At 41.4% G+C, this 123837-nt stretch overlaps 2 protein-coding genes and 1 non-coding gene across 7 annotated transcripts in view; all 3 read right to left on the bottom strand.

Moving 5' to 3' along the window:
- PDK2 (pyruvate dehydrogenase kinase 2) overlaps nucleotides 1-232 on the bottom strand; it is a 27748-nt gene extending 27516 nt beyond the window's left edge. For 2 of the 4 annotated variants that reach the window (XM_042472020.1, XM_042472023.1), the window contains exon 1: nucleotides 2-231. In XM_042472020.1, the coding sequence (XP_042327954.1) occupies nucleotides 2-121 (120 nt within the window). In that variant the 5' untranslated portion in view covers nucleotides 122-231. Of the gene's footprint in view, nucleotide 1 lies in introns of all 4 variants that reach the window. The other 2 variants (XM_042472022.1, XM_042472021.1) reach the window with 2 other exon arrangements.
- Nucleotides 233-2641: 2409 nt separating this feature from the next.
- ITGA3 (integrin subunit alpha 3) lies at nucleotides 2642-79579 on the bottom strand. 2 transcript variants are annotated; one of them, XM_042475310.1, is made up of 26 exons: nucleotides 79117-79579; nucleotides 42857-42984; nucleotides 40252-40334; nucleotides 37034-37283; nucleotides 36118-36201; nucleotides 34123-34330; nucleotides 32961-33154; nucleotides 32297-32385; nucleotides 29924-30057; nucleotides 28782-28868; nucleotides 27879-27946; nucleotides 27165-27301; nucleotides 26871-27017; nucleotides 24406-24503; nucleotides 21719-21884; nucleotides 20906-20974; nucleotides 20357-20436; nucleotides 20139-20213; nucleotides 19351-19453; nucleotides 17595-17783; nucleotides 16496-16612; nucleotides 16256-16369; nucleotides 13193-13291; nucleotides 11349-11474; nucleotides 8730-8887; nucleotides 6547-6684 (listed from the first exon to the last, which is right to left on the bottom strand). In XM_042475310.1, the coding sequence occupies exons 1-25, from the start codon at nucleotides 79332-79334 to the stop codon at nucleotides 8777-8779; spliced, it is 3174 nt and encodes a 1057-aa protein (XP_042331244.1). In that variant the 5' UTR covers nucleotides 79335-79579; the 3' UTR covers nucleotides 6547-6684; nucleotides 8730-8776. The 2 variants fall into 2 exon arrangements, with proteins under 2 accessions (XP_042331243.1, XP_042331244.1); XM_042475309.1 differs by lacking the exon at nucleotides 8730-8887 and having other exon boundaries at nucleotides 2642-6684.
- On the bottom strand, nucleotides 48200-48273 carry TRNAN-GUU. Its single transcript has one exon. It is a non-coding gene; the product is annotated as a tRNA-Asn (tRNA).
- Nucleotides 79580-123837: the final 44258 nt, after the last annotated feature.

Here is a 123837-nt window from a genome sequence, read left to right as displayed (position 1 = left end):
CGAAGTCCAGGAACTGCTTCATGGAGAGCGGCGAGGGCGAGAACTTGCTGAAGTGCTCGATGTACTTGGGGGCCCCGGCCAGCGCCGACTGGCCCTTCATCAGGCACCGCACGAGACGCATCGCGAGGCCTTCCCAGGTCCAGCAGTGCCTGGCCTCCCTCGCCGCCCTCACTGGCCCCTCATCGGGCCGAGGACGAGGCCCGTCCTTCGCCTCAGGAGCCTCCTGTGGCAGCCGCGGCGGAGCCCGCTGCCGGCCAATCCGCGGTCAAGGCCCGCCCACTTTGACAGCAGCCAGCCAATCGCGGAAGAAAAACAAGGCGCTCCAGCCAATGGGAAGCAACTATGGCGAAAGGGGGCGGGGAAAGAAGCTCTCTGGCTTTCTGGAGGCGCCGCTATTAACCCCTCCCTGGCCGCGGGGTTGGGGCGGCAATAACAAGATTATTACGTCAGAGCCAGCGTGGCGTAATGGTTTGAGCGTTGGACTGTGGCTCTGGAGATCAGGGTTCGATTCCCAGCTCGGCCCTGAAGCCCACGACTGAGGCAATGGCCAATCTCCTCTGAAAAAAACCTTTGAAGAAAACAGAAGGATAGGGCTGCCATTAAGCCGGAAATGAAGACCCCGCAACAAACTGAGTAGTGGCAAAGTACAATGACATCTAAAGCCCACAAAACACTGATACCTTTATGAGGCCAACCCAAGTGCACAAAATAAATACACATGACCTCCCCTGATTATAAAATATAATTCCTATAATCCTTGCTCAACAGGGAAACCCACTGAGCTGACTTTGGGCAAGTCACACTCTCTTAGCCTCAGAGGGTGGCAATGGCAAACCCCCTCTGAAGAACATTGTTGCTATCACAGCCAAACATTGTTGCTGTCATATCCCTGGGCCGCCTTGTTGTGGCAAACATACACACACACATTAAAACAAGCCTTTTCCCAAAGATATGGCCATGTTATTCTGTAGAATCAGTATGCAGAGAAATCTTGTAGCACCTTTCAGACCGACTGAAATAAAGAAGCTTTCGTAGACTAAAGTCTACTTCCTCAGATGCATCTGAGGAAAATAGACTGAAGTCTACGAAAGGTCATGCTGCCAGCTTCCTTTATTTCAGTCAGTCTCAAAGTTGCTACAAAATCTCTCTGAATACCACGTATTTTGTGCATTTTGGTGGGCCAATAAAGGTCTTTTGTGTGTGTGTGTGGATTTGGGGTGTTATCATACTTTCCTACACGGCCAACATGGCTACCTCTGAATACGATAACAACAAAGTGTGTGTGTGTGTTGTGCAAATATGGATGATAATTATAATCAAAGGTGTCATTAGGGGGTGCGGGAGGTTTGGCGGCAGACATCTTAAGGGGTGTGTGTGTGTGACACCACTGCTCCCCAAACATTTGTTGTTTAGGCAGAAATAGCTGTGGTGTTCACTTACGTCCCTTTAACATGCTGAAGAGATGGTGTGAGTGAGGTGGGGCCATAAATTGAAGCTGGTCATGAGAGTCTGTTAATAATAATAATAATAATAATAATAATAATAATAATAATAATAATTTATACCCCGCTCTTCAGCCAAAAGTGCATCAGAGCAGCTTACAAATTGTTAGACATTTAGACATTAGGTTATGTTCTTTTGCCCCAGAGAAATGTTCGGAGTTTATCACACAGGAGGAATTTCTAATTTCGAATGAAAAGAAAGTGGGGCCAGAACACATTTATGTGAATTCGCTAGTTCAGTGAATTTACGTGAATTCGAATTGCGTTCGAACTGACTTCCCATTGCCCGAAATAGCTTGCCATTGCCCAAAATTGCGTGTGATCACCTCTCACGCAATAAGGTGAAACCTCATGATTGTGTTCGGACTGACTTCCCATTGCCCAAAATAGCATGTGGTAGTCTATCATGCAACAATGTTAAACCCCACGATTGTGTTCAGACTGACTTCCCATTGCCCAAAATTGTGTGTGGTAGTCTATCATGCAACAATGTTAAACCCCATGATTGCATTCAGATTGCCATTGGATTATACTTCCAAGTTCCCCTGTCTGATAACATCCATGGTTGGATAGTGAGATCTTTACCTTCAAGGCAGCGAGGGAGTCCATTAAAAAAAAACAGCCATCCATATCCACAAATACTTGATCCACCGATTCAAGCATCCACATCTTGAAAATATTTGCAAAATATATAAATTCTACAAAGCAAACCTTGAATCTGCAATTTGATATAAGGGTCGCCATTTTACTATCCACTGTATTTAATGGAACTTGATCATCCACAAATTTTGTTATCTGCAAACCCCAGCGGATACCAAGGGCTCATTGTAAGTTCTTTTTTAAAATGAAAAACAGTTTGAATTTATGACCATTCCCTTAGATTTTTTAAAATAATTTAACATTACCTGCATTTCTATCCCTTTCGGATGTGGTCCTTTGGGATTTATTAGCGACGTGCGGGTAAATTTGGCATGTTTCTTGTTAATCAATTCAGTTTTGGGTACTCTCTGTGTGTCACCTCTTTATCGAACTTCATCCTCCCATGAAGATGAACAAACACTAAACGTCCTGAGAATTTATCTTTAGGACACCAACAAAATATATAATTTTAAAACAAAACAGAAGTCGCAAATTACAAATCAGTGTCAATTTTTTTTATTCATAAAATAACCCCTCAAGCTTATTTACAACCAAGGCACAATGATTTTAAGACCTCCAGTACCATAAAATGTGATATATTCCAATCAAGAACAAATATATATATATATATACAGTATATCTAATTTATTTATGTACACATGGGTAAAGATAGGTACATTCTTAATAATTTAATATACAGCTGGGAGATGGGGAACGAGCCACAGAAGGCAGACATGATGTGACCATCACAGTTCAGAGCTTGGTGCTAAGTTAACAAAGCACTAGCTTGACTGTGACATTTAAGCAGTTTGTTCCCCTTTCAATGAAATTTTAACACAGACCAGTTAGGCCCTGATTTTAACTCATGTTTTGTACAATTTACATCACCAGCAACCTCTTCTTTGTGACAGATTAATACATACATGACCAGAAATCCAGAAAACTGGCCAACCTTCTGAATGTAGATAAAGTATGTGAATCTTGAAAATGTCTATCTGCCTTTATACAGTCGGCCTCCCCTATCTACTTATTCACAGATTCAACCCTCTATGGCTTGAAAATATTAGCAAAAATATAAATTCCAAAAAAGCTAACCTTCATTTTGCCATTTTTATATAAGGGAGAACGTTTTACTATACCACTGTATTTACTGGAACCGAGCATCCATGGATTTTGGTATCCATGGGGCATCCTGGAACTAAACTCCAGCGGATACCAAAGGCCCACTGTACAATGCCATGTTAACTTCTTTTGAGTCAGACATGAGTAAGGGTCATTCGGTTGTAATAATGAACAGTGTTTTCCACATATCCTTCCCAACAGCCCAGAATATGAAAGGCATATGCTTCTTGGAAAGATTGGCACTGCTCAATTTGGCCATATACAGAAGCAGTTGCCCAGTCTAGACCATCCTCTTGCATTTGAGACCAACTTTTCAAGATTCAAAACGGCAGCCAAAAAGTGGGCAGGGGTTGAGGCGTGCCTTCCCTTTTTTGGCTGTCCATTTGGCTTCCACCGAAGTAGAGACAGTTGTCTCCTTTCCATTCCTTCCCTTTTTTCACAGGCACTTCTTAATTTCTAAAATGAGAGCTGTCAGGCCTTAAGCCTCCCTACACTCTCTGTAAGCAGAAAATGCACCTTCCCCGATCCATTCCTTCCCATGCATGTGGGAGCTGGCTGCTGTGGCTTAGTTGGGAGACACCTCACATATCCTCACAGCCACTAATCTTTAAAGTCACATGTTCCACAGTGGAGAATTGACCCCAGAAACATATTCTGGGGTTGGGTTCTCTCTCTCTCTCTCTCTCCCTCTGTGTGTGTGTAAGTGCCTTCAAGTCACCTGTCAACTTATGGCGACATCATAAATTTCATAGCGTTTTCATAGGCAATGAATACTCAGAGGTGGTTTTGTTAGTTCCTTCCTCTGAAATATAGCCTGCAGCACCTGGTATTCATTGGTGGACTCCCATCCTAAGTACTACCCAGGGCTGGCCCTGCTGAGCTTCCCAGATAGGATCTGGTGCTTTTAGGGCATTTATGCATTCTAGCATTCTACCCTAACTTTAAACTCTTGAGTATTTAACCAAAGAGCTAAGGGCAGCATTACTACCACTTGGCATCCTTCCGCCGATGCCAGAAGCTCAGTGCCCCAGTAGATTCTATGTTGTTGTCTATGCTGGCTGGTGTTTGGAGCATCTCTCAGCTCTAGCTGGCTATTTCAACATCCCCTGACCTAGTATTGACCTGCAGCATCATAAGAAATTAAGATAATGGCTAGATTCATTTGTCCATTATTTTTTAGAACACTGCTGCCACTGAGATCCCATCAGCAGAGGAGAGTACCCAGTCTAATCCACATTTCAGAGGGCACCTTTGAAGTTGGAGTCAACCATACAAAGTGTTCACTACCCCCACGAGTGGTGAATTTTGTGCAGCTATCTTCACACTACTACTCATACCCCACCACTAGCAAAGTTTAACTATCTAGGCACATCGATAGATAGATACATACATAGACAGACACACACACACCAATTCTAGTATTTCCCATTTCCCAGGAACAGGCTTTTTATAAAGCTACTGGGCCTCAGATACCCTTTCAAGACCAAACCACCACATACTTTGGCTTGCAACAGGAATAATTCACAGCAATGTATTGTTGCTGGGAAAATCTATCCCTCTCCTAACAAGCTACTATGATTATTACAGCTAAACTGGGGAAGGAGAAGAAAAGCAAATGTGTGGAGAATGGTTACCCAAAGGTCATTGCATTAAAATCCTGTGGGCCCTTACTCTATTTCACCATTGTCCCTAAAGTATAGCAAGAGACAGCTCCACATTATTTCATATATGATAGGAAGGGATTTCTGTTTGTTTGTTTGTTTATTTGTTTGTATTAATGCTGCACCCTCCCTACTTTTCAAGCTTAGAAGAGTTCTCAGTGCTCCTTCAGTAGCAGGATTACAGTAGTGGTAAAACTACCCACTCTCTCCAACAAAAGGTGGAGAAGGTTTCAGAAACAGTGATGAAAAAGAATCAGTAGTTCTGAGCAGAGCAGAAGCTCCGGTGGCAATAAATCCAGTGTTAATTATAGCAGTATGAGGTTGGGGAGAAGGACAATTACAGTCAATGGGTTTTTCCCATCCAGGTGATTGATGCTTAGTAGTTTGTAAAAAAGCAGGGGTGGTGATGAGGATGAGACCAGGGGTGAATCTTTACCAAGAGGCAAAGGGAAAAATGTAGACATTAATAGCTGAACTGAGAAAACATAAAACCAAAAGCAGGGGGACTGTGTATTAGACAGTAGACTGTTTGAGAAAAGTAAAACAGCTTTGCATGCACACATCTGCATTGGCAGTTGACTGCACAAACAGCACGCATAGATACCCTTGCACAGGTACAAGTGTTTACATACAAGTGGGGTCTTGCCCAAGCATCTGACAGGCAAAATTGGCTTAATTTTGCACAGCTTGGTACATGTGAGAGCCAGCAAAATCCCAAATGCTGCAAAAAAGCATGATCTGATACAAGTAGGCATATTATAGTGACTTGATAGGACTGTTATAATAAAGGAGTGGGGACTAGGAGGGAGGCATCGCTATATTGTAGAGAATATGCCTTCTGTGCAAATGGCCCCAGGTTCAATGTCCAGCATTTCTGGGTAGGTCTGAAAAAGGCAGCCCCTTGCCAGAAACCCTGCAATGGTCTGATTCAGTAGGTTACCTTCTCTGTTGCTACATGCTGGCATTAACAGACAGCTTTCATAAGTGTTCACATGAGCAGAAAAAATCTTGTGAAAGTCCAGAGAATGGTTTGAAGGCACATGACACAGTTCTACTGCTAAGCAGATTTGGTTTCATAAGCTGTCAGGGAGTTGCTCTGAGCTCTCTAGAAGAAAAAGGGGGCATCAATGCAATAAATAATAATTATAAAAATAATCTCATGAAATCACAATAGTATCCAAGAAGCTGCAGGCGAAAAAGAAGAATGTTTTTGTGTTGTGCTTAGGCACTGTTGTGTATTTGCATATATACTTCCAGTGCAAAGCTACGCTGATTTTCATACCTGCCCCTATTCACCGAGAAATGTAATTCCCAAAACCCTGGTGGCAGGCAATGGTTAAAAAGGAATCCATCAGTGCAAATAAAATGGCTTCCCCTTTGTGCCTCATGTTCCACAAATGTCTAGCAGGTCCATTTTGGAAAAGTTATTTTTTCTCCCTAAGATTATATGCAGAAATGTTTGGGTCATCATCACTGACTTAGGTCACATAACTTAGTTTACATAACAGTTCCTCTGTTGGTCCAGTGCTATTTACAAAAGAAAGCCAAGAAGCCCATGAGTGCGACGAAGAGGGCCAAGGAATTGTGGGGAGCAGGCATCAGTAGTATCGTCCCGTCTCTTGCCAGTTTGTCACCCATTGTTTCTTGTGCTTCCGAGGTAGGAACCCACCAGCCGGCTGGTAGCGCTCCTCCTGACGGATCCGGATGGCGTGGTATTTGGGCATGATTCGATAGTAGCGGGTTCGCTTAAAGAAATTGCACTATGTGGAGAGAAAGATGGAAAGGGAAAAGATGTGTTAGAGTGAGGAAATAAAGCACACAAAAACCAAGCTTGAGAATTCAAGCGGTGAGAATAGTCTGAGAGCAGAGGAAAGAAGAAAGAGTAGAAAAGGTTTTACTTGCCCAAAGAAGGAAGAAGATAGCAAATAGAGCCAATGTATTTGACCATTTTCCTGTGGCGGTTGAAAGGCTATTGGGATACGGATGGGGAAAGTGCAGCCGTGGGCTCCATATGTCTCCCAGCCTCTTTTTCTGAGACCCAAATCCCCTGAATCTTTGTTAAAACAAAGGTGGAAAAGTACCCCAAATCACAGTGTGGAGTGGCATTATTTTAATACCCACTACCACTCAAAAGTAGTTTAAAATTGAAAAAGAACTTTTGAAAATCAGCCAGAAAAAGAAGGAAGTAAAAAACAGGTTGAAAATTTTGGGCAAATTTTGGCTCTACAGCCCACTGAGGAGTTTTGGGGGTAAAAATGGGTCCTTCCATCAGTCTCCCTTAAGGCTCAATGCTGGGTTGAAAAGTGAGGCAGGGAAATAGGGAGTAAGTTATTTATAACTAATTCCTTTTTAAATATTGAAGGTATAACTTAGAGAGGCACTTCTTTTGTAGCCCGTGTGTTTTCATTACGTTTCAAAAGAAAAGCAATGTAGCTACTTTTAGAAGCTATTTTAAAAGCCATTTTTAGAGGCATTTGATAAGTTTTGTTTCTTTGTTTTCTTTATTTGCCAATTACTGTCCCACCTCTGCTGGCTCTGCCATCTCAACACCACATCAAAATGGTCATTAGGACCCAGAAAGTGGACAGAGGGGAAATGAGATTCAAAAGAGAAAGATCTTGGTCACAGCAGTAGGTGCCGTCTTTGAAGCCTCCCAAGAAACAGCTGGTTACTAAAGCCTAGGAAAAGAAAACTTTTTGAGTTAATAGCAATCCAGAACAGGTAACGCTGAGAGGCCCGACAGGCTGACACCTGGTGGAGAGCATTTAATGTGTTGTGTGAGAGACGTGTTTTGAGGGTGGGGTTACCCCTTTGGGGACAGAGGTGCTGTCTAGTTGGGTGCTACCTGGTGTCTAATAAGGTTGGCCTTCAGAATTTGGAGGCTTCTGTGAAATGTGGTCACTGGACCTGGAGTTAAGCCATAATTCAAAGCACCAGCTTTTCTAGGTTCTACATGTAGCAGCATTCTGTGCCAGAACTAGCAGCCAGATCCAGTAGCACAAACCACAACCACTGAAGATGCCTTTTTTCCCTAAGAAGGAAGTTATGTGGTACTTGGTGTTGCTGCTGTGTGCCTTCAAGTCATTTCTGACTTATGGCAACCCTAAGTCAGGATGTTCCTGGCAAGATTTGTTTAGATGAAGCTTGCCATTGCCTTCTCCTGAGGCTGAGAGCATGTGACTTGCCCACGGTCACCCAGTAGATTTCATGTCTAAGCGGAAAACTGAACCCTGATCTTCAGAGTCACAGTCCAACACTAAAACCACTACGTCACACTGGCTCTGTGTCACCTTAAGCTTTCTTGCAGATCTTTGCCTACCATAAAACCAAATATTCTTTTCCTCAGAATTGTGTTTTTGTTTAAAAGGCAAATGGAAATATTTTAAGCATAATGAGAATCAAGACTTTCCCTGAGTGCAGACATCCTACTTCCCCCCAATGGGAAGACTCGGGTATTTGCCAACAGATGATAGCTCAATGGTAGAGCACATGCTTTACAATCAGGAAACAGTGGAGCAGTTTGAGATCTGGGCATCTCCAGTTAAAAGGATCAGGTATGAGGTGATGGGTAAGACCTCTTCCTATGTGAAACCCTAGAGAGCCACTGTGAGCCAGAACAGACAAAACTGGACTAAGTCTAGCTAGGTGTAATATAGCCAAATAAAAGCTGTTGTTATGTCTAAATTCCATTTTCCTTGCCTCAACACTGGACTATAGCTCTCCAAGCCAGGGTCTTTGGGAAAAGGTCAAGAGAAGTGACAAGTTGACAGAGACAGCCCCAGCCACCCATCCCACAAAGATTTACCAAGATACAGGGCAAAGGGGTGGGCAGTGTCCTCCCCAAAACAGGAACTAGTAGCTGTCGGTCAGCCGCTTAGTTTCAGATGGCTGGATCTTCATCATGGCTTTATGGCTCTTGGCCTCGTACATGGCTCGTGTGCTTGCCCTCCGGAAGAAGCCACACTATGAGGAAGCAGTGGTCAAAGTCAGGTGCAACAAGGAAAAAACATGAGTTGAGGGGTGTGTGCGTGGAGGGGGGGGCAGATTTTGGCAAAACTCCTCTTTTTGATGACAGTCCCCCAAATCCACCAACCAGCAAAGGTACAGCATGCTAGCTGTGGGATAGTAGGTGATGAAGTCCAAAGAAAGGAACTTGCCAAGCTCTAGGGAAATAAACACCCAGCTCAAGTGCTCCCGCCTTTTTGGCCCAAAAGTCATCACACTAAAGGCTTGGTCCATTATAAGCCAAGAAAATATGGCACTGGTATGAGAAGTTAGGTAAAGCTAGACCCTTGCTTGTCACAATATCTTTCACTGGCAAAGATTCATGATTCTGGCCTTTGTAGAGACTTCCACAAGACTGTCATTCTATGGCAGCCTTTCTCAGCCCATTGTCCTCCTATAATCACTATGTGCCATTAACAGTGCTTGAGGATAGTGGAAGTCTCGTATATTCCTAAAAGTCTGGCAAGTGTCAGGTTGGAGAAGGTTGCTCTCTGTAAAAAACTCCAAGCATAATTCATAGGAAGTTGTTCAATGGCACTAAAGAATATGGCTAACAGAAAAGATGTCATAGTGGTAAAAAAACAAAAAACTCCAGAGAACTCAAGGCCTTTTTTTGTGACACTTAATGAGAGAACAAGTGTACTGAAGACTCCTTCTTCCTTGTACTTGGCTTCAGAAGAAGGAATCTTTCTTCAGCAGCCAGTGCAGAAATCCTTCTTTAGAGTGCACCTCTGACATTGATTTAATGTTTAACTTTGTTTTATACACTGTCACTTGCAACACACCAACTGGCACTGAGCAGGTTGATGGGGCTGCTAGTAATAGTGGTGTGGGTTTCATCCCCTCTGGCACTGGCTGTTTTCCTGTTTTCATAGTAAAAGAAGTAACCATCACAGCAAATGAGATACACTTGCCAACCCATCCCAGTTATATCTGGCTAGGTATTTCTGGAAGGTATTATACTGAAAAATCTCAAAGGAACCTATTCTCATCCCTAGCAATAGCAATATAACTAGAGCATGTTAAATAACTAACAATTTGCTGTCCTTTCAAAAACCTGCTTGTGCTTCACTCTCCTTAACAGAAAGACTGGGCCTGAATGGAACGCAGTATTAGTGAAGACATGGATTAAGGTAAGATAGTACAATAAGTTTTGCAAGTGATTTCCAGCTCACATATTGGAAAAGTTCCACTTTTGGACTACAGCTTCCAGAATCCCCGAGGCAGCATGTCCAATTTAGTCCAAACAAGTAACTTTCCCCAAGTTCTGTTCAAGGCATGGTTGCTTTACAAGCTTTGGAATACAGTACCTTATAAAGGTACTTGTTATAGCAGCTTCTAGGGACAGAAGGTATACTTCCTTTTTCTGGGGGCCAATAAGGGCTTGCAAAGGTTACTTTTTTGAATGACCAGCCCTAGCATCCTCCTGCTGGCATAGCTAGCATCCATACTGATGAGGGAATTCTGGGAGTTGTCATTTAAAAAATTCATTTCTCTGAGACCAACATGAGTGAGAGGGAGTGGGAAGGGCACAGCCATTTACACATTCCCTTGGTGACAAGAGTATTTCATGAGCTGCCTACAGAAAATAGCCAGCCTGGATTTTGGCCAAGCCTCAGGTAGGTACATTACCCAGCAGGTTCAAGGTCTCACGCTGGACTCTGTCCCTCAGCAGTAAACTACTGGACAAACCTAAATGAGTCACTGACCAGTTGCATCACCAATGCCTGATATTCAGGGCCCAGAAAAGTTATTTTATTGAACTATGCTCTCAGAATTCCAAACTGGCTGGGGGATTCTGGGAAATAGTGCAAAAAAGCAACTTTTCTAAGCTTTGCTGAAAAACTGCACAATTTTGTCCTAAGAATTCACTTGATGCCTGTATTAATTAGGGTCTAATTAGGGTCCAGCTTTTCCATGAAGCAAAATAAGGGTACTGAGGCTTCACTGGCTGTGCTCCAGAATTACATGCTCACACTCAATGTCAAAGACACATCCTAACTCAGAGCAGATATTACACTACTGGCTAAAGCTGAGTATCACAAAGTGTCTCTTCTGACTGGCCCACTGCAAACTGGCCTGGCTAGTTTTTTGCTCTAGCTTTAATGCATAAACATTTTGTTCTCAGCTGAGATCAACACACTTCCTGGCCGATCAAGATATTTATGTCAGTCCTGAAAATCTGCTCCAGCATTCAGACTTCCTACAGGCAACTGTTTTGTTTATTTTTCTTTCCTACAGGTCTGCTATGGGAGTAGCTGGCAGCTTTGAAGCGACCAGTTCCAGATTGTTTTTCTTGGAAACAATATTATTCCTCTGTGTAGCTTGTGGATTCTGGGAGTTTCTGTCCAAAAACAGGAACATTCCTAAGGACAGGTTTTTCCTGCCTCCTTAGTTTAAAAAAAATCTCTCTCCTCACCTTCCACAGTAGTAAGACTATGATTCCCAAAAGCAGAAGTCCAGCCGCAACTGCAGTCAACACCAGCCACAGCTCAAGTTCAGCTGGCTGCTCTTCGCTCAACTCAGAATCAATGTTCACAGTATACTAAAGGAAGGACACAAAAAACAAAAACAAAAGAAGGTATGCTATTAAGGAGAAAAGGCACGAGAAAGTGGAATCTGGATGGGGCACACAAATTGTTTAAATCTAGAAAACCTGAGAACAGCAGCCCAGAATTGTATGAACAATACCATACATTTATTCTTATTGTAATTTGCCATCAAATCAGTGTTGACTTGTGGTGATGCTCTGAATAAGAAAATCTCTAAGCTCTGCTGAGGTCTGGCAAACTCTGGTCCATGGCTTCCTTGGACGATCCATCTCTAATGTGGCTGTCCTCTTTTTCTACTGCCTTCTACTTAAACCATGTATATACAGCTTGAAATACTTAGAATCATAGAATCATAGATTTGGAAGAGACCGTAAGGGCCTTAGTCTTTCGGACTGCAATTCTCCGAAATGCAAAGGGGTGTTTAGGGAGTTCTGGTCTATATATACTTTTTCAAGCTCTACACTTAAGTTAGATATTATATAAAGCAGAAAGTTAATAATACTAATACTAATACTTGGCATTTATATATCATTTTTCCTAAATGTGCAGATCACTTCATTAATTAATATTTTTGATGAAATTTACAGGAGCATTGCAAAGTAGGCCAGTATTATTGTTTCCATATTGCAGATATTAGTAGATGAATGGCATTTCATCTTGCTATAAATACACATGTCTGGATCATAGCAATTTGGTTTAGTTTAAACTAGATAGAGCCTCAGTTGGATTCCAGCTGGACACCTCAGTAGCTGGCCACCTCCCGTACTGCAAGTGGCTACTGAGCTATTCTCATTCCAATATCCCTATGATTGGAGCTACTAAAGCCCTACAAGGTTTGGGTGCAGGTTACCTATGGGATTGCCTCCTCTCATATAATCTGCCCCAGACATTCAGGTCCTCTGCAGGACATTCACTTCAACCAGCCAGGCCTAGACTGGCAACTGTTATTCAGATGACATTTTCATCAGCCACCCTAGACTGTGGAACGACCTGCAGGGAGAGATTTGACAGCTAAATATGCTGTCTGAATTTTAAAAAGAGTATGAAAGACCTTCTTCTTCTGGCATGCATACACAGTGGATTTTAAACTATGAATTTTACATTAGGATATTTTAATGTATGCTGGATGATTTTAATGTGTCCTATATTTATGTGTTTTATCAGGTTTTTTAACAGTGGTTAACAGTGTTATTACACTCTTTAAATGGTTTTATGTGTTTTAATCTATATTATACCTTGACTCAAGTCAAGGTAGGTAAGACATATAATTTATTATTATTATTATTATTATTATTATTATTATTAGTTTTACCAAATCAGCAAAGTAGATGTTCAAAGGTGTGGTAAAATAACCAAAGTTAAGCAGGGTGGTCAAAGATAATTTGCTGCCTCAGGTGAAGCACAAAATGGCAACCCCCCGCCATTCCACATACAGTGGTCAAACAGACTGATAGTGCAGCACCAGCATCCTCCATTACACATGAGGCAGTTTAAGGGTTGCAGGATAATCTGTGGAGTTACATAGCTTTCTCTAACATGGCTTGTTCCTGCAGCATCCGACATGTAAGAAAGCTGCTTTGCTTTGTCTTATGGCAGTAGAAGCCCTACATGGAAGCGATAGGGAGATGGAGTCGTCTACAGGATGATGCTTCAATGCAGCTGGCAGGGGTTGGACTTTGTGACTGAGCCATATGAATCCAATTGTACTCACCCACACTGTGTCATTTTTCATGTTGATTGTGGATATATTTGTCCTGAGAAACAGCGTGGCTCGCCCAGTCACCTTCACACGGTCAAAGTCATGGTAATCCTACATTTCCAGGAGGATGGAAGAAAAGGATGAACATTCCCCTCTATTGTATTTTGAACATATGTACCTATATTTATTATCCATATAATACTTAGAAAGGTTTAGATGATTTATATTGATTATGAATATGATCATGGTTGATGATAACCATGGTCTATATATCCCAGGTCTGTCTCTACTGTGACTCAGAGCCTTAAAAAGTTACTTATATGCACTACTATTTCCAAAGTCCTCCAGCGAGCAGAGCCACTGACGATGTTGACAGAAGGGACTCTGGGAACTGTAATCCTCAAGAGTAAATTTTTAAAGCTCTTCTCTAACTGGTAATGGCATCCTGTTCTAACCCTGCCCTTGGACTGTCTTAATGGAAAAGTGAAGGCCAGAACTTGGGCCCCTCTGCAAACAAAGAATGTGGTCAGCCCAACTTTTTGTCACTGCAGTAGAAACTACAAGATCCGGGATAATAATCTTCTGAGATGAAAAGTTAACATAAATCCTAAAGGCAAGGAAAAGAAATCCTTCCCTGTAGGATGCTTCCATTAATTGCTTTCTTTTAAAACTAAGGCCCTATACAGATAGGCCAAAATAAAGCTGCTTCAGGTCACTTTGGAGGTATGGAGTTTCCACACTCCTTAGGACTGGAGTGTGGCTTTGGTGCAGCTTCTGGACTCTTAGGACGCATGTATCATTTAAACAGCATACCTCCAAAGTGACTCGAAGCAGGTTTATTTTGGCCTGTCTGTATCAGGCCTATTTTAGGAAATGAAATATCTACAGCAAGTAGACAAACTATGGTTCTTCAGATGTTGCAGGGGTACAATGTCCACCATCCTTAGAACATGGGCTATATTATAGTATATAGGGTGGGAGGGTATGCAAGATGAAGACTCAACAAATGGAAATGAGAAATCTCCCAGGTTCAGGGGTTTCCCAGCAGACAATGACGACTAATCAAGCAGACATTTATCCTCTTTTGCATATCCTCCTACCCTGAGGCTTGCCATTAGCAACAGAACAATACACATGCAAATCACTCCTGCCTTCCCAGGTCACACAGTATATATATACCCAACTCCTTTCCAGGCAAGCATTCTCTGAAGATGCCAGCCACAGATGCTGGCGAAATGTCTGGAAGAAACTCTTCTAGAACATGGCCACATAGCCCAAAAACTCCATAAAAAACTATGGATGCCGGTCATGAAAGCCTTCAACTCCACATGGGCTATATTGTTTTTCAGATGTGTTGGTATCAATGAGAAATAGTGTGACATTAATCTGAATGCAAAGTCGACAAAACACACTCCTTTTTACTTTCAGGAAGTTCCCAAAAGTAAAAAAGAATGTTTTTTGTTGACTTTGCATTTGGATTAATGTAGCATTATTTCTCACTAAAAATTACCCACTTTTGTGTGTTATTTCTAATTTGTGTTTGGGTTAACTCCAAACATCATGTGAAAAACAACCTGGTTTTACAGGCTTTTTTCACTTTAAATCAAATTTGTACATGGGATCCGTCCCATGTGATAAACTCCTTAGAGAAGAAATCTGTAGCTGTTACATCTGATCAGCATGCATGGGAAAAAATTGTTTCAGTTCACTTTGAATAATTTACCAAAATTCACAAAGTTCTATTTATTCAGGAGAGGAAGAGCAGGAGTTGTAAATATCTGAAAGCAGGAGAAAGTGAAAGTGACAGATACTCCCAACTCTATTTTTAAGACACACTTCACAAAATTACCTTCCAAGTTCCTTCCTGATGCAACGTATTTCCAAACATATTCAAAATCACATGTCAGAATGCTATATTTCTGTGGTTCTCAAACTTTGACCTTCCTGATGTTTTAGACTTCAGCTTTCCAAATCCCCTTCTTGTCGACCTTACTTGGTCTGGGGCTTCTGGAAATAAGAATCTGAAAGTTGGAGCTTGTGGGAACTGAAGCCCAAAACAAAAGAAAAATTGAGAATATTTTGGATCAAAGTTTTTTTCTTGGAGGATGCCTAATAAAGGTTGAATGAAATGAAATTCCTGGAGGAAACACAGAAGCAAACTTTAAGCAGAGGCTCAGGGACCTTGTAGCACCTTTGAGACTAACTGTGCTATTATAGCATAAGCTTTTGTAGACTATGGGGGGATACAGATGGGCGGCTCCATTGCGCCAATTTTTGCCCCTTGTCGGCGCTATGCCAACCCCACAACACAGCACCAACGTGCGCCCTAAAAAGAAGCCACCTAAAGCGGCTTCTTTTTAGGAGCGCCATAATGGAGCTTGCGTGTATTGACGTCACCACTTCTGGCGAGTGCCGTTTGGATGCATGAACGCCCATGCGTCATCAGCGTGCGCCCTGTGTGGGCGGGTCACCAGCAGGATAGTGCATGGGCTTCGCTAGAAGGGCGTATGGACGCCCAGCCCTCCGGAGCCTTAACTCAGCTCAATGATGACGCCTTTGGCCATCTTTATCGGGGATTGGTCTACTTTCTCAGATGGATAAGAAGTACCTATACTATGCATCTGAGAAAGTAGACCAAGTCTACCACAGCTTATTCTACAATGTCTTTTGCACAATTAGTCTCAAAGTGCTACAAGATCCTTTTGTATTCAGCTATATCTGAGGGCTTATCTTGGAAAATGGTGGGGTGGGGGGAGAGAAAACTGCTCATATTCCCATATCATTATTTAATATTTTCTTCTTCATTACTATCAATACCATTACCACCACCATCATTATGCTGGCATTTCTACTGCATTCTTTGTCCTAAGATCCAAGATAGCATATATGGACCCCTTGCCCGCGATGTGACACATCTGACAATAACCTTGTGATTGTGAATGTCCCCAGGCCATCCAGTGACTTTTGTGGGAATTTCAATCTGGGTGTCCCTTGTTCTGGTTTGATGTTCTAAGCACTGCACTGCCCTTACCTATCGGGACTGCAAGAGAAGGCAAAGGTGGGAGTAGTTCCTACCTCAATGAAGGTGCTGTTCCAGACCCGTGCTCGGACTGTCACGTCTGTCACAGCTCCGATGTCCTTCAGGGGGCACTCAAACCAGATGCAGTGAGATGTTCCTTCAGAACAGCTCTGGAGAGAAAGGAAGTTTTGAAGAAAGACAACAACATAAGGCAAGGAGCAGTGGAGAAGTGTGTTCAATTTTTTGGGGGGGAGGGCTTCGGAGCATAGAAAGATGGAAAAAGACAAAATGCTCACCAGTAATATTTCTGACTTGGCTTTCTTTGAAGCTGCCAAGGTGATGGGAAGTTCACTTTTGGAAGCAGCCTCCAGCTCACGCTTCTTCCTTGTCGGGGTGCTGCTATGATTAAGTTGCTGGAAAGGGAGAAGTAAAACAGCTTGTCGCCTTTCTCTTTCTGAAATTAAACCAGAGCTTGGAAAAGTTCTTTTTAAAACTGCAACTCTCAGAATCCCTCACACAGCATGCAGAGCATTGGCCATGCTCTGTGTGGGCTTATTGGAATTGTAGTCCATAAAAGGAACTTTTCCAAGCTCTGAATCATGCATACACAAGAAACCTGACAGAGATACCTCAAAGAACAGGCAGGAGCTCTCCACACAAGGCAGGAGACTGTCTCTCTGGATGCTGCTGTTGTTGTTATTGTGTGCTTTCAAGTCATTTATGACTTCAGACAACCCTAAGGTGACCCTATCATGGGATTTTCTCAGGGCTGAGAGTGTGTTACTTGCCCAATGTCACCCAACTGGTTTCCATAGCCAAGCAAGGAATCAAACCCTGATCTCAAGAGTCCTAGTCCTACATTCAAACCATTACACCATGCTGCCTCTACTCTTGACATTAGCTTGTCATGTTTTCTGTTGCATGTCTACGTACAGTTGCTGTATGCAGTTTACAGAGGACCTCTGACAAAACATTTCATTGTCTCTACATCCAGTGTGGCACAGAGTGACATGTGACCCACCATCTGCTACCTTGGTCAGGTCAGAAAGAAAGCTGCCTTGAATCCCATTTTGGGATAAAGGTGGTATATAAATCCCATAAATAAATGAATGAATGAATGAATGAATGAATGAATGAATGCTGCTGGCCCATACATAATCTCTGCCTTTGGTGCATCCCAGCCCGCTGTTGTCCAGAAGAAGACAACATGATGTCGGGTAGACTGGGAGTAAAACATGACTAATGCACTGATGGCCATTGTGGGACAGGGGCATAGTGGAAGACAAGGCTCATGTAAAAATATATGTAAGCAGATGAGAAAAAGAGTAAAGAGAGTAAAGAATAAAAGAAATAATGAGAAGACACAAAGGAAAAGGGGCTGGAGTCCAAACTCACGTGGATGTTGAGGCTGAGGTTGAGGTGGTTGATGACATGCCCAGGGGGTTCACAGAACCAGCTTCTGCGTCCTTTCACCAGAATATCAGTGGGGTACAAGAGCCATTTCCCATTGCTGGCTTCATAAGGCCATTCAAAGCCTAACATGATTGTTCCCTGGGAACCCAACGATTCACCCTTTGTAGTCACCTAAAAGACAAAAGCAAGATGATACTTAAAGGCCCATTTTGGTCACTGGCAGAGCAAGCCCAACCCATTTTGTTGCCTGGTGAGGAGCAGCAAATAGCATCCCATATTTCCAAAACAGGGTATATTATTATTATTATTATTATTATTATTATTATTATTATTATTATTAAGCTTTATTTATATTTATTTATATAGCACTGTAAATTTACACATATAGTTGTATAGGTATATAGTTTTCAATTTTGCAGCTCCCTTTTGTGCCCTGGAAAGGCCAGATCGGGGCCATGGCATGCGGTTGCTGCTGCCTCGATCTGGCTGAAACAGGGGCGACTCCATATCACCCCTTTGGGGCTGTCTGAACAGCCCCTAACTTAACAGTTTGTTGCTCTTTCATGATCCTCAAACCTGCTGCCTAAGGCAGCTGCTCTATTCTTTGATTCTGATTGCCAAAGACAGAAACAATACAAAGATAGTCACTATTGAGAGAACTGAGGCATCGATGACCATTTATTCTATAGTAAAAATGAGACAAATGTGTGGATAGTGACAGGATAAAAGTCTGTAAAACACAGCTGTTGTTGAGAGAGGAAAATCATTCACTCTCTCCAAATACGGAACAGCTTCATTGACTAAAACTGAAAAACAAGAACCAGAATCAAGTCATATTCTCTCTCTGCATAATGCAAACCCAACGTTTCCAATAAAAATTCATTGCTAGAAGTGACATATACTTTTATGGATTTTTCCCTTGACTTCATTTTCTTTATGCTATTCATAACTTTTTGCTTTCAAGGCCTTTGTGAGTTGAAATACAATAGGAGGGTTAGAATTAATCACTCCTCCTCATTGGTCTTCTGATCAAGATTAAAATCTTCCAAAACTGTTGTTGATTATTAATTTTCAATGTAAAGATAAATGCAACTGCATGTTAAATATAGTTTATGTTTAGAAGGAAGTTCACTTTTCCTAGTAGCTTTTTCATTATGTTTTGGACTATGGGGATACTTCTCAATCCAGCAGTCAGAGCAAGTAAATAAACAAGTTCAAGAGTCAAGAATATATTGAAAGATCGAGGATGTACAGACTTCTTGACATTCATTACATCCAAGTAGTATCAGCTCCAGTTATTATTGCTACTTAACTGAAGCAACTTTTAAGGATTTTGTGTAACCTTTTCCAGAGAACGTTTAGAGAATATCATTCTTTTGCAGTGTAACTGGCAGTTTTAAAGTTACTTATATCTTTACAGGGGTGTGGCCTCACTAAATGGTAAAGGAAGAGCATCTCATGGTTCAGCTACTACAGACTCAGTGATTTGTGCTGCAAAGTGTACAATCGTGGGTGTATAATGAAATTCCAATGGTGGGTTTTTATTTTCTACCACAAGCCAGCTGTTAGTAGCATTCAGATGTTTCTCTAAGAACCACAATATTAAAGTAACTATTTTCATTATTTGAGAAACTGGGAATGGGTACATAAAAGAAAAATGTGGTGGAATGAGGGAGACCTTATAACTACACAGTTAATTGTCAATATATAAAAGCAGCTTTTCAAGCTCCACTGTTACCTGGAAGTCAAATTTTATGGGAGTGCCGACGTCTTCCTCATGCTTCATAGCTGACTCTCCCATGACTGTCCCACTAAAATATGACTGAAGCCACGGGTTGACACTGTCACAGACAAAACAGAGTTGAGAAGGACGGAAAGGATAACAAGGTGTCAGGCTGTGTTAATTATGGGAAAGGGTTGGACTACGCTTTCTTGAGAGCACTGTAATTTTTGCCAAGGCTTGAGGAAAGTGTTTCAGCCATTACAATTTTATTAAGGAAGAGGGAGGTAGAATGTACACTAGAATCTACTGATAGATTTGCAGTAGAACATTAGGAATTTCCAGTTCCCAGTGGTTTTACAATAGCTATAACATTTATAAAAATGGGAAAAACAAGAGTAGATTTTGTGTGTGAGTTCCAGTACTCAAAACAAATTCTTGGGACAAAACTGTACAGAAAAGCATCTGCCAAATCCTTTTTTGGGAGAGGGAGGGTAAAGTGCTATATACATAGCTGGCCTTATTATTTAACTTCCATGAAAATTTAATCAATTTTGCAGGCAAAATAATCCAGTGATTTCCATTCTGTATCAGAACAATAGCATCTTAGCATTCTGTTTCCAATGGTGGCTGGACATACTTCACAAGTGCATTTTAATATAAAGAAAGGCAATCCTTTTAGGGAAAGAGGCACGCCAGCATTAAATGCATCATGTGTTGGCATTTCATCTTGCATGGCTATGAAAAGCCTACTCCCACCATTCATTTTTTTTTAATCCATATCCACCATTTCAGCAGTTACGTACATTCTCAATGATGCATCAATAGTGTAGTCCACCAACAGGGTTGCTGATACTGGGGTGACTTTCTGATGGCTTATCCTGTCAGAGACAATAATATTATTTCAACAGTCAGTTTTGACCTATCAAATAGAATTTTTAAGTTAGCAGCAGATGAACTACAAAGATGTTGGCCCTCCCCTCCTGACTAGGAAAAAGCAAGAGACTGTCGGAACAATACTCACGTGGAAGGCTCCACCTGTATGATGATATCCTGGGTGTACACTGAAATTCCAATCACTTCAAATGTAATTATTAACTCTGCCTGAAAGAGAGGCAACATAGCACAACGTGGTTATCCAGCATGCTTTGCTGACACTGAGAGGCACCTCTATCAAAACATCTTTGAAATGGTGAACTGCACCCTTGGACACTTGGGATCAATTTTTTCTAGCCATAGAGGGTGGAGTTGAGAGGCTTGGAAGGCAATGGAGGCATTCAAGGGGCTTTGGTGGGCCTTGTGCAATCCCCAAAGTTCTCGCTCCATTTTAAGGAACAGTGGCATGTAGCCCTGACTCAGAAACAGAGAGAATGCCTTTCTTAAATGGCACTCCAGAAATAGGGAACATCTGGTAAACGTTCCAGTGTACCACATGAAGAACATCTAGCAACATATATCTTTAAGAGACACAGAGAGAACACTAGGATTTGAACCCATGTTTTGGACAAAAGTTCTCAGGTGGTTTTCCCACAGAGGAGCCTTTCTAGTGCATCCAGACCCAGAAATAACTCACCTGTTGGTTCCTTTTGAAAGGGTTGCCTATTTGACACACCACCGTCTCTTCAAACGTGCAGGCTCCAGTCTGAAGACAGAAAAGATGTCATTCAATTTGATGGGCTGCTGTTTTACTTCACTGAATTATATCTAAATAACCATGTGTATGATGCAGCACATTGTGCTATGTTCAAAGTTATGTTTAGACTATAGTGGCCAAAATCCCCCCCCCTCCCAAGATAGCATGATCATGCTGCCTGGGGAATTCTGGAAGTTGTAGTCCAAAATGTAACTTTTCCAAATTCTTACCCTCTCCCTGCCCTGGCCTCAATTTTCATGTGGCCTTAGGCAAATCTCCATAATAGTTAAAAATAAAAAATTATGTTCAGTCCATGTAATTCACACAGGCTGGTCCTTAAAAATCCACTTTACCTAGAACTGCCTACTCTCTGGGGTTTAATGCACTCTTTTCTAGCATCTGCCATCTAATCTTTTCTATCAGAAGAAACCAAGGCTCAAGCCTGGGACCTTCCACAGGCAGAGCAGAGCTATGCTCCCTGTCCCAATAACTCACACTGAAATTTCAGACATTATTTAAGGGATATGTTCTCTTTGGTGGTCATCATCTATGAAACCCAACAGAAGCATGTTTAATATCAAGAAACAGAACGTAAGTAAGAGACATTTATAGGTAACAGCAGAAGTGGCATCACTGCTATGCAAGGGCTGTGAATTTCTCTGTGGCCTTTGACAAATCACTGACCACTGAACTTGTAAGAGTACTGGCATGACCTTATGGAGACATTCTTATACAAGAGGAGGGATCTCTCACCGGCCGAACAGAGGAAGGCCGCAGAGAGGGTGGGTAAGTGATGTTGAGTTGGGCTTCATGAGCATCCTCTCCATTGGTAGCCGATGTTGGCTGATTAGTGACAGTGACACTCAAGTTCAGTTTCTTGACATCACGGCTGTACTGTAATATCTGCTTGCCATTCCGCCTGTCATGGGGAAAATTGCACAGTTGAAGAAAAGCTGTCCCTCCTCCCTGGGCTGGCTCCAGAAATTTGGCTGCTTGATAAAGTCTCCCCTTCCTTCCCAGTTCTACATACAGAAGCTAAATGAAATGGCAACTGAACCTTCCTTCAGCAGTCACAGGTTAGTCTGTGCAACATGCAGTGGCGTCGCTAGGATTGGCGTCACCCAGTGCAGTAACTCAGGCTGTCACCCAACCCATTGACCTCCTCCCATACTATACCATACAGAATCCTTAACAATGTTTTTGTAACAGAGGGCTTTTACCAGCGTTCCCCGTCCTTCCCTGGAATAAGCGCCCACTTAAGAGCTTCGCTCTTGCCGCCTCATTAGATTCTTTTAAGAAGAATTTAAAAACATACTTATTTAGATTGGCCTTCCCTCTTTAGTTTAATTGATTTTCCTCTGCCCTTTGTTTTTCTCCTTTGACTCCGAAATATTTGTGATTGATTGTTTGTACCCTGATATGTGTATTTTTTGACTCCTGTTCCTATTTTTGTAGTAATGTTTTAATTTTTTATATTCTAATTTAATTTGTATTGTAAACGCTATTGTAACTGTTTTTAACATTTGTAAGCCGCCTTGATCTTTTTTGGAAAGGCGGGGTATAAATAAAATTTATTATTATTATTATTAATGTTTTTGTACTAACATTACTCATCAGTTGTACTCCCCATACATCACTCAATGTAATGGCAATAGTTATGACATAACAACTAAGAAAATTAAAATTATACCTTTAAATTACAATATCATATGTGCAGCCTAAATGTATTTACAAGTACATTGTTTCATGTGCTTAAAGTGAAAATTTGGTAAGATGTGAAGTTTTAAAGAAAATTTTTAAAGAATTTTTAAAATTTAATTTAAAAAAAAATTAATCCCCCCCCCAAAAAAAACCATTAAATGTTTATTTAAGAAAAACCTAGGGCCTCTCCTTTCCCTTCCCGCTGAGTAAGAATGCAGCCAAGTACCACAGCCTATTTTTGTCAAACGCAGATGTTCGGGGAGTAGTGGTGTTCCCCCCCCCCGGGATGTCATCTGGTGCAGACTGCACCCTCCTTCACCCCCCAGTAATGCCCCTGGTGACATGGACAGCTCTGACTACCATGCAAGTATAAAGGCTTGGGGGCTATGGAGCTCCCACATCTCCTATCTGATGCTATTTTCTCACTCTGTCTAAAGGCAGAATCGGTCTTGCACTCATCCACTCACCTCCTGGCTCCTGAAGCAAAAACTGGGAACAGACAAGTCTGTGTGCTACTGTTTCCCCAACTGGTGAATGGGAGGTATCTGTTCCCATGCTTTGGAGTTGGAGCTCTGCCCATTTACACCAACCACTGACTGTCTTTGGGGTGAAGCAGATGGGCAGGAAAGAGCGTCTCAAAGCTGACTGCGCCACCCACTCCCAAGGTGGCCCGACTTCGCATGGCCTGACTGCATGGCACAGTATCAAGCTGTGCTGTTAGATAATTTTTGGCATAATTTTTTCCCCACCATCCATGCACACTGTTGCATAAACACACTGCCGGTGACTGCCTGCTGCCCTTTGATTGGCCACACAGTTGCTCCTGTGATCTTCCACCAGTACAGGGCATCAGAGCAGAGGTGTGCCCATTAAGACAATGGAAATGCACAATCATGCCCCCCACTACATGCCCACTTCACCCTATGCCCTCTCTTGGATTGTCTGGTTTGTGTATGTTGTAATTACATCCATTGGAGGTATCACAATTTCATGTCTTTCCATTGCCAACCCGACTGCTTGGGTATGGCAGATCCATCCTTTTTAAATGCACACCTGCATTGGGAGTTTACATGCAAGGTTAGGGTTAGGATAGATCGCTCCTTTACAACCAGTCTCACGTTGGGGCATTTACATGCACAGTTGAAGGTGCACACTTTCCAGGCCAGAGTGGTTTATTTCCACTTCTTTTTAGTCCGGTTTCCTCCTCCTTAGAGCAGCCATAGTGCAGTTTCTGGCTGATTCGGGGGCATGCATCATCTAAATGTCATGTCCCTGAAACCGCTTCTTTTGGCCCGTCTGTTTCAGGCCTCTGACCCCAAGGATTAGAAAGAGTTCTAAGTGGAAGTTTGCATGAAAAGAAACATCATCCTTTTGGGTATGTACCTTGCTCTTACTCACTGGCTCTCTGAGGCCCATCAATTGCAGCCATTTCACTCTCATGGTTCTGGAACCACCCTTTAGCAAGCAGAAGTCAAACAGGATTTATAGTCACAACCAAGATCAGTTTGAATCCCTGCTCAGCCATGGAAATCACACTCTCTCAGCCTCAGAGGAAGGCAAAGGCAAACCCCCTCTGAACAAGTTTTAACAAGAAAACTTCATGATAGGTTCATCTTAGGACTGTCATAAGTCAGAAATGACTTAAGGCACACAACAACAAATGGCCCAAGACCAGGTCTGACTGATGGAAATGGTGTCTTCCTATTCTTCACTTTTCCCAATAGGTGGCACTGTCTTACCTGGGCAGCTTCTGGTTCTGATCATTCAGAAATACAGCCTGAACCTGTAGGTTGCTGTGGCATTCGTTATCGGTTCCACATTCTTTCTGGAACTGGATCTGAAAACAGAATTTCCAAGTTAGCAGGACAGGAACAGTGATGTGGTGGGACTTGGGAGATCCAGGTTTAAATCTATGCTCATCCATGAAGTTTACTGTATGACTTTGGGCTACTCACTTTCTCCCAGCTTAGACCAAGAAGAGAAGTAGGTATACTGTCTTGCTTTCCTTGATGAAAAGATGGGTTCCCTTATAAGTATGTGCAAATATATTGCTTGCTCCACTGTGTGGGTGATGTGGTGTTGGTATTGAAGGTTTGGGAGTTTCTGTCATCTCCCAGGGACAAACTCTGATTCTCTAAAAACAGTTTCATCTTTGAGTAAACTGAAGCAGTTCACAAAGCACAGAATGAAACTCACAACACAAAACTGTAATATTATGATGTAAATAAAGAAGAGGTATGACTACAATGTACTGGTCTGTCTATGCCTTGTGTGAATCTGTCAGTTCTGAGGTTATAAATGAAGCCTGCAAACAATCATATGTATGAGCCTGTGATCTCCATTATTGTCAGGAGGATAAAGATGCAACAAAGCATACAATTTATCTCAATCTATTATAACACAATTGTGAGTGTTCAAGAGAGAAGATATAAATTTGCTAAAAAGTTAGAGAAGTTTGATGCTACTTCAGCAGTCATGGTTTCATATTGAAGTATGTAGATTCTGCTAGAGAGCCCTAGAGCTGGACTACAGATTCTATAAGGCTCAGTTGAGGCCTTTTTAGTAACAAGAAGTGATTGGAGGTCACTTCCTCTTCACTTGTAAAAATGTTGTGTTTTTAGAGAAATTAAGGTAAAGTATATGTCGAGAACTAGCATGGCACAGTGCTTTGAGTGTTGGACTACGACACTGGAGACCATGGTTTGATTCCAGCTTGGCCATGAAACTCACTGTGAGACCTTGGGCAAGTCTTAGCCTCAGGGTAAGGCAATGGCAAACCTCCCCTGAACAAATCTTTCCAAGAAAACCCCATTCTAGGTTCGCCTTAGGATTGCCATAAGCTGGAAATGACTTGTTGGCATACAAAACATACACACATTCAAAAGTATGTATGATGATGGTAAACCATAGACAGTTTCTTGCAGATATACATATGTGTGTGTGTGTGTGCTCACGCACCAAAATATACACACACATATAAACAGATAATTTACCATGCAGAAGCGGTTGTTAGACCGCTTCTGAAAAAAACTTCCATGGACCCCCTGGACATGAAAAATTATAGGCCTGTTTACCATCTGGCATTTTTGAGTAAGGTGATCAAGAGGGCTGTCGCTCTTCAGCTCCAGGTGATACTGGATGAAACCAATTTTCTAGATCCATTTCAAACTGGTTTCAGGACAGGATATGGGGTGGAGACTGCCATGGTCGCCTTAACTGATGTCCTTCGTCTAAGCATCGACAGAGGAAGCGTGACTCTGCTGGTGTGGCATTTGACACAATAGACCACGACATTCTCTTGGAACACCTGAGAGTTAGGAATTGGAGACACTGCTTTGCATTGGTTCCGTTCCTTCCTCTCAGGTAGATTCCAGAGGGTGATGCTCGGGGACAGTTGCTCTTCAAAAACAGAGCTTAATTGTGGCATCCCTCAGGGCGCCATCCTGTCCCTGATGTTACTCAACATCTATATGAAGCCGCTAGGAGAAATCATCCATAGACATGGAGCAGGGTGTTAGATTTTATCGTTTGTAATTTTAATGGATAGAATTGTTTAATCCTTTTTTAAGGGGGGGGATTGTATATATTGTATTTTTAAAAGGTTGTACACTGCTTTGATTGTGGAAACAAAAAGTGAGATATAAATTAAAGTTTTATTTTATTTATTTATACATTTTTTGTGGCTTGTTTTCTAGGGAATGCTACCAACCACTGGTTCAGCTCCTATGCTGTCATTGAGTATTCACAGACATTCTAACTGATGAGGAGGAAGAAATCAATGAAAGAATATTGGTAAGCAGTGCAGCATTTGTGAGACTAATAAAAGAGCAGCATAGTGACAAGAAAGGGGGCTCTCACTGCACTTTAAGTGAAGAAGACCAAAGAAAAAAACAGAAAAGAAAAAAAAAGCAGACTGGAAATATCTAGGTATTCTTTCTCCCTAAGCAGCAAAATGGGGAAGAGATAATGGTCACACTAAACAGTTATCACTTTAAACTGTATGGCTGTGTCCTACAGAACTGTGGTGTTGATGATATGGTAAGGCATTAGAGCTCTATATACCTCCCATAGCTACAAATACAAGAATACCACTGGACGAAGCCATGGCAGTTAGTCAATCAAGATGCTGTAACTGTAGAGTGAAGAGCAACGAGATCCAATAGTAAATGAGAGATAGATGCATTTAATTTTGTATTGTACAAACCTCAGTATTTTCCTCACGAGGCTGATCCTCATTCAAGACGGGAAATGGGTCAAGTGAGTCTATGCTCAACTGGAATTTCCTTGATTTCTCAGCAAGGGAATAGCTCATAGAAAACGCAATTGGGTGTAGCTTGTCTCGCACATCATCCTGCAGAACAGGTGAGAGTTTACAACGGGAAGATGTAAGAATAAACTGGAACTAGAATATCAGAAAGTTATTTTTTCAGACAATAACTCAAAAATCCTTTGGGTTTCCTCCAGCTGATTTTTGTCACCTGCACAGCCCACTTCTTACCCGTAGGAGGACCTTCAGGGATGGACATTTCTTAATTGGCAGGGAAAACTGTCCCCTGAAGACTGGAGATTGTGTCTTAGCAAAATAAACCCGAGGTGGACGGCGGTTCTGGTCTGCTTTTATGACGTAATTCAGTTCTGGAGAGAGACAAAGAGAAAAGAGTGGAAGAAAACAGGTCAGTCTTGACCAAAGCTGAGCAAGTAAAATGAGGCAGTGGAAAACCAGCAACTTCAATTAGGCCTAAACCTCTGGTAAGGCTGAGTTCAAATTAAGTTCTAGGATGACACTGAAAAGCAGACAGGTCTCTGAAAGAACTAAAATTCTTAACAGTATAACTTGGGCAATGTGCAGCCCTCCAGATGTTGCTGGATTTCAGTTCCCAGCACCTTAGCCAATGGTGGAGGATTATGAGAATTACAATCCAACAATATCTGGAGGTCGATACATTCCACAGCTTTTTCGCAGAGGTTGGGTATGACGTAGTTTGGTACAAGCTCAGTCTGAATCCATGAAAATGGAAAGCAAAACACAGGGTGATGGTGCCTCTGAGCATATTCAGTGTGCCACAAGCATCCTACCACAGATGCACACACATACCTAGGATTAAGGAGAAGGACTTCAAGGTCAGCTGGCTACTGGTGGTCAGGCTCCTGAACATCTCTTTTAAAAAGCAAATAATTCCAAACCTGATCATCCCTTCACAGCTCTACTCACTGATGTTCTCATTGTACTTGGGGTTTCCAGCACTTTGGGAATAGGAGACGCAGAAATTCACCTCAATGCTGTTGTTGAGGAGATAGAGGGAGGAGGAGAGAGAAAGAAACAGAAATGTGATCAGTAAGGTTTACAACAGGATGGGAGGGAACTCAGAGAAAGAGCAAAGAGACTCCTCCAAGTACAAACAAAACATAACAGTACTGAACAAAAGAAGTGGGAGCTATGAATGTTACTAGTAATGTTATGAATAATAAACAGTAATGGTTGATGTTTTCTATTTCAAATGGAGTGAGAATCCATCCTGGGCTTTTGTCTGACATTTAAATGATCTATCCAAAGTGCTTAATTCTATTACCTTGGATAACCCCATCAAAGCATTAAAGCCCAAGTCCATTGAGATGGAAGCTACTACCTACAACTGAAAATAAACTATCATAAGTTTGCCCCTTTGCTCTCTGCAGGATATCCTGTACCAGAAGCATCTCTGAGAACCTCCTGTGCTTTACTTTAAAAATCCTCTAAGGAAGGAGCCTCCTCGCCTTCTCTCTGCATCTTGCTCCTATGCACTGCTCTCCTCTTTCCACTGTCAGGAATGTAAAAGTCATTTGCATTTAATCTGAAACTCTCCCTGCCTTGTGTTAACACAATTATTCCTCCTACACCCAATGAGGATGATAAACAATGGTTCTTCCCATTTCTTTCTGACTTCCTCTGAAATACATTGAAAGCTGGCAAAGCATTTCCTCTTCATTTTCCTTTCTGTAGGCTAAATATACCCAAGTACGTCCATCCCATCTGTGCTGTCACATGCCTCCCAGCATCTCTTGGCATCTATGTGGATGGGGAAGGAGAAGAGAAAAGATAATCCAGATACAATAGCATGTTAAGAGAGGCCATTACCAGGAGTCTTCAGTACAGCTGGCTGGGTCCAGGGGGTTTGGGGTAACTGTAAAAGTCTTGTTCACAATGTTGATCACTGGACGGGCTCTGAGGAAAGGTAAAAAGATAACTTAGCCACAGTATTTCAAGTGTTAGTAACTTCCTAACTGGACTACTGTATTGCACTCTACATGGTACTGCTCTTGAAGATGACTTGAAAGAAGATTTGAAAGGATGTCATATGGAAGAAGGAGCAAGCTTGTTTTTTGCTGCTCCGGAGATTAGGACACAGATCAATGGATCAAACTACAGAGATTCTACCTAAATATTAGGAAGAACTTCCTGATGGTGAGAGCAGTTCAACAGTGGAAAACGCTTCCTCAAAGCACGGTGGAATCTCTCCTTCTTTGAAGGTTTTTAAGCAGAGGCTGGATGACCATCTGTCAGGAGTGCTTTGATTGTGTATTCCTGCATGGCAGGGGGTTGGATTGGATGGCCTTTGTGATTTCTCCCAATTCTGTGATTCTAGGACTCAGAAACTACAGCTAGTGCAAAATACAGCAGCAAGATTGTTCACTGGCATATCATATAGACAACAGATAAGACCAGTCTCAAAGGGGTTGAATTGACTACAGGATGAACCAATGGATTAAAACTAAATGAAAAGAGATTCCTTTTAAAAATTAGGAGGAACTTCTCTACAATAAAAAATGTTCAACAGTGGAACAGACTGCCTTGGAAGGTAGTGAACTCTGCTTCTTTGAAGGTCTTTGAACAGACGTTGGATGGACATCTTTCAAGAGTGCTTTAGCTGTGTATAGCAAGGGGTGGATTAGATGGCCCTTGCAGATCCTTCCAGCTCTGAAGTCTATGGTTCTATGATTCTGTGATTTCAGGGAGCTATCCATGGTACTGAATCATCTCCCCAACACATGTTTAGCACCCTGGAAAGAGCCTTTAAAGTTCAAAGTAAACATGGGTGAATTCACTGCCCCACTGATATGGGTGCCACCAGTTGCCATTGCCTGGAACTATGGCTGTAACTAACTTCATAAAAGTAGCTTTCTGAGCTCTGGCCATAAAATAGTTAGGAGCTAAAAGGACAATGCTTACAGGTTGTACCATGACACCTTGTCCATGACACCTTCTAAATCCCATCTCACCTGAGCAGCACAATGTTTTCTGAGAGGGTTCCCACCAGGAGATCAGGGTAGAAGTTCCCATCAACATCCATTCCACCACTGAAGGAGTAGCCAAAAGTTGTGATGCCAGGGACAAAGTCTTTTCCACTAATGATCTGCAGAGAAGGACCAAATTAGGGCAGAGAAAGGGCAACTGCAAAAGGGAGAGAGATGTCTCTGACTTGCCAGTTGTGATGGCAATGTCCCAGGGAACAGCACTGTCAAGCATACAGGGTGGAAGGTGGGAATAGGAAGGAAGAATCCTACTGATGTCATGGGGCTGCACCATAGATCATCAACCCACAGCTAATCAGAAGTTTTGGACTAAAATTCCATCAGTCCTGTCAAGAATGCTCAATGGTGTGTACTCATCAAAAGCATTTCGAGTGTTCCAGGTTGCCTATGTCTGGGCTATGGAAGCAGAAACTGGGGGCATCCAATGAAATCTACAGAAGAAACTTGACACATCTCAAGATGCTCAAAGGATATTTGCTTTATCATTTAAAAGAGAAACATTTCACTCAGTATGTGCTTTTAAGGTCTTCCTCAGGGGCCAAATAAGATTATAAAGGGGGGAAAAGGCCAAGATAGTCATTCAGGCCTCTAGGGACCCAAGATTTTAAATGTAAAATCCACTCCATTTCCACTTTTGTAAAATCTTTGAGAGTCTTCCCTTCAGCCCAGAAACATTCATATGTCTTTGAATGTTCATTCTCTCTTTTCTAGCCATCTGACATCCATCCATCCATCCATCCATCCATATCTATCTACTGATCAATAGATTGACTTAGTAAGTAGATATATCTATCCATATCTATGTATAAGACTAAAAAATAATTTTAAAAACTATCCTTTATTCACTTGTTTTCGTTTGTCCTGTAAATGATTTGAGAGTCCCTTTTCCAGAGTTTTTTTTGAAGGTAGATTCTAAATAGATATGTACAGGCCACCAACATTATATAGGGATTTTATATAATGTTATACATTATGTATTTGTGTGTTTTTCTTTTATGATTTTATAGAGCGCCTGAAAAAGGCCTTAAAATCATAAGCAGGACAAAATGTGTTAGGTTTTTAAAATTAAATTATAATAACCCCTTTTCAAGCATCTTGAGATTTGTGTCCACTATTTTCTTCTGTCTATGTCTGAGTTATCAAATCCTGCATCTTGGGTGGGTACAGATCTCAGACAAGTTATCCCCATGATTCCTCCATTAAATTCTTTGACTTGTCAGTCAAAAAAGTAATTTTTCAAAGCTGTGGGTGAGCATACAGAGAATACAACAGGATGCTTTATACCATGTCAGACTAATAGGCCCAGCTAATTTTGCTCTCTGTCCACTGAAGGGCAGTGGATCTGCAGGATTTCAACATGACATTCTCAGCTCTACGTGGAAATACTAGTGACTGAACCTGGGACCTTGGTCTTGTTCTTTACTGTGTTCTGTAGCTGGACTATCACCTGATTCTATTTCTTATACAGATGCTCAACCTAGAAGGGTAGCAATTCTGGCCAACCCGTCTGGTGAGGCTCATTTGAAGCCCAGCCCATGAAGCCTAAGGCTATTTCAACCATTAGGAACAGTGGGATGTCTGCCATAGGCAGAAGCTGTTGGGAAACAACAGCAACAACCCTCAGTGATGATGGCACTGCCTCTTGGGGGAGAGGACAGCTATGTGTTCTACATATAGCCTATCTTGGGGCATCTAAATTGACTTGCTGCCTGGCCATTATCTAGTGCAAAGTGCTATTCCATCACCAGTACTGGAATGAAATTCAACTTCCAGTCCAGGTCCCCATTTTGTTCTTTGACTCTGTCAATAAAATAATAATAATAATAATAATAATAATAATAATAATAATAATAATAATTTATTTATATCCCACTTTCCCCTCAATATAGGGACTCAAGGGCCTGCTGCTTTGGGCTGGTCTTTCCAAATTCCTGGTGTTTGAAGGCATTGTGATTATTGTATAACAGAGACAAGGAACCTGTGGCCTATGGGCCAATGTAGATCTCAAAGTTTCTCAATCAGGATCTCTGGATTCTCTCTGAGCTGTGCCTCCTTGCTAGCTCCACTCTGAATTATAATATTATTTACTCCATCACAAAGTTTTGGAAATATTACTTTATTTCTGGCTCTGGCCATGGCCACTGTTGGAACATTGACGCTATCTAAAGTAATTGGCTTCAAAGTTTCAGTTGAAGTCCTGTGGATGTCAATGAGAGAGAAGCTCCCATCTTTTATGTAAAGTATGGGGAAAGCACAGTGTGTGACATCAGAAACATTTCCTCCAGAATGTATAGAGGGAAATGTTAGGAAGATAAAGAGGGAAAGGTAAGGTGCGTTTACCTGCCGGGGCTTATCAACAAGCCCTCCCACGCTGCTGTGGTAGATGTATACTTTCCCTGACCCTTCAAATGGAGCCCCAATGGCAATATCTGTGGGAGAAGTGTGGGGAGGAGGAAAGGATTAGACGGAAGCATCTGAAACAACCTATTGTTACTAAAGTGTGTTAACAAAACTATTACCTTTGAACAGGCTGTTGATGATTTAAGGTGATCTGGAAATCTCTCATTCATAGGGCTGTCTTAAGTCAAAGCTGATTTGAAGGCAACAAATAACAACAAATTCTGTTGTGTGAATAGGCCCTACATCACAGCCTTCCTTACCAGCATTAGATGTACTGGATTTTTATATGCATATTAATAATTGTTTTCTCAGTTTGCATCTCTGTAAATGCAATTTATCACATACCAATTTTTTTTTTGCAAATCTATTTTCATCCTCTTTGGGGTAAGATGCCCTTCCTTCTTTTGGAGCAATGGGTAAGTGGTCACTCTGACTGCATTGCTGGTCTCCAGTCTCAATCACTGATTCACTAACCTTAGTAGGCCACACCACTGCCTCAGGGTCCTCATCAGGTCATGACAACACTCCTCTGAGATATTCCAAATCCCATCAATAGCACCATAATTAACAGCAAAACACAAAGTTAAGAAGAAAGCAAGCTAACCTTGGAAATCATCTTTGTCGACATCTCCAATGTTGGCCACAGCAAGACCGAATGATGAATTGCGGGGACCAGTGAGGGTGAGGTTTGCACTGCTGTGGAACGTTCCACCCAGGTTCATGTACACATAGACAGCCCCACCCTTCTCCTCTTTCCGATCAAAGTAGTAAGGTGCACCAATAATCAAATCCTGCCACCTTCCAATAAGAAAAAAGAGAGGTGTGAGGCTCACCATTATATTGGGCATGGGGATGGCCCAAGACATTTTGCAAAGAAACCTTCCATTACATGTGCAAAAGCTAATTAGACTGGCAACTGAATCTTTCTTCAAGTACTGATGATGGGACAACATCAATGGACCAACTCAGGATCCAAGTCTTGGGAAATAACTTTCAAATCAATTAGTCAAATTTTTATTTCCAGGGTTAAAAACTAGGGCCATAACAATTCTAGTAAAAATTGTAAAAATAACTATATTTATGTTTCTCAAAAGTAACTAAAATGGTTCATTTTAGACTATATATATATATAAATTGAAGCCACTGTCTTCCCATACAATACATCCTTCTGCCTTCTCTCTTGCTGTTACCCACAAGAGAACATTTGGTTAAAAGTTAAAGTTACAAGAAGAGTGAAGTTATTCCCCATTATGTTTCAGTTGTAACATTATTGTTACAGAGAAAGAAATATATTACAATTAACTAATTTTTTATATAAGTAACTTTAATATTTAGTATGCAAAGGGGTCTTGTAGTCTCAAAGTGATTTACCAGACTAATATGGCAATGTATTTGAATTAATATTTATTTATTAATAATAATAATAATAAATAACTTATTTAAATAAAATGTAAATAAATATTAATTCTATATTCAATCAATAATTTATAACTAGTTTATTTATAACCAGCTACTCTATAAGTAGTTATTTATAACTAGTGACTTCTGAGATATGTTGTACAGAGTAGGCTGGAAAATACATACTCTCCTTTCATTCACACTGGTGTTATCTCAGCATTCACAAAACAACATAAGGTAGTAGTACAAGCTATCTTGCTGCCACTTCCCATATTGTGATCCCCTTCTTTATACCAAACAATAGGGCTGGGCCCAATTGTACAAACGGTTTTAGACTCTTCCATCATCTCCCTCTCAAAGGGACTCACCCATCATTGTTGAGGTCAGCCAGAGCAATGGAACTGCCAAAATAGGAGCCCACCTGCTCTCCAAAGAGCATCAGTTTCTCCTGCAAGGTACTGTCATTTTCAGCTGCCATCAGGAAGACAGCCCCAGTATGATTATAGCGGGGGGCTCCTGTGATGAAAGTGTTGTTTTCCCAGCGCAGTACAGCAGTGCTGGCCTCAATGGTATATCCTAGAAATAAGGGAAGCATAAGTGGGAAAGGAATCTGAGTCTTTCTGTTCTTTATCTTGCCTATTTTTCTCACCTGCACATCTTCCAATTCACTTTCTGTGTTCAGCCTATCATATCTGATATCATTAAGATAAAATATTAAGGGCCCGAACAGACAGGCCAAAATAAAGCTGCTTCAGGTCACTTTGGAAGTATGCTGTTTAAATGACACATGCATCTTAAGAGGCCAGAAACTGTGCCAAAGCTGCATGCTAGTCTTTAGTGTGCAGCATTGGCACGGCTTCAGGCCTCTTAGCATGCATGCAGCATTTAAACAGCATATCTCCAAAGTGATCCGAAGCAGCTTTATTTGGCCTGTCTGTTCAGGCCCTAAGTTACTAAGCTTAGTAAGATACTAAGCCACCACCTTTTACATGACCTGGTAAACCAACAAGACTGTCTTCCATTAACTATAGTTTCCTGATTCATCAGAATCAGGGGACTGTGATTAACAATTTTGGAAGCAACCAGGATATTTAATCAACATCAGAATATGGCTTAGCATCCTGGCTTGTTCTGAAAGACATAACCATGGTATGTATTATGGTTTGAATAAAAGTGCAATGTCCATAATCAAGACACTCATTTACATTTTCCTTCTTAAGCCAAGAGGGGGTTTTGTGTCATGGCCCTAATCTCTGAAGAGTTCTCTGAGCCAGATGGGGTCCTGTTTTCCCCCATTCCTCAAGTAACCTTTCACATCTTCTCATTTCCTCTCTGGGGGCCACAAACAGGGCACTTCCTCCATCTCCATGGCAGGTTTTTCCAGCTAAACAGAATTCCATCTGGTGCCTAGAACAGTTAGTTCTCCTGTTCCACTTTGGCCAACCCTAAGAGGCTCTATCAGACAAGCCTTTGCTGTGTCTACTGTGCCCAACTGCATTGAATTACCTATTACGTTGCTAAGGTGTGACCCAGTCCTGAGAGAAATGCAATGGATATTCAAAAGCTATCTCATGAGAAACTCTCTAGAACCAGGCATTTTGGATAAGGGAGTCTCAGCCTGTATTTTCTTCTCTGTGGACAACTGTGATGTTCAAGTGCTTCAGATAATCCGCTTTTAGATTTTAGGGTTTTTGATGTTTCAGAACCTTCCTCTTCCACAATATATTTGTACTGTACACCATTTTATTTTGTTGTTTGTGTGTGTGTGTGTGTGTGTGTGTAAATCTATTTATATCTTCCCGCCTCTCCCAACTGGATCGAGGCGGGATCACAGCAGAGTTTAAAAATACAATTACAACATTACAATCTTATTACCACACAAGTTAAAAAACAGAATTAAAAGCATAAAATCAACAATCATGGGGTCAATGGGTAAAGTACATTGACTGCGTTTCCCCCCCACAATGACACCATAATTACAGATATCATCATCCTCTGTATCATAAGTTCACTACACACAGTAAAAGGGGGAATGCATGGTCCTAACCACTACACCAGAGCAAAGTTGCTGCTGGCTTCCATGTCAATGACTCCATGAATCTACTCTGGGTTTTAGTTTGAACTTTAAAGGATCTATCTAAAGTGTTAAACCCTATCCCCAAAATTACAAACAGCACTTGTAATAGCTCCTTTAAAGTTTAAAGTTTACACTAAACCCCACTCTCTGCCTTACTAACATGGAAGCCACCAGTTATTGATGCATCACACTGGCTCTCATTTTATGTTCTTTTCTGCTGAGGAGCAAGAGGAGGACTGAAAGATCAGGTTGCCAGCCACAACCAGTGAGAATTGGTTGCACTTACCCATATAGCTGTTGCCTCTCTTATGGTCTGGATAGGAGTGATCCTTCTGATCCCAGCTTTCACGCTGGATCACATAATCAGTACCTGCATCAGACAGAGGCAACATGTTTAACCAAATGAAAGCAAAGACTCCTGAAGACACCTTTTTGCCCTTGTACTTCCTATACGTACCATCTTAAACACAAGCTTTTATCTGAAGGGCCGTTTCAGAACAGTATTCTGTCTGAAGACAGACAACCCTCTATACGATGCTTAAAAATCATACAATGCCATATTTGTAGACTGTTATATTTAAAAGTAGATTATGTCTAGATGGAGGACTGAAAACATGTTTCAGTAACAATTTGCTAAATCAATATCTCTTCGCCTGATGTTTAAATCTCCTAAATCCACATTTAAATAACTTTAAATAAACTGTGGAAGGCTGCTGCCACACTGCAGAAATGAAGTAGTTTGACACCATATTAACTTCCAAGGCAAAAATGCTATGGAATCCTGGGATTTGTAGTTTGGTAGAGCAGCAAAGTGCTCTGACAGGGAAGGCTAAATATCTAATAAAACTACAAATCCCAGAATTCTGTAACATTGAGTCATGGCAGTTAGTGTAAGATTGCTATATTTCTCCAGTGCGGCAGCAGCCTAAGTCTTGATGATGGACTGGAAATCATGTTTATAAAATAGTGTGGTGATTCGATACTTTACACCAGATTTTATGAAATCTCCTAAGTCCAACAATATCTATTGTTTTCTTTATATATCTATGCATATATCAGCTTGTGGGATTTGCTGCAATGAATTAATTTGCTTTGACAATCCCTTGCTCTTCATTTTAGTTCTAAGTTAACCAATAGGACCAATTGAGGCCCACAAACAATGAAAGACTAAAGCACAGTGGGGGACACTCAGTGCCACAAACCTTGCCAGTTGTAAGCACCAGGAGCTCCAAAATAAACACTGTAGGGGGTAAAGCCACCGCTGATTCCCATCTGGCACATGCCAGTCTTCTCTAAGTCTGTGTTTGCATTGCATATCTCATTATGGTACGTCTGCCACTCATCGTCTTCCTGAAGGCCCAGGTCATTGCCACGGATGTAGCACTTCCCCACCATGCGTCGCTGATCTTCATTGCCAGCCCATAAGATCCTGGTATACCGGTGAGCACAGGCCTGGCAAAAACAACCCATCAAAGCTTTAGTCTGTACTGAAACGGAAGGTAAATTTCTGATGTTTCTGGAAGAGATGGCTTATTTCTTTGAAGCTCTTGTCCATGGTTCTTGAGATAATGGGGATGTAATGAGAAAAAAAATTCTTCACAAACTCAGCCCTGGCTCTGAAAATGGTTCTGAGTCTAAGGCTGCAGCTACACTGCAGAATTAATAAAGTTTGACACTGCTTTAACTGCCATGGTTCCATCCTACAGACTCCTGGGATTTGTAGCTTTGTGAGATATTTAGCCTTTTCTATCGGAGAGCTCTGGTGCCACAAAGAAGTACAAATTCCAGGATGCCACAGGATGGAGCTATGACAGTTCAAGCAGTTTCAAACTGTATTAATTCTGCAGTGTAGCAATAGGCTAAAGCATGGAAAGAGAACATGTGGCCCATCAGATGCTGTTGGATCACAGCTTCGATTATCCCTCACAGTTGAGAAAGCTGAGGAACATGTGGTTTAAAAATATCTGGACAGTCCTCTTTCCCACAGCAAACTTAGAATGGCTTGATATAGCATGAAGAACAGGCATTTGTAGTGTGTTGACTACATGTGTTAGTGGTGGATACAAGATCATAAAGCTTGAAAAAGAAATGCATCACTACCGGCAAGTATGAGGGCATGGATTGCAGAGCCATGACATTACTTTGTCTACAGTATTAACATGATGGGTCATGTGATGAATACACTGCAGACAATGGCCACATTTTCACATCACACTAAGCCAAAGTTTATGTTAGCCATGCTTCATTTGCTTTAGCAGATTATAGGGAGTATAAAACCTGCCTGCTGAAACAGATGAACCGGCTGCCAATCCTTTTATAGGCAGAACTCAAAGTGCTGGTTATGGCCTTTAAATCCCTACATGGCTTGGGTCCAGACTATCTGAAAGACTGTATCTCCCTACATAAGTTAGCCCAAGCTTTAAGAGCTGCAGCAGGGGGCTTTCTCTAGGTCCTGACTCCATCATAGGCATGCTTGGTGAGGACATGGGAGAGAACCTTCTTGGTGGCTGCTTCCAAGTTGCAGAAATTCCTTCCATGGGAGTTCCAGTTGGCCTCCTCTCTGCTGTCTATCCACTGACAGGCAAAGACAATTTTTGTTTAGGCAAGCATTTTGTTTTTAACTTGTGGGAGCAAGTCATGTGCCAACAAGATATTTAAAGGGAGCACCTGATAAAGAAAAGGTTAAGGACCACTGCCTTACACCATTAAGGCTGCAGTCCTGTACACACCAGTCCAAGCATGGTGGGACTTATCTCCAACTAGACATATAAGATTGTGCTATAAGAAACCAACTCCCTCTCCGTAAGTGTTGCAAGAAAGCATAGTCACTCACGCCATCCAAATGGTCTTCCAAGGCTTGCTGCTAAGAGACTATTCAATTCCTAGTCCATCGCTGTCTTGCCCCCCATTCCCATAATCCTTCTAGGAGTTGTCAAGTATCATCCCAGGTGCTGAAACTTCAGGGTCAAAACCTGAGACCAAGTGATGGCCTCTGGGGACACCACAAGAGACAGCCCCATACTAATGTTGTAAGTCGTGACCCTTGGTGATGTCTCTAAGCATGATACAATAAACATCAACCACAACTGCAAGGAATATGGCATTCAAATTTAAAAAAAAAATAAAGACGCACCAACATGCACACATAAACATTCACAGACTTTACAAAGAACTGCTCTCACTCTCTCTGACTCACTCATTCTCTTTCAGATTTCTTCTCCTTGCTCTTGAGAACCAGAGAAGAGGGGCCAGGCCCTGACACTCAAGGTTGGCACTGACTGGGAACCCTAAACCCTCCTCCCTTTCTGTCTTTTCCCCAAGAATCTTTTCTTCCGTACATCTCTCCCATTTGCTATTTTGGTCCTCTGCCATATCAGCACCTTTCAGTTCTTCAAAAACATCTTCAGTAGAATTAGCTGAAATTCAAGAAATAGCTCTGGGCAGTGGAAGCTAGACGTCCAGGCGCCTCGGAGAACAAAATGCAAGTGTCAGTGGCACCAATAACTCATGCTTGAAAGGGAGATGCCTTTCACTTCTCACTTAAGGTTGCCAGGTTTTAAACTGGAGATGGCTCTTGCACTTTTAAAGACTGTTTTAAGAGTTCATCATGAGAAGCAACACCTAGAATTGTAGAAATCTCAGAGCTGGAAAGGACCAGATGGGCCATCTACTCCAAGTCCCTGTCATGAAGAAAGACACAACTAAAGCACTCCTGAGAGATGCTCATCCAACATCTATTCAAAGACCTCATAAGATGGAGCATTCACCACTCTCTGAGGCAATCTATTCCCCTGTCAAACAGCTCCTACTGTAAAAACATTCTTCCTAATGTTTAAGAGGAATCTCTTTTATTGTAATTTGAAATTCCTACTGATATTCCTTCTTCCACATAACCTTTAAAGATACAGGAGCCATCTCCAGTTTTAGGCCTTGCAAACTTAGTGCCTATTACCAGTCTCACATACTTAATAAAATAACACTTAGCATTCCTCTGAACATTCACAGAACACCTTTCAAGGCATCCTGAATTTGGAATACATCCGCTTAATTTCAGAGCCTTGAAATTTTAATGCTGGTGCTAATGTGTTGATGTTACATCATTAAAGAAAAACAAGCTCATTAACACTGCAATGGCAAAGGAAAGTATCCAGTTAATTTTTCAATTGATTCATTAAATGGTTAGATGAAAACCTCATCTGAGCCTATTAAAAAGGGCCAAATTGTAATTATTCCCAAATTGTATTTATTTTGAATAAGCAGTAAGCAATCCTACATTTTTACAAGGGACTGGAAGGAGACCAGACATTGGCAAGCCCAAGTACAACACCTACTTTTGCAGTAAGCCTCTGATCCAGCGGAGACTGAGCTTGTTCTTCCAAGAAGTTTAAAGTTCTCCCCTCCCCACAAATATCATACTCACCATCACTCTTCCAGAATCTGTTCTCTGACTTGCTACTGCCACCCCCAGCCACATATCGTCAATAATATTATTTCGGGGATCACCTAAAGGGAACATGGAAGGAGAAAGGTAGAGAAAAAGCCATTAAGAGAAGTGCCACTATCCTGCCATGTCCATCCTTTGGTTCTGTGCCCTTTCAAGTGTTGTTGGACTTTAGCTCCCATCAGCCCCAGCCAGCATGGCTAATGTGCAGAGATAATGGAAGACCTCACATGTGGAGGTTCACTGTCCTCCATCTCAACATTAGATTTCCCCACACATTCTCATGCAGAGAGGATACAGTTTTCATAGCTTCAGGCAGACAAATGAACTCCATCAGAGAAAGAAGCAGGAAACATGGGATTTAGATTACTCTTGTTTGAAAGGAATAACAAAGCTCTAGATATTAGAGTAAAAGAGAAATATTTCTGACAGATGGTAGACTACATCTGGACACTGCACAAAAACCTAGTAAGTGATACGGGATTGTTGTTTATTATTTCATTTGTCTCCCCTCAAAAAAGTTCATTTTGCATTTGCTCTCCCAACAGCTCTGCAAGGTGTGAGATGCTTACTATGCATGGGAGAAAAGACAAAACCATAGGAGAAAAGAAAAAATAACTTGGGGCTGTTTAGACAACTGACACAGCACTAAAACATAGATTACTAATGGAATTTGATCAGTAGTAGATTTGGAAAGGACAAGAGAAGGTACTTTTACAAACAATGCCAGGCATACACAATGTTTGACCACTGGCCATGCTGGCTGGGACTGCTGCTACACTGCAGACTTAATGCAGTTTGACACTGCTCCATCCAATGGAATCCTGGAATTTGTAGTTTGTTGTGGCACCAGAGCTCTCTGACAGAGAAGGCTAAATATCTCACAAAATTATAAATCCCAGAATTCCATAGCATTCATCCATGGCAATTAAAGTGGTGTCAAAGTGCATTAGTTCTGTAGCATGAAGGAACTTTTGAGAGCAGAAACCCTAAATATCTGGTGTTTGCACTTAAGAATTGTATATACATCTAACCTTTAATATAACCCTCACCTTATGTGATTTTTTAAACACTTTCTCTCACTTCATAGCTCACATTTCCCCCCTCTTCAGTCATGTTAACTGAGGATGCCATTCTACACATCCGATGAAATGTGTAAGTTTCTCACACTTTCTTCTAAATATTAGAGGATCTGGAAGAGAAACTGTTCTTAACAGAAAACCATTGGATCTCTCCATCCTTTGTGATCATATTCCTCTTCCAGGCAACAGTGCACCTTGGCAGAGATTTATACAGTTTTCATCAGAGCTTAGAAAAGTTACTTTTTTAGATGACAACACCCGAAATCCCAGAGACTAGCATAGTCAGTAATCAAGTTGGCTGTGGGTTTCTGAGGGTTGTGTTCCAAGACCCTAACTTTTCTAAGCTCTTTTCACAAAAAAGACACCTGTTCTTGGGACTAGGGATATAAATGTTTGTCCTTCTTTCTGATAGTGGTCAAAGAAAAGAATGCATCTATTAATTTCTTGGAAATGCAAGAAAACAAGATTTTGTTTTTTAAAATTGTCTTGATGAGAAACTGTGCAGTTTTATCAGTTTCATCAGTGTAAAACAGTGGTGAAAAGTACATAATAAATCCTGGGCAAATACACAAACAGACAAAAGAAGGTACTTCTGCAAACAATTGAGGATACCATTCCAAACATCTGATGAAGTGTTTCTCACACTTTGGACTTCCAGATGTTCAAGGCTTCAGGTAACTGAATGCCTGATCATTGCACATGCTAGCTTGGACTTCTGGCACCTGAAGCCCTGTCTGGAGGACCAATGTTTGAGAACCACTCTCATAGTCCTCATAAGCTTATGCCATACATTCCACCCCGCACACTCAGGTCCTCTGGGACAAATTTACTACAGACTAAGAAGACTAGACTTGCTGTGGTTACCCAAAGAATCTTCTCATTGGCCACTCCTAAACTTTGGAATGACCTACCGGAAGAGATGCATCACATAACATCTCTTGAGGCCTTTAAAAAAGTCATCAAGGTGGATCTCTTCCGGCGGGCATTCCCAGACTAATACATGGGCCCTCTCCACTGTCCCACAACTATGCCTTCTTGACTCTCCCTTAAACCGCCTCAATGTAATGGGGATTAAATTTTATTGTATTTTTTATTGTGATTTTAATAATTGATTTTTATGCTGTTTTATTTTAAATTGTGGGTTAGGGATTGTGTTATTATTTTATTATGCTTTATATTGATTGTAACCTGCCCCAATCCTCTAGGGCAAGGCAGACTATAAATAAATAAATAAATAAATAAATAATAATAATAATAATAATAATAATAATTATTATTATTATTAAGATGCTTTTTTTAAAAAACAGCAAGACAAGTCAATATAATTTTTAATGTAATAGATTAACACAGCTAGCCCTCTGGAAAATGTCTTGGTCTGTGTAATCTAACAGATTAATCTGTTAGATTATAATCTTTATTCTGCACTTGTGCAGATTGCAGCACGCTCAAGCAAAAATTGCAGCATGCTCAAGGTAAGTTCTCCTTTGCACACATTCACGTACTTGACACTTTAATGTCCACTTGTCTGCAGTCATTAGTGGATGCAGTCAGAGGGCAAGCATACATGGCACCCATCCGTGTGCTGTTATCCCTTGCTGATGCCACATCACGGGGAGCTCCACTTAACAGTCTGAAGAGAAGAAGAAAAAAACATGTTGTGTTAGAGGTAGGGCCCCCAGAACTGTCTTTAAGATGGGGTTTGGGGCTCCAGACTGGCAGGCAGGTGATTAAAATTTTGCATAGTTGTATGTATGTTTTTACAAAACAATAAAAAGATGATGATGATGATGATAATAACAGTAATAATAATAGTAATAAAAATAATAAATTATGCACTTAATAATATGATTACCATAAAGATATAATACCTAATAATAAATGGAAAAATATATAATTGTTTAAAGTATAGAACTAATACACCAAGGGGGCGAGGAAAATACTCAAGACCCTATTTTGTTGTTGTTGTGTGCCTTCAAGTCATTTCTAACTTATGGTGACCCTAAGGCAAACCCATTATGGGGTTTTCTAGGGCTAAGAATGTGTAACTCACCCAAGGTTACCTAGCTGGTTTCATGGCTGAGTAGGGAATGGCCAGACCTTGATCTCTAGAGTCATAGTCCAATGCTTAAACCACTATACCATACTGACTCTCTGCATGTACTCTACAACTGGGGCTAGTTCCCATCAGAGATGGGAAACAATATTTTTGGTTTTGTAACTGTGGCACTCACTTTCAAGAAGGTGAGACTTTCCTTGATGAGATTTCTCACAGATCAGAATTCAGCCAAAATTCAGCAAGGATGCCTGTTTTTAGAAGGTATTATTTACATCTACACTTGGGAAGAGCCATCTTACAATGGAAAAGCTGTAAACCTGCTTCTGCAGGATGGTAATCATCCGGGGGCCTTTCATATAACTTAATTATAATACTATGATTCCACTTTGACTGCCATGGCAACCTCCTATGGAATCATGGGGTTTGGAGTTTGATGAGGCACCTGAGCTCTCTGGCTGAAAATTCTAAATGTCTCTCCGTAAACTGCAAATTCCAGGATTTCATAGGATGCAGTCATGACAACTGAAGTGGAATCATAGAACTGTAAATGTGTATTGCAAAAGGTTGCCTGGAACTAGTTTTCAGCGATAGCCAATCTTCACTTTGCAACCTATAGAATCCTTTTTAGCGCATGTGGAGTGCCTTCCTGTTATCCCCGAGTAAGCCATTACCTCCAAGTAAGCCCTACTAGTAGTCTAGTATTCATTGCTGGGGTGAGAAGTTCTGAGGACCAAGGACCACATTAGACATCAGGCCTCCTCACAGCCCACCCCTACTACTACTGTTGAATCTACTACTGATGGTGAAAATCACTTTAAAAAAAGAGAAGAGCACAATTGTCTTTAAAAGACAGGTATAAGCCTCCCCCCCCCCCCCGGTGTAGGGTTGATAGATCCCAGTCCATCATATCTGGGCATCTAATTTGCATATTAAGCAAATCATTATAATTATGCATATTATTAACTTGCATTCTGATTATGCAAATTCAACACATCAGTCACTGCATTTCTTCTACCATTATGATTCAGTCTCAGTACTAGACCAAGCTAAGAATTCTCTTCTTTGTTTTTCCCCCTAGAAGAGCCTTCGAAGCAGCCCCAGAGAATAAAGGGACACCTGTGCAGTAGCAAGCACAGCATGCAGGGTAGAATGAGACTAGCACCAGTGCTGGTCTTCTTGCACTGCTTCATCGCCACTGTCACATTTAACCTACCCATTGGCTGAGAAATCAGGGATTACAAAACAAAACAATGTCCTCCAACAACATCATATTGCTGCTGCAGTGGTAAACTGAAGGGCAGAATGAAAGAACTGTGGCAGTCTGGGGAAAAAAGAGTGGGGGGTTATATGCAACCCCTATATTACCGTCCTAGCACATACATTTTATATAAAAGGTCCTCTAGCTCAGGAAGCAGGATTTTCAAGCAAGTTTTGCACCTCTTTCTTTTACAAATAAAATCCTGTTTAGCACCAAGGATTCACTCTCTTAGCTGCTGCTATCTGAAGCAGTCCATTTTGGTCTGCTCTTCCTCTCTGCATTTGTTTTAAAAACGTTGTGAATCGTTCCTAGCCTTTGTAGTTGGCACAAAATATCCCCCCCCCCAACACACACAAAAAACAAAATCCTAACACATAATTAATAACACATCAGCTGTAACAAACAGTTCATGCCATTGAAAGCCTCCCTTCAATGTGCTAGGACCTCTGGAAACAGCACCAGGGATAGCTCATGGATCTACCATTGATTCTCCTCTCAATTTTAGATCTGCTGGTCTTCTTCCCCTACCTTTGTGGATAGCAAGTTAGTTTAGGGGTTGCAAAACAAGCTGTGTGGCAAGTACCACTTTCCTCCAATGAAGCAGAATGTCCCACACAGATTTAAGAGGAATAGCTAGGGAACTGCGACTGCTGTTCTTCATCAACTGCTGCATGGTACACTTGCCTCCCTCTGCTTAAAGGCCCTGAAACTAGTCCATCAAATGTTTACTTCTTCTATGTGGCTGCTTCCATTTTAGCAAAATACTGCTTCAGCCATGACACAGTAGCAGCTGGGATGTGTGTTCTATTGCATTTGAAAAACACAGCTGTATTTTTTCAGCATTGTGGTTATAGACAGAAACAATCCAACGTGTGCCAAGAGAACATTTCATACTGACAGGTAGCATAGTGGAAGAAAATATGAAGAGCAAAAGTCATGAAAGCATGTGTGTTGTGTGTGTGTGTGTGTGTGTGTGTGTGTGACTGTACACAAATGAGAGAAAAAGATGTATCCAGCTGAGATGATGGTAGACAAACGGGCAGAAAGTCAAATCATTAAGAACATCAGCAGCTTTGAGAACAAAAACAAACGGCTTCCAAGAAATTCTAAACAGTTACAAAAATCATAATACAAATAACAATTGCAATTCTCTGAATTTTTATGCAACCAAAAAAACCCAGGGAGTGGAGGCTGAAGTTTACATAAGTACAAGAAATCTTTAGGAAAAAAGTAAGCACACGCACGCACACCATGCACACATACATACAAATGTGGATCAAATATGTTTAGGGACACAGAATGTCTTCTGACAGTGGGGGTGGAATAGAAAGCCAGGGGAGAGCAGGAATGTAATGGAGTTTCTGGAATCTGGGGCTCTTTCACTGCATACAGTTATAGCACTATGATTCCAGTTTAACAGATGTTCCATCCTATGGAATTCTGGGACTTAACAGTTTGGTCAGGCACTTAAATCTCTTTGGCTGAGAATTCTATAGGTTCCTCCCTAAACTGCAAATCCCAGGATTCCTTGGGATGCAAACCAGAGCAGGTAAACTGGAATCATAGTGCAATAATTGTGTAGTGTGGAAAAGGTCCCAGGATGGATCTCATTTATCACTGGTCTCATTTGAAATGCAACCATTTCTCCTATCTCATAAGGCTCTACTGGCTCCTTATTGCCTTCATTCCATAACTATGGATGAGTAAAGTCACGTAGAATTTGAATATTGCCAGTAAAAAAGACAAGATTGAATGTTCTTCTGTTGAATGTCCAGCATTTTAAACCTCTTTTTAAAACAAACTTTCAAGTTGGCTTGCTATCAAAATAAATGCAAACTTTTCCAGTAATTGTGGGGCAAATGAGAGATGTTGAACATTAATTGTCAGACTTATCATCTCATTTTTTGGGGTGGGGGGGTGGGGGGTAAGTCAGCTACCAGTAAGTGGGGAGATAAGAAAACTGAAGGTAACATCAGTAATCATAAAATAATGAGCAATATGCATTAAGGTTTTAAAAATAACAGAGAATGCTATCATGCTATGTTAGCATTTCAAGCTATGGCATTACCCTTGCAAGCTTTGCCAAAAGACCTTGGCATGAAGATGCTGACTCAGTGACTCATGGATGACTCTACACCAATCTTGCATTCCTGCCTGAGCTGGTGTGGAAAATATTCCACCTCTTGGATAGAAGGCACCTGAGTCATGGGAGGATGATGACTTGTGGCTTCCCACAGGTATGCTGCATCCACTCAATATCATTTCCAGCAATGGACATGGAAAGGAAGAGTGAGTAGGCACTTCTCACCTGTTCTGACTTAACAGTGGCCTATGGGTGAATAACTGTCAACCATGTCTAAACAATAACTTCCTTTCTTATCAGTTCTTACTAATATGGACTGTGACATCCTGCCCAACTGTGCATCTATGCCCATGGGAGGTATGGCTCATTCCAGGGCTGACCCTACTGTTAAGCAGAGTAAGGTAAACACCTTAGGTAGCAGTATGCAAAGGGATCTAGTAGATCCTTTGAGACTAACTGCAATAAAGACACTGGTTAGTTAGGGCTTGTCTAGATATTCAAAATAACCTAGGTAAAATGTTGGTAGACATGTTCACCTGCAAATCAAATAAACCAGACTTACTTTTGGATGGGACTGCCAAAAAATGCATAAAACCTGATCTCTAGAGTCATAGTCCAACACCTCAAAACCAGCCAAAATATGCCCAGATTGCAGCGTCCTGATTCCCCCAGTTCCCCAAAGTTTTCCAAACCTTCACAAAACAGAAGAGAAATCTTGACTGAAAATCAATTTAAACAGTATCTGGAAGTGATGCTATGTCTCTTTGGACATGCCAAAACACCCAAATGTGGCCCACCAGGTAGGTGCAGGTACAGTTGCCCATCCCTGGCATAAATGGTCAACCTCACTCTAAAGTAGACATAGGGAACCTGTGTTTCTCCAGCTGTTTAAGAATCTCATCACTCAATGACCAGCTAGCTGAGGCTGATAGGAATCAGAGTCCAACAACATACAATACATATTTTTTTAAAAAAAAAAATCTGAAAGATTACTCCTTCTCTGAGGACCAATTATTTCTTTCCGTAAAAGAAATAAATAATTATAGCTGACATAATAATAATAATAATAATAATTTGTTTTATTTATATACCACTATTCCAAAGATCATAGCGGTGAACAGCAAGTAAGCTAATTAGCAAGTAAGCTAATTTGCCCCCAACAGTCTGGGTACTCATTTTAGCGACCTCGGAAGGATGCAAGCCTGAGTCGAGCTTGGGCCCTTTTGCTGGTCTTGAACTCGCAACCTTGTGGTTTTGAGTGAATGGCTGCAGTACAGGCATTTAACCACTGCGCCACCAGGGCTCCTTAAAAGTGAGCAGTCAATCCAACATTTCTGGGTGGGGACTTTCTGGAAAACACTGGTGAACAGAAGGGTAGGATTGAAATTCACATATGCAGGGTGCAAGGGATCAGCAATCCACAGCCTTCAACAGTCTACACCTGCAGCCGTCCCTGGATGGGCTTGAACCACCATCCTTCTGGTTAACAGCCAGATGCGCTAACCCATTGCGCCACAGAGACCAGACATGCACAAACATGGTATCAGTCCCTAGCATATTGGGGGAATTAACTGCCATTCTTCTACATGAAATAGCTTTAGAAGCACCGGTCTGTTAGTCACTCCTTTGTGCCATGAATTATGACTGTCTCTTATTGCTGTTTTGAAAACCTAACAACACTAAGTACAGAAGGAGAGAAAAGATACAGGACAATCTAAACTTTCCAACGCAGCTAGTTCCACTATACATATTACAACTTGCTTTCTCTCCCCTCCTCTTCCCATTCTTTTTCTTTTTGAGTTGTGTCTTTCTATCTAGACTGAAGCCTGTGAGCCAGAACTGCATTTTACTGCTTGTACGTATGTAGTCCAGGTGACTTTTCAGTTGAGGGCTGGAACACAAATACAATAATATAAATACAATCATATACAATAAGAGAATGCTACGGTACTTTATATCATATCTCAACTTGTCTACATGAGCTTTCCCCAACCTAATGCCTTCCAGACTGGGCAGACTGCAATACCCATCATCCACAGTTGAGAAGGCAAACCTGTAAAAGGGAACAGACTGTTAGCAACATCCTAGGGTTCCCAGGCAGAGAGTGAACCCGAGGCCTGCCTCGTGCAAAGCATCTGCTCTGTCCCTGAACTGGAACCTCAAGCGGTCTGTGAAAGTACTTGGGCTCGTGGCTGACAACAAACACAGACTGAACTACAAACGGTTCTCCTTCAATTGTGGTTGTCAGGAGCACTGGGAAGTGACAGACGGGAAGTGCCCTTTGTCACATTATAGCCGCTCCCTTCCTCCACAAAGCTGGGGTGAGGCATGAGTGTCATTCATTTCAACCTTGTAAGAGCCCTGCGGTTGAGGCAGAGAGAGAGCAAGAGAGACACAGCTTCCCATTGTTGCTGTCTGCAGTACTTTCTGCATCTGGTTTCCTTCTGATAAAAATAGCAATAACAAGTACATTTCTATACTTCTTATTAGTGAACTAGCACTCCCTAAGCGGTTTACAATGTATAAGCCAACTGCTCCCAACAAGCTGGGTACTCATTTCACTAAGCTATGAAAGGATGGAAGGCTGAATCGACCTTGGAGCCCTCCCCTAGGATCAAATTTACAATGCTGTGTCTGCAGTACCAGCATTTAACCACTGTGCCACCAGGGCTCCTCTGATAGACTGTTATAAGTCTACCTGGAACCATGTGTATGCATACTACATTGTTGTTGTTGTTGACTGCCCCCTAGTTGCCTCCAACTCATGGTGACCCTGTGTATGAGAGATCTCTAAGGCTCCCTGTCCTCCACTGTTCTGCTTTGTTTGTTGTGTGTCTTCAAGTTGTTCCTGACTTATGGCAACCCTAAGGCGAACCTATCATGGGGCTTTCTTAGCAGGTTTCTTCAGAGGGGGTTTGTCATTGTCATCCTCTGAAGCTAAGAGAGTATGATGTGCCCAAAGGCATCCAGTGGGTTTCCATAGGTAAACTGGGATTCAAACCCTGGTCTCCAGAGTCATAGTCCAAGGCAGTGGCTCCAGTGTTCATCTCTCAGATCCTCAGTTTGTCTCCGTCCTCTCATACACAATACAAATAGTGAATGAACGAGACATGAAGCTGGAGAGAGATGAACAAGCAGGAGTGCTGCAACTGCTGCCTTGAAGGCAAAAGAAGGCGGCTGGCAGCAAAAAGATGTGAGGCTGGAAAGAGACTGGGGATCTGTGTAATGGTGAGAATCCAAGAGTAGTGCTTGATGTGAATCCACACCTTCCACCATTTTACAAATCCTCACCTCTCTCTCCAGCTTTATGTGTCATACACAACACAAGTAGCAAATGAAAAAGATGCAAGACTGGAGAGTGACACAAGCATGTTCACAAGGATAATGAAATGGCACACGTGTAAGCCAGACATGCCAACAACAGAAGAGATTCCAGAAGTATTCAAAATACTGAACACTTCTGGTCCCAAGTATTTTGGATAAAGGATACTTAATACACACACACACCACAATATTCATATAAAAGCAGACTGGGATAACCAAAAAGTGACAAAGAGAAAACTACAAGGAGGTCACTTGACAAACATGGAACTGCTGCAGAAGAGGCCCTATTCGGAGAAAAATGACATTTTGGACTACAGCTCCTAGAAGCCAACATGTGTCCAACTCTAGGTTCTAAGAGTTATTATCCAAAGGATAATTTCTTTAACTTTTGGCTCTTCATCTTTCTTATTTATTCATTCATTCATTCATTCATTCATTCATTCATTTACTGTATATCCTAGCTTTCTCTCAACATGGGATCCAAGGCCATTTTCAACAAGATTAAAACAAGATACAACTCAAAACCTCCTATAAAGGTTTTTAAAAATTATTATATTACCCATCATGCTAAAACATCAGTAAGTGGGAATGTTACAGTGCACCAAAAAATGGGAGAGGCCTTCTCTACTGAGGCACCCAGTTTATGGATCACCTTCCCTGTGGAGGACCAATTGGTGCCAACATTACTTGCCAAGCCTTTATTAAAGCCTCTGGGGCCTAATATTACTGCTTTATATAAAGAGTCCATGTACATAGCTTTTAACTGTTAATTGTTAAAACTGTGATTCATTAAATATGCTTTTATCCTGTTCAAACTATTTCTCACGTAGAATGGTTTTAAACTTTTTTTTTTTAAATGTACACCATTTTGAGATCTGGGGTAGAAATACAGTGAGCCCTTGGTATCCACTGGGGGTTGGTTCCAGGACCCCCCCCCCCCAAATTAATGCATGCTCAAATCCCATTAAATATAATGGCAAAATAAAATGGTGTTCCTTATCTAAAATGGCAAAATCAAAGTCAGCTTTTCAGAATTTATATATAGCTTTTGCATATATTCAAGCAGTGGATGCTTTAATCCATGGATATGGAGGGCCAACTGTATTTTACTAAATGAATAAATGAAAATGTGTAAGGGAGGACACTGCACCCTGTGCAGGGACCTTTCCAATTGGGAGATGGCCTTATAGGCTGGCAAGATTACCCACACACACATACACAAAACCCTTGGCATTGGAGGGATGGAATGCCCTTTCTGATTCTGCCCTTCCAAGTGCCTTTCATATTCCAGCATGCACAGCTTTCTCTGCTCGCAATCAATCTCGCAGCCAGCGAGGCTCAAGGAAGTCCAACTGGCATGGCAAGGAAGTCGTTGGGACAAAACACAATAGCTCTGACCGAGTGCCAGGATGGAACAGTACCAACCCACCCAGTTTGGAACGGGGAGGGAGAGAGAGGAAGGAGGAATTCCAAGGGCAGAACCCAGGAGTGGGGCTTATCGCCTCCTCTGTTAGCATCTTTGGCCTCTGCCATGTCAAAAATGTGCCTTTTGTGTAAGAATTGCATGTCTTGCATAATGGAGCGTGAGGAGAAAATGATGGCAGTCATCTGAGTAAGTCAAAGCAGAACAGCTACTGCCTCAAACATCAGCTTAACCCAGAATTGAGCAGCCATCCAGCTTTTGGACAGGAGTTTGAAGCAGTCTGAGGCAGTCATCTGCAACCATGGTTCTTAGCTGGCGTCAAGATGGCCAATTTCCTGAATGTGATAATATCTCTCTTTGCATGCGCAGGAAGGAAAGGCAGGATGCCATGCACCTTTCCTCTGCTACAAACAGGCTGATGGACATAAAAGACAAGTGTCTACCCTCTCTCCCCCGCCACAAGTGACCTTCTGGAGGACCCCACAGATGCAAATCCATCCATCCACCCACCCAACGGATCCAACGACTGCAAAGAAATACAGTATAAGGGACCAGGGAAGAAAGAGTGCTTCCCCAAACAGAGGTTAGATATTCCTTAGAGTTAAGGATGTTCCAGCTCCATTTTAACAAAAAATAAAATTTAGAAAAATACATTCAATTTGTAACTATTGTCTGAAAAACTCTAGCATTTAGCAATAGCATTTACATTTCTATACCGCTTAATAGTGAATTCAGCACTCTCTTACTACTTAATTTTACACTACCTTTACTACAGGCTGAGTCTCCCTTATTTGAAATTCTGAAATTCAAAATATTCCAGAGTCCAAAATCATCCACACAAGTGGCTGAGATAGTGATATCTTTGTTTTCTGATGATTCAATGTACACAAATTTTGTTTCATGCACAAGATTATTTAAAATATTGTGTATAAAATTACCTTCACACTATGTGTATAAGGTGAATTTCACGTTTAGACTTGGGTCCCATATCCAAGATATCTCATTATGTATATACAAATATTCCAAAATCCAAAAATTACAAAATCCAAAACACTTCTGGTCCCAAGAATTCCAGAGAAGGGAGACTCGACCTATATATTAAACATGGCATAAATAAATTCCCATAAATTTATTCCCAAAAGAGCAACCTGACTTTCAATCTGTAAAGTGTACTAATATTACATTTTTAATAATTTTGAAAAATTTCAATATTTTCCCCCCTGGGGATAAAAGAAAAAAAATCTTCTCCATCCCTCATCAGATGGCTTGGTAATTTCTGCAAAGGTACTAGAGACTGACACAGTCAATTTAAAAACCACCCAATGAAATATTTCCCAGTTCATTGAACACATTTAACCAAAGGACTTCTTAACACAGAAGTTATCCACATTGTGACAAAAGAACGTTACACAAGGAAACAAATGTGAGATTCCCTCAGAGATTTCAAAACATTAAGTGGAATTTTTAAGGGCCTCTTCCTGGTTCCAAACAGATGCATTTCAAAGTTTCTTTTTATTTGGGGTAGCTAATTTCCTCTGTAACATTCCTTTGGCATCTGTCCCAAATAGACCATGCTGGCTGTAGAATGCTGGGAAATGCAGTCCACAAAAGTAACTTTACCAGCCTCAGTGGCCAGAGAATCCTGATGGAAAACTGTGTGTAGATCGAATGTGTCTTTCGTTTCCCATCCCCCTGCTCTGATGTATGGAATTCAAATTCCAGCACGCAAGATTGTAATCTTACTCAATGTCTAGGCTTGTCAAAGATTTCAGTTTTGTCCCTGGGGTTTGAATATCTCTTTCCTGGGAGAGCGCCAGAAATGTTGACCTCCTCAGGGAAACATGTAGAGATAAAAGATTGTAAAGGCAGGAGCAGGTGGAATAGAAATGATGGGAGGCTATGGAGGTATGTGAGGCTACTAAGGGCCAATTGTAAACCACAGAGTGGGACAAATACATGCAGTAGCAAATTCTGTGCACTGAGCAGTGGTGTCATGAAACCAGGATTTGCAAGGTCACTCCAAGAACCTTTGATTATCAGTGACCATGATGTCATTTACCATACCTTCCAATATTTCACAAATCAAAAGTGGAGCATGTAAGGCCAGGCAACATTAGAGTGTGGTCAAGATGGCAAACGTTATTTATGAGGACAAACACACAGAATGGGAGGGGCTGCAGTGCTTTGCTTTTGCATAAGCCTACTGGGAAGGACAAGATTTTGTCCCTCCTCTCCTCCTTGCTGAGTTAACTAAATGCTAACTATTGAATTTTGAGTTCAGTTTGCAGCAAATGAAATAAGCTGGGGACAAAGGGGGAAGTGGAGGAGGAAGAGAGAGAGAATCCAGGACATTTTAAAAGCAGCTGAAAAGGTGGGACAACAAAGGATTAATTGAGTTTGGGAGATCAGAGTCAGCCCAAGACATTTCCTGCCCAAGGCAGAGCAGCCAATGACACCTCTACAAACACTTAAGTCAATGACACCTCTACAAACACAAAATGCCGTCACTATGGCTGCATCCACACTGCAGAAATAATCCAGTTTGATCCCATGTTAACTGCCATAGTTGTAGGTTGTTGTGGCATTAGAGCATTCTCACAGAGAAGGCTAAATGTCGCACAAAACTGCAATTACCTGAATCTCACAGCACTGAGCCACGGCAGTTAAAGTGGTGTCAAACTGGATTATTTCTGCTGTGTGGATGCAGCCTCTGACACACAAGGAAAAAAACACAGAGAGAGAGAGAGAGACAAGAGATTCTACCTGTCTCTGGTAGTAAAACTACTATAAAACAAGTAGCTTATAAAGTGTTACCCTTTCACAACACCTAAAATCTACCACCTGAGGCAGCCGCCTCACTCTTTCTAATGGTAGGGCCCACCCTGGGCAAGGCATACGTGTAATTAACAAATAAGATCTCTCGCTTTCCTAACTTAACAAAAATACTCCAGGAACATCAGGAAAAAAATGCATGCAATTCCTCCTCACCCCCACCCCTTGGGCATCTCCACCCTGGCGCCAACACTGGCACAGTGATTTGCAACAGTGCTGGCAAAGCCAAGTGTAAACACAACAAGAAAGTTGTGCCAAGAGAGGCCTCAGAGAGACAAATCTCTTGGTGAAAGTCACTCCTCATGAACCTGTGGATCACCAGGAAATCTGCTCTGAAGCTGGAACACCTGCTAAAGGCAGGGAACAGGAAGAAAAAGAGAAGATCAATTATAAAGTGATAGTCTATTTTAGCTGCCATGGCTCCATCCTGCAGAGTCCTGGGATTTGCATTTTCAGGACAGGCACTGAGTTTTCTCATTCAGAGAGCTCTAGGGCCTTATCAACACAAACTGCAGGATTCTACAGGCTGCAACTCCAGCAGGTAAGGTGGAATCCCATGTCATAACTGCATCATGTTAAAGTGCCCCAGGAACAGAATTCCAGATCAGGAAACCAGGGATGGGAAAGAGGTGTAGGCATATATCTCAACTAAAGTTTAGGAAAGGTTCTTGGGACCACAATTCGAAAATACAAATCCATTGGGGAGTCTGGATCTTGTAGTCTCCAAGCATATCTTTTTATAAATTTTGCTCCCAATTCTGACATTTCAATAAAATTAGAAAGCTATGAAATCACTGCTTGATTGTTGTCAATCCATTCACAGGAAAATAAATAAAGCAGGAATTACTGCTGGGAAAAGCTGCATCCTGCCAGCAATTCAAAAGGATGGTAACTCAGTCTACAGGCATCCTTCCCTAACCTGGATTTAGAAGGAGGAGGCAGAACTTTCTACACTGGGAGCTCAAGTCCACTTTTTCTCCACTTTTTTTGAACAGGGAGGCTGGATAGCAAAACAGTAGTGTCCAAACAGCTAACAGGTCCTCATGCTTCAGTTTCAAAACCGGCCCTAGTGTGTGCATTACCCTCCAACGTTTCACAGATGAAAACCTGAATACACGTGGCCAAGCAACATCAGAGGATAGTCAAGATGGGAAAAGTTATTAATGAGGGGGAAAAATACACGCCAGGAGAGTCTGCAGCAGTTTGACTTTGCCTGAGCCACCAATGTCAGTGTGTATGTGTATGCTCACAAGTTGCCTGTTGACCTATGGTGACCCCATGAATTTCATAGGGTTTTCTTAGGCAAGGAATAATCAGAGGTGGTTTTTGCCAGTTTCTCCTTCTAAAATATAGCACCAAACTCCCAGGGCAGTTTTAGCTCTACATTCAAAGGAGCTACTTGAGGAGCCAAACTTTCCCCATGATAGGTTTACTACTTTGGACTGCACCTCCTTACTGATATCAGAGTCACCCATCACCTTTGCTTTACTGACTGTTAAGGAAGTATGCAAACAGCTAAAACGTGCCAAGTAAAAACAAAGCCCTTTGCAAGGTACTACAGCTACTTTGCAAAAGGCTCTGCGATACCTTAGCTCACTTGGACACAGCAATGTAACTCTGCCATGGATACCAAAATCAGTGGATGCTCAAGTCCCACAAATACAATGGCATAGTAAAATGGTGTCCTTTATATAAAATGGCAAAATCAAGGTTTGCTATTTGGAAAAGCAACTGCATGAGAAAAGAGATTACACCTAAACATTAGGATGAAGTTTTTACTGTAAGAGCTGTTCAACAGTGGAACAGATTGCCTCAGTGGGTGGTGAACTCTCCAACTTTGGAGGTGTTTAAACAGTGTTTGAATGGGCATCTTTGAAGAGTGCTTTAATGGTGTATGGTAAAGGACTGGATTAGATGGTTTCTGCACTCTCTGTAAGGCACACAGTTCTATCCATCCCATGGCACTCATCATTCCCAACTTGTGTCCCGAGGTAGCTGCTTCACCCTGCTTCAAGGTAAAGCTGGCCCTGTATATCCCAAGGCGCCAGTTCAAGGCCAGAAGACCTGAGTTATCACACTCTTTCCAGTCAAGTTCCTGGCAAAAATAGCAGTGCTGGGAAGGTGCCACCAGCAGACTGGCCTCGTGCCATGGTAGCTACTTTCCAGGGAGCTCTTAGCCTTTATCATTTTTCTTCTTGTCCAGCTGGACCACCTACAGTTCAGCCCTAAGTAAAATGTCCAGGAGTTGTTTTTTAAAATAAACGAGAATATGAAGTAAAAGTTAAGCTCTCAGGCAGAGAAGGTACAAGGATTGCAGTCTTAGCCAGAATCTGTGCCTCCTGGTCTCCTCAGCTGCCACAAGGCTTTTTCAAATTGCAATCTTCAACACAGCAATGTGTTGACTTACAACTCCTATCACCTGCAGCCAGATATCATGAGAGTTGCAATCCAGCCTATGTGGAGGTTTGACATTTTGGGAGACCAAAAGTTTGGAAGACAGGAGACAGAGGAGGGGTTCAGTCGGCACATATTCAGAGGCAAGGAAACGACCCCTGGACCCACAGAAGTTTCCTTATCCCTGTGTTGCAGCAACAACTGAATAATAGCTGTACAGCAATCTACAACCTGTTTAAATATGCTGGTAACACCTCCTCATCCGCCATACTCTAAGATTCTAAACTGTACTTAAATAGGGCTGCTGCAGTTCTCTATAGTTTATTTCTTCTGTTTATATCCTGTTTCCTTTAATGAACTTAAGTTGGTGTACATGGCTCTTCTCACCACTTGCCTCCTCTCCTCCTAAGCACTATACCCTCACAATAACCCTGCAAGGTAGATCAAGTTGAGACAAAGTGACTGACCCAGAGTCATCCAATTAGTTTCCAGGCGTTAGTCATCACTAGAACCTGGATCTCCCAAGTCTTGAATCCTATAAGGACTGGCAACTGAAGTTAAGGATCTGGTTGGTATTCCTTTATGGATGGTAATTTTGACCTTGTTTCCATATTTGATTTTTAGGCCTGGCATGAAAGTCACTCTGGGTAATCTTGGGTCCTTCTTTCAGACTAACCTAACACACAGGGCTGTTGTGGGGATTAAAAGGAGGGTTTAAAGAACAAAATTAAAATCGTGGGTTGAATTATTTTATTTTACTTCAGCAATATTATATTTACACTAGGACAGATTTATTGAACTGAAGCTTTTGTTTATTTCCATTTGTTTGATGTCTTGTTATACGTTGTTAATTTGAATTTGAATTATTTTCAAATAGGACAGTGTGATGTTTATCATGAGCTGTTCGGGGCACATTCCAGAGCAGAAAATGGATGTATACATAAGCTAAATAGCACTGGTTGGAACCAGGCACAAAGTGGAAGCATGAGAGCTGGGAATTAAATTAAAGCAGCAAGGAGGCACCAAGGGAAAATGTTAAAGGGATGTCCAGGCCAGATTTCAGGAGCAGGAATGTAAATCTCTGCTTATTTTGTTCTTGCACCCAAGAGTACATAAACACAAACAAAATCAGATGTTTTCTCCCCACTGGGCAAGTTTCTGAGAATTTTTCACTTTTTCTGATTTATACCATTTTTTCCTTGTGAAAAATTTGTTCACACAAAAACATTTCCCCTCTTTAAAAGCCCCCAACATTTCTGTGCAGAGAGCAGTATAGTTTGCACAAACCTCATATTTCCCCCCGAAAAAAACCCACCATATTTTTTTCTCAGCAAATTAAATTTGGATGCTGTATGTAACCAGTAATGGGGTTCTGACATCACTCAAACATATCATCAATGAACTACAACCTATTCTGGACAACAATGCTGCCCTCTCAAGGGCTCTTGCTAGCAGGCCTTTATTTGCCTACAGACAGCAATCTCATACAGTTACTGCCAATCTCAAACAGTTACTCCCCAAAGAAGGACACACAACACAGCTGGAGAGATGGGTTCAAGACCATGCCATGAACCCAGATGCCAACTCTACTTGAGAAATGTCATCACAAGACCTAACTCCATTACCCATAATATTAGGGGTACTTTCACTTGCTCATCCTCAGATGTGATATATGCTATCCTCTGCCAACAGTGCTCTTCAGCACTCTGTGGATAAATGGATATAAATGAGACATTAAGAATGTGAATACGAAAAAAGCTGTTGCAGAACACATCACTCTTCCTGGACGCTCCATCTCAGACCTCAGAACAGCAGTCCTTAAACAAAAACAACAACAACTACAAAGGAAAGCTGGAAAGAGAAACAATAGAATTGAAATATATGCCTTCACACTGTGTTGAACACAGACAATGGGTTCCTAGCACATTACACATATCACAATGCTAGTTAATTCCCCAAGCCTCATGAGGGCTGTCTTGGTCAGTTCATCTCATCTCCTTTCTGGTTACCAGCTAGCATCATGTTACATTCCAGTAACACTCACCAACATTCACATGGTTATCTACTCACCTTGACTTTAGACAACATACTTCTTACTGCCTTTGTCCCCCAATTGAACTGAACTGAACCTTATCACCATACCCACTAGTTTTGCATTTCCACTGCTATTCACCTAAGAGTTTATCACACAAAGGTGATCAGGAGTTTATCCCATGAATATCCCAGAAAAATCACGCAATTACGTGTAACGGTTTCACCCGATGTTGCACAAAACCCACTATTAAAGTGGTCACAAAGAAGCATTAATGCACCTCTTTTTACTTTTGGGATTTTAGCGACAATGTATTTCCAATACCATTTTATTTGTGCAACTGTGTGTGATAACCATTTGTGCAATTATTTGCATTTCCACTTCATTTGCGGGATGCTTTATATGCGCCTTAATCTCTCTTTAGTGTTAAAATCAGCCCCAGTGTGATAAACCGCACAGCCTTTTTATAAAGGTCTTTTTCTGGACAGCTCACTCCATGCATCTGAAGAAGTAGACTGAAGTCTACAATAGCTTATGCTACCAATGTCTTTCTTTCTCTCAGACTCAAAGGCGCTATGAATGATACACCTTTGCATATTGATCTTAATATGGTTATGTTAAGACAGAGCTCTTTCGGTGTGCATACCCACCTGACCTTCTATGAATTACAGACTGTTCTGTATGGAATGAGAGCATTTGACCCCATGATTGCTGATTTTATGTTTTTAACTGTGGTTTTAACTTGTGTGATAATAATATTGTAATGTTTTAATTGTATTTTTTAAACTCTGTTGTGATATCGCCTCGATCCAATTGGGAGAAGCAGGAAGATATAAATAAATTCTATTATTATTATTATTATTATTATTATTATTATTATTATTATTATTATTATTATATCTCTGAATTCCAACATGCTTTTTTGACGGTTTGTCTCAGTGCATTGCAACACTCGTTCTTGTTGAGGATAGGAAAACGCCTGTGTGTGTGCATTCGTGCATGAATTCAAGTCACTTCTTGACTTATGGCAACAGCATGAATTACACAGTTTTCTTAGAATACTCAGAGGTGGTTTGTCATGCTTTCCTCTGAAATATGGCAGTCCCCCTTTCAAATACCAAACAAGCCTGACTCTGCTTAAGACCAGGAAGTACATTTTTTACAGTACTAAAGACTATTGCCATGTATAGATCTGAGAGCTGGACAGTTAAGGAGGAGGATAAGAGGAAAATCAACTCATTCTTAATGTGCTGCTGGAGAAGATGCTAAAGATTCCATGGAGAGCCAAAAAGACCAACAAATGGGTCCTGGAGCAGATCAGGCCAGAAATCTCCCTAGAAGCCAAGATGACAAAACTCAGGTTGTCATACTTTTGACACATCATACTTTGGACACATAGAAGAAGGCATGAATCATTGGAAAAACAGTAATGCTAGGAAAGGTAGGGGGAAGTAGAAAGAGAGGAAGGCCACTTGCAAGAAGGATGGACTCTATTAAAGAGATCATGAGTATGAATTTGCAGTTGAGCAGAGCAGTAGAGGACAGAGAGTCTTGGAGACGTCTCATCAGCAAGGTCCCTATGGGTTGAGATTGACTCAAGGGCAGTTAACAATAAAAATCATTAGTGAGTCATTATGGACCAAGAAAATCCAAATTCTAAACTCAGAACAAAGAGTGGGGGACATCAATAAAACATTACTGTAAATGTGTCACTTGGCATAAAACTGGCCCCATTTCACTCTGATCCAGATCTAAATGGCTAGTTTCACAAAACAAAATATGGACAGGCTTACAATATGCATATTCTTCTGAGGATTCTTTTTTTTTCTTTTTCTAAATGCCACATTCTATGCTATCTCCATTGTAAAATATTCTTGAAGACTCATTTCCTGTTACCATTCATTGTATTTCATCAGAACGTGTAAAGTTACTGTTTTGGACAATTCCCACAATTGTTCAAGCAAGAATTTGGGGTGCTGTGGAAGCAGAATCTGGGAGTTTCCCTGTCACTGAGGCAGCAAATCCAATCCAGGCTTTAAGGGGATTCTCCAAACCACTGAACCCTATCCTCAAAAACAGGCCAAGTGCTTTGGATAACTCCTTTAAAATTCAAACTAAACCCCACATAGCAGATTCATGGATGTAGCTATTAGAAACACCAACCACCACTGAATTGTAGTCCAAACAAAGTAATTTTCACATGCTCTGATATTCACTTTCTCTAACTGCCCCACACTGATTTATAAGCCAAGAGGGCATCGTCTCTTTTGTTTAAAGAAGAGCTAGAAAAAGATCATTGGCCTGGGGTTTCTTATTATCAGTTCAGTGAGTAGGTTAGCAGCTTTAATGGGTGAAATAGCAGGCTGAATTTCCTTAGCAGTAGCATAGCAGTAAATTCTGGGGGCATAGAAGGTCTATATGACAACCTCAACACCCATGGCACCAAGAAAAATCCATAGCTATGTGTTGAATAAAATATGTTTTTGAATATACAGTACATAAAAGAGCTTATTCCAGTTAAAAGCTTCATCATAAAACACAGACATAAAAATACAAACCACCAGTCAAACAGTCCAGCAGTGTTGGACTACGACTCTGGAGACCAGGGTTCGATTCCCCGTTTGGCCAGGAAACCTACTCGGTGACCTTGGGCAAGTCACATGCTCTCAGCCTCAGGAAAAGGCAATGGCAAGCGTCCTCTGAACAAACCTTACAAAGAAAACCCCACTTCTATGTCAGCATTTTCCAAAGATGCTGGCAAAATGTCAGAAACAAACTCTTTTACAACATGGCCATACAGCTCAAAAACCCCACAAAAAAACCCTACAAACTAGAATGTTGTTGTTATATTTATTTATACCTTGCCTTTCTCCCAATATTGGGATGCAATATTGCTTGTAACATATTTAAAAACAATACACTTAAAAAAAGGTAATTGGGAATGCTGCAAAAATATAAATGGAGGCAGTGATTTCTGAAAGCTGCAAACCCAAAAACAGGAATGGCTGGAATTCAGGGAAACTATTTCTTCCCAGAGGCAACTGCTACTTAAATTGAGCCAAGGTGAGCTATGCCAGAATTGAGCTGGTATGCTTTGCAAGACCTACTCTGTTAAAGCATAATCCAACTAGATCATGGGTGCAAATATTATTTGCTAGTGCTCACATTCTCTATGAGAAAGGATATCTCAAAATGATGAAATACCTTGTCAAAAAGAATTGTCAAGTGTTCTCGATGGTTTTCTTCTCTGCATGAGAAGGAGCAGCGGCAACAGCAATGTATTTTGTGCAAAAATGGTCTATAGTGTATTTCAAAAATGGAACTATTTTTACATTTAAAAAACTCTGAAAAAAACCCACAAAATGCCCCAAGGGTCTATTGAAAAATGTCCAAAAGTTCACACCAGGAGGGGGGGAGTGAAACTTTTCATTGTAAGGTATGAGAATTAAATTACCAAAGATTCACATCCCTAACAAACAGGAAGTTTAACTCTAACTGAAATAAAGGGATGGATCCCTTTTTTAGAGTTTGTTCCCACAATACAAAGCATATCATCACAAGCTGCCAAGAACACCAAAAGTAAGCTTTGCCAGGACTACGTTCTTTTGCAAGCCCACCTCTGCAAGTTATCCCAGATAAGCAAGATGCATATTGCACAAAGACAACTCAGGCCCAGGCTACAAATGGAAGAAACTCAAATCTAATACCAAGCCTTAAAAGAAATCTACAAGATTTATGGCATGGGCAATGTCACTTTTGCTCAACCAGACTTATCTAAAACTGACATGAAACAGACAGTATGTCAATTAGCCATTCAGAAGAGGGACTAAGATTGCTAGAAAAGGGAATGGAAGACACTATCGTATGTATGAATGTATAACCCTCCTGTGTTTTCACTACAACCGTATTTAATAGAGACACACACATCTTGGCTCAGCTTGATTCCTCTGCCAGTGCCATAGAAGAGTGTCGTCATGTCACGTGTGAAAGGAGACCCAAGTGAGATGCAAAATACAGACAATCATCTGTAACTGTAACAGTCATAGGAGGCTGGTGGCTCCTATGTCAGTCAGGTAATACTGTATATCTGCTCTGGATTTTAGCCCAAATTTTGAGGGTGCTACCAAAGTTGTTGAACCTATCTGGAGAATAGGGTTCAGCAGCCCATATAAAATTTGTACTAAAATCTAGAGCGGATTCTAGATTTCTAGATGCCTCACTAAGACAGGAGTCACCAGCCTCCTATGGATGTCATTGGAAATTGGATTATTTTGGATTTTGGAATTCCAGATAAGGAAGGCTCAACACGTACAGGGAGACTTCTCTCTTCTAATCCCTCAGCCTGTGTGAGAATTACAACTAAGTCCAGAGGGATGAAAGAAGCTAGAGAGAGGTAGTACACAATATCAACAACCCCTACCAGTTAAAAAGTCTTTGTGTTTCAACCCTGCCAGCCCTGGCTCCATTACAACACTGGAGAGCACAGATTCCACAGAGATCTATTTGATGTTTACGCATTCCTGTAGAAAATTGCTTGATTTTCAGCTCTTGGACTAAAGTGCAGACTGGCATTCATATATACTCCATCAGTCGCATTTCCCCAGACATTACACAGTTCTTGACACAATAAAGCTAACACAACATGTAAACATGCATTTAGAGCCATCGCTTGATCACCAGAGCTGAACAGGAATTTTATGTAGGTGAGTGAGCAACCTGACAGAAGAGAAACAGTGTTCTGCCACTCTTCCACCAGCCTATTTTCTTTTCATGTAAACTTCAGAGGAAGGCTTTTTACCAACCATCAGCATGGAGACACAGCCTCCATCATGTTAGCAAGCTAATAATCAACAATATAGTGTGAACCAGGGCTCACAGGGTCAAAGCCCCAATACTTCTCCATTAGCAGGGACTACGACACTATCTCTCAATCCCATTGGATTCCCCTGTTTCCTCCAGTTTTAACCACAATCCTCACAGCAGCTGGAAATGATATGCCTTTTCTCCGCAACATTATTGTTATGAACTATCCCAGCTGTAATGCAAAGTATGTTGGGAAGACCTGATCTTCACTGGGCAAGGTCTCTTAGCTTCAAAAAAAAGACCTACACCAGGTAGAAAACTACTAGGTGTTTTTTTTGTTTAAGAACAAGATCAACATATCTGCCTACATTTTTGGATTCTCTACAGTGCTGTCATGATGACAGTAAAATTTGTCACTACGCCACTATTAAGTCATATTTGTGAACCTTTTAATATTAATTTAAATCTGAAGTGGGCAACTGCTTTATGTGCCAAGGAGCCAATTTTCTGCCCACTGTGGGGATTCCAAGTGTTGTACAGAGAATAAAAATCAGCCATAGGTTTATTTCTAGTTTTGGAAAATGGGTTTGCCTTTTTGTTAACAGTGTGGAGGCCTGGGGCTTGTAACCTATTAAAAAGATTAACTGTCACTCCTGAAAGCTTCCAGGAGAAGCAATTCCCATTTGGGGGAGGGCAGAAAACGGGCATTCCTAGAATCTGGAGGGGTTGAGGGCTATATAGAGTAGCCCCACATGTGTCCCACCTCTGATTTAAAGTAAAGTATTTTAAAAATAATAAGAGAGTGATGTAGAAATGAAACAGATGTACGGCTAAAGATCCATTATAGAGAATTGAGTACAGTATATATATTTTTCATCCCAGGGTTCAGATATCTTGCCTGGGGGAGGAGAAGCTTCAATGATAGAAACCTAATGTAACATCTCCTGGGTGTTGAAATGTTCACTAATTCATTTGAACTTTGATGATGGCCTCTAACATCCCTGGATTTCCAAAACTCCAATTGAACCTCTTGCTTTAAGGAAGGAGAAATGGAGGATATATCCTTTTTGATGCTTGCTTTCTAAAATTTCCCAGCAGCTAGGAAAAAGAAAGCCATCCATGTCTCAGCTTTTCCCAATAAAGCATTGCCATTTCTGCCTGGACAGGATGTAGGTGTTTTACACCAGCTCCTTCAAACATTTATTTCTTTCTGGTTTCTAATTTCCTTTTTAAATTTGGTCTTCACCCCCCCCCCCAATCTAAGAATACAAAATGAATAAATAAATAATTCCCCGCTAAAAGGCTCTGTAAATTTTGGAAGGGACAGTGCAAATGGCTTCTTGATGGAGCTGGAAAGGTTGAGATCTTTTTGAAAAGCATAATCAGGGCTGCAATATAAGCCACACAAGTGTAAAAGGACTTCATAATCAAGTCAGCCGCCACTGTGTCCCATTCTTGGGTCATTAAACCTTCACCTCACAATAACAGTCTAGACTCTTGATGTACCAATGGGTCAGATTTCACATAAACACATTATGAAATCTAGAAACACCTATACACTGCATCTTTTAAAAAGCCAGACTCCTATCCCTCCCTTAGTCACCACCTGCAATGTACAGAATGATGCATGCACATCTGCACTTCTTGAATTATCTGATGTGGAAGAACAGTAATTGCCTTTTGCCATTGTACAAGGGACAAATACTATAGTTGTACCCATTGGCTACAACTATTGTTTTTTCTCCTTGACACTCTCCAGGAACCAGCAGCTGTTGGCTTACATATCAGCACTGGTCCATGGACTACCATTTGAGTAGCAGTGTTGCCCCTCCTGGATGTTGGAGAATCCAAAATGGCCTTAAACTGAGCTAGGTGGCTTCTGACCTTCCACTTGGAGCTGGGCTTCTTCCCAAGAGCTTGATAACAGCACTTTTTGTGGGAGACAACGTCTCTCAAATTTCCCCACTGTCCTATTGACAATGCTGAAGTAAGATCCAGCTACTAATCCAGTTGGCATCATTACTAAGAATGGAAAGGAGAAAACCATTTTCTCCTTTGTCTCAACCAGCAAAATTTCTTGGGCCAGCCCTGGAGAAAGGGCAAGATTAGGTATTCTGCATTGCCTGAACAGTCTGAGCTGTGGCCAAGGAAAGATGAGGGACATGACACGTCCTAGACTAGCAGGCTGCAAATCCATCCATTTGTTCATGACCAGAACTGAAGAACATGACGTTAAAAAATGTCAAGTACGGGACAAACCAAAACCAACAGATTTTTCATATTTGGGGCAGACAACTTGCCACCTGCAGCCCCAATGACACCTGCAGCCCCATCCCATGATTACCCGGCTAATATAGTACCAACTTCCAGGTAGGAGCAGGCTGCAAAGCTTTATTGTGCTGGAAATTGTGACATTTGTCCAGTTGAGAGAGATGCAGTTCTTGGCCTGTTGAACTTCAAATGCCCTGCAAGGGGAGGATGCCTTTCCAAGGTGTGGGCTAGAAGAAATCATTCCAAGTGGGCTTCATACCCAGCACATCTTAATTTTAGAAATCAGATCTGATCCACAAGGACTAGAACCTTGTACCATCACTTTACACACAGAAGCAGAAATCTCTTGGAATCTGTGCCAAAGGGAAAACTGAGATCTACTCCAGAAAAAAGCTTTATTTTTTGTTTTGTAGTTTTGGCAAAGTGCATGTGCATCTAAAATGCACATCATTTCACAAGATGAACCTCCTACCCCCAGAATTAATGAATCCACTTATGTGAGTCACACAGCAGTTGGGCCCCAAGGAATGGAGAAGATTCACAAGCTGCCTTTCAAAAGCCATTTTTCAAAAACATGGCACTTCTACAAACTAATCTCTTCTCAAAGGTCAAAGAGCATTTGTGGAGGCCAGCAAAGGGCAGACTCAGGGTCATACTTCTCAAACAGACTGGCTTGCTTTTTGGACTTTATCCCTGGTTGTTTTCTTAAGCCTGTGGAGTGTCCTTCAAGAAGTCCCAAGTCCATGTTGACTTCTAGAAACCATTTCTGCAGACAGAGCACATATACAGTGGACTCTTCCCATCCATGGAAGATGGGAAAGAACCTGGATGTTCAACCCCCATATTATTTAAGAGCAATGTCATGTGCTATCATTGAATAACATGGCGCATGGAGAACTGTTGACACTCCAATCTGCAGGCTGCCAATGCAGCAGGCCCACTGTGGTAGGAAAAGAAATGCATTCTGCATATGCTCAGAAATACAGACAACTGTTAGGTGTCATGGTTAGAATGCCTGGCTAGGATTGATGAAAGCAACAGTGGATTCAGTTCCCTTTTAATCCACACAAACAGCTTCATTTATATACCGCTTCATACTGAACTAACAGTGTCTAAGCAGTTTACAACTGTAAGCTAATTGCCTCCAACACTCTAGGTACTCATTTTAGCGACCTCAGAAGGATGCAAGCCTGAGTCAAGCTTGAGCCCTTTCACTGGTATTGAACTTGCAACCTTATGGTTTGTGAGGCCCTTATCACACAAGCAAAATTTGAAGTTATCCCGGGGTCAATGTGAAGGCAATGCAGGGGCAATCATGGGGTTTCAAGTTTGTTTGTCTCACGATGCCAAACGCAATTAAGAGCCATCTTAAACACAATCGGGGGGTCATTCCAGGGTTAGGTAAAGTTTCATGTTTGTTTATCACACGACGCCAAACGCAATCAAGAGCCATCCTAAAAATAATTGGGGGGAGGGGTATTCCCGGGTCATTCCAGGGTTAGGTAAATTCAGGGAAAAAGAGGATTTGCCCAACCCTGGAATGACTGCTGACTGTGTTTAAGATGGCTCCTGATTGAAACCCCATGATTGCCCCTGCATTGCCTTCACATTGACCCTGGGATAACTTCAAATTTTGCTTGTGATAAGGGTCTGAGTGAATGGTTGCAGTACAGGCATTTAACCACTGCGCCACCAGGCGCCACGCTCACTAGCTGACCCCAGTCTCTCAGATTCACCGACCTCTTACTGGATTGCTGTAAAGCTGAAATGGAAACTGGCAAGACCATGGTGCAGCAGGGTAGCTGTGTCTGCAGTTTGGCACTTAAAGACAATTTTATTCTAGCTTTCCTGGACTAGAATTCACTTCATCCCATGCACATGTGGGTTGGGCATGCACATTTCATGCATGTGATAAAATGGATTCTAACTCATTCAGACTCAGACTCATTCAAATGGATTCTAGCTCATTCAAATTTGCAGGATATATTTAAGTTTGTATTAATATAAGCCCAAAATGCACAAAGAACTGGCCTAGTGCAAAAATCATGAACTCTGAAATCTAAAAAAATCAATTCTTTTCAGTGCTGCCCAGGATTGATGGGAGTTACAGTTAAATATCTCTATAGAGGACCACATATTCTCTATTGCTGATTTAGAGTATCAGAACTGTTGCTCAGTCATGCCACACACAAAAATCCCATTCTGGTTAAGCCAAGTTTTTTTTTATTTCAGTAGTACATATAAATAAAGGTGGAAGGTTATCTCATTACTGCTATTGAAAAAAAATTGGGAATCAATTTCTTGTGGATCTATTCCAAACAGCATAGGAATCTATCAGGAAATCCATTACTTTCTGCCAATCCCTAATCCACCAAGGCATGAGCCAGAATGAGTGTTGTAAATCGTTAAGGCACCCAAGACTTTGTGGTGCACATCCTACAAGAGCTTGGAAAAGTTACTTCTTGGACTACAACCATTAGCCAGCATGGCCAGAGTTGTAGTCTTTCCTTGAGAACCTAGACCAACTCCCTTCCCACTGTCCTTTAGTTCACAGGTGAAGATTTCTTTATTCTGGCAGACTTTGGGAAACTATATAGAATAACGGGACTTTGAATAGTATACTGTGCTATTTTTATTTCTTATACTTTTTAATAGATGCATGCTACAACACTGTACATTGCTTCTAATTCTACAAGAATAACTTTTTGAATGCTTTTATTTGTATATGTTTTTACTGAGCCCTGTTTTAATTTCAGTAAGATATATTGAGCTCTGTTTTTGAGCAAAAGGTGAAGAATAATGTAAATTAAATAGTCCAAAATGTATTTTTCCCAAGGTCTGGTCCACCCACTGACAAAGGCAATCCAACAATTCCTTACTGAGCCAGTCTGTATGTTCAGTAGAATGCCAAAGTCCCAATGCAGGAGAGAGATGTTAGGACTTCTATATCCTAAAGGCACCAAACCCCACCAGATCTTGGACATTAAGCAGAATCATCCTGCTGAATGGGAGACCACCAACAAATACCAGGTGCGGTAGCCTACATTTCAGAGGAAGGAACTGGCAAAACCACCTCTAATTATTCCTTGCTTAAGAAAACCTTATAAAATTCATGGAGTTGCCATATGTCAGCAGGCAACTTGAAGGCACATACATGCAGGAGAGAGATGCTAAAATGGAAGATCAGTTCTGGGATTAGGTTTTGGCTGAAATGTAACTCTCAGGTTGTCCCTTTCTTGGCATGAATGTATGACAAATGCTAACATCTAAGAAGAAGGGAAATCTCACCCTTCCTGACATGCTGCTTACCATTCACAGCATCTCACGGCCTTTTCAGCACTCACACAAATGTAGTGTGTGCACTGCAGCTGCCTCCTTCCTTCTTTCCCATTTTGCCTACCATCAGGCTTGCTCTTCAGGGAGAAAAAGAGGAAGACTTTCAAACAGAACCATCCCCAAAACCTCATCAAGAGAGCTTTACAAATGAATCTCTGGAATGTCTCCACAGAGGCTTTTCAAGCTGTGCAGCTGCTGCTGTCAGAAATCCACTCCAGGGTACAAGATATCCTTGTTAAATGGGTAAGAGAGACAGACAGAGAGAGACCCTCCAGCTGTCTCCGAAATGTAAGAGCCCAAAAAGTCAATTCTTTTTCCTGCTCTTTCCCATTCATGTATTTTTCCCAGTGTCTTCCCAGTGTTTTTGACACAATGATACACACTGATGGTGTGTGGAAACATACAAAACCTGCCAGTCCTGACCAGACAGTTCCTCCAATGCTCCCTCTTCCTGGCTGCTGCACCTTCAATTTACTGTCTCTTTCCACCACTGCCTATGCTGCAGTGATGCTGCTGTCATGCACCAAGCAGATTCTGGCCATACTGTCTTCTACTCTTACTGCTAAGCCCAGATTTGTTGTGGTTACTCCAGTGGTACTGGAGAGGTACGCTGCATAGGTTTGGAAAGACTGTTAGACCTGGTGTTTATTTGGTTTAATCATGTTCCAGTTAAAAGAACCACATGCCATGGACAAGCCATGCTGGACCTCCAAGAACTATACCTCATCAGCAAGTAGGGTTGCCAGTGGAGGACTGTCCTAAGCCCTGATGTTTGGGTCCAAAGCCTGGGAACCTAAGGATGGCCCCTGGTGATTTCATTAAGCATTAAATATCAACCACAGTTGTTCACTGTTTGGAAATTTAAGAAATCTACGAAAGTTAGGTCAAGGGGCTGTTCCCAGATCAAGGTGAAATGAGAAAATTCCCCCTCCCCCTTTACTTAAGGGAGATGGGGAAGGAGATATTTATCTATTCTATTGCTTCTAGCTAAAAGGCAGATGCAAAGGGGAGTAAAGGATGAGCCCTGGTACCACAATGAGTAGGAAAGAAGGAAGAACAAAATAAGTAAATATATAGGTTCCCTGGAGTCTTTGCATGTTGTGTTGTGTGCTTTCAAGTTGTTTCTTGACACCATCTTAACTGCCATGGCTCAGTGCTAGGGACTCCTGGAATTTGTAGTTTGTTGTGGCACTAGAGCTCTCTGACTGAGAAGGCTACATGTCAACTACATAAACTATAAATCCCAGAATTCCACAGCACTGAGCCATGGCAGTTAAGGTGGTGTTGAACTGTATTGTTTCTAAAATGCAGATGCGACCATGGTCAAGCCACACTAGGATCCAAAAGTTCTTACTTCTCACACAGTTTTCAAGAGAGAGCTCTTACCTTGATGAGTTATTCACACTGTGAAAATAATCTGGGTCTGGGATGAATCTGGGTTAAATCTTCACATGCATCCTAAATGCACCCGATCAAGTTTGGGGTTGGGATACCAAAAATCCCACCTAATCTGGGATAGTCAATATCGGTTTTCCCCCCTGAATTTTTAAAAAAGATCTACATCACCAGTAGTATGAATAACTGGTGCAAATAGACCCGAATAGACCTGCGATAAAACACTGAATATGAAAAAAGGGGTTCAAAATGCATTTACATCATCAGCTTATCTTTGTTTAAATGCTTGAACATGTGACCAACCGAACTCGCAGAGATGTGCATCAATGCAGATTGATGCAGTTCCGCAGTGTGAATAACAAATCTGGAATGTGTGAGTGAGATGCCTGGAGGATCAGAAGAAAGAGGCAAGCCCTGAGATCTGGAAATCCTAACCAGTGACTTACATAAGGCATCTTCCTCTTCCCCACATACACACCTACACACAACCCTCCCTGCAAGATCAGCAAAATCAGAATACTGTATAGTCACTCAGCGAGGATGAAAGAAAGCACTTTGCACAATTAAAACGACGACAAGTTTGATTTGGAAGAGGCACACTCAGAAGAAACAGAGTGCCAAATCGATTCAGAGCTGCCAATTCATCTCCTGGCAGGGCTGCTGTGTCTTTTTTCAAAGTTAGGCTTGTCACTATTGTTTCGATCTCCACACCAGAAAAGAGGGAGAGAGATAGACAGAGAGGGAAAGAGCTTTGCTTACTAAATTTCCACCTGGCTGAGAGCTATTAAAGGCAGTGGAAAGGCTCCAGGGAGCTATTAAAGGCAAAGGAGCCAATGTAGCAGCTCTAGTTAAACACACACAAGACCCACAGACAGACATACCACCAGCTGGAATACTGTCTAGAATATGATCCCTTTAGTGCACTTAACTTGAGTGAAGTTAGCCTTGATTTATACCAAGGTTAAGCAAAAAGGGGGGGGGAGAAAAGATTGCTTCTTAAACAGCATAATACATGTCTCCATAGGAACGGCGGCCTAGGCTAAGAGACTACAGAGTTACTTAATCAAGAGGAAAAATCCAGTGAATTGAAAAGATCCTTTGTAAAGCACGGTAGAATGTTAGCCAATCCACCCAAGAACTGTAAGAATGTTAACAGGTTCATGAGAAAAGTCATACCTCAAGCCTTTAGGATGAGCCTGAAGGCTTCAGCGGACCTCTGGGTGTTGCTATGAATAAACCCCAACCAGGCACCAAGATAAGTGGCACAGGGCACCCTTTCAGGATCATGCCAGATTAATACACTTAGCTCTCCGTGTCCATGGATTCTTTACCAACGGATTCAACCCCCCACGGCTTGAAAAAATGCAATATACAGTATAAGCAAACCTCAATTTTGCCATTTTACTATTTATTTATTTAAGGGGGGATTCATTTCTTTCTTTCAGGTTTTGTTTGCTTGTTTGACCCAAAGTGGGTCAAACAAGCAAACAAGTAGGGTTGCCATAACCCAGCTGAAACCGGGATTTTCCCAGTTTTGGCGGCACCAGGCCCCTCCTGTCCCGGGTGCCACCAAAAACCGGGACAACCCCGGTTGCAGCCGGGTTGACCACAGCCCGTGGGGCCTTGCTGCCCTCCTCCTCCTCCACTGCGCATGGCCACGTGGAGGAGGCGGAAGAAGAGGAGGGCAGCGAGGCCTGGGGTGTAGGAGGCGAGGTGGAGGCAGCGCCTCCTGCGCGTGGCCGCGCCACCCTCCCCCCCTCCTTCCCAGCCTCTGAGGAGGCCTCGGCCCTCTCAGAGGCTGGGAGGAAAGAGGAGGCAGTTTGCGGGTGGCCCCGCAGGCTCCTTCCCGGCCTCTGAGGAGGCCTCGCCCCCTCAGAGGCCGGGAAGGAGGGATGAGACTGCCCGCGATCATGGCGATCACGGGTGGCCCCGCGGGCTCCTTCCCGGCCTCTAAGGAGGCCTCGGCCCCCTCAGAGGCAGGGAAGGAGTGCGGGGGGGTTGTCCTGCATTTTCTTCTTTTAAAAAAAATGTCCTACATTTTAAAATGTTGTCCTACATTTGTCCCGGTTTGAGGTCCTGACTTATGGCAACCCTACATGAATTCAATAAAAGTCAAAACGATTAAAATCAACTACAAAAATTTAAAATCTTTTAATATAAAGAACACTTTTTTACTATGCCATGGTATTTAATGGGACTTGAGCATCCACAGATTTTGATATCCATAGGAGGCCATGGAACCAAACCCCAGAGGATACCAAAGGCCCACTGTACATTCAAAAGATAAATATATGCTTAAAATCATACCATCAAGGCACCAGGAATTGAGTTCAAAAACTATACAGTACATTTTGGACTACGACTGTTTTTTGGAGCTCTGGTGCCATAACAAAATACAATTCCAAGAATTCCATGGCAGTTAAAGTGGTGTCAAAGCAGATTATTTCTGCATTGCAGATGCAGCCTAAATGGGAACCAATCTTCAAACAAGGGTCCAAAACACACAGCAGAAATAATGCAGTTTGAGGCTGCTTTAACTGCCCTAGCTCAATGCTACAGAATTATGAGACATTGCGCCTTCTCTATCAGAGAGCTATGGTGCCACAACAAACTACAATTCCCAATAATCTCTAGCACTGAGCCAGGGCAGTTAAAGTGGTCTCAAACTGGATTACTTCTGCAGTTTGTTTTTGGACCAAGAACTCTCAAGTGCCACATCCTCCCCTCTTTGTCCCTGACAAAAACTTCAGGGATGAGAGCTGAGTCTGAAGACTTTGGCGTCAACTTGCTTGGCAGTGGTTCCTCAGTAGTCCTAAGCTACCAGTTCAGTTCTGCCCATACATCACCCATATGATTCTGCATGGCACTCAGACAGGCAGCAGGCGTCATAGAAGTAGAAAGCACACGCCACACTGCAGGGAAGCATCTGCAAGACTGGGCATGTGCTTACTAGAACAAACCCTGAGGGATAAAGCAAAGACGGTTTGTCGTGTGCTATAAGGAAGGCCAAAGGGAAAAAGAAATAAAGAAAATGCAGCCACCAATTCATGTGCCCTGGAGGTATGTTTCTTCCTGCATCCCCAAATATGGCAATCCAAACCACAATCCTCCAGAACAAGAGGCAACAAGCAAGCCCAGAGATCACAAGGCAACATCACCAGGCTGTTTTTGTCAAGACCCAACCTCGGCTGCCTGCTCTGCTCTGACATTCTCCAACATTTCACAGATGAAAACTGGAATATCTATGGCCAAGCAACATCAGAATGAAGTCAAAACACAAAAGTAAATCTACAGCAATATATAAATAAAGTTTAATAATAATAATAATAATAATAATAATAATAATAATAATAATAGTTATGAATGAGAAAGCACACTCAAGCTAGGAGAAGCTGCAGCAGTTTGCTTTTCCCTGAGCCTCCTGGGAAGGGCAAGACTCTGCCTCACCTTTCTTTTTCCTCAATGCCAAATAAACTGAGTACAAACTACTGTACCTCTAAACTCCAATTGAGGTATGCTGAGGACTAAAGTGGGAGGAAGAGAGAGAAATTGGGTCATTTTAAAAGCTGATGAAGAAGCAGGATGGCGAAAGATTAATCATGACTATCTCTGCCAATTCAGGATAGTTGGAGGGTATGTGATTGGAAATTCATTTTTCTACCCCTCAATAGTAGGCAAGTGAGAATTTTAAATCCTCCTAATATCCTGGATGTGGCACCACCATTAAGCACTATGCATGGTAGGCTGTCCAAGAAGGAGCACTACCAGTTTAACCTATCTATGGAATTAAAGCCAAAAACAAAAAAGAGGACGCAAATTTGCCTAAAGTTAGATTTACCTACCTTTATGCACAAATGTAGACAGCCAGCGTGATGTAGTGGTTTGAGCATTGGACTATGACCCTGGAGACCAGGGTTTGAATCATGGCTCAGCCATGCAATCCCACTGGATGGGGATGGCATCAGAGGATAGCAATGGCAAACCCCCTCTGAAAAAGCTTGCCCCCAGAGTCACCTTATAGTCACCATAAGTTGGAAACAACTTGAAGGCACAAAACAACAGCACACAAATGTAAACGTACCATCTTAGGCATTCAGACTATCATCTAAATCAGGGATAGGGAATCCCCACCTCATCCAACTTGCAAGCTTTTTCTGCTGTTATGTCTGGTCAGTGACAGATCAGATATCAGTATTAGGATACAAGAGATAAAACTAAAAATAAACCTATTTAATGTTGAAGGAGATGCTGGAAGGCAAGGAACTGGCCTTTATAGCCCCCATAAAAGTTGCATGGGATTGAGCCATGCTTTGTGTGCATAAAAGCTGTTGCACTGTCTGGGACTTACTCCAGAACAGACATGCATTGGCTTGAGCTGTGCTTTTCTGGGGAAAATTAAACCTGGTACTTTCCACTGTGTTTTGGCCTATCCTGTCCCCTGGGGGTTTGCCATTTCCACTGCCATCCTCTGAGGCTGAGAGTATGTGACTTGCCCAAGGTCACTCAGTGGGTTTACACAGCCAAATGGGGATTTGAACCCTGGTCTCCAGAGTCGTAATCCAACGCTCAAACTACTACTCCATGCTAGCTCAGACTAATCTCCTACAACCCTTTAAAGAGAAGATTGTTGTCTGTAAAGTGTGGCACACTGCGGCTCTAAGCTATCAGAGGACATTGTCTTAGGAGGGTGCCTATAAGAAAACAGCACACCAAAAGCCTCATCAAATATGGGTCCAGGCCCACTAATAAGTGCCAGGTGAAGCTTTCTTTCCAACATCTGGAACGGAAACCATCTGAACTGCACTACATTACAACCATTGTCCCAGAACTGTGACATCCAGAAATAACTCAGTGGACATAGGTGCTTTTCATTTGGACTGGCACACTACAATCCAGCAAAACTTGTACATGCCTCATACTGTTGCCCACAGGTTTTTTTGCATGGAACCTTCTAAGAAAAAAGGAAGCAATCATGACAGTATTGGCCATGCTGGATGGAAATTATGTTTCCCGCACAGCTGTTAGGGTCGCCATAAGTCAGAAATGACTTGAAGGCGCACAGCATACAGGAGAGCAGAAGGATCAGAGTGACTGACCCATAGATGAGCTATGCTGAAAAACCCCTGCAACAAATTTGAATCAGGGTGGGCAAAACATGACCTGTGGTTCACATCTGGCCCTCAAAGCTATTTGAGTGGCCCTTGGCCCATTTTGACTCCCTGGGCCACCCTTCTTCTACCCCCACAAATGGAAAGCTGCCTCTAGTAGAAGTTTCCATGAGCAGCAATTCACCTTTTAAATAGATTGCAAGGTCTGTTCTTGATAGATTTAATGGTAGGTATCAATCAGATAAAATCATTGCAATGTTTGCAATATGACATTATTTATTATAATAAGGCTATGCTAAGGTTAAACAATGTAAGTTGGGTGGATGTTTAAGGGTTGCATGATAATATTGGGTATTATAAATGGGATTTAGAAAAAATACATCTGTTCTTCACATCCAGAACTGAACTTCTAGCCACTCCTAGGAGAGCTATTTGTTTTTTGGCAACCCATGTGGCTCCCAGAAGGCAGACAGACCTCAGACACATGACCATTACATTCCCTTGATTTATACTGAGAGATGAGGACTGATGGTGAGGAAGAAGACTAAAGTCATAGAGGCAACCACCTCTTACATTTTTATGAGGACGTTGTGCATCTGTGTGATCTCTTTCAGGACTCCTGGGCAGGACACAGAGGTGGGATCACAAAGCATACCATGGCATTTCCCCAGCTGACTGCTCTGAATGTCATCTATTTGAATCAGAACTTTAGAATGTCACTGCAACGACGAGATCGAGAGACTATATATACAAGCTGGAGATTACTGTTTGAATGAAAATGTAAATTTATAGAATAACAGCCCTCTTTTATTTCAGAATGACAAATTTGCTTTCAAAGTTTGCCCTGTTTCCAATCCTCTGAATTTGTACTCAAAGGTAGGAAGATTGTATCTAAGATCTTTTTGCTGGGTAATTCTTTGGTTAAGACAAATTAGGGTGGAAAACAGAAATACATAATATATATTTTTGTAACCTATCTTTGCAGCAAGGAGCTCAAGTCTTCTTCTACATTTCTATCGTACAACAACCCTGTGAGGTAGGTTAGGCTGATAGAGTGAGCTTCATGACCAACTGAATATTCAGATCTTGGGACCCATTCACACTTTATTGTTGTTTTTTGCCTTCAAGTCATTTCCAACTTATGGAGACCCTATCACAGGGTTTTCTTGGCAAGTTCCTTCAGAGGAGGTTTGCCATTGTCATCCTCTGAAGTTGAGAGAGTGTGACTTGCCCAAAGTCACCCAGTGGGTTTACATATCCGAGCCAGGATTCCAACCTTCATCTCCAGACCCTAGTTCAACGCTCAAACCACTACACCACACTGGCTCTCCACTCCCCCCTTTAGATGCATAGGTACAACCATTTCCATGAATACACCTCATAACCAGGTGTGGGATTTATAGAGCTCGCCACAAGTTGTTGGTGTGTAAATCTCAGCAGCCCTACCCAGCATAGCCAATGATGAAGAATTCTGGGAGCTACAGTCCAACAATTTCTGGATCACAATCTCACCCCATCAGACAGAAATGAATGTACAATGAAAAATGAATTGCGTAATGTGAATAGATGCAGACAACCACAAAGGTGAAAACCAGTAACTTCTCCATTATGTGCACGTACTTTAACGATAATATTTTTTTTAAAAAAGAGACTCAACTCATTCAGCTGCAAGGAACTGAGAAACAAACTTGTAATCCCCTTCCAAATAAGGAACCAAGCGCATGGCATTTAATTGAAAGCAGACTGGGAGCTGTCAGATTATATTTTAAAAATGAATGAAGACTTGGGGCTCTGCCTCACTTTTATCTTGTGCCTTCAGGACTCTGTTGTTTTTCCACAAATCATGTATAGGTACAAATCATGTCTATACACTTTAATGATTTTGTAGTGCTGTATCCCCGCTCGGCCATGAAACCCACTGGATGACCCTGAGCAAGTCACACACTCTCAGCCTCAGAGGATGGCAAAGGCAAATCTCCTCTAAAGAAACCTGCCAAGAAAACCACATGATGGGGTTGCCATAAGTCAGAAACAACATGAAGGCACACAACAACATTTTAACTGTGGATTTATGAGCTTTTAATTGTGTTTTATATTAATATGTTGCACCCCACCTGGAGCCTTGAAAAGAGGTGGGAAAGAAAATAACAACAACATGATAATGATGATGAGAAAGCCTTGCAAAACAATTCTATAAATATTTACTAAAGATTTGGCTCCATCCAATACAATTCCCAGGTAAAGGGCTGCAGTCCCAAATGGTAAAGCACTTGGCACAGATTTGGCTTTGTTGAGGAGTTCTGTGTAACTCAAAAGCTTGCACAACTGAGGTGATACCTCGACTCTGGGAAAATGAACCTCAGGTTCAGAAAAGGGAAGAAGACTTATACAAAGGGACTCTCTGTTCATACAAACTCATCCCAATTCCTTCCAGAACTGACAATCCAGGCAGCTTTATTGAGGAGTTCTGTGTAACTCAGAAACCTCCACAAATGAATTGATACCTTAAACTCCGGGAAAATTAATCTCAGGTTCAGAAAAGGGAAGAATCCATATAGAAAAAGTGGGACTCTGATCATACCAACCCATTCCTCTTCCTTCCAGAACTGAAAATCCGGGCAGCTTTGTAAGTCAGTGTAACTCAGAAGCCTGCACACCTCAACTCTGGAGAAATGAAGCTCAGGTTCAGAAAAAAGACAAAGTCTTATAGAAAAAGTAAAACTGGTCACACCAACCCATTCTCCTACCCTCCAGAATTGAGAATCCAGACAGATTTGTTGAGGAGGTCTGTGTAACTCAAAAGCCTGCACAACTGAGAACTAAGTCATACCTCAACTCTGGCAAATGAACCTCAGGGTCAGAAAAGGGAAAGGGAAGAAGACTTATTGACGAAAATAGGCCACTCCAGGCAGCTCTGTTGAAGAGTTCTGTGTAACTCAGAAGCCTGCACACTGAAATGATACCTCAACAACTGGGAAAAGGAACCTCAGGTTCTGAAAAGAAGAAGGGAGGGAGATTCATAGGGGGGGGGGGAGTGGGTCTCTTAACTCATACCAACCCATTCCCCTGCGCGCCAGAACTGACAATCCAGGCAGCTTTGTCGAGGAGCTCTGTTTAACCCAGAAGCCTGTGCACCTCAACTTTGAGAAATGAACCTTGGGTTCAGAGAGGAAAATAAGAAAGGAGGGAGACTTATAGAACAAGTGGGACTCTTTGCTCATTCCAGCCCATCCCTCTCCCCTCCAGAACTGACAATCCAGGTAGCTTTGTCGAGGAGCTCTGTGTAGCTCAGAAGTCTGCATGCTTCAACTCTGAGAAATGAACCTCAGAAAAGAAGAAGGGAGGGAGACATATAGAAAACAGTGGGGCCTGGCTGTGTCCATACCCACCCGATCCCCTCCCCTCCAGACAGTTGTATAGCCAGCCTAGGGCTGCGATGGCACTCACAGGTATCTCTGCTGCTGGGTTTGATGGTGCAGCGCCACCGAGAAGCCAAAGAAACTCTCCGGGTTCTTGCCTTTCTTGACGATCACGTACTTGGTCTCCAGGTTGAAGGCAGCGCATGGAGGGGGGCTGCAGCAGAGAGATACCCAGAGAGCAGATCCCAGGAAAAGGAAGGCTCTCTTCCTCCAAACCAGGCTTCTCTGATGGAGCCCAGGAGCCATGGCTGATCAGAAGCTCTCTGTTGGGATGAGAAGGTGGCGATCCTTGGTTGCAATGCCAGGGCTGTTCCTCCTTGTTTCCCACCTTCTGCTGTTGCAGTGCTTTTAAGCTCCAGATGCTTTGCAGGAAAAGGGAGGTGCACTGCTGCCTCTGTCTGCCCTTCTTGGTTCCCTCCTTTCTCTGCCTCCTCTCCACCTTGTGAGAGAGAGAAACCCAAGCGATCGCTCTCTGCCTGGCGACTGGCTGCCCTTTTCTTCCGGGGGAAAAGAGAGAGACACACAAACAGAGAGAGGCCCTGGGCTTCTTAAAGGGGCCCTGGACAGGTTGGACACCTGCCCAGCAATGCCAACCCCAGCCAAAGCCAGGGCGGATCAGAAAGCCAGGGAGAGGGCCCTCTAGTTTTGCAGCCCAAAGGCAGCGATCTGAGGCCAAGCAAAAACAAAAGGAAAGCCTGAGCATGTGCAGAGTGCCTTGCTTGACCCACTAAATGCCACCGCAGCTCAGGCATTGGGGGAGGCTTTGGAGTTACACAGAACTCCTGGACAAAGCTGCCTGGACTGTCAGTGCTGGAGGAGAGAGGGATGGTTTGGTATTAGCAGAGAGCCCCACTTTTTCTATAAGTCTATTCTCCTTTTCTGAACCTGAGGTTCATTTTCCCAGAGTCGAGGTATCACCTCAGTTGTGCAGGCTTTGGAGTTAGACAGAGCTCCTCGACAGAGCCAAATCTGAGTTTTAACACTCCCTGAGTTAAGGGGTTTAGGACTGCGCCAAGTGCTTTAGCATTTGGGACTGCGGCCCTTTTACCTGGGGATTGGATTGGATGCAGCCAAATTTTGGGTTGGTTTCCCTGCCTCACTCCCTTGCCAGCTCTGCCCCCTGAGCCATCTCCATCACATCCCAGGTGTGTGGATCCTGTGGGGCATTGGCATTAGTGGGTCAAGAAATGCACCCTGAACACGCTCAGAGTTTTCATTCATTTCGCTTTTAAAAAAAAATTATTAATTTTATCTGAATTTAAGAAATACAGCCATAACATATAGTACATCCATCTTGAATTACTGTTTACAGTAATTCTTTATACATTATTATTATTGTTATTGTTATTATATTAATTTATTTATTTCCTGCCCTTTCCCCAAAGATAGGACTCAGGGCGGCTCATGTTATACAGTATCATAATCTAGAGTTTCTTTCTCACCTTCCAATTCCGCCATCATTCATTCTTTTGCTCCACATAAACAAACTTCCTAACTCCATCTCTTTGGTTTGATTCCTTATGGGTTATATATGTTTGTGTATGTCTGTATTCTTGTGTCCTATTTCTAATTTACTTTCCCTTTGAGATATACATACATACATACATACATACATATATGTTATGTTATATATATTATAAATATTTGAAACAATATTATATATATTATATATGTGTTATATATTATATATATTATATATGTTATATATATTATGATATATATAACATAACATATATATACATATATATATATCATGTTTTATAATGTTTTATATATATTATAATATATAATACAATAAAATTATATATATATATATAATATAATATATGTGCATATATATGTGTATCTATATATGCACACATGAATATATGTATGTATAGAGAGAGAGAGAAAAGAAACTTCTAATTACGTATATAGATAGATACATACATACTTATTTATATTTATCTATAGAGAAAGACAGAAAATAAATGTCTAATTATACATACATTTATAGAGTGAGAGAGAAAAAGAAACTTTAAGTATACAATATATATATAGAAAAGAAACTTTTAATTATGTGTGTGTGTATACACATACATACAGAGAGAGAGAGAGATTTATGTGTGTGTGTGTGTGTGTGTGTGTGTGTGTATAAATTTCTATAATGTACCTCTATTCAAATGGTTCCTCTTCAGATCACATAAATCTTTTGCCCTTTTTTGTTTTGCTTTTTGGCACGAATAATAGGTTGAGTTTAGAAGAAGAGAGTCATGCTTAGAGTCCTGCTTTCTTGATGTAAAGAGATCTTGTAGCACTTTTGAGGCAAGAAGAAGGGCCCTCCCTCCAATCCATCTGCCTTGGTCCAGGCCTCAGAGGGAGAGAAGATGTGCTGAACCTGACCCCCTTCCCCACTACCATTCCCTTCTTCTTTTGTGCCCCATCTTTTAAAATTGTGAGCCTGAGGGCAAGGAACCGTCCAATTAAAAATAATAATAATAATTGTAAGCCACTCTGAAAACCTTTAGGGCTGAAGGGCGGGGTATAAATACCGTCAATAAATAAATAAAATGAACTGAAAGAAGTTGGCAGCATGAGCTCATGTCACTAGCGGGGCGCAGACCACACCAGATGACACCCTAAGGTGTAGTGGCACTGCAGCTCCTCAAACAGCTTCCTTTGGGCTGAGACAGACTGTGACATTCCCCTGTGTCTCTTTAAAATGCTGAAAAGATGCTGTGAGTGCAGTGAAGGTCAGTGGGAGGAAAAAAGAGAGGCCTCAGTTTTTTTAAAAATAATACATTTAACATTTTAATTAAAAATATAATATTAAAAATATTTTTAATTTTTTTCTTTAAAAACATCATCTTCTACCAAATGTTCACTTCAACCCCATGAAATTATGTGTATGTCAATACATTTAAGCTGTGCATATGCTATTGTAATTTAAAGGTATCATTTTAATTTTGCTAGTTGCTTGACGTCACAACAATTGCCGTTACATTCATTGAAATACAGGAATTACAATTTATTATTATTATTATTATTATTATTATTATTTCTTATATCCCACTTTTCTCCCAATATACGAACTCAAGGCAGTGTATATTAGTACAAAAAATCATGACTTAAGATTCTGTATGGTGTGGTTTGGGAGGAGCTAACACCAAGGGTTAACACACTGGGTGATGCCAACCCTAGTGACGCTACTGCTCTGCATGCCGTGATCACAGGGGGGTTTCCCCTTTCCAGCTCTGCCCTGATCCATCCCCACCACATCCCAGGTGGGTCATAGAAACATAGAGTTGGAAGAGACCTCAAGGGTCATCAAGTCCAATCCCATTCTGCCATGCAGGAAGACACAATCAAAGCACCCCTGGGGCTGTCTGAGGTGTGGTGACTTAGTGGGTGAAGAAATGCACTCTGCACATGCTCAGGGACACAGATTTTCTTTTGCTTTGCTTTGCTTTTTAACACAAAAAATAGGTTGAGTTTAGAATAAGAGAGTCCTGCTTTGTTGTTGCAAAGGGATCTTGTAGCACCTTTGAGACTAACTGAAAGAAAGAAATTGGTAGCATGAGCTTTTCATAGACTTGAGCCTACTTGTCTACAAAAGTTCATGCTACCATCTTCTTTCTTCCAGTCATATCAAAGTTGCTACAAGATCTTTTCAATACTAATTTTACAGACTAACACAGCTATATCTTCAAATGTGTTGTTGTTGTTGTTGTTGTTGTTGTTGTTAATAATTCAGGGTGAACCAAGGTCTTCTTTTTCCAGGACATGGACTACATTTCAGCCTTCTGTCCAGGAGGAATTCCCAAATGTCCTCCAATTTGAGCATGACTAAGAAGTAGGAATTTATATTGGTATTAGTGTTTTTAGCTTTTATTTTGTAACGTCCTACATTTTGCAATGCCTTGTCCTCCTCTGCAGTTATGACATCTGGTCACCCTGTGTTAACTGCCTTCAAATCAACCTCCACTCATTGTGACTCTGTGGATGAGACATCTCTAAGATCCCTGTCCTCCACTGCCCTGCTCAGATCCTGCAGGCTCAGGTCTGTGACCTCATTGGTTGAGTCTATGCATCTGGTGTGTGGTCTTCCTCTCTTTCTACTGCCCTCTACCTTTCCTAGCATTATTGTCTTTTTAAATGAACCATACCTTCTCATGTTGTGGCCAAAGTACAACAGCCTCAGTTTTGTCATTCTACCTTTCAGGGAGACTTCAGGCTTGTTCTGTTCTAGGAGCCATTTGTTTGTCTTCTTCACTGTCCACGGCATCCTCAGCACTCTTCTCCAACATCACATCTTCAGCTCCAGTGAAATTAGCAGGGCTCAAGTTAGTCCTGGTTTTTTTGCATTGGTCTTGATGGAGATAAAAGTATGAATAAACTCAGCCTGGATCCAATCCAGCAAGAACCCATTTTGGGCATAATGGACACTTTTTGTTACTTTTCTTGGGTAAACTGCAGGGCTTTATCTGCAGGAAGCAGATGCTCACCTGACCCAGAGAACCAGGATTGGTTCAATGAGATTTAACAGATGTATCTTCCATTACTCTGAGATTTAATGAAAACATATCCAGGGGTAGCTATTTTGGCCATATAGTAAAATACAATAACATCCAAAATCCACAAAAGACCTATATACCTTTATTGGACCAACCAACATGCACATATACATGTTGCAAGCTTTCAAAGCTCCACTGGCTTCTTCATCAGGCAAAGGTGATAAAAATCATACAGGAGAAAAAATATGAATAGACACATTTTTTTCCCTCCTGTGTGATTTTTATTTTTCATAGTTTTTCTCTTGTATGATTTTAACACTTGACCCAATAAAAGTATCCATATTTTCTAGACTCAGGCAAAAACAAATTGTTACAGCCAGTCCTAGCTTTTGTGTTCATTAATAACTTTTGTCATATTGACAACATTCTGGTGTTTCTTGGGCACACCTGTCCTGGTTTTCATCTGTGAAATGTTGGAGGGCATGCTAGTCTCACATGGCCACTGGCCATATTAGTTATAGGATGAATTTTGGGATTGTTAGCCTCAAAACATTACTTTTTTCAAATGCTGGGGAAGTGCAACACAGTTAGCACATATCACCATGGCCTGGTCAAACACAGATAGCAAATATTTGAGCAAGAAGAAAATATCTGGATCATGGCCAACATCAAAAATTTGCAGAAGAGAATATTGGGGAACCAATTAGTTTCGGCTTCAGTATCTATGACAGGACGCAGACCACACATTTGGGTCGCCAAAACCTGACTTCCAGCCAAAAGGAGGGCAAATATCTGCATTTTTTCCCTGTTCTTAACCACAAAATGTTCCCAGGAAATTCACTTGTGTAATATTACAAGCTCTTCTAAATGAGGAATGGAATGTATTAATGGTTGGCTGTTGACGTTTTCTGCTTGATAATTTTAGGATTTAAGTAGAACAAAGAGGAGTTGGAAAAGAATGAAATGAATCAGCCAGGGATGGAAATAGTTACTTTAAAAGACTACAACTCCCAGAAACTTCAGCCATGGTGACAGGTTTTTTGCTAGGGTTGCAGTTTGCTTTCTGAGCTCTTTTGCGCCCTGGAAAGGGCGCCATAGCTGCCGGAGCCGTGGTTTCTCGGTGCTCCTTTGGCATTGCGTCATGAGGATGCAACACCAGAGGAGCTCTGTCATGCCACTCACCATGTGGTGGGGTGCATGGTGTCATGCCAGTGTGGGGTGGAATCGGGCGTGCATCATGTGAATGCCATGGCCCCACTCCGCCCCCATGCTGGCCTTTCTCGCTGGTCTGTCGAGGCTCTTAGTCTGGGTTAAAACCCTTGACATTCCCAAGAGTTGCTGAAAAATCTTGAATAGAACAGCATGCAAGAAAAGGTCAGTTCAGCATCCTGTTGGATTCTTACAAGATAATATCTTCTTCCCTTGCTTGAAAACATCTCCTTTCCCATTTCATATCTAGTTCTTGGTGCCCTTAGCACTCAGGTTTTACGGAAGATGGTCTAGTCTCCAAGCCAGATGTGAAAGCTTTAGGGTCTCTGCAGCTTCATCATTAATGTGTGGAAACAGATCACAGGAAAGGCAGTCTACACATGATCAGAGACATATGAGGACTCATACCTGGACTTCCAATCAAATTCAACAGCAGAACATTGATGATTGGTGGCATAGGTGAAAGGATGCCTTTGCCCATATAAACCTGCCTATCAAGCCACCTTGATTTAAATGGTAATCTCAAAATATTTTGAATTTCCAATTGATATCAGCCATAGCCAGCATGACCAATAGTTAGGGAAGAGGGACATTATCCTTCAAAATGTTGAAAAGCAACAAGTTGGAGAAAGTTGAAATGCCACATTACTTTATCTTTTTTCTAGCTTTGGAAATTAGATGGTGGGTCTTATTTGTAGTGGTATACAAATTGTGAAACTCACATGGGAGTTAAGTAACTGCTAGTCTCAAGTTTAAAAAGTCCTTGAGCAAAAAGCCTTCCAAAAGTCCATCCCAACTATGCCTGATAGCAGTAAAGGCACCAGATCCTGTCTGATTGATACTGGAATGGGAGACAGCAAACAAATGCCAGGTGCTGTAGGCTGTATTTCAGTGGAAGGAACTGGCAAAACCACCTCTCAGCATTCCTTGCCTTAAAAACCCAATGAAATTAATGGGGTCACCATAGTCAACAGACAACTTGAAGACACATACACACACACAACATGTAGAACCAGGTGTAGTGATTTGTGAGTTGGATTAAGACTTCAGGAGACCAGGGATGTGAATCCCCGCTCAGCCATGGAAACATGGGTGACATTGGGCAGATCACACTCTCTCAGTCTTAGAGGAAGGAAATGGCAAATTTCCTCAGCATAATTCTTGCCAAGAAAACATATGATAAGGTTGCCATAAGTTTGAGTTGACCTGAAGGCAAGTAACAATATCATCGTCAGTTCACATGTTGAGAAGATAAATAGCTATCTGAACCTGTGGAGTGCCGAACTGAGAGCTTATGGAGCGCTTGAGTATATCTGTCAAGCACCCCATAAGCTCTCAGTTTGGCACTCCACTGATTCAGATAGCTATATGTATAAACTCTTAACAGGCAGAAAACCTTGCTCCTTTAAATTTTTCAGTGAACAGCTCAAGCGTGCTTGACACCTTCTTAAAGTATCTTCATGAATAATAGAATAAAGGAAAGGAAAGAAGCAAGTTCGGTAGCAAAAGCTACTTTGAGATAATATTGAGCATTAATTGCTTTTAGTGTCAAGCAAGACCTAAGCAAAGCACATCCAGGTACCTGTAAATGGGTTCCAAAGGATATTCCTGGCATCAGCAATCAGGGTGTGTTGGTGTGTATTGCCAAAGACACTTTCAGCCACACTTCCCTTTGATATAGTGTAGCTATTCATTCAAATAGCTGATCTACATGCAGGTTTTGAGAAACTAAATTTTTTACTACAACTCCCCCATTCCCCAGCCATAATAGCTACTGGCCATGCTAGCTGAGAGATTTGGAATTTATTATGAAGTACAAAATAAATGCAGAATATCACATTTGAATATCACACATCTTTATGAATTTATTTATGATTTTCTGTTTAATATAATAAAAAACTATGCTGCATATATAAAGCCATAAAACTAATCTACATATATACATGCAAGTTATGAAGAAATGAAGCAAACCATATATCTATGAAGTTTTTTTTTTCTAAAGCAGAAAGTAAGCATACATATGATCTGCACACCAGTGATACAGCAGCCCCAGAGTTCCCAAGATTGAGGAGCTGGATGTTTAGACTGGCAGGGATGGTGACAACATCTGCCACCCTTCTTAGGTTTTCTAGTTCCCTCTGAACTTCAATACTCACAGTAGCCAATAGGAATATTTTTGCTGTTAACTGCTGCCAAATTGACTTTGACTTACAGTGTGGTTTTCCTCTTTTCCTACCTAACCAAGCATTGTTGTATTTTCTGGTGAATCATGTCTTCTCATGATATGTCCAAAGCACCAGCAACAATATATTCTCATTATGATTAGCAGCTTTCCCTGTTGTAATTCACAGTATTTTAGAGAATAGCCACACACACACACACACACACACACACACACACACACATCAGTGTAACTGCCAGGAGTTTCAGGCTCTCCTTGGAGGGTAGGTCTAGAGATGAGTCCTAGCACTTCAGAATTTACCACTACATCATTGCTGCTCACATCAGAGGTTGTCTTCTAGCAACTCAACCTATTTGTCCATCTGACCCAGTATTCTCCTCTCTAGAGCTCTGGAATCAGTGGCCATCCAGAAGTGGATAATGTACTACCCAGTTGTTGTTTAGGATGAATTCTTGTAGATGTTCCATGGCCAATACTTTTGGGTGGTTTTTTTTTAATGTTCAGCATTAATCCAACCTTGGCACTCTCTTCTTTGATCTTCTTGTAATTGTTCCAGGTCTTTGCAAATTTTATACAAATCCACACCTTCTTTCTTTTTTCTTCTTCTTTGGCAATATATAAGCAGCCACTCTGGACACCTGTGTGCAAAGGTTTTTTTCCTTGCCACTGATGACTGACAGTTATGGTGCACATGGATCTATATAGATGGAATGCCTCAAGGTTACTCTCTTGCTAGCAGTCTGTCTGAATCTCTCTTCTTAGGAAACGTGCCACTCTCACCACAAAACCACAGTCTGAGGCACAATAAGTCAATAAGTTCTTCCCTTGATTCTAATTTTCATGAAAATTATGAACAGGCTACCGTTTTCATTTGCTGTTGCCAGGCAGGTGCAACAACAGTCCCTTTTGTTGCCATTACACTTATCTTCCATCTTTTCCTCTTTACTTCCTTCCCAGCTCCATGGCTTGTGTCATGTTTGCATTAGGTGACCAAACAACGGCTGCTCTAATCTCTACAATGAGTGTACCTTGTTTCAAAGGCACACACAGAATTGCACTGATCTTTGGTTATGTGTCTCAGCCCAAAAGATCTCTATTTCTGGATCATTGCCATCAATGGTTTCTCTAAAACTACTGAGAGAAAAAATGAGCCACAGAGCCCAATGCAACATTCCCTTGCCCAGATTTGCAAAATGCTAACTGTGTATTAGAGACTTTGGACTGCTCTTTGCTGTCCATGTACGTCCTTGGATTGCGATGCATATTGGCAGACCATGGAAATATTACTATGCTGATTGGAAATTTTGGGAGTTGTAGCCCCACAAAGGTAACATTTCCAAGCTTTTCACCCATTTAGAGCACCGCTGGAAATTTATCTGCAGATTTTGCAGGAACTTAATTTCTCCTTGACACTTCTATCTGGTTCAGTCATTGTGGAATGGGACTGATTTTATCCCTAGGCACTGTCACATGATGCAAATATCAAGATGGCACCACACTGCATTTCCTCCTGCTAATTGAGTTCAAACTACTTTTCCACTTTGAATTCAGTTTGCAGCAGTTAAGAAAGATGAGAATAAAGGGGGAAAGTGAGAGAAGGAGAGAGAAACTGGGCCATTTTAAAAGCAGCTGGAAAAGTGGGGTGACAGAAGATGAATCCGAACTGTGCCTGCCAAATCAGAATAGTTGGTGGGTACACTAAAGGAAGACTAAACAGATCTTGTGAAACACAGCTCTCTCTTTCAACCCCTTTCTGCCACCTCTTAGCACCTGGTACCTGAGACTACCATCTTAGTACAGTATGCCTAATGGAAGGCCAGCCTTAGTCGTCACATACACATAAAACCAAATTATATAGCCTCACCACTTCCTTGTCTGGTAGTCAATTTTACAATATTTCTGGTCTCTTCAGAAATGGCTATATTTTCAATTTGTTTTATTTATTACTTTTGTTCTGCTCTACCCCTGTTGAGTTCAGGAAAATGTAGTTGCCTCTTCCCCGTCTCTCCCTTAACCCTCATTAAAACCTATTAGGTAGGTTAGGATGAAACATTATGATTGCCTTGTGAGCTACATAGCTGGCTAGGGATTTGAACACAGGTATTCCCAGTCCAATGCTGGAACCTCCAAGCAATATGCCATGCTGGCTGTAATGATAGATCCCAGTCAAGTTAATATGATTCTTTATGCGATTAATTAGCTAAGATTTCTTTTACCAAGTGGCAATCCCTTTCAAAAGGCTGAACATTTTTCAGCCATTTTCAGTGACTAATATTTTTAAAAGATGCTCATCGCCATATAGATTCTAAACATGGATCACATACCCTCCAACATTTTACAGATGAAAACATGGACACATGTGGTGAAGCAACATCAGAATGTGGTCAAATTAGCAAAAATTATTAACAACGGAGAGCACACAAGGTAGGAGAGGCTGCAGCAGTTTGCTTTTTCCTGAGCCCACTGGGAAGGTCAAGATTCTGCCTTCTCCTCTCCCACCTGCTGAGTTTATTGAGTGCAAACTACTTTTGCACTGTGAATAAATGAATAAATCCCCAACTTCATGTATATACTGATGGGGTAAGAGATGGCAGCAAATGACCAAGGATTCCCTATGAAAATGTCAATGCAGTGTGTGACTACTATTTTTTTTGTTTTATTTTTTAAAAAGCCAAATTCCAAGGTGGCCATAATTAGAAAAGAAACCAGAAATAATGACCAGTATCTTATTCCCTTTATATAAATCCCTGGCGCAACCACAGCTGGAATACTATGTACAGTACAGGATAATGAATAGATGGGAAAGGTGCAGAAAAATGCAACTAAAATAACCAAAAGAGTGGAGCAACTCAGCTCTGGGGACAGAATGCAATGTTAGAGGCTCTTAGGAAAGGCAAGTAAAGGAAGGATAAGTCAGAGATTTATAAAGTTATGCATCTCCCATAATCCTAGAACCCAGTGTAAATAAGAACAAGTACACAGACAACAGTTAAAGTACAAGATGTAATGATGTAGTTTCCAAGTTGGTTGGTTTTAGAGAGGGCAAAATAAACTTATGGAGAATAAGCTCGTCTGTGGCTACTAATTAGAATGACTATTTGTCATGTCCAGTATCAGAAGCAGTTGCTTGACAATGCAAGATGGAAGAAGCAGTTGCATTATGATCATGCTACTGGGCTTTCCTTAAAAAATTGGTTGGCTATTATGTGAACAGAATATTGTACTGGATCATTCCTCAGTCTAATCCACTATGGTTGTTCTAATGTTCTTAAATGAGTTCAAAAGGTGAATAATCAAGAAGATTTCTGTGGGGTCCTAAAAGATCTCTTAAAATGAAAATGAAAAATTAAGAATATATTTAAAATCCTATAGCTTATGCAAAAGCACAGCTTTGAGGAGACAGAGAACCTACTCGTGGTCTAGGCAATGAGCAGCAAAAGATGAACTTCCCTCTCGTCTCTAAGCAAAGTCTCACACATTCTAACTAAAAAAAAAAAAAAGCAAATCTGTGAACAGCCTTCCAGAAAGGAAAGAAAAAAGTATCCTCACTTTTGTGTTCCTTGCTAAACTAAAGTCTGTGTATCTTTCACACTTTTACAGCAACTCTTTTGATCCTCCCTGACTGATGCTGTTAGGAATTTGTCCCACTCAAAAACTGCTTTTGTGTGGATTGATATGGCTATCATTGTGACCACAGAACATGAAATAAATTTTAAATTTAGAGACACAAAGGGTTTATTCATAACATAGTAATGCTTGATACACTCTCTTCTGTCTTTATTATACAAACCAAAATCTCTCTGCTTTGGGGATGGTAGACTCTCCTTCATTTGAGATTTCTAAGCAGCAAAGGATGAATGGCCACTACTAAAGAATGCTTTCCTATAGATTCCATACCCGCTTACTGTCCTGAATTTGCAGAAACAGTCCCAATTAATCCTTTGTCACCCACTTTTATAGCTGCTTTAAAAAAATGTCCCAGTTTCTACCTCCTCTTTCTTTTCCTGTTTGCCCTGAGTTCAATCATTATAAGCTGAGTTCAGATTTCAAAAGTACTTTACACTTAGTGGAGAAAAGAGGAGAGGAGGAGGAAGAATCATATCTTTCCCAATAAGCTGAGGCAAAAGCTAACTGCAGTAGCCTCTCCCAGCTTGTCTCTTCTCCTTCCTCATTATTAATTTTTGCCACCTTGCTCACACTTTGAGTCTGCATGGCCACACATATCCCAGTTTTCATCTGTGAAATGTTGCAAAGTAAGGGATTCCTTTACCAGCAGAGGGTTGGACAAGATATCCCTTGGGAATCCTTCCGACTCTATGTTTCTGTGACCTGGATCTGAGCCATCAATGCTCCAGTGCCTTAAAGAATTAATATAAATACTTTAGAGCACATGAAGAGTACCAAAAAAAATTACAGAGAAACCATACTTCATAGATGCTGCTTACTCTGATTTGCAATGTTGTATTAGCCCTTTCTTCTTCAGATTTTTTATCTAATATCCAAAATAAAAATGGTTGCTGCAACCTCTCCTGCCCCGTTCTCTTATTCTAGTAGCTAAGCCCATCATTAGCTAAATGAAACAATTAAAGAACATAGATGTTTTCCAGGGTTACTGAGAACAGGACGTTCTACCTCCTGCTATGATCTGGAATCTCCAGTCAGGTCATCACACCAGCTGTTTATAGCATCTGAGGCTATAGGCAAGGGGAAAACGTATCTATGAACTATGCACATTTGTAATAGCACAGTGTATATATAGAAGTTTCCTCCACATATTCAGTATAGCTTACTCCCAAATAAGTGTATGTATAGGATAGATTGTATGCAGATCTCGTTATTCCAAGAAGGACTCATCTACAATTGTTGTTTGCCTCCAAGTCATTTCTTATGGCACCCTAAGATGAAGCTATCACAACATTTTCTTGGCAAGATGTGTTCTGAGGTGTCTTGTCATTACCTTCCTCTAAGGCTGAGAGAGTGTGACTTGCCCAAGGTACCTCAGTGGTTTTCCATGGTTGAGCAGAGTTTTGGACCCTGGTCTCAGGAGTCATAGTCCAAAGTCTTGCCTTTTGGAAGGTATGTACACACACACACACACACACACACACACACACATATACAAGCATGGATATTTGAATCTGTGGATAAAGAATCTGGGGATACAGAGGGACAAGTTCAACATGTTTTTACACTTAGTAACCCTGTTCAGACTGCTGGGTCATCTGAAGAAATTCATAAGCCTCACCATTTCTGCCAAATTCTAGACATTAAAAATATATCTGCTTCTGCTGGAACATTTCAGCAATTTCCATCAAAAAGCTATCTTGATTCGATTTGTGAACAACTCTTAATTTTTCAAAAGCCATAGCAGAGCCAAAACTTTATCAAGACCAACTAAAAAGTTATTTTAAGGTTCAACAGGCTGAATATTAAACGAAACAGTGGGAGTGTGGCTGGAGGCTGTAGATGGCATGCAAGAGATTTTTATTACTGTTTTCATGTGTATTCTCCCACTCTTCTAACAATATGTACTTAGCGTGGCTTGCAAAGGGAAGTGCTAAAGGGGGGAAATAGATTGAAAAAATAAACATGCAACATTAAAAGCCACAGAATGAAAAACAAAACCACAGAAGGAAACAATTACATTCATTAAGAAACAGCAAAGCTGGACAAATCTAATGTAATCATTCCTTTTCACATCAAACTCAGGTGACTAAGAGCTAAAATAAATGCATCCAAATTCAGGATACCTGGAAACAAGAGGAATGCATACTTGGGACACATGTGGGCAAGCAACATCAGAGTATGATCAAGATAACAAAAGTTATTAATGAGCATGAACACACAGGGGACCAGAAGTAAAAGAGTGACATTGACTAAACACAGTGCAATTGTTGTATCTGTCTCTTATGATGCAGACAATATTCCTAGGTATTCTGAGATATACTCCTGGTTTGTCTAATATAACCAAAGCAAAGACTGTACAGTAGTAATGCTTTCTTCAGTTACCTCCTGAACACACACTTTGTATTTCTCTGTTTGCTTTAAAATTCACAACAAAGAACTGATTTTGACCAAACTGGATATTGAAACCTAAGGTAACAGCTCAAACATTTTCATGCTAGTTTGGAACAAACTGTCAACCCACCTTTTTTGCTAAATTAATGGGTTTGGTCTATTTTGTGTGGAATTAAGTATGGACAAAAATGAAGAATTGTAGGTTTTACCATTCAAATTATTGAGGTTTACCGGAGGGGGGGGGGGGAATGTCCCTTGATGCGTTCTAACGAGCACGAGCACGAGTGCGCACGGAGCGTGATGGGAACCCGGGTCCCAGAACGCTAGTTTACTGCACAGCGGAATGCCACCGTCACCGCCGGGCGTTCCCATCGGATTCCCAATGTGTTCCAGAGGGCGCCATTTCTGGGAACAGTTTCAAAAGCGTTCCCAGAAATGGTGCCCTCTGGAACACACTGGGAACCCAATGGGAACACCCGGCGGTGACAGCAGCATTCCGCTGTGTGGTAAACTAGCGTTCTGGGACCCATCGGGTTACCATCACGCTCCGTGCGCGCCCGCGCTCATGCTCGTTAGAACGCATCGGGGGACTTTTTCCCCCCATGCGATAAACTTCATTGTTTCATTCAGACCATAAGCAAAATCATTGACATTAATCTGGGAGATACTGGATGAATTTTCTAGTTATGGATATTCCTTAAAAACTGAATTGCAAGAAACTAGTCATGCTATGTAATTTAGGAACCTTTCAGCTGGTCACAAAGCATACTGTGACACAGGCATGTGGGTCCTAGACATAGACATGTAGAACTGAAACAGGAATCTGAACAGGTTTAAAATCAAGTGGGAGGCGGGACTATAAAAAACCAAAAACCAGTTTTTCATTTTTCAAAAACAGTAATGTTTCCTTTTGAAATCTTTAAAAGGCAAGATTCCAGAACAAAGATGGTAATATTAAATATCAAGAGCCAGTGTGGTATAGTGGTTTGATGTGATTCTTGGAGATTAAGGTTCAAATCCCTGGTTGTGCATGGAAATTCACTGGGTGATCCTGAACAAGTCACACTCTCTCAGCCTCAGAGGAAGGCATTGGCACGCACACACACACCCCTTGAACAGTTCTTGCCAAGAAAACCCTATAATAGGTTCACCTTAGGGTCCCATATATTGAAAATGACTTGACAGCACACAAGGAAATGTTAAGTAGCAGCTCACCAACTTCAGTATTTTAAGTTTCAGGCTTTGTTCTACCATTAAACAGAGATAGCTACTGCCAAGTAAATTGAGGTGATTTGGGATAATTTGGAAATTTTAGGGGATTGCCATAAGTCAACAGGTGATTTGAAGATACATACACACATACACCCAACTTGGGCAGCAGATTTCAGCTATCACAATAGGGCAACACTATTGCCATTATTTATTATTACACTTCTATTGCAATAGATGGGAAGAGATGCTTGTGGGTTTCTCCTCCTCATGGGTCAAAGTAATTTGGCTGCCACTGAGCACTACACACCTTGCCATAAGTAGAGAGAGTTCCCATTTGCCACACTGCTCAGGTGGCAAAATATCTTGAACGCCCTGATACAGTATATCTTGCTTTCTCAAAGCCTCTCCTTTCTCTGTTAGGAGACTGACCCTTCAGTCCTGAACCCTTCTATTGCTCTGGAGGACAGGAAGCAACAATAGTTTCTTAGGAATTTTGTAAAAACAAATATAGCACAACCCAGCCTAAACTAGCAGAGGTCAAGCATTTCTATTCAGTACCATAGAGAGCCCTTGAGACTCCAAGCAGTTTCGTTATCTCTGATTAGCTCTCTAAATATTTGCCTGGCTCAGTGGGTGTGTAATGGTAAGATAGCTAGGCCTAACTTCTGCTGGCATTGGATGTTCTTTCAAAAGGATTTGGAAGGTAAAATGAAAGAGAACAAAGTACAAGTGGAAGGGTCAGGTTGTTTTGTTTTGTTTTTAAATCCATCCAGGATGAGTTTGGAAATAAATATGACAATTTAAGTTCATAGTGTCATCATTAGGGTTGGTGTCACCCAGGCCTCATTCCCACATACAAATGAATTGGTTTACAGTCTGAATCGATGGATCAATTCAACATCAGAGCGTGGTTCACACTAAATTTGCCCTGATCGCATTTGCTGGCATTTAAATAACCCACTTGTGGTTCACATTGACGTATTAGTCGATTCTATTTAAACCGTTTCCTGACATAGATAACCCACTTGTGACTCACAATGACTAATGAATCGGTTTAAATAGAATAGTGTCCAGCATGTTATATTTTTTTAATCTGTCCATCACTGGACTCGCTTTACGTTCTTTTGCTTGGCACTAGTACAAGAGGGTAGAAAGATGGGTTATCATTTCTGCTTTACTGCACCACAAAAACCACCCACCTGGCGATCCCTTAACATGTCATAATAAATCAATTCCGATTCACATCTGGTTCACACTTGTGTTAAATCGATTTGGTGAAAAAGATGCAGAAAAAATCAGCATAAAAAAGACGTGGGTTAAATGGGTCTAGCGCATGGCCCCCATCTCTAAACCACTTCAGTGATTTGGTTAAAGTGCAAACCAGGGTCATTTAAACCAATTCAAACTGGTTAGCTAACTGATTTAAAACGCAGTGGGAATGAGGCCCCAGTATGCTAATTCATGGTGTCACACACACCCCATCGACCTCTTCCCATACCACACCATACAGAATCTTTGGTCACTTTTTTATACTAACATTACTCATAAATTATAATTCCCATATATTATTCTATGTAATGGCAATAGCTGTGACATAAAAAACTAGCAAAATTAAGTCATGTTTATTGAAATCACCAGGGCCCATCACCCACATGACAAGAGAGCATTCCTAGGTCTCAGGTAGGCTTGTTAGAATGAAAATTTGGAAAGGGTTCCTGTTTCTTTAATGGTTGCGTTGAAGAGAGAATTTCAGCAGGTGTTGCTTATCTTGCAACCAAGTAATAAACAACACCTAAAATTCCCACTTGTACACAACTTGAAAGGCAAGGAGTCCTCTCTATTTGTTCCTCTGGGAACTCGAGCCTCACGAACTCTGGTGCCAATGCTAATCCTGACCTTGCAATCCTATATAGCCTATGTCTGCTTCAGACTACAATGACAGGTATGAATGCTGCAGTAAATCAATTCCCAGCCTGGCATCAGATTTGCTTTGTATACAGTTGGGCGTTTGGGTGGAGGAGGGGTATGGAGAAGCAATGAGCTATTTTACACCTCCACCTGCCTTCCATGGGGTTATAGTCCAGAAATAGGCTTGCCTTCTTTGTTGGCTGTTTGTGAATGTCTGCACTTGTGTTTGTAGTGCAGATAATAATCAGCATGTAATTATATCATTGCACTTTGGCTCTCTGTGCCCTGGCCATAATCACAGGTGATTTCAATTCCCCCTTTATATTTTCCAAAGTCAATGGTCCTGGGGGGATGGGTTGGAAGGAACCACACCTGAACCATGGAGAACAGGGAGCTGAATCTACCAAGCTTGTGCCCTTGGAGTCTTGCCAGGGTTTGTAAGGAGGCTACTTATGTGGCCTCTTCGAGCAGAGTGCACTTGTCATGGCAGGCATGCTGGGATCAGCCAAGGCAAACAACCTCTTTTAATATCCGCTCTGATCCCCCCACCTCATTCCTTTTCCCTGATCCCCCTCCCCAGTGGCTTAGCTACTAGTGCCCCACCTTGCTTTTCATGTAGAGCAATGAATAAATTTCCTCCTGAAAAGGAAAGTCACTGTGCACAGCCCTGTAACCAGAATGAGTCACTTCCCTTCTTTCGCTGATGTAGCCCAAGCCATGCTCAGGACAGGACGTGCCTGGGCTTATCATCAGCAGAGGCCCGTCAAACTCCTTCCCGCAACCCAGCACCATCTCATAGCGTAAATCCCACAGACTAAGGATCAGAACGATAGTCAGCTATCCCAAATTGCAGAAAGCAAGGGCTTTGCCATAAAAGTGTCAGAATTGGTGTTGGAACATGGGGCAAGAGTGCCTTGAAGCATGTGTAGAGTGCCTCTGTCACCACACTGTACCTTACTTATTTAATATACAGTATGAGTATCTTCACCACTACATGATTCAAGAATGTTGAATGTGGGAATCCATATAGTGATAAATGCCGTGCAAACATTAAGATGTTACCGTAATTCAATTTTTTTCTTGCCTATCATTATGGATGATATAGTTGTAATCAAATAAGGGAAGATATCTGCTAAATAACCCCCTCCTTTAGATTCTCCCAATTTAGAATTTTAAAACAGAACAGAAATTATTCATTACACACATTACACCCAGCAGGACCTTCTGGAGACATTTATTTTCTTAATGCAAACACTGTCAGCTCCCAGCTGTCATCACATAAGCCCTTAGGCTCAAACCACATGTTAAAAGTTCTGTGATTCTTTGGTGGTTTTGTTGTGCTCTGTTTGTTTGATCATCCTTTGTTGGAACCCAAAGCAGCCTGCTGCAGGCTGTACAGTGGTGCCTCGGGTTACGAAATTAATTCGTTCCGCGGCCGCTTTCGTAACCCGAAAAGCCTTCGTAAGCCGAATTGCCATAGGCGCTAATGGGGAAAAGCCACGATTCCGTGCGAAAAAGCCGAAAAAAGCACCAAAAGTTTTTTCGTAACCCGAAAAAACATTCGTAACCCGGAACAATGATTCCCTATGGGATTTTTTCGTATCCCGAAAATTTCGTAACCTAGGTATTTCATATCCCGAGGTACCACTGTATCTGAAAGAAAAGGGGGTAGGTGGGAGAGGCAATCGTAAGCCCTTCCTCTCTTGTCCTTTTCAAAATTAACCCCCCAGCCACATCTTCTTTTATCATTAGGTTGGGAGAGACCAGGAAGGGGGAACATATGGCCCTCCAGCTTTGCTTAGACTGCAGCACAAATCATCCTTTACTACTGGCTGTGCTGACTTGGCCTGATGAGGCCCTGGTGGCACAGTGGTTAAATGCCTGTACTGCAGCCAGTCACTCAAAACCATAACGTTGCGAGTACAATACCAGCAAAAGGGCTCAAGCTCGACTCAGGCTTGCATCCATCCAAGGTTGCTAAAATGAGTATCCAGATTGTTGGGGACAATTAGCTTACAGTTGTAAACCGCTTAGACACTGTTAGTTCAGTATGAAGCGGTATATAAATGAAGCTGTTTGTTTGATGAGAACTGCAATTTCTGGAGGGCCATAAATCCCCAGGAACAATACCAAATCAAGTAACTCCTGACCTGCTGAGCTCCAGCTATCCTAGAAAAGATGGGAGAAAGAGCCAGAGACATGTGTGACACATCCTGGCAGGTATTTAAAAACACTTAGATATGGCCCAAAGGATACTAGTGAAAACAACAGGGTAAGACAGTATGCGGAGGGCCTGGTCTAGCCCCCATGATCTCTGAATACAGCTGGTAGGTCCTGGACAACTGCTGCCAGACATGAGATAGAAGGACCATGAATCTAATTTGGAAGCTTCTGCAAAGCTATACAGTTTGCAATTCAAACATACACTTTTTAGTTAAGGAATACATTATGTGGGAGAACTGGATCTCCCAACATGTTCGTTGAATTGCTTAACTGCCTGCCTGCCATGCTTTTGAAAAAGGCACAGGTCCCATTACAGTAACTCAAGGGTACATCCTGGTAGGCTTTGGCTTAGAAGTTAAGCCTTGCTTTTTGTTCTTAGGAACTGAACAGCAGCCCTGTGGTTTTCTATCAATGTGCATGTGGCACCATTTCAGACTTCCTGGCTGATCCTTCCTTCCACTGCCAGGCTTTGTTGATAATAATTGGAGTTGGCTGGGAATTAGAATCCCCGAGAAAGGATAAGGTAGTGAAAACAAAAGGAAGAGAGGGCAGGAAATGCAGACTGGGCTGGGTTTGTTTGTTTTGGCACCAACCTCATCCCTATTGTTTCTAGACACATGGCAATGACATAGCTGCCTGTTCTGAGGAGAGTCATCTTCCACATGGAGAACATGACAGAGCATCTTCTACACGCAGTGGCTCCCTACCTTTGATCCTCCATTTCTTTTGGACTTCAGATACCAGAAGTCCCAGCCTACTTGGTCGACAGTTAGGAATTATAGAAGTTGAAGTCCAAAACATCTGGAGGACCAAAGGTTAGGAATCACTGTTCTACAGCAACCTGATGCTTTCTAGACATGTGGCACTGTGACACCACCTTCATTCCTAGATCATATGGTCATTGCCCATTCTGGATGTGTTGCTTTGTGTTGTAGATTAATGCACCTAGAATATGTTCAGCTGGGAGACAGTGTTTTTCACACAACTGGGGCAAATTTAACTTAAAGTGGAAATAATATTCAAATATATTCAAAAAATGGTTGAAAAATACATTATTCAAGGGCTCAAAAAGCCTAATGAGAAGAATCCTGGCCTGCTGATAATCTTCATAGTTCAGGACTTATTGTGTGCAAAATTTGCATGTGGTTGTTTTGTACAAAAAACAGGATTTTCTGTGCAGCAAATAGGATTTTCTGCTTAGAAAACAATATTACCATGAAGAAAATGCTGTTTTCTTTGAAAAATAATCATGTCTGAATTTTGCACAGAATAAGTGCCAGATTGTGAATAGGCTGCAAAAAATAGTTTTCAATCTGCTTTAGGTTTCCAACTCAAAGTAAAGCTTGAGAATAAATGGAAGTAGATTGCAAATAATTTTTTCCATTATTGCCCAGAACAGGACAGGGTGAATGAAAGGGTGAGTAGGATTCTCTTGGTCTGCATTTATTACTGTGCCCACCATGAAGAAGTTACCCAGTTCAGCCTTTTATAGCAAGAAGCTAGACATAATTATTCCCGTTACTTCTGATGTTCAGGCTGCATCATTACTTATGTCACTACACAAACATACACAGAAGAACAAGAACAATAGAGATCTAGTAATACAGTCAGTTTACTGTATGCACACATTCTACATCCATGGATGTAGGATTGCCTGCAACACTCCCTGTTGCAAAATTTTGGTGCAGGATTTACTAACGTTTACCTGCTACTTCTTGACTGTGGGGTGTTACTACACCAGAAGAAAGGTGTGCTTAGTTTGCTGTCACAGTGAAACCCTCCCCCCATGTGTTATTCTTGTTGTTATGTGCCTTCAGGTCATTTCTGACTTATGGTAACCCTAAGGTGAACCTATCATGAGGTTTTCTTGGCAAGATTTGTTCAGATGAGGTTTGCCATTGCCTTCCCCTGACACTGAGTATGACTTGCCCAACATAACCCAGTGAGTTTCCATGGCCAAGTGAGGGATCGAACCCTGATTTTCGGAGTCATAGTTCAACACTGAAACCACTATGCCACAGAGCCCATATAATGGATGCTGTTGCTCTGCAATGTTTCTAGGATTGGTTCTGTCATCTAAAATTGCCATGTTTAATTAGAAAAGGACTAGGCAGAGCAATATGGGATTCAGCTCTGGGATCTGCTTTTGTTGGGTTGTGCATGTGAACCCTACCTCCAGCTCTCAATATATCATAAGCAGCTGTGCCCTTATAAACCATTACTGGACTTTTACCAATTGTCGTTCCAGGCTGCTTAGGGTGGAAAAAACATCCTTTCTGTCTTGTTATCCCTTTGGCGTAGAAACATAGCAGCTCCTGTGACAGTTTCTTATCCTCTCCCATCTGTATATTTACAGGATATTTATGGGACCCATATATCTGGATTTTGTTTATGCAGCTTCCCCAGATGAAAGGATAGCTTGGGACAAGCTGGCGATGGGAAAAGATGACCTAAGTTTTGAAAATGACTAAATGTGATGGAAAGGAATTATAGAAAAGCAGCCTTATTAGTCAGGGGAAGTAAAAAGGAATACAAAGGATGCCCATCCAGATAAGGTCTCATGGGAACCATAGAAGGGCATATACTGTTGAATTAACAGAGAAACAGATAAGTTGATGTACAAGCTTAGAAATACAGGGGATTCTCCACAGGCCTTGGCACAGGCTTATCTATCAGTTGAGTTGCTATGGTTTGATATACCTCTTCTCCCACTGTGCAGTACATTTCAGTATGTTTTTTGAAGCAGAGGTCTCCAAATGTTTTAGGACAGTGGTCACATTTACAATTTTAAGGCAGTGTGGGGGGAAAATAACAGATGGGGTGAGTTTACAAAATGGCTGCCATAGGATACCTTCCAACATGTCTCAGATTAAAAGTGGGCCATGTGCAGCTGAGCAACACAAGTATAGTTAAAAGGGTGTGTCCAGGTAACAAATCGGTAAAAGTTATTAATTAGAAAAACTACAATTTAACCATGAGCCAACATGGTGTAATGGTTTGAGCGTTAGACTAAAACTCTGGGAGATCTGGGTTCAAATCCCCACTTGGAGATGGAAAGCCACTGGGTGACATTAGGCAAGTTACATTCTCTCGACCTCACAGAAAGGCACTCTGAACAAATCTTGCCAAGAAAACTCTGTGATAGGTTTGCCTTACGGTCACCACAAGTTGGAAGCAACCTGAAGGCACACTGTGATAATTTAAACACACAAAACTACTGTCCAGAGGAACCCTGGAATTTATGTGGTAAGTTTAGAAAAGCCTGAAAAAGGGGGAAACAAAACAAATAAGTCTACTAGCAAAGGCAAGACTATGTGCCCTCCTTCTTCTTCCCAGCTGCTGAGTTATCTAGTGCAAATTAGTCTGGCTCTTTGAGCTCAACTGCAGCAACTGAAGTAAAAACATCAGGTTTTAACGATTTTAAATGTTCATGTGAGGAAGTGGAAGGAAGAGAGAGAAACTAGGACAGTTTAAAAATGACCGAGAAAGTGGGAAGACGGAGGATTGATTATGGCCATCCATGCCAAACTGGAGCGGTTGGTGGGTATGCCATAGGACTTTATTACACAGGGAAAACTGAGGGTTTAAACAGCAAAAATTGTGTGAAAATTGTGCAATCGCAATTAACATTTTCACATGATTTTGCGATTAAAGTGCCATTATCCCAGAATAAACAAGCAATAAACAGCAACAAATCATTCATGGGGAATTCCCTGGAATAACGGCTCTTTAATCATGATGTATGTGAAAATGTTAATCACGATTGTACAATTTTCACGTGATTTTTGCTGTTTAAACAAAACATTAGCCAGTCACAAAACACCCATTTCAAAGAAGGTTGCACTGTCACTACTACCAGCCACCATCATTCCTGTCATCTTCCCAAGTTTACCAAACAGTAGGATCTCTTTTTCTGCACCCTCCCATTAAATATACAATTTCACAAGGTCAGGGACACTACAAAGGAAAACATGGCTTCAAGGCACCTACTATTTCATATGAGAATGCCTCTGGCCCACAGGCATTCTGGAGGAGTGAAGATGGCAGCTGGAGGCTCCCGTTTTGTTCTGAAGCACACCTTGAGACTCTTTAAAAAAGTAAAGACACTTTGCTCCATCTTTCTGAGTTTGAGAGAATTATCTCTTTGGAATACAGTTCCCAGAATGCTCCAAGTCCAGCCAGCATGGCCACTATCTATCTAGCCCTTTATTTCCCTCCCTTAAAGATGTTGGGGAAATCAATGGTTTTACTGATACAATACTATGGTAGTTGCAGATCACAGCTCTTCCATATGGTTGTTGCATTTGTATTTACGGTGACTAAGTCATCATCTTTTGGCCAGCTTTCTGATGATGACCCTGTCTGTATCTGACTAGTCTAATCCTTGCATGGCAGAGGGAGTTTTCCACCAGAGCTATGTTCAAAATCTTACCCACTGACATAGCCTTTGAGAGTTCAGTCACCTTGTTTCAGGAAACCTGGACAGTATGAAGACTATACAAGGGGTCTTGTAGAACATGAGAGAGCTTCCACTAGTACTATGTCAGAGTCTTCAGCTGCAAGGTTGGCTTGCAATATGTAGATGTTAGAGAAGAGGCTTGTTTCAAATCCACAAGCCAAGTTTTTCTGACAAGTAATGGGGAGTCAAGCTCCGTCTGCAGCTGTTGAACTGGTTCAGCTTGTAGTTAAACCAGAAATGTTTCTCACCCAAATGTCTCCTATATTTTCAGCCTTTATCAGTCTGGAATATTTATTTAATCTGTAAGGCACAAATGTCTCTCATTGTGCCAAGTTTATAGCCTTGTGAAAAAGGAGCCAACCAGGATGTTTAACATTTTTAAATGGATAGACTGAGGCAATTTATACACTGTATACAAAGGGGAGACTAATGTGTTCCATGCAAATCACAATCAGGAGCTATGACATAGTGTTGCAGCATGGGGTGATTTTGTCAGAATCCTAGCTATGTCCTTTTATTCCTTTTCCATTCCCTCTCCCTCATGCCAGACAGAATTCTGTCTCCTGTTTCCCTACCATTTTTTAAAGACTTTTGCAAACCTTGGAGGAAACGCATGTTTCCCCTAGTGCTGCAGACTGTGGTGTAACTATCATGCACTCTCTATAGATAGTAGATTGCAGGCAATTCATTAAGGAAAAAAGCAGAACTTGGAAACATTACTTTAAAAAAAACAAACAGCTACATCTCCCAGAATCACCCACCCAGAAAAGTCCACAAAAGTTAGTTTTCCAAGCTCTGTTAAAAGCAGAAGCTGGTTTCTAAAATGAAATATGTTAGGGTTTAAGACAGTTCCCAAGTTCTGCCCCTTTCTCCCCACTGTGGCCCCACTTATGTACAAACTATTTACAGCTGTTCAGTGATCAAGGTAAAGGCTCCTCCCTGGGTCTGAAGATCTCATAGGATTTATTGGCTTTTTTGCAGGAAGAAAACCTTCTGCACTGCAAACCTTGCTTAAGGCCAACACCATGAGAACAAGTAATGTGCCTTGTCTTCCCTGTCCCTCACGAAACACACACCATCATCCCATGCCCTGTTGATCTTTCTCGCCAAAGAAAATAGTTGCTTCCCTTTCTGGGGAGACATAAACTAGGACAAAGAAGGTGTACAGGCAAGCCCCATCCTGAAGAAAGCATGCCTGGAGGACAGAGATGTTACTGCGAAGGGAGAACAAAGGAATGCAATAAAATTTGGAGAATTTTTGCTCATGTGCAAAGCAGAGGAAGTGGGCAAGTCAGAACATCTATGAACAGGCAAGGCTGGATGAGGTTGCGTAAGCTGTCCCAAATAGCTGTGCACCAACACACTACAGCATACCCTCCAAGAGTAAATGACTAACTCAGGTTCACCCAGTGTTTGTGCAGAAAGCCTCTTTCAGCTCTTCCAAGGAAACACAGGGTAAAAAATATACGTACATTCTAATCCTTTTGAGGGCTGGTAAATGTACATTATTTGTAACTGAAGCATGCCCTCCGACTGTCGTAATTTGGCAGGGACAGTCCTGCTAATTTATAAGAACCATAGAGTTGGAAAGGGCCGCAAAGGCCACTATGTCCAACCCCCTGCCCAGTGCAGGATCTCCAGTTAAACTAAAGACTATCCTGCAGGTGGCCAGCCTCTTTCTGAAGATGTCCAGAGAAGAGGACCCCACTACCTTTTCACTGCCTTCTCACTTTTTCCATTGCTTTTAAAATGTCCTGGTTTCTCTTTCCTACTCCCACCTTTTCTCTTTGTCTTCTGCTTACTTCCATTGCTGCAAACTGAGTTTAATGTGCAAAAGTAGGTTGCCCTCAATTAACTCAGCACTAGGGAAGGGGAGAGTAGGTGGCAGAATCATGCCTATCCCAGTAAGTTCTGGAAAAAACAAACACTTCCAGTCTCTCCTTTCTTGTGTGTTCTTTCTCGTTAATAACTATCGCCACCTTGACTTAACTGTTGCCACCTTGACTACACTCTGATGTTGCTTTGCTTCATGTCTCCTGGTTTTAAACTGTGAAATGTTGGAGGTTATGCAGAAATGTACTCAAATCCGTCTCCTTTTGGGAGGGGGAAGAGGATGTATAAGTAGTCATTCTATCTAGAGAGAAGCAGAGGATGGAGTGGATCAACTGTATCAGTTGGCTCAGGAAGTGATTAATCCTTTGCTGCAAAGATTACCATCTGCACACCCCACAACTGCAAACTCACAGATTAAAATGAGGTGTGTATCTAAGGAGAGATATGGAAATCTGTCAGTTTTGCATTCAGTTTTACACCTCAAGTTTTTTCTTCCCATCCCATCTCAAACGTAAAGAAATTTGTGAATTATTGGTAAACTCTTCAAACCCAAACACAAATTTTTGTCATCTGCACTGGCCAAATTCAAGAGGTATAGCTATTCATACAGCATAGACTAAACAGTGACTCTGTACTGTTACTGTTGTGTGCCTTCAAATCATTTCTTATGGCAATCTTAAATGAGAAACAAGTTGTTTCCTTAAGTTGATACACAGTCTCAAAAAGTGAACCTATCACAGGGATTTCTTGGCAAGATTTATTAAAAGGAGTTGTGCCTTTGTCTTCCTCTTAGGCTGAGAGAATGTGACTTGCCCAAGTGCCCAAGTGGGTTTCCAAGCCTAAGTAGCAATTTGAATTCTGTTCTCCAGAGTTGTAGTCCAGTGCTCTAACCACAACACCATGCTGGTTCACTTCTATACTTCACAGTTGTTAACCATGAAACATCTCTCAGAAACAAGAGGTGACAACACTCATTCAGCATGAAGATGATTGGAATATATGAGGTTTTAATACATTCAGACTTTAGATTCACACAGGGTTGATTGTGGTTTTTTAAAAGAACTCTTTTATTTTTGCATGAAATCCACAAGAAAATAGTAAAAATAAAGAAGAGGGGGAAAACAGCAAAGCTTGTAAGCAAAGCTTACAAAAACAGATTACCACCCAGCTGTACATGACCACAATGCCTATTCCAGTAAACTGTAAAATCCAGCCATTTATCTGCCACATTAATTGACTATTACAACTTATCTCTCATATGACTTGCTTCTGTTAATTTATCCTTTTTAGCGGAATCTGGACAGTTCCATAATTGTTTCTAAACTAATGGAAATTGACTCCCCCTCTCAATGCCCCCAGGCTATATTTTAGCTTTCCACGAATTTGTCGCCCTTCTGCTGAATTGGACTACAACTCCCACCACATCCTGAGCTGAGGAAGATGGGAGTTGCTGTCCAATATATCTGCATGGGTCTATATTGAACAAAACTGCCATACACATCAAATATGTCAATGACAAATTATGTTATGATGTATGCCTTCCTCACATTAAACAATATCAACAAAGAGTCTTTTAAAATGGTTTACTGTTTGTGAAATAAGTCATATTTGCTTTCCAATGCCCTCTCCACACTCATCTTATATATCTATCATGCATGATTTAGATTTAGTTAATTAGTTAATGCTAACTAATTATAGTTAGCATTGAGGCTTCATTTCAGTTGTCTGTCTGCTGTTACTAGTGTCTTCTACACATATGCATTAGACCAGCTTTCCGTAATCCAACACTGTCCAGTTGCATCAGACTGCAAATCCTGTAACTAATTCAACATATCTGAATGGGCCCCAGATTAGGGAAAGTGAACTAGAGTGCTTCAGGATTTTACATGTTTCATGGGTCTCCAGCTCAAGATCTAAGTGGGAACGGAGGTATCAAGTAAATGAACATGTAAATGAATATTAACGGGTAGATGAATGCAAAGGGATCTTGTAGCACCTTTGAGACTAACTGAAAGAAAAAAGCCAGTAGCTTGAGCTTTTGTAGACTTGTGCCTATGAAAGCTCATGTTACCAGCTTCTTTCTTTCAGTTAGGCTCAAAGGTGCTACAAGATCCCTTTGCATACTGATTTTCCAGACTAACAAAGCGATGTCTTTGAATGTTGCCACTGAAGTAAATGATTTGCACTTGATTTGCATTTATTCTCTGAGTGCAACCCAAGCCACTATCAGATTAAAAACATTCCATTTAACAATCTTAGGAAAATATTACCGTCTCTTCTTATGCACTCCTGTTCAGAAGGCAGAGCAGGACAGAAATAGACTATATAAAGCCAGCAAAGAAGAACTTCTTGTCATATGAAATGAGGTGACACCAAGACAAATTATAACAAAATGGTCCCATACAGAAACCTCCTACTTAGGATACCCAGCTGTTCCCTTTCCTGGGTACCTCATCCCACTTGGAATACAATTGAGGCAATTTTCAGACAAGTGTCCTATGCTCTCTTACAATCTGGTGTCTTTTTTGTGATGCTTCAGAGTGTTTTATATAATAGCAATATGTATTGCTTTGCTTACTTCAAAATTAGAACTCTTCTGCTCTTTTTGTCAAGTGCAGCCATAGACTTCTGCCCCCAAGTACTGTTGTAATGAGTACACCACTGGTTCAGCTCTCCCTCCAAAATGGTAGACTTTTTGATCCTCTTGTACGTGGGTTAGGAAAAGAATCGTGGTGATTTTGGAACCAGGTTTTACAGTAGGCAGCAAGGGCCTTGGCTGCTGGTGGTTTTCATGCAATGGAGCAGCAAATTCACTGCAAGTGTCCACTTATTTCCAAAATAGGTTCAAAACCTTGGATAGCTTGCTTAACCTTCAGGCTAAAAACCAGAGTGGATTTACTGCTCCATTGACATGGGAACCCCATCAGGCACCCTTAGTCAGAAAGGAGGCTTTTGTAATTCTGTAAAGCAAGAGGAAAGGATGTGAGCCAATGATTCTGGTTCCCATCAGTTCTAGTTAAACATTATGTGCCAACATAGGCTATCGAAAGAAACACACCTCCCTTACAAAGCTAACATTTCCCTAAAGTCAGACTTCCCTCCCACATACAACTGGAATTCCAAGAATGTGACAGCTAGATGCAAACAGAGAACTCCCCTTTTCACCTGGCCTGAAGAGCTATCCCTCCTACATGATACCCCCTGGCACCAGGAATGGGGCTCCATGATGATACTGGGTTGGGTGGGAGGAAAGTCACTACCACCCACTTTACAGAATCATTTCAAAATACCTGGGTGGAGACTGCAGCAATTATAGCCTTATTCTGAAAAAAGCAGGGCATTAAAGAGGATTGTCTCTGCCAAACTGGGACAGTTGGAGGGTATGTCATTTCATAGGCTCTATTCAGACAGTGGAAATAATTCAGAATCTGGGTTGAATCTCTGTTGTTCACATGCATCCCCACCTGTTTTTAAAAAGTTTTCAAACGTTACAGCCCACACTGAGGCTGGGAGGAAAGGCAGTGTGATAATCTCCTAAATGAATTATTACTACTTCCCATCCCTGGACCTAACTAGCCGCCCACACACCATCTTCTACAGGAAAATGTAACTAGCATTCTGGCCAGTGATCATCGTCTTGATAGCATCCAGATCTCTTCTGGAGTGAGACAAGTTTCCCTGAAATAGAAAGATGCCTCCAGCTGCTACTGTTTAAAATAAAACACCCATTTAACACTTGGAGAGATCAACAGATCAAGAGAAGCACCTGTTTACTGTTGTTATTTTACTCAGCACGGCTTTCAATATAAGCTTTTGGCAGCCCAGCTGATTACACTGGAAAAGTCATTTGGCAAGTTAAGGCTTCCAAAATTCCTTGGTATATTGTCCCAAATCACTCTGCATGGAAAGGGAAGATGAATGAAATACAAATTCTTAAAGCAGCATTTTTCAAACTGTATTTTTAAGTCATCTTAGAAACTTATCAGAGACTTTTCAAGGTTGATAAGGAAGCAATTCCTCTTCCTTCCTCTTCCTCTTTTTCTTTCAACCAATACACTACCCTTTTCTTACAGGAGTTCAGGGTAGCTATTGACACAGACACACAATTAAAATAATAAATTACAGATATGCAGAAACGTACATCATTCGGGATAGTGGAGTAGAAAACAAATCCTGAAAACCTGTACAAATAGATTACCTTTGAACTCAAACAACAAGAATATGAATGGCAACCAAACCTCAGATGGAAGTGAGTTCTACAATAGGGTGCCATTAGTGAGAAAGCCCTGCTATATGTGGTAGTACATTTTGTATCATGGGCACAATGACAGAAGAGATTCTCGGAAAACTGTTTAGCTACCCCTACTACCAGTAGTACCAGATGTGATTGGATGGAGCAGGTATGAGGATATCATTCCCAGCATGTCAAAAGGCAGGTTATGCAGTCTCTTGGGTGGCATTCAATCTTCATGCATGTCCTCTGCAAAGAACAGATAACCACTAATATGGCAGCAGCCCATCTGCTGATTGGGAGAGGAGGTCCTAGAAATTGCCTAGCTTTGTCCCCCACAGGAGCCCACTGTGAGGGCATCAACTTATCCCCACCTCTGCCGCCAGTGTGTGGATGTTCTTCTGCCTCACCAATGTGGCCACCCACTGTGGGAACCTTGTAGATGCCCTCATGGTTTCTATGTGAGACTTTATACCTTTTATATTCCCACTGGACATTCCCTTTGGCTAACTGCAGCTACCATAAACACCGTGTATCTGAACTGAAACTTTCCAATATTCTTTCTGTAGAATTCTTGAAGACATAATGAAAAAAAATTAAACAAAAAAATTGAACATACCATCACAGATTACTTATTTAGTACATATAAATCCTGATTGACACTAACTCTCTCTCATTCTGTGTCATTCATATCCTAACTTGAACTCTGACTCTAGTTTATCGCACCGGGTTCTCAGCCCGGCCCGACAGGAAACGGAAACGGAAACGAGTGGGGGACAGATTTTACCGCACACACCCGTCTCTCACTCGTTCCGTTCCCCCTCTCTTCCCTGCCCTTTCCGTTCCAGAGGGGACACTTTTTGAGAACTGTTCAGAACAGTTCTCAAAAATTTCCCCCTCTGGAACAGATTAAGAACGGAAGAGAGGGGGAACGGAACGAATGAGGGACGGATGCGTGCGGTAAAATCCGTCCCCCACTCGGCCCTGCTCCTTCCGTTCCGTTCTCAGAACGCGCGGAAGGAACGCAGTGTGATAAACTTGTTCTCTTCTGTCTATGACCCTGATTCTAACTCTCCTAACCACTCAAACCCCTAAACCCCACCTAACTAATCCCTGACCTTTACAGACCCCTCCACTCCAACTGTCATACCTTCGCCTTTACAAAATCACCTCAGACATCACACCAGTCACTACTCACTCCCACGTTCCCTTTCTCATCCCTCCCAATACATCCTCACCTTATAACATATTCCACAGAGTGCATAAAGATCTATACTTCATCTTACTTTATCTAATAAATGCAACATTTTTTCATTAGTTCAAAACATCACACCCACTCATGCTGAGCACCCCATGTAATGTGCACCCACGTAGACGTGTTGGTTGTGTTTATGGGAAGTCCTGAATCCCTGGCCTGAAGTTCTTGTGGTTGAGTGTGTGCCCTAGAACCACATTGTAGCACTGTCTTGAACAAGTTTTCTTATAAGACACAATTAAGCAGAAACAGTTCCTTGAAGATAGGTGTTGAAGCCATTGCTCTGTGACTTTTCCTTGTTTTCACCTGCCATCTAGTGGCCAGCAGAGAATGTTAGCCAAATTTTTTTGAGTAAATTCCCCACTGTCAATTGTCTATCTCACACAAAGTTTAGTTGCTCTTGTGTGCCTTCAAGATGTTTCCGATTTATGGTGACCTATCATTGGATTTTCTTGTTCAGAAGAGGGTTTTTTGCCTTTCACTGAAGCTGAGAGCATGTAACTTGCCCAAGATCACCCAGTGGGTTTCATCGAGCTAGGAATCGAACTCTGGCCTCCAGAACTGTAGTCCAGCACTCAAAACATTGCACCATGCTGGCTCACACACAAAGTTTATATTCTCTTAATTTCACACCTCTACTCAGCCCAGTTGTGGAGGCTAATGGACTTTAAGAAGGAAAAATACTCATGGACAGTGCCTGGTTAAATAATATTTAATGTTACTGCTGCAGAATTGCAACAGTAAAGTTGCATTTCTAGCCTGCCTTTCTAGTGAAAAGGCAGCTCATCAGCAGGACTTAAGGTTTAGTTTACTGGATAATGCCTTTAAAGCTGAACTGCAAAGCACGCTCTGTATCATTTCCATGGCCCAAAAATTTCCATCTTCTTAAAGTTTGCATAACAAGTTTTTCAGTTTTCACTTTTTAAATAATCTCCTCCAACTGTATTTTCATCTAGATTTCTATAGAAATGATACATCTATCACCCCCCCCCCCCCCCCTTTTAAAGCATATTAGTTAATCAAGGAAATCAATGACCTTTTTGGACAATTGCTCCTTGAATCTTTCAGCCAGTGTGACAAGTATGTCTTAAGTAAATTGTCATATGTTTATCTCCAGAACTACCTTTATTCCTTGGTACAACACCCTTCTGCAACAAATCTCCTCTTGCCCCCCAGGTGAACTTATCTGGCAATAGCATTTTGATCAGTGACAGTGGCTTTGCACTGAGAACTTGTCTCCAATTTAATTTCCCATGATGCTCAGGAATGATACAAAGTTGTGCAGTATTGCACATGTAACTCTTTTGCATGTAAAACAATAACCATATATACTCGACTATAAGTCGATTTCATGTATAGGTTGAAGGCAGGTTTTGGTGTCAGAATTATAGATTTTGATATGACCCGTGGATAGGTCAAGGCAAAACTTGGGGTAATGTAACAAATGATATAAAAGATGAAGCAAAGGAAAACAATGAAAAGAATTTTAAAAATTCCAGCAGGCATAACTGTTTGTGCTCACACTAAAGGCTGCATGGATGAGAGAGTAAAGGGGGGGGGGGGTCAGTGCTTCCAGGACAGATAACAGTTGGCCCTCCACATTTGCAGCTTTGACTTTTGCAGTTTTGATTATTCACAGATTTTTATTAATATAATCTCTCTAGGGACCTCTATGTCCTCCAGTGTGACTCTGCTGGAAGTTGACCATAGAATTATTCTGAAAGAATAAATATATAAATAAAACTTTTATTTTTATCCTGCTTTTCTGTGACGAGACAAAGCGGCTCACAACACATTAAAATATCCACATTCACAACATTATATCCCAAATCCCCCCCCCTTAAAACAGGATTAAACATGTTACAATTAAAATGTCTATTAAAAACAGAATAAAAAATATATAATGAGGACAGAGTGGTGGGATAATACATGATGTGGGGGGCAGTCATTCTGTGGCTGGGCACTTTTATTCAGGAAGGTCTGATGGAAGAGATCCGTCTTGACAGCTTTTTTAAAGCTGTCTAAGCTGGCAATTTGACAGATCTTTTCTGGCAGACCGTTCCATAGTTTGGGAACAATTGCAGAGAAGGCCCTTTGGGAGGTAGCAGTTAGTCTGGGTTTTAAAGGCTGCAATAGATTCCTCCCAGAGGACCTGAGGGTGCGGGGCGGATTATATGGAAGCAGGCGATCCCTCAAATAGGTTGGACCCAAGTCATGTAGGGCTTTAAAGGTTATAACCAACACCTTGTACTGTGACCGGAAACTAATAGGCAGCCAGTGAAGAGATTTTAAGATGGGTGTTATTCAGTCACTCCTAGTTTTTCCGGTGACCAGCCTGGCTGCCATATTTTGCACTAGTTGAAGTTTCTGGACTAGGCACAAGGGTAGCCCCATGTAGGTCGCATTACAGAAATCAAGTTGTACAGTGAATGTACAACAGTTTCTAGGTCCTTTACTTCCAGGAAAGGGCGCAGTTGGCATATCAGCCGGAACTGATAACAGGCGCTCCAGATCGTCACATTTACTTGGTTCGTCATGTGAAGTGATGGATCTAGGAGCACCCCCAGACTGCAAATACAGTCCTTTGTGGAGAGTGTGACCCCAACTAAGACTGGAGGTTGCAACCCTATAACTGGTTTGGGGGCCCCTACTGTAAATACCTCTGTTTTGTCTGGATTCAGCTTGAGTTTGTTTTTCCTCATCCAGCATGTTAGAGGACCTACTCTAGGCATTGGCACGTCCTCTAGCATGCTTTTATGATCAAATTCCAGTTGATGTTAATCACAGAGTTGTGTTTAATGACCTAATGATTATTAGAGAGGTGTTCCCACCAGTAAGAAAACCATGGAATTTTATTTGAAGTTTTCCCACTTTAATGGGGGTCCTGTGCCCCTAAGCCGTGAATGTGGAGGGCACACTGTATACTCTTGCCTTTCACCAGGGAATGGATCCTTTTTATATATAAGAATAAAAAATACAGTGCACACACTGACCCATGGATAAGTTGATTTAGTTTTTTTGGGTCAATTATTTGAGTAAAATGTCTAGACTTATACATGAGTATATACAGTAGTTTCCCAAAACTTGCTGAAATAGAAGGGCCTTCACCTCCAGATAAAATGACAGCAAGGAAAGAGCTCAAGGTGGTTTACATATAAGCTCAAGGTTCTCGATAAAGACTCATTAGTAGCAGATACTAATGAGCTTGCCCCTTTTACAGTGGCTTAGATCTTGAGCAGTAAGAGTCGAAGGAAATGAATCCAAGGAAACTTTGCCATTACCCTCTCCTTCTTGTTGAAAAAACTCCCGAAAGTAGGGGTGCACACCTGTGGAAGGCTAGAAGGCTCCATAAACCATTCAGGAGACTTTGTAGGGCCTCACCATCTTCCATACCCCCTGCAACAACAAAATATTGTGTGCCCTCAACAACCTCAAGGGCATGGGGAGGATTTTCTGCCACATTTCCCCCCCCCCCCCAGCCCCTTTTGCCCTAGGGAAGGCAATAGCATTTACATTTGCATACTGCTTAATAGTAAACTCAGCACTCTCTAAGCTATTTACAATCTGTAAGCCGATTGCCCACAACAAGCTTGGTACTCATTTTACCGACCTATGAGAGGATGGAAGGCTGAGTCCTTGGAGCCCTGGGATCGAACTCATAATGCTGTGGTTGAAGTACCAGTATCTAACCACTGCGCCACAATGCCACAGAGAAGGCCTTTTTAAAACAACAGGATATGGTGGAAAGTTGCTTCCTATTCATTTCTTGTTTCAAAAAGGGCCTCTGCTGGGTCTAAATTGGTCCAAAGGGGCCCAAAATGTGTGCCGAAATGCTCCTCACAGGCCCCTAGAAGGCATTTTGAGGTTCTAAAAATGTTGACTTCTAGTGGGGTCCACAAAAACAGCCCTGAGAGCCACACAGAGCCCACAAGCTGCACTTTGCTCACACCTGTTCTAGAGGGTCAAAGATTAGAATACAATAGGCAACCAAGGAATGGAAATTTCCCCAAACATGCAGAGCCATCTTGTGCACAAACTCCACTCAGTTGCTTCAGCCGATTATAGGAAATTCCTTCGACTTCAAACCCCACATGCCTCATTCCTAGAATATGTGATTGATTCAAACCCCACATGCCTCATTCCTAGAATATATATTACAATTCCCAAATTTCCCAGACACACTGGTTCCCAGGTTTACTGGCTCTGCTTGTTGGGGGATTCTGGAAGATGAAGAACAACATTGATAACCTGTACAGGTCTCCTTTTTATACTCCAAGAAGCTAAAAATACAAAACAAAAACAAGAAGGGAGGGCTTTAAAAGTCTCATTTCATCTCTTGCATGAACTGTCATTTTATTTTATTTTATTTTATTTTATTTTATTTAATAAGGAAGTTACTTTCTGCTCTAATTCAGGATACAAACCACTGTTTGTATTAGAATATATACTTGTATTGTATACTGGCTTGCATAAATCTATGTTGGAAAGTTGCTAATGAACACGTTGTGTATGTGTGTGTGTTTAACTTCAATTGGGTTTACTTCTTTACGCCTTACCGGTGGCACTCCAGCAAACAGCTTTAGCAGAGACAGAAGATCTCTCTCTGAGTAATAGGTAACTTTTATTTATTTTGAATATTTTAAATTCTTGCCTTTCCATCCCATGATCCCTAAGGCAGCTTATGTCAAAATAAAGCTAAGCAACATTCAAAGCCAAGCGACATTTGCTCTTTTATGTCTTATCACAACTTCATCCCTGAGCTGCAGAGTTTTATGACATTTGATTGTGAAACGCATATTTCTGGACTGTATAGAGGGAATGTGTGTGTTTTGTAAAGAAGAGATTATTTTTAAAAAGAAGTGTATATTTGGTAGTGGGGCAGTGCCTATTCATATCCCTACATAGAAAAGTAACCATCCTTCTATGCTACACTGTAAACTTTACTTGAAGTAAATGGGCTGCTTTCTCTAAGTATTGAGGAATAGGTATGGCATGATTCAACATGAGCGGCAAAAGGTCAGGAATCTGTCTTTTGTCTCCTGTTGTCTCCAGGCCCCTTATTTCCTCCAGAGGTTAATCCTTACAGAACAACTTAGTAAAAGTAGGCCACTATGCAGCTATAATTTAAAAAATTTCCACATTTTGATATTTAAATCAGGATGCATCAATTATAGGAGGAATACACACACTGTCTGGACTTGGGGAAGGAATAATAGCACTTTATTCTACTTTGGTCAAATCTCATTTTGAATACTGTGTCTAGTTCTGTGTCCAGTTCAAGAGGGATAGTGTGAAGCTGGAGCATGTCCAGAGGAGGGCAACTGAAATGGTGAAAGATCTGGGTGTCATGCACCCACTAGAAGGAGTAATTTAGGGAGCCGGGTATGTTTAGTCTAGGGAAGAAAATGTCAACAGATGACAAGATAGCCATGCTTGAACATTTGAAAAAGTGTCATGTGGTGGAGGAAGGAGCAAGCTTATTTTCTGCTGCTCCAGAGACTAGGACACAGAACAGTAGACTCAAACGCCTAATCAAAAAACCAAACCTTGATTATGCCATTTTATATATGAGACACCATTTTACTATGCCACTGTATACAATGGGACTTGAGCATTCATGGATTTTGGTATCCATGAAGGGCAGGTTCTGGAACCAAACTTCAGCAGATAACAAGGGCCCACTATACTTTACTACTATTATATTTTCTAAAAGCAACAGGGGGGAAAAAAGTCTGATGGTCCCTTGAAGACGAGGGGCACTTTCACACTACACAATTATAACACTATGGTTCCACTTTAGCTGTCATGGTAACATCCTATGGAATCTTGGGGTTTGTAGTTTAGAAAAGGTTATTTAATATTCTCAGTCAAAGAGCTCTAGTGGCTCATCAGACTACTGTTCCCAGGACTGCACAGGCTGTAGCCATGGAAGTTAAACTAGGATCATATTGCTATGGCTGTATAACCTGAAAGGATCTCAGATCTTAAAAACTTTACATGAATTCTCCCACCACAATGGCCAGTTGCTATGCTGGCTGCAAAATGATGAAGTTGTAACAAAAATATAACTGTTAAAAGCTCTGGTCAGCCTCCCTGTGTTTTTCAGTCCCTAGCAGGCAGCAACTGCACATGACTAGTGGACTCCTGTTTTCCTTTTGAGACAGTGAGGGCTTAGCCTTGTAAGAAAGCTTTTCTACAAAACCATATTGGCTGGGGATGATGGGGAATTTGAGCCCAACACATTCAGAGGTTCCAAGACAGAAGAAAGTTAATATGGGAAATTCCTTTGCACCAGTGTAAAGAATGAGGATCTCCTTGGCCAGATTGTGGCATCTAGTCATTAGGCTGATAAAATGGGAAGCAGTTGGCCATTAATTGTGCACACACTCTAGATGCTTTCCATGTCTTGTGTTTCTGTTGCAACAAAAGTGCTGTATTTTCTGCCTGCCTTACCTATTGTTCAGGGGGATATGGCTCAGGGCAGTGCCCTTTGGGGGAACACTCTTCCTTCAGTGGGTTTAGTGCTGCTCTAATCATTTACAAGGTGAGCTGGCTTTTACATTTCCCACAATGCCTCTGATAGATGAACTGCAGTTTCTCTTTCCCACAAAACCCCAGACTGATGAGGTAGTATTTCCATTTCCCAGAATGATGAGCTGCCATTTCCATTTCCTACAGTGCCATAGAATGGTACGAAACTGGGCATACTATGGAAGATCCATCATTATCAGCAGTGGTGCTACCTGATGATACTGGAAAAATGGGAGCCAGGGTTGGGAGTCAGCTATTGTTGGAATTGCTTTATGCCTGGCCACGAGAGTACCCTGACTAAGACTGAGAGGAGTTGAAGGCCAACAACACCTGGAGGACCATACTTTCCCCACTACAGCAAAAAAAATCCCCAGAGGTAGAACATACAATTCCGAAACTCAGGAGGATCCAGTCAAATGCTTTTAAATCCCACTAATTTCATTGGGTGGAGTTAAACACATACTGAGATCTATGAACATTACAGGTGCTTCCTCCTGGCTAAGGTCATGACTATACCAAGCTTATTAGTAATAGCCTTTTTAAAGAGGAGCCATACATAAATTTACAGTAGATGGCACTGTTTCACCAAGAAAAAGTTAAGCTGGACCAATTCTTTTTGCTTAAAACCAGGGGTATACAATAGGCCCTCCATATCCACGGATTCTTTATCCAGACATTCAAGCATCCATGGCTTGAAAATATTCCAAATATATATATAAATTCCAAAAAGCAAACATTGATTTTGCCATTTTATATAAGGGACACCATTTTACTATGCCATTGTAGTTAATGGGACTTGAGCATCCACTGATTTTGGTTGCCACGGGGGTCCTGGAACAAAACCAGTATACATAATGCAGAGTTAGAAAAGTTACATGTTGGAATACAAATCTGAAAAGACTCTGGAAATTGCGCTAAAAAGGAGGTAACAACTCTGAATCAACTAATAGATGGATTGCACTATAACAGAGCAGAAGCTGTGCCCCTCTCAATGTTGTTATGCTGCTGTTCTCATGATCCCCTGACCATTGGCCATGAATGTTGTTGCAGATAGAGAGTGGAAGCTGGCAATTAGGATTGCCAGATCTCCATCTTAAGTCTCCAGATTTCATGAGTGAGTTCCAGGTGGGAAGGTGGGAACGCAAATTCTCAAGCTTTGTGTGCGTGCGTGTGCGTGTGTGTGTGTGTGTGTGGTCAATTCCAGGCAAGAGGGAAAGGTTGCATACTATCCTTCAGCCCAAAAGCATTCTGCCAGCCATGCGTCTCCTTTTTTACACATCACTAGGGGCCAGAATCAAGATATAAGAGCCAAAGCACCAGAGACTTTGAGTGGTGAAAGGTATTCTCCAGTTGAAGCCACAAGAATTAAAAAGTCTCTTATCACTGGTAGCCAATAAATCAATCCATTTTTCCGATTGCTATCAGAATTGAGACCAATGTTATTTTTCTTGTTAAAAAGTACCAATAGTTTATACAACAAAGCATATTTTTAGAAGAAAAGGGCACCCAGAGCATCCGACTGATTCTCTTAATCCACATACAGAGTCCTCTGAGAGAAGGCAGGTTGCTAGATAGCCCAATCTCATATGGTTTAGGACAGAGTTACACAAAGTGGTGGTCCAGAGACCAGTGTCAGTCCCTGAGCCATTAACTGCAGGTCCCTGGTGAGTTTCCAGGAAAGAAAGAAACATTTGCAGCTAATGGGCACAAATAGGGTACTGGTCCACAGGAGGGAAAGGAATTGTCAGTGCCCCCACATCAGATAGATTGAGAAACCCTGGTTTAGGACAAGTGGTGAAGTTTCAAAGTGAGGCCTATAAGAGAGGGCAATTGGTGGAAAGTATGGGAGACAAAGAGAGTAAGGAGAAGACCTAAAGAAAAAGGAGTTATCTGCTTGAGCCCAGATTATAAGAAGGCCTGCATTCTCCCATATGAACCTACACATATCTTGAGATGCCCAGGGAAACCCTTCTCTTTGTCCTGTCACTCTCAAGTGAAGAATGGCTGAAAACATGGGAGAGGAACCTTCTTAGTGGCTGGTTCCAAGTTCTGGAATTCTCTTCCTAGAGAGGCTAGACTGGCGCCATCTTTGATGTCCTTCCAAAAGCAGGCAACGATTTTTCTTTGTTTCAACAAGCCTTTGGGAATTAACTGTTCATGGGGTAAGGGTGTAAATCATGTTCTGTACTTTCTGTATTCATCAGTTCTTTTAAATGGGTTGCTTTTAAATGGCTTGAATTCTATTTATAATTCTATTTTATCTTTTAATGCCTTAATAAGGCAGAGTTTTATCTGAACCTGATTTAACTTTGTAAGCTACCTTGAGCCCCAAAACTGGAAGAAAGGTGGAATTAAATTAAATTAAATGAAAATGAATAATAGTAAAGGGTGGATCTTAGAAATGTTAGAAGGAAGATGAAACAGGAAGCAAGCAATGAAAAAAAGCACACACCACAAAGCTCCTGAATAAATATCCATGCTCCCTTGAACTGTCCGGATTTGGCAAGAACAGGTCCAAATAACCCCATCTTTCCATTTTGTTCAGCTGCTTTTAAAAACTCCCAGTTTCTCTCTCCTCTTTTCCTCCTTTGGCTTATTTCCCTTTGTGAAAACTGAGTTCAAAATGCAAACATTGTATGTACTTAGTTAACACAGCAGCAGTGAGAAGACAAGAGGGGAGCTGAATCTTGCCTTTCACAGGAGGTTCACACAAAAGCAAACTGCTGCAGCCTCTCCTAGCTTGTCCATTTTTAACTCAATAACTTTTTCCATCTTGACCATACCCAAATACCCCCCCCCCCCCCATATTTTAAACCAGGGATAAAAATGGCTTGGCGTTTGAGATGTTCAAACTTCCACTCCCTCACATGATTCTGGGACTCAGATATCTGGAAGGCCAAAATTCCCCAGAGAAGCTTTACAGGCCTGAGACAACATTGCAGTTCTACAGATGTCCTACAAATGGCACTATTGCACTGTGCATCTCTGAATATTTTTTAAAAACATTATGAGGATATCATATGAGTAATGTATGTCCATGTCACACGAGTGTCACATTTATCCTGAAAGTTGTCAGACACATTAGCAATCCAATGTTGACAAAGAGGCACTAAATAAAGAGGCTTCCCAATAAATTTAGAGGACTTTATTTTGAAACTTCATCAGGCATGGATTGGGAATTTTGGTGATGATTTCTAACACACACCACTCCTCAGGGATTTCTTTAAAATCTTTGGGGGTTTCTTTTAAAAATTACCTGGGATAAAATTAAGGGACACTGTAGTAAATCACCCTGGATTTCCCCTAAGTTAAATGGTAAGTACAGTAGAGAGCTGCTTGGGACAGAGAACTGTTTGCTCCAGAGCTCAAGGAGGGGAGTGATTATTTTGGGTCAGTAATTCCCAGTATCCCCTAGTCAGCATGGTCAATGACTATACTTGCTGGGGGATTCTGGGACTGGTAGTAAATAAAAGTATTGTATGTACAGCGCTTTGTAAATAAATGTTAATAATAATAATAATAATAATAATAATAATAATAATAATAATGGTTTGGTTTACTTGTGCTGATAAAGCTAGAATTGACTGTGCTACATAACAGAAAGTATTATAAATGGCCCTTCAGTTTTAATGGAAGGAATATGTCCACTGAAAGACATTGGAAAGAGGGATAAGGTTGTGCATCACTTTCCTTTCCCACATAATCTTTGTTGACTTTTATGTTTGTCTAAGAAAACAACAAACACCCAGTATATGCACCCAATTTTTCCAGGCAAAGCATTCTCTGAAGATGCCAGCCACAGATGCTGGCGAAACGTCAGAAAGAAACTCTGCTAGAACATGGCCACATAGCCCGAAAAACCCACAAAAGAATATGGATGCCGGCCATGAAAGCCTTCGACTTTACAAACAACAAACAGCTTGTCTAGGAAAAGAGTGCATTTAACAGCAAACAAATTGTTAAGCAATTATCTAATATATATGAAACAGATAAGATACATATTGAAGGCATCTGAGTTTCAAATTAATTGATCTCTTTTTAAACTCTATTGCAGGAATTGTCCAGGAATAATTGCTAACAACATCTAATAAAGCAGCTTAGTCTTTTAGACAAAGAAAGAAGCTGAGGCCTAAACTGAGCTGCTAACTATGGCCTGATCCAGACCAGCCTAAAGTGTGCCCTCATCACGTGCTATGGGTTGGCTGAGGGCGCACCACACATACGTGCCTCACCCCTAGCACGTGACGAGGGTGTCAAAATGGTGGCGCCCTGTACACACGGGTGCTGCCATTTTGATGCGATGGACGCCTAGTGCCCGCATGTCGCAGCACACTTGTGACATCTCGAGTGTGGCATTGGGGCACTCAGGTGTCACAAGTGCACCGGGAAAAGAAGATCAGTGTTGTCTGATCTCTCTGACAAAGAGAAGGCTAAATATCTCACAAAACTACAAATCCTAGAATTCTGTAGCATTGAGCCACAGCAGTTAAAGCGCTGTCAAACTGCATTATTTCTGCAATGCAGATGCAACTCATGTTTCTGCTATAATGGGGTCTGACCATTGGCTTTTAGCCCATTACTCTCAGAATGTCAATATTTTGAACCAAGGAATTTATTAGCTGCACTGAATGCAGCTCATCAGCTTTTCTATGCCCCCAAAATCTATATTCTGGGCTGCTCCAGACATTCGTCATTTCAGCAGTAAAATTTAGGGTGGTAGAAGGAACATTTCATTGCTGCTACGGTTAAACTAGGATTGGAAATCCTTGCCAATCTACTGGAAATCACCCAGTGATCAGCTACTAGATCCAGATCCATTTCTGCTCACCTTTGCATTAGATTTCACAAAGGAACAACTTGAAAACAGATTATGTTGACAAAACCCACGTTACCTACTTTACAAATACATACATTCTCACAGAAGATGAACAGACACTGACAGAAAAAGAGAGAAGAGAAATATACTGTATACTGAAATATATATGAGCAGAAACAGAGGAGGGAATCTCTAACTAATTCTCCTCATTTGAACCCTTACAAAAACCAGTTCTGCATACTCCTGTAGTGGAGACATATATAAGTTTAAGATGAAAGTGGGGACAGGTTGCTTTCAGGTAGATCATCAAGAGTAACACTTTGTTTTGCAAAAGTGGCCAAGAAAATAATAGTAACACATCACCTTTCAAAACATGATGTTAAATGTTTTGAAATGCCCAGTTCTTGAGGATTGCACACTGACTAGCCATGCTGGTTGTGAGATTTTGGGAACTGTAATCCTGTGTTGGATTCGTGCAACATGTTTTGATTCCAAACACTGTACATACTGTTTCACACGCCAAACACTTATAGTGCTGATCATGATCTATAAAGTCCTGAACATCTTAGGTCCAGACTATCTGAAAGACTACCTCCCCTTGCAAATCCTTCCTGCTTTCCTTTTGTGGACAGGGAAACAGCAGGTTCTTAATTTGTAAGCAGGGAACATCTTATTGATCTTTTTAAATATTTTTATGCCTTTTAAATTATTTTATACTGTTATGTGATGGTTTTAATTGTTTTTACATTTTTATTGTGAAGTTTTTTTTTAATTGACTCTGTCTGAGAGCAGCCTTGGGTCCCAATCTGAGAGATAGGTGGCATATCGAAGAAATAAAACAAACAAACGTACACATGGGTACACCCTAAAGAGCCCCCTCCCATAGATGCTCAGACCTACACACATATCTCAGTCATGTACTCAGAGACAAACCTTTTGCCCTCACGCGTACTGAAGTGCATATGCACACCTACGTAGCCATCTACACCCTAAACTTAGCCACCTACACAAATGCTGTCCTCACATTCTTGGCCATCGTGCAGCGTGGGGCCATCCTACATCTCTATGCTGCATCAAATAAACCTGTAGCTGCAGATACACCTCTCTTCACATGCATCCTGCCTGCTCCCATCTCTTAACCCAGGTTACTCATATAATGTTACTGCCAGGGTGGGCAACCTGCAGCCTTCCAGAGGTTGTTGTACCACTATTCTTACCAGCCCAATATCAGGACTGCCAATGAAAAAGGACGATGGGAGTTGTGTTCTAGCATCTGGGGGCCCAAAGATGAAGAAACATTTTCCATCCCTGCATCACTATATGCTAGAAATACAGTGTTCTGAATGAAGTAACTTTCTTAAACATCTCCTTAGCCTGAGCAACATGTTTGTTATGAAGGTACATGAATATAATTGAAACTGCGTTTTTATATGAAAAAAATAATATTACATAGAGAGAAAGTTTAGAAAAGGGTTTTGGATAACATCTCCCCAATCTCTCAGCCAGCATAGCCAAGGTGGCCAGTGGATTCTGGTAGGTGTAGTCCACCAAATAACTTTTGCAACCTCTACATATAGCATTTTATACAAACACACACACATATGTATCTGAAAAACCTTCTTGCCCACTCACAAACTTCTTATTACATCCTCTACATATAAATATACAAACAAATACACACATACACACATATATTTGAAAAACATGGTTGTCCACCCAGAAAACTGCCAGTCACATCCTAAACATTTAGCCAGCCTATGACAAAGCTGCCACATTATTTGCATATCAGCAAAGAGAAGCATATCAGAAAGACTCGGAAATCCAGGCCTTGGTATCTGTGGGCTTGGGATGCTGGAAGCCATGAATCACACAAAGGATTGCAACCTCTTCTTGCACAAAAGCAGATATATCCTGAAAGTGGAGGTGAGCTTGTGTACGCACACCCACACATAACACTCCTTCAAAATGAGAGAGATGGAGATGACATGTACACCAGCTTGTAAGACGAGGCAGTCCACAAGCTCAAATAATAAAAATGATCATGTTTTTAACAAACAACATTATTTTTAAAATGAGGAGGGAAAAGATCAATTCATTATGAATAAGCAACTTTCTGAGATATTGAGCATTAGCATGTTTATGTTGAGTAGGAGATTTTTTACAACAGCAAATGGCAGCTGCTAGTGGGGCAGGGGAGAAGAGATGAACTATGGCATATGGGGGAAAATGTTTAGCCATTTTCCTTTGTTATGGTCACCCCCATTCCAAAACATCCTCAATTGTTTCTATTGAGAGGGAATGTAAATACTAATGGCCCCCCAAAGATGGGCTGTGTTCAAATCTCGCATCAGCCACAGGCTCAATGACAGTCTGTTAACA

This window comes from Sceloporus undulatus, chromosome 6, assembly GCF_019175285.1.
Source record: "Sceloporus undulatus isolate JIND9_A2432 ecotype Alabama chromosome 6, SceUnd_v1.1, whole genome shotgun sequence".
NCBI classification, from domain to species: Eukaryota; Metazoa; Chordata; class Lepidosauria; order Squamata; family Phrynosomatidae; genus Sceloporus; species Sceloporus undulatus.
The sequence above is the reverse complement of the archived record's forward strand: the minus strand, read 5'-3'. Positions and strand labels throughout refer to the sequence as shown.

What these genes read in the sequence shown, in the direction of transcription:
- ITGA3 (XM_042475309.1), bottom strand. Translation starts at nt 79,334, where the DNA reads ATGGCTCCTGGGCTCCATCAGAGAAGCCTGGTTTGGAGGAAGAGAGCC. An exon ending in CTCGTGAGGAAAATACTGAG is followed by an intron (nt 24,504 to 26,870) that starts GTTTGTACAATA and finishes TTCTGTTTTCAG; the next exon opens with ATCCAGTTCCAGAAAGAATG. An exon ending in TAGTCTTACTACTGTGGAAG is followed by an intron (nt 6,685 to 11,348) that starts GTGAGGAGAGAG and finishes CTCTCCACATAG; the next exon opens with TGCAATTTCTTTAAGCGAAC.